Source organism: Simochromis diagramma, unplaced genomic scaffold (genome assembly GCF_900408965.1).
Source record: "Simochromis diagramma unplaced genomic scaffold, fSimDia1.1 OVJJ01000348.1, whole genome shotgun sequence".
Classification (NCBI taxonomy): domain Eukaryota; kingdom Metazoa; phylum Chordata; class Actinopteri; order Cichliformes; family Cichlidae; genus Simochromis; species Simochromis diagramma.
In genome coordinates, this window is record NW_024386755.1 from 1,886,111 (window position 1) to 2,030,289 (window position 144,179).

The window sequence follows — 144,179 nt, forward strand, 5'->3', positions numbered from 1 at the left end:
TCTTGCTCTGGGGTGGAAAGTGGGGGTTAATGGGTTCATCAACTGAAGTCAACAGCAGGCTACTACTGCCACCTAGTGGGATTATTCGATGACAATCTACCCTGCTTTGAGATAATGGGGGTATGTAAACAGAGGGGGTGCATTATCTGGTGGATACTGCGAGGTGAAGTAGTGAGAAAAATGTTTTTTTTCTCATTTGGAGAATCAGTTCTGTTCATAACTCTTGTGGTGTTTGTAAGGCTTCATGTTGGATGAGATTCTTAAGGCTGGTATTCTATACAGTCCCACAGGTTAAATTTTCCTTTATAAGATGCAGAGGCATTTTTAATATATACATTTTAAATAATAAAAGGCAAATCAGAAGAAAATGTATTACTATTTAAATGTTAATACTAATGCAAATTCTGTTAAGAGGTCAAAAATAGTATACCCTATTTGGTGTTTTCAAAAAATCTTTTTACTAGGGTTAGGGTTTTTCATTAGGTGGTATTACCTGGCACCAGGTACTGTTTTAGTACCTACGCGGCCAGAATGCCAAGCAATCTGAGGCGCTTCTAAAATGAGATGTCAACAGACTGCATGGCACTTATTGGTTAGTCAGTGGCATGTTTTTAAATCTGATATTGGGTCTGTACATGTGACACTATGCTTTTTCATATTGTGAAACCTGCTGCAAAACAAACTGAGGTAGGCTAACTGTTTTTTAAAGGCTGCAAACTCCTCTGCAGGTTAGTGCAGGATAAACAGGTTTTCTGCAGGGGTGGGTTTAAAATAAAGAACATTGTGTGACTGGTGCACAGCGGCTGTGGTTTCATGGTCAGAGGTAGGTTACATCAAGTGTAGCAGAGACTCAAATTTTAGCTGATGATGCCTAGATCCATTCATCGAATTCCACCTTCATACCAACTGTATAGGGTACACTATAAAGACAGCATAAACAAGTACTGCCGGTGTTGGATGGAAATCACCCATGACAACCCGTGAAGCATCTGGTCACATCTGGTTGAATTCAGGTGTGTACATCCACAAAGAGCAGCAGGTCAGCTGATCACAGCCTGTACACTAAGAAACATACTGGAGCTCTCAAGAGAAATTATTGTGAGTTATGATTCTTTTTCCCCACACTGAGCCATCACAACCAATTTTAGGGTTCCCCCACCTGCTGAATCCACTTTAACCCCTGACTGTTAAACCCCTCTACAGTGTAGGCAACAAAAACAGATATATTTTTTTATTTTCCTTCTTTTTTTTTCAGATTCAAGCTGAATATAATTAGAATTTTAAAAAGTTAGACTAAAGCTTGTATTCCCACTCTTCTCTACTGATATTACTTTGTCATTATGTTAATATAGCAGAAGGCTTAGTTAGCTTTGCACAAAAATAGAAATGTCCTCCAAAGAGCTACTTTTTACTTCCCTACTTTCAGTAGATTTCAGAGTTTGTACTTTTTTCCTTTATCTTGAGTAAAGAAGTTGAATCAGTAATTCAGCTTTATTTTTTAGCAGTAGTATTTGTACTTCTACTTAAGTACAGATTGTCTGTACTTTTGCGAACTCTGGTAGCCAATCCCAGGTCTCCTCGACATCTGTCTGTAATGTCCATTTCGTTCCTTCCGCTTGCTGTGCTGTGTATCTGCCCCCTTGATTGTGACTTCCCTCTTTTATACAGTGACTGAGCACTTGTTGATAATTTCCTTGATTAGGGAAATGTGAGTTTGAAGTGGTAACTTTTCAAAATAAAAGCATGCAACATTATATAAAAACATTCAACTATAAATGCAAACTAATAAAACAAACAGAATAAAACATTAAAACTGCTTCCACAACATGACAAAAAAAGGAGAAAAACTCCAACAGAGCTGTATTTTAAAGTATCTGTTCCTGTCAGAATCCCTTAGAATATATCTGTGAACGTATCCATCGATCCATGTATTTTCCAAAATGCCCCTGGGGCCTGGAGCCTATCCCAGCTATCCAAGACAGCATGCAATGTATAGATACGTTCACCAGGGTGGATCTACTGTGGTGCCATGTGCCACCTTAAAATAATCTGTTGCCAACCTGAGCACTACCCTAGTTTTGCAGTTTTGTTTATTAAAATAAGCTAGGATTGATGCTTTGAATTTTAAAACTGAATATATTACATTATCTCACCTGGCTTTGATTTTGTCAGCCCATCTGATTTCCATGCCACCCTAAAAAAAAGAATCTAGATCCACCCCCTGATTGTGTGACGCTGCTGTGAATTCAAGTTGTTTTACATCAAGTGGCCAGCAGAGGTCAGCGTTGAGTAGTAAATGTAGTTTAGGAAGCCGGCAGCAGCAGGCTTTGGATAATGCTGATGTCAAGTAAGTTTTAAGGAGGTTACAACTCAGTGGATGTGCTGCACAATCGCGTGTCTTCAGTTGTTTTGATTACAGATGGATTTCGTATTGCTGTCATTATAAGGCTGCCTCCTTACTTTAGACTTGAGTTAAAAGACCTGCCAAAAGAAGAATTATGAACAAATGTTAATCTGTTTTCCACGGTGCTTGCATTTGTAAAATGAAACAGGGTGACTATTCATTCTTAACAACTTATTTATCAAAAACAAAATTTGAACTGCTTTCAATCATAATTTTTCTTTTCACAATTTTAACTGAAATCTAGGACACTGTTTTTGTTTGTTTGTTTTTTAATCAACCTAACTGAGTTTTTCTTGTTTGACTTATTATATTTTTATTGCATTTATAGATAAATCACCAAACACTCCAATTCTGTCCTTGTTGTTGCATCTGAAGGTGTTGCATGATTTCAGTTTTAGTCTTTGACACACTTTCTGTAGTTTTCTGTCTTGTAGGCTGAGCATGTGCTCAGCGTGGCTCACAGGTTGAGTTTTCTATCTGTTAATAATTACAGCCTTGTGTTCTGCCTTCACCAGGACTGGATTTATTGGCTAGCCAATACCACAAAAACCAAATCCTGCCACAGTAATCTGATCGATGTCGGGGCGGCCATATGTCAAAGCAGCTTATGATTAGCTGTCACTGTATGAAACCGTTGGCACAAGCCTGTGGATTTTTGTGAGGTCAGTGGATAAAATTATGGAAATGTTTATGAACATGATCACAAGTGGCCTCAGATGTTTATGGAGCGATTATTTTTCTTCATGTACAAACAGTGGTCAGTTTGGTTTGTGTGTTTTGTTTTGATATGTTGAATCTGAAGACCTCCCAGGGAAAATATTCTATTCAAGCACTCTCCAAATTAATGCAGTGTATAAAGATTTAAAATATATGCTGTGTACTTTACTGTTGTTTCCTTCTTTTTTATAAAAGAAGATTTCATTAAGATAGACTTAGAAAATAGTTTTTTTCTTACTTGTGTTTAAACTATGGAAGGTTTCACTCTTAACCCATTTTTTGGTACAGAATAAAAATCAATGCAAATTATTTAATGAACATTTAAATTGTGGCCTTTTTTTATGTTAAGAAAAAGACTTAAGGGAAATCCATCACATAAAACTGAATAATGATCTTAGTCGCTAAACTGTGGCTTTTTATCCTCGACCCATCTCTTCTGTGGCCCATAAATTGGGTTGAGCTCAGTTACTGTCTGTCTAAGTTAAGTCAGCCAGAGAGAGCTGATGGGCTTTAGGAAACCATTCATTGGAGCAAAAGTACACTTTTCAGGCCCCATTGAAAGAGTGACCTGCTGAAATGATCTGAGGGCAGAGGATCTTCTCTACTTACAGCTCTCTGCTCCCTCACTTGTCTTTGTTATGCTTACCCCACCTTTTAAATTTAATTGAATGTGGATTTTTTTTAAAACTCCACTTGAAGTTTGTTTCTTTTAAGTAATTGTGTGTCTGGTTGAGTAAAATCTCTGCTTAAAAAATGAGCACATGTTAGCTATAACTTTATGGCTCTCTGCTAGCAGCGTTTAGCAGGAACAGCATATAATGCACATAGAAATACATACATTATCAATTTGATAAGTGAGAATATAGCAACTGTTTCTGGGTCCAAGCCTCCACAGCACTGGATGAGACTCTTACCTACATGGTGTAATGCTTTGTCCCTTGTTTTTTGAATAGCTATCAAAAACTATTCAGTTGCCATTTGAGGACTCTACAGCCTTTATAAGCACTTTAATGTGTAGCAAGCCTTTAAGGTACATTTTTAAAAGGCCATTCTAGACAGTGTTTCTGTTCTGATAGTGTAAAAACCACTGTCCATTAGGATTTCAGTGTGGACTGCAACCATCCATCTATTTTCTTTCAATCAGTTTTTTTTTCACGTTATCCAAATTATACAATAATAACTCCATATTATGGATAGGATCAGAACCTTCTGTAGCTTTAAAAAAATATCTGTCATTTGTAATTTAACCCTACATCTTCTCTATGCAACTGTTTATAATAGGCTAACCATAGTGTTGTAGCTAGCCTCGACACAGCATGTCATTTAATGTTAACTAGCACAGTTTCGCTAACCTTACAAACTTCAGTGTTCATGAAAACACTTCACATACGTTTGCCTTTCTATCAATATCTTCAAATTCAAAGATGGAATGGAAATAACAAAAGAAGTTATCTTTTACTTGAAATTGTGTGTGTGATCTAAATCTTTGTTTCTAATAAAATTACACAAGTTAGTTAACTGATGCTATTTGCATTAGCTGGCTAAAAAAATAAAAGCGCTGTTATCTGAATGCATTTTTATCAGAAAACTAGTATTGATATGTGTAGCTAATGTTTTTATGTATTTTCGGACAAACTGTTTATTTCTGCTTTTTAGCAGTTTTGTGGCAGTTCCATACAATTTAGTAATTACTTGCATATATATGCATATATGGTTATGAATCGATTATATAAAACCCTGTATACGTGGGCACTTTAGCCTGCTTTTCTGCATCAGTATCTGCAGCGAGCACAAGGGGCCGTTTGTTCCTATCCTGCTCGGTGTGTGTGTTTGTGTGTTCCTTCATCCTGTCCAGCGTTGAGCCAAGGGCCCATCTGGCTCCAGTGAGGGCCACTTCTTCACGGTGCCTCAGCCTGATTCATGGGCAATGGACAGCTTCAGCTGCTATCCCACTTCCACCATTTTGCAAAAAAAAAAAAAAAATAGTCTGCATACCTCCCAGCTCCCACTGCTCTCCCACTGACAGACAAACTCTGCAGAGATCCAATATTTCTTTGGGTAAGTAGAATCCTTCAAAAAAAAGTGTTGGCCAACATTTACATCTGCTTCTGTCCATCTGCTTTGCGAAATCCCCGCTTGTTCTTGACCTGGGAGTTCCAACGCACGGCCACCTTTGCCTTTTCCTCTCCTTTGCTTGCCCTCAATGATTTCCAGTTTTACCTCAGTTGTCATAAAACCATTGTACAATGCCCTTATGGAAGAAAGCGTGTGCAAATTACAGCCAACTTTCCTCTCTGTGTTGTTTTTTCTTTCTCCCTTTCTTAATTCACCCTGCATCTTAATCGCTCGCTCTCTTTCTCTTGTCTTTTCAGCTTTCACACTCGTCAACATGACGTAACCACAAATGCAAGACTGCTAGTTTGTCCTCAGACTGCTGGCCAAACCTCATGGTATGGACTGTGTAGTTCGCGGGCGATTCTGTTGCACAATCCAGAGCCATGAGGCACTCGTAGTCTCAGATATGCACTCATAGGAACTCTCCCTGTCAATCACATCACAAGACCACAGAGCCCATGAAAAGACAAAAGGCAAAGAAATTGCATGAATTATGAATGGATATTGACGGCTGGATTGGATTCATATCCTCTGCTGATGTGGCGGTATGGTAACATATGACCTCTAACATGCTGCACAGGGAGATGCATTACCTCTGCATATAGCTTTACTACATACAGTCTGCTGTTCACCAAACACCCCAGGACAGATTTTTGCATTATTTTGACTGCAGTTTAGCATAATAATTTCCTGGTTACTTGCCTGGTAGTGTTCTTATGAATTTGAGGTTGAGGTATAAAACACATACAGTACTTTATCAGGGTTAATAATTGCTGACATTCTATGAACAAGTCAAGTTACTGATTTACTTTAAGGTGAATTTAATATTAAACTGAAAATAATCAACTCTTTTCAAAAAGCTCTTTTTTAAATTCAACATGTTACAATGTTATATTAAATAAACTGTTCTATTTTCTTACGAGCTCGGTGTAATTAGATCAATTGTCATGTCATTCCAGGTCAACTAATGGCTGAAGTCATGAGTTGAGTATTAAGGTGGGTAAACACCCTACAAATTTTTCTCCTGTTCCTAATATTTTCTATTAATACCCATAATGCACTGCATTAGCATTTCAACGTATCCAGAAAACCTGATTTCAGCTTCACATAAGAGCTTTGTTGTATGTCTCAGATGAGTCACATGGACTTGTCTCATAACATTACAATGATGCAAGTGTAGTGGTATCAACTTCAAATGCTCCACATACTCTACGGGTTTGCCAGTGGCTGCAGGCAATCTAGAACTTATTAAGAAGATCAAATGCACATTTTAAGTGCTTAAATGGTGCATATTTACCACCCCACTTCTGAAAAAAGGTAGCATATTGTGTGAAATGTCATTAAAAACAGAATGCGCTTTTTTTAGTTTGCCCCCTTGAATGTTTTTAACTATGATAATCTTAGTTGTGATATTTAAAAAGTAAAATAGTTATATTAAGTGAATATTAGAAATCCACAAGCAAACATTTGGTAGAATTAAAAACATACAAGGACATGTTCAGTGGACAACACAGTTCTCTGAGGTGTAAGTCATCATAGGTGATGTTATATGTTGGAGAAAGGCTAAAGAGGAATATGATTTCCCACCCTCCCAACTCTTTGGATTTCTTCCTGTTAAAAAGGGATTTTTTTCCTTACCACTCTTGCCAAAGCGCTTGCTCACAGGGTGACATATGATTGTTCGGGTTTTCTCTGATTTCTTTGTAGGGTCTCTGAGGGTTAAACCACAGTAGATATGAATTCTCTCATACAGTACACATTAGCTCTCCTTCACCTGCTTCCACTAGTTTTTCTTCAGCTGACCCTGTATGGATAGCAGATGTTAGGCCTTGTATCTTCTTTATCAGTACATCTGGTTACCCTTTCAGTATTAGTTAACCCTCTGAGGTCTAAGCCATCGTAATTGTTAACTTTACCCTAATCTTATATTTTAGAGAAGGGCAAAACTGAATTTTCTTTGGAGAAAAACATGCCAAAAGTTTTTGATGTGTGTTGGAGTGTTGTTTTTCTTTTTTTTACTGATTCAGGACTTGGAAGAAGAATCTGAATTTAGAGTTGGATAAGGGAAAATAGGCATCCTGTTGCCACGATTCTGGCTCCAGTAATTTGGCAATGGGGGTTTGGTTGCTGTCGCCATATCCGACACTCCACCTGGGCAGGGAGGTTTAGCTGAGGCTCACCCCCTCCTCTACAGAAAGGATGCAAGTTAAAAGGTCAAAAGGTGAATATATAAATACTTAAATAATTGAAATAATAAATAATACATTTAAATATATATATAAATATAAACATATATATATATATATATATATATATATATATATATATTAATATATATATAAATATATATATATATATATATATTATATATATATAATATATATACATAGATTATCTTTTTTATATTATATTATATAATATATTATATTATCTATGTATTTTATTAATATATAATATATTATAAATTAATATATATATATATATATAACATAGATATCACATGTGTGTATAGATTATATATGTATATATATATGTGTGTGTGTGTGTTATATAATTAACTATCTGTATATAGAAATAAATATCATATAAATAATCATCACATATATATAATATATACATGTGTGGGGGGGTGGTTGTGGTGTTGGTTGTTCAACCTTGATACATAGAGAGAATCAAAAACTGGGGGAAGGGAAGAATTAATTTTTTTTATCATGCATTATAAAATAATTATGCATTATTTTACCCCACAAAGCAAAGAAAAGAATCTTTTTAAAACTTTAGAGCTGAATAACTTCCTCTTTCTTGTTTTCACAGGTTTGACTCTGCGGAGATTTCCCTTATATACTCGGGCAAGAGACAAATTCAGCTCGTTCTATTATTTTCCTAATTCAAATGCATATCACAAAACTGCTGCTACTATGAAGGATTTTCACCATGGTAAGGATGTTGTGAAAACCTGCTGTTGTGACAGGCCTAATGTCCATCACACATCTTCAAGAGAAAATTGAAACCACCCTTTGCTTGCCTCTGTAACCGGACAGAATTCCCTTGTTGGCTTATGATGTGACTGTTAAAGGTTTATAGTTTGCTCTTCGGATTGAGCGGGTCATGGCTGTTAGTTTTACAAAGGGAAAATGTCCTTAGAAAATGTGTGCAGTAGCCACGGGTTTTTCTCTTGAGAAACCTGCATACTTAATTTAGTTTTTCTACAGGTATCCTAAGGCAATACTCAGTAGTAAGTAACAAGACAATAGGTGCAGTTTACTGGATTATGGCTGACAGGAAGACTGTTGAATTTTCCGTGTTTCTGTCGTCTTTATTGCAGTCGGTGTGGAGAATGTTAGCTGGCAGAGCTCGTTGCTGTGTGCAGATTCTTGCCTTGCATTCGCCAAGCCACTAAATAAGAGTCCCTCTGTGCTTTTAAAAGTTTCTACTTTTTCCTCACCTGCTGTGAGCATCGTGTTGTCAGACAGCACTTCAGTCTGGCTTACTGCATGGCTTTGTTTGCTATAGCAACCAGATTACTACACGGTTTAGCACAAGCGATGTTTACAAGTGTAGTTGGGATTTTTATGAGCCAGGACATCATTCAGACTCCTTGGCAAGGTGGAGCCCAGCAAGAGAACTACAGCAATGTATGAGGGTGTAGGGAGCAGACAAGTGAACAAAAGAAGCCTCTCCCTCTCAAGGTGGGGCCTCTTGTATGATTTTAATACACCTTTTTCATGCCAGGACACATAACAAGACGAAGGACATCGGCAACTGATGACTACAATTCAATATTGACGCCTTGTTGGGACAATCAGGCTTTAATTTTATAAAACTATATTCTATAAAATGTGTAAGTAGTAATATAACATACAAAGTACACTTATTTATATAATTTGGTAATGAAAAAACTTCATTAGCTTATTGCTTAGTGCCAGCTTGATTTAATTATTTGGTTCACAGTAGTTTAGTGCTTCTGCAGCAGTCGTGGTAACCATAATGACCGAGGAAGACACTGAGCAGACGGGGCTGCGCAGGTCACACTTTGGGCAGTACTGCTTGTGTCTCTTTGAAACAAACACAGGGTCAAGTTCCCAAAACAAATCCAAAACTGTTGAGAATATAAGTTAACCATCCTAATGTCCGGTGAGTTGACTGCTGAGGTGGCAAAAGTACAGACATTATGTACTTAAGTAGAAGTACAGATAGTGTGTAAAAGAAAGTGTAAAAGAATACTCCAGTAAATGTTGAAGTACAGATTCAACTTCTTTACTCAAGTAAAAGTGAAAAAGTACTGGTTCTGAAGTAAGAAAGTAAAAAGGAGCTCCTTGAAGGACAATTCTGCCACCTATTTTTATAAATGTAGTAATAAAATAATATTAGCAAATAGGAATACTGACTTTATTTAAGTCTAAATTTTAATTCTAATAAAGGTACTAAGCTTGAATCAGTTAGGCAAAAAATGAGCAGAGAAGAAAAGGAAAATTATAAAAAAAACCTATTTTCTGTTGCCTACATTGCTTCTAAACAGGGAAATGAGTAGGGAAGAGGTTAAAGTGGGATTCAGGAGGTGGGGGGAACAATACTTTCTATTGAGAGCACCAGCAGACTTTCTAAATGTACAGGCTGTGATCAGCTAACCTGCTGCTCTTTGTGGATGTACACAACTGAATTAAACAAGATGTGAGCAGATGTTTTGTGAGTTGTCATGGGTGATTTCCTTCTTCTACAGTGGCAGTACCTGTTTATGTCTTTTTTCTAGATAGTATGAAGTTGGTATGAATGTGGAATTCGGTCAGTGGATCTAAGCGTCATCACCAGCTGGCGGCCATGCAGCTGGAGCATGCCTCACTCCTGGTGGAAAGAACTGTAGGACCGATCCGAGCACCAGGTGCAGCTGATCGTGAGTCTGGCAGCTCGGGTCAGTTCCTGGCCTACACTGCCGCCACTCCCACCCGCGACCCTCGACTGCACAGGAACTCCGGTCCATACTGGTCCGGCGCCCATGTCGGCCCCCAGGTTGAGGCCAGCCAGGACGCAGCCTGCCTCCGCAACCTGCCTCCGCAGCCATCTCCACTCCTCAGGTGGACTGGCTGGTGCCCGGCAGGGGCCTTCACCCATTCCTGCTCCCCGGAGGAGGGCCGTTGAGCAACTGCCGGGCCCACCGGGCCCACCACCTGCTCACTCACCTCACCAGCCGTAGGTGGAGGACGAGGCACGCGAGGGACCTCATAAGCCGGAGACAGAGCTCGAGGGGCGCGAGGGTCCTGCCAAGCCTAAGTCGGCGTGCTGGACCTGGGAGTCACTGCGACTGCTGCACCACCGCCGGTTGACACACGGGTGGCCCCCAGACACACCTCATCACCACCGCCGGTGGATCCGCGGGCGGCCCTCTGAACCAACATGCCCCTGCCGCTAGGCCATGGGCTGGGGATGCCAACGGTCGGAGCTGATTCCCTCTCCTGCTCAAGGGATCTGCAATCGTGCCTCGCCGGCTTTAAAATCTGTATTAGGTCCTGAGATTGTGTTGTTGTTGGCGTGTATGTTTGGCTGGTGACTGGAAAGCCTCAGGTGCGTGTGAAGAGCACCCAGTGAATAAAAGCAAGATGCTGAAAAGCATGAATGTGTGGAAGGGTCTGCCGTGTGTTCATTACATTATGTCACACAGTTTTTGCTCTTTCATCTCTTTTTGTGCCACATATCCTGGTTATTAATAATTGAATAGGACTGCCTTCCATGTGCTAATTTTCAGACTCAAATTGGTTTGATACTTGAAGGTCTGCAGTGATGAAATAATAATTCCATTCAAATCAGCTAAACCAAAATTAACTAGCCTTTTTTGAAAATGTAAGGAGTACAAAGTAGAGATATTAGTTTAAACATGTAGGGAGTAAAAGTAAAAAGTTGTGAGAAAAACATACTTAATTAAAGTACAGATACATGAAAGTATCAGTATTTGTACTTCAGTACTTCCCACCTCTGGTTCACTGACCTACCTCTGCACCTACAAAAGGTGTCTTGTTTGCTTTGCCTCTGCAATCTAAGACACATATTTTTGCACTTTTACAACTGTGAGTGTTGTGAGTACTATGCATGTATGGTTGTAATTATGTGAGTGAAAACCGACTTGAGCCAAATGCCCCTGTCAAAGTTGGTTCCCCATCCAGTTCGTACGGTCTGCTACCAACACAGCTTTTAGCTTATAGCAATTACCCAGTAGCCACATTAGCTGTCTGTGAAGTTGTCAGTAGGGCTGTGGCTGGCAGCTATGGATAATATTAAAATAATAATGTTAATGTGCTCGAGCTAGGGAACTTTATGAGTCCTGCCCATCTGTAACGTTAATGGACAGTGTTATTTTGATAGGAGAACACAATTATTTGTCTCTAAAAAGTGTTGCATTTCTCAAGTACCCAAATTAAAAGTGAGAAAAGTGTACCAGCAACAGACAAAAACAGCATCATCCTACCCTACCCCTAAAAAATATGGTGCCAGGTCACCAGAGGCACAGTGCTACTGTCTTTTTTTGGGTTTTCCTTTTGCACTACCTGAGAGAATCTTAAAATATTACTCAGATACGTACCAGTATGTCAGTACTATTGAGCATCAAGTATTTCCCTGGGTATTGGTGTCATAAGTTTGAAATTCTAGTGTTGTGACAACTCTAGATACATAAAAGAGGAAGAAAATAACCCAAAATAAAATGTATCAATATGTGTGGCAGATGCAAAATAATTTCATCCATTCAGCTAATTTACACAAAATCTTGTAACTAGTTTTTAGAAAGATACTAATTTTATATTTTTGACGACAAACTATTTTTTCTTTCAAAAAATAAAACAAATAAAACCACCAAAGAGTTCTTCTAAAGCTTATTATCAAATTTGTTATAACCACTTTAATTTTTATTTTGAAACCAAAATGAAACAATAGGAATTTCTCATTTAACAGAGTTTATATGCTGTAAAGAATGACTTTAAAAAGTAATGCTTTTTTCAGTTTTTATGTTATGCTAAGCTAGTCTGCTGCTCGGTTTATTATCATTTTTAGCATGCTGACCTTAGAGTACCATCTATTGATAGCATAAAACATGTACATAGCTTCCAGGTTGGAAAGATTAAGCCAATGCAGAAGTCCTTTTAATCCTCATTCTACCTAAAGGCTGCCAGACAGTGATAGATAGTTGACCTCTGATAACACTTTCCTGGTGATTTCATGGTCTCAGTCAGTCACCAGTCCATTTGCCAAAATAGTTTTATTCACGGTATCAACTTGTTATTGACAAATTGTAAACTAATGACCAACTGGTTTAACACTCAGGCCATCACCTCCTTGTCATATCACATGTCATATATTTTTGTTTTTTTAAACTAAGCGGGCAATGGTGAAAAAGTTGATCTCAAGACTCTAGACAGACGCAAGTTTTTCTTTCTCCAACATAGTTTTTATGCCATTATTTTAATTTTCTTCCATCTGTTTCCTAGATGTTTTCCTTTTCCTCAGGCTTGACCTAACAACTGACAAACGGGTAAGGAAAGGATATCAGTGAGAAGTGCGTTCGAAAAAAAATGATGAACAGCTTTTAAGATGAGTAAAATAAGAAAGTCCACATGAGGACAGGGTTTGCCAACACAGATGTCTTCCTTGTAGTCCAGATGACTGTCAAGAGAGATTAGACAGAAATAAGTCCTGCCAGAGAGCCCATATTAACTTCTAGTGTTTTTTAGCGCTTGAATGTTTGTGCTTCCAACGAGTGCTAAATAACATTATCTAGCTGCACTAAAATCGTTTGTGGCATGTTATTATATCATGATATTAACGCTCTCTCTGACACAGAATAGATCTTCACGTTACTGCCCAGTTTCCAACAGCTTCTTCATCCAAAACAATACACACACACACACACACAGAGAGAAGATGTGACATTTTCTCTGGGCAAAGCAAGGCCCTAAAAGCAGCGCTAGTGCATGGCTAAAGAGTAGAACAGCACCATTATTGATGCAGTCACGTTGATCTTGTTTTGCTAGCCGTCATTTCCTAGAAATTCCTGCCTGACTTCATTCCCCTAGCTCTTCCTCTTTGATTTGTGTCTGCCAGTTGTCTTTTGCTTTTACAGAGAAACACATGTAAGCTACAGCGTACATACTGCACCTAGCTTCCACTGACACACAAGTGGTACTAGACACCCACACACTCTCTCTTTCCCCAACATAATTATGTGATTCTATAAACGGGTCAATACAGTCCCACTTTTTGCTGTTCTCCCTCACTATCAAAACAGTCTCTTGGCTGCTGTGATACTGCACACAAAATGGGTCATTTGGGTGTCCAATATTCACCAGCTGTTGTCTTAAAAAGTAGCTGGTAGAGGTTTATAGTTTCATCCTCTGTATTAAACAGCATTTATTAACCAAATGGGGCACGTGGACAAAGGGGCGGTCTGACATGTAGTTAATTTTGCTAAATGGTCTACTTTAACCCTAACCAAAGCCATTTTTCTAAACTCCTCCATGTAGCTTTGGTGCCTAAACCCTATGAAACTCGTGATTGCAAGCAAGCCTTTCTGGCGGAAAGCCCTGAAGGCAAACTTTCCCAGTACTGCAATGCAGTCATGCCAGCTCATTCAAACAGTGGCAAACTATTGAAACAGTGTATACAGTTTTTACAGACTCTTAAAGTCTTCTCATCTCTATCCTTTAACCTCTTTTATTTGGGTTTTATATGCCCTTTTGGGTTTATTCTCTACCCACTCATTAGCATGGTTTATACCAACAGCAGCTTAAAGCTACACAAGCTCTTAAAGGCAACTGTACATTATTTTTCTTAAACTTCAAGTAGGATTAGCAATAAGTGGGTTAGCTTATTAGCATTTGGCAGGTGAAAGGCTCCATAATTTTGTTGTACATGTACAATGACAACAAAGGGCTATTCTGTTCTATGCTATTTCCTACGAGTTAGAAGTTAAACAGCAGGCAGCCTGCAAGGTTTCTAAGTTGGTGTAAGAACGCATATATATGAATGAACAGTAGAAGAACACTCGCCCAGCTTGGATGGGCACAGTAAAAATGGTAGTGGTCCAATTTGTCTCACAGAGAAACGTCCTCCTTCTGTTTTCTCTTATCTTGAGGTGATGATGGATCTGTTTGTCACATGCACATTTGTTTGAAAGAAGCTAGACGGGTGACAGGTGTCATCATAATGCAGAAATTCTGCAATAACATCATAACAAGGGAGATGAGATTTAATATGAAGCTAGTATAATTAAAAAAAACATTTGAAAGGAAACAAGCTAAATATCACCTTGACTGTCAAGTTACTGGCTCACTCCGACCTTCCCCCGAGATTACCGTCCATCAGCACAACCCTAATGGCGCTCTCGAACATGTGGTGCATGTAACAGAGGGTGTGTTTAACACAAGCCATGATTGGTTTAACCCTTACCAAGTAAGATCTGTGACTAAAATAACTAGCAATTGTTAAACTAGGGATTCTGACTTTGGACAGTTTCGTTAACAAAGTCAGCCATTAAGAAAATCAATAGTCAACTGTTGAAGATGAAGGAAACAGAGGGGATTGTTTAACAGAGGCTTATACATGTTTACAACACTGGCGCTTTGTGTTTTGCTGAAAAATCTAAGAACATTCTGACTTTAAAAAGTAATAATTATAGAAACTTTGTTAAATCACACAAAATAAGTGCAATGATTGGATTTGCAAGTACTCAACAAACCAAACCAACCGATGCACAATTTTAGATGTGTTGGATATTTTACATAGGAAATGAGACAAATCAAGGGGATAAAATTTGTACCATCATGTCAGCTTTTTCAAGCGTAAAAACGGCTGTTTATGGCTTTCTTTTCTTTTCAACTCTTGGGTTTTGAAAAGTGCTCCAAAGTCCTGGAGTCACACAGTGAGCCCAAGATAGCCAGGCAAGATTAAGTAGATACATTCAATAGGAACAAGGATGCTAAAAAAGGGGGGGCGGAGACAACATTCAATAAATAATAATCTGCACACACAGTGATCTTTCATCCTCCTATTCCCGTCATCTCCTCCTCCTTCTCAGATGCCTTCCTTCTCCTGTGTCGATGTGTTTTTCCATCCGGAGGTTCATAGGTTAAGTTGTCCCCAGCATGTGTTAGCGCTCAGGTCAGCAACAGTCAAAACCTGTGATGACAGAGTGTGTGAACGCTGGGGAGTGTCAGGGGTTAAGTGTGTGTACAGGTTGCATGGCGAGCTGGGGTATACACCCCAAAATACTTCTTTTCACCTGGTGTTCAGACAGGACAGGGTTGATAACAGGTTTTAACGAGTTTACATATCAACAAAATTTGAATCGAAGTTAAGAATGATCTAATTAGAGGATTTAAGATACCTGATTTTTCCTGACTTCTGGAATTTCTAACAATTTACAACCTTTCATGTAGATTTAATGTCAGTTTGTAATTTCTGTTAGTCCACTGCAGCTAACCTAATCTGTGGTGTAATTCATATTTTGGCTAACTGTAGTCTGGATTCTGAGTCCTTCCCTTCAAATACAATATTTATATTGAACAAATACTACAAACATCTATGGTTTATAGCACAAATAGATTGAAGCCCTTTTAGTGCAACTGCCAAGAATACAGCAACTCTTTACTGATGAAATTTATCATATTGAATTTCCAAAAAAAGGTTGGGACCCGCTGGTGTAGAATGTAATAAAAACAGAAAGCAATGATTTGCAAATCTCCTAAAACATATTTTATTCACAAAACAACATAGAAGAGAAGGGAAAAACAACTGAACACTGAACAGCAGTGACATGTCTTTAAAAAAAAGTTGGGACAGAATCATGTTTACCACTATGTAGCATTTCCTCATATTTTAACAACAGTCCATAAATGTCTGGGAAGTGAGTAGACTGTTGGAAGAGGAATGTTGTTCCACTGTTTTCAGGTATAGCATAGTAGCTGCTCAATATTCCGGGGTCCTCTTTTTAATTCTTAACTGCAAGCAGGCCAATTCAGCAACTACACTATGCTCACATATGCTGTTATAATAGATGCAGCATGCAGTTTACTCCTGTCTTGCTGAAATATACAAGGCCTACCTTGAAAAAGTCATCCTGGATGGCACATTTCCATGCAATCGGAGATGCAGGCCTTTGAACTGAGTGCAGATAACAAGCCGGATACTCCCTATCCTCTTTAGTCCAGAGGATGTGGTGTCCATGTTGTCCAATAATTTTTCCAATTTGCCTTAGTCCATTTAAATGAGCTCAATGGCTCAATAAAATTTTTAAATAAGCTCAATGGCTCATTCAAAATGGCCTCAAAAAATGGTGTTTCTGGATCATGTTGGCTTCATTTTTGCACGATACAGCATTTGTGGATAAAAATAGTAAACTTTGTTCACAGATAGTGATTTATCTAAGTGTTCCTGAGCCCATGCAGTGATTTCCACAACAGAATCATGACTGTTTTCAATTACAGGTATCCAGTATTGATTTTCAGTGGCCCGGGTTCGAGTGCGACCCAGCCACATGTTTTCCCCCTCTGTCTCTCACTCCTTTCCTGTCACTATCAAATAAATGCAAAAATGCCAAATAAATAAATAAATAATTTCTACTTTGAGCAATAAACTCACAATCTTGTTGCCTTTGCAAGATTAAATGACCAGAACCTCATAGATGTGAAACAGAAATTCAGAAAGTTCCCCACAAATAATTGCATAGTTACTTTAAAAAAAGCAATACAATCAGATGAGTTGGGTCGCCTTTTGTAAAGAGACACACAGACAAGTTGTGCTTCTCAGTGCAGACTGACTCCGACTGATTGCAACATGTTGCCAATCAGTCTGCACTTATGAATTAGACAACGATTATTTGGAAACAATTGTTTGGAAACCGTTTGGCTCCCACCAGGTGATCTGTGCAATCGCTTAGCATTGGCCATCCTTGGGGTGTTGAGCATGCAACACCCTCAACCTCTGGGAAATCACCAATGACTGAGAATGTGTCACCAAATGCAACAAAAAAAAAAAGAAAATTCATTGCATTCACTGAACAATCACAGATTTTACCTGTTAAACGAAGAATGTCATCCTGGTTTTACTGTAGTATGGCAGATAAATTTCTAAATGGATTTGAACAGACACCTTTACCACATTACCAGAGCCAGTTTAAATAACCTGACGTGCAAACCGGCACACGACCACACGTTTAACTTAAAGGTAATGCACCAGCACAAATATAAATGCTGTCCACTTGCATAGGTTACATCATAGTCTCTACAAAGTTTCCCGCTAGAAGTCTAAATCAGCTATAGCTGCATGATCAGCTAGCAATTGACAACGTAATCCATAAAGGAAAATATCAAACAATTCACAAATAAAAGCACCACCAAGAAACTGTTAATCAATGTCAAAATGTGTTTGTTTGCCTTGTCACAATCACTTACAAAGGAAGCTGAAGGTCTAATATTACTGACAGCTGCTCATGTGTTTGCTAAGCAAGAGTTTCAATGATGTTTCAGACAAAATAAAAGTGCCAGTGTGATTAGTTCAGTTACCATTTGAAAAAGCAAAAACATTAAATCATTACAGTAAAAGACTGGCCGAGATTGTTGTAGCTAAAAGAACTCTCAATGTCTAGATAAAAACAATGTGTACAAAGTCTATAATGCCTGTTTTTGACAAATATCAGAGGGAGACAGAGAAGGTTACTGTCTGTGGCAGATATCAGGACTTGTTCCCAGCACTAATGAACTGCATTGTTAACTGGTGCTTCCTCTTCCCCACAAATATTACTAGTAATTTCATTTTTTTATTATTATTACTAGCAATTCTTATTATTTTTTCAAGGCCATTGGGTCTCGCACTTTTAATAAAACATGTATGTATTGCTCTTGTTGTTTTCAAGCTCAATTGTGTTCTGAACATTTATTTACAGATATGCACAGTGATAAACTGCACTAAAAATGTTATTTACAAACAGCAACATACACATAATACAGGCAATGTCGTACACATTATATAACATGCCATTCATTCTGAGATCAGATACATATAAAATATACTTGTAAGGATTTGAGTGTTGTAAATATAATTCCCAGAAGTTATATAGATGTTGTATATATGATCCTGGTACCATAGACAGTTTACATAGGAAGTTTCGTTCAGATTGATCAACAGATCAACGTGTCTAAGAGGAGTCAGAGAACAGATAAGCTGCGAGAGTGTTATCATTATACTTGAATTGACTGATTTTTTTCTAGTGGTGCCACTGATTAATTTATACATCTATCAAAGGTTTGACTGTTTCTTTTACCTAAGCCATAGTCAAAGTCTTTCTGTGTGAAACTGGCCTCAGTACATCTGGTCTAAACCCACACAGACAGAAGGAGGCCATGCTAACACCAGCCAGCTGGTGATCACATTCAAACCAAAACCCCTCTGTGCTAACCACTGAGCTAGTGTGCCAACAGCTTTCTCTTTGACTATATGATCCTTTAAAAGTTACTCAAGAACCACGAAACACATGGTAGAGACAATCAGAAAGTGTCCACACACCAACACACACACACACACACACACACACACACACACACACACACACACACACACACACACACGCTTAACATAGTGAGAATGACAGAAGCAGCTGCTGGCATGATCTGGAGGTCATGTTAGATCACAACACTGAGGTAAAAAACAAATTCTTTAACCCGGGGGGGTTGTCTCAGATCTAAGTTACTGGATCACATGGTGATACAACGCTGCAAGTGTTTGCCTCAGTTTGTGGGTCCCTTTGAGAGTAACAACGAAAGAGAGTGTGTGTGATTGGGCTTAGTAAAAAGTTTTATCTGAAGGACGGCACCAGGAAAGATTTTAGCACTATAGATAACTGTGCTGCAACCAAGAGAAAACAATCCAGGCCAGGAGTCAGTGAGAACAATAAGATCATCATAAAATGTGTCTGTGGTACGATAAATACACTTGCAGCACTAACCAGTTTCATGCTGTGGAAAAGAAAGGAGCATTAAAAAGAAGACGGAAAAAAATAATAATTTGAGGGGAAAAATCAGGTTATTTCATTTGGATTTCTTTGAATACGGCAGCTTGTGTCGAGCAAAAAAGACCCGTCCAAAAATTTATCATTATCTGGCAGTATGAAATGTCATTAAAATAGTTCCATGTAACTACACTCTGGGGTGTATTAAAGAAATAATAGCCTTTTCAGAGCAGGGGGCAGCAGTTCATTAATAAAAGTAATGTCTTAGTTTAGGAACTGTGCAGGTGTGATTTGTCTTCATCTTTAATGGTACGCACTGATTAAGAAAGCAAACAGTGTGTGCATGTGAGAGAGAGTCCAAATGTGGCTACACGCATGCACGCGCATCTGTGTGTACCCGCAGTAGTGTTGGTGCGCGCCGCAGGTGATTAGACCCTTTTCCAGAATATGTGTGCATGGTTGTGTTTGTGTGTGGGTCTCAGTGTGTTGGCAAACAGAGCTGACAAGACTATGAGTGATCCTTAACGTTGTTATTGACTCAGACTTTATTTATAGAGTGTGTGGTCCTGCTGCATGAGCTGCACACAGCGCCGCCCCTCCGAGGCCCGCGAGCAGACACGATTAATCAGAAGAATGTTATAATTAGGGTTAATACCCTCAGGCTGCATGAAAACACACGCACACACAGAAACAACACTATAAGTGAACATGAACATAATGTATGAATGCATGTGGTCCACAAACACACACATATACACACGCACACATACACAGAGGGGGCCCTGTGTATGTAAGCAGGCCGGATGGGTTGCAGAGGTTTTCGGAGCGGCTGGGCCGGCGTGCTGTTTGTCCAGAAACGCTTTGAGGCTTGTTCTCTTCATCGGAGAGGTTGTTAAACAAAAGTGAGTTTGTTACAGTAGCGGGGGGCCAGCGGGGGGGTATTAATACACACCAATGCAGATGTCTGAGCATTTACAGCCATCCGTGAGAAAGCCTGTTGTGTTCAGTGTCAAATCCAATGTCTGGTGATCCCCATTTGGCCGGGCCTATTTTGGTTGGAGGGTTCACATGAGCCCCCTTGAAAAGTACACATTTGTCTCCGAGTGCGCTAGTATTCTTCCGCCAGTGAATTACAGTCACTCTTTTTTTTTTTATAGCTGTGGCAAAAAATAAACACAAAGACTCCCATTTAGCAGAACAACAAAAAAGAGACGAAAACAAGCAGCTATTTTTGGAAGTTTTATTTCATTATAAATAGGAGTGATAATGCGCTCGTACACATGACATTATGTCATATCGCTTTGTCAAATAATACAAAAAAAATATATCAAATGAATGACTGCTTCATTCTAATATAGACAGGAGGACAAAGCAGGAGTGCTCGTGACGACACTCTGCTATTCACAATTTCACGGATAAAGGATTTTAGTTCTTTTGCTTTTTTTTTAATGACGTTGCTGACACACAGGACGCTCGTGACAATAAATATGTCTGGAATGCATCGGAAAACTAATCAGCATTTCCTGCTTTTGTAAGACGGAAGTTTAAAAAAAAACGTTTCAAACAACACAAAGTAATAAAAAAATACAATTTTGGCTTTGTCATTCCTTCGTTTGCTCTATATACTGGCTTTCCCTTCACTCAGTCCTTTCAAGGCCCTGAAGCCCTAACAAATGTGGTCCCCTCAGAGTGCTCTTTTAGCTATATTAGCAGTGTTTCCTATTTGTTTTGGACCCGAAAGCCTTCAAAGGCACATGTGTTGCTCCTTTGCAGAGTCCCAAACTCGATCCAGAGAATGACTTCAAGAGGCACATTTGATTTTCTTATTGTTTTAATGCTGAGGTTGACTCTAAGTTATGTGATATTGCACTTCTGGTCAGCTGGGAGAGTGGCTGTCTTTAGTCTAAACTCTTTTGCTTTCTTGCTTTCTCAAGTGTCTCCTGGTCGTGACTTGTGACCCGCTGGATTTTTCTTGCCAGGAGAAGATCTTTAGAGGGTTTTTTTTAACACTGTGATCGATCTAGCTTGTCGTCCCCCCTCCCGTTCCGCACGCCCTTTTTTTAAAGCCACTTCTCTGCCACCCTCTTCTACTGCGCTCTCATCTGTCACTTTCCTTAAAGTCACCCTTTGACCTCTTTAAAGTTTCTCTTTAAAACGACAAAAGGCCTCACCGTCTGAGACATCAATGAGACAGAAAGGAGGGAGAGAAGGCAGAGGGGGAGGGAGGCGGGAGGAATGTTTGAATTAACTTTCTCTGCCGTACAGCTGTGGTGTACATTAGACTTTCTGACACAATAAAAACCCACGGATTCGTTAGTTCGAGTTTGTTTTCCTTCTCTCTGGAATTTCTTTCCATGTGTGGGATGCTGAGATGTCAAATAAATGCAACAAAATCAACAAAGCCATTTTCTTCCCCCATACAATTTAAGGATTAATTTGGGAATCTTCTAGGCGCTCATGTGGTGCAGATACGTAAACATGGTAGTCTGTGATGATAGGTCGGGGTTCTCTGTCCTTACAGGCAGAGCTGGCCGTACAACTTCATCCTCGTAACACAGCAAATTGTCCGAACTCAACGACAGCGAGCACTGGAGGCTCCGCCGTTCATCTAAAATAGCAATGTTTGTGGTTCATAAAGAGTTTTTGCTCCCGTATTCTTTCTTGTGGTCCCTTCTTTTTGTTTTTTTGTCCATTTTTCCTCCAAAGAGAATTAAGTAACATCCTGTAGTAGACAGTAAATGGTAACACAAATTTGGTCCAGATATTCAAATATTTCTGTCACTACGTACACTCTCTCTCTCTCTCTCTCTCTCTCCCTCACACACACACACACACACACACACACACACGCACGCACACACACACACACACACACACTCTTGTGGGGCCTTCAGTGAATCTTGAAGCTGCTCATCAGGTGATTTCAGGCCTCAGATAAGGAAGGGTACCTGTAAAAGAAAAGAAAAGAAACAAAGGATGAAACAGTTGTTGAATTATTACCTGGAAAAAGTGAATTTAAAAAAACAAATTAAGTGGAAATACAATAAAAGAGATATATGGCTGCAATAAATTTTGGGCATGTGTTTTTACGTCCAGTTCTGCCAACATATGGCTGTTGTTAGCATCGCATGTGACAACAGTGGTTTGTGGTGTTGGGTCAGCGCAGAGAGATGTGTGAAGTGTAGGTATGTGCAGAGGGAAACTAAACTATAAACTAATTATTAAAGTGAAATTTAATGGAAGAATTTAGATGTAGATCATGTATTTAAACACCAATATTATTATTATTATTATTATTATTATTATTATTATTATTATTATTAATAATAATAATAATAATAATAATAATATTAATAATAATAATAATAATAATAATAATATTAATAATAATAATAATAATAATAATAATAATAATAGCATGCTGGTTTAAATTCTTCTTCCGACTCCCAGAAACGACATTTTGTAATTAGCAGAATTTTTTTTTATTTGTGTTGCACTTATTTATTGAGTGTGATGTACAAACAGGGCAGAGAATCCCAGAGCACCTCGCAATAATGTTACAATATGTGGTTATCAATGTGACACAGAGACGTTGTAATACTCAATACACTACAAGACTGTTATTAAATATATATCCCAATATCTTAGAAACTATAAAAAAGGCCTTAGAATGGTCACTTTAATGTCTTTAATTTTGTATACACACATAAACCAAATGGTCCATTTATTAGCTCTCAGATTATTTTTCCAGTGCTCTGATCTTTTTAGTAGTTTTTTCTTTTCTTCTGTAAGCCTGTCAACTGTCCTTGCCATTCACTCACACTCACTCATCGGACGAGCGTGCCCACAGAGAATTATAAAGTAGTGATTCTGATAAGTCGAATTGTTTGGAGAGGCTATTTAGAGCCGCTGCAAGTTTCATTGAAAACACTGATATGTGCCACCAGCGGAATCAGGTAGCTATGTTGCAATACCAGTATTTCAGTATTATATGTATCTATATGAAAATCAAAAATGTCTAATTGGCCGCAGCTTTTTGTTATAATAGAATTTTATCATTAATCATTGTCATTGATTAGCACCTGTGTGTATAGGGTCCTCTATAACCGAGTATGTATGTTAAAAACCAAACGCTAAGGAACAAACTGGCTTTGTTTTTGAGGGCCGATTACATATGAAAGATATAATGGAAATAAGACTTAATGAACAGAGCACAGAAAACAGTAGCTCTGAAGATTTTTGAGAAATGTCATCGGTTCAACAAACAAAGACGTTTTTATGGGTCGATGAGTGCCCTGGGTCTCCGTGACTTGTTTGTTATGGAACAGTTTTCAGACTAATTCTGATTGGAGGCCTTTCCTAATACACAGGAAGAGCTGTTTTATGTGAGATGTGTCCATTTTTTCCCAAAGTGAGCTGTAACTGGCACCACAGCCTAACAGGTAAAGAAAATGACAGGTGACCTTTGCAAAAAGCACCACAGAAATGTCTGCTTAGCAACAGAGACGTTACATAAATAAAACCAAACAAGTGCTTCATGGATTACCGCTGTAATTTCCGTGAGGCGGTCCAGTGAGAGCTAACGTGTTGTCAAAATGTGCAACAGTGTGTGGACCAGTTTTTTCATACTGCTCTGGAACCTGGAGCAGCACTGTTCAACACTGCTTCCCCAGCTGACCTCAGTCCTAGCACCTGTTTCTAATCGCCGCCCTGCCAGAGGCTATTAGGATCCGTCCACCCCCAGAAAGGACCTTTCCTCTGCAGATCCAAACCCAACCACACACCGGCTATCCAGTCACACTGATTAATCACATCAAGATGGACTGCTCAGCCTTGTATCGCTGCCGAGGTGCGTGTGTGTGTGTGTGTGGGGGGGGGTTGCATTTGGAGGTCTGTGTGTATGTAAGCGCACAGAGCTACATGTTAGCGGTTCATCATGTGTGTCGCACTAATTCTTTATTCTGTCCGCTTTAAGATATCAGACCGAGATATTTCATTAGACATTTGCTGCTATCGGATATTAAGTTAGATATTCATTTGATACCCGCCGCCCCGCAGAGCTACACAGAGTCAGACTTGTTGGACCGTTGCCATGCTCTTTGAAGGACCCAGTTGTATTGAGGTTGCCACAAGGTCAATGGATGAATCTGATTGGTCAACCCCCTGTGGAGAAAAATTGGAAACGGCGGCCGCTGTAATCACGCTGTGACGGAAAACGATGTTGCCTTCCAAAGTTAGAGGGAGATGTGTTTGAAGTTGATTTTAACCCTTCAGGTAACAGTAATGCGAAGTGAAAAGACCCTCACTCCAGGTATTCTCTGAGGACTAACAGTCTGAGGAGGGCTCCGCTGCTGCTGTCTTTTACCCTGATGCAAGCTGACTCTGCAGTGTACTTCACCGCAGGGTTCAATCTCAGCACCGGCCCAATCTCCTCTTAGATGGAATCAGATCTGCACAATTAACCCCAACACTTGAAACTGCATAACTGGACCCGCAAAATGTTAACAAGCAGTGCTACAGCTACCTGCGTCCTGTATGTACAAGAGCGTTTTTTTTTCCATTTGTGGAAGGAAAGGAACCAATCTGTGGTTACAGGGTAGACCTGAGACCACTGGACTACCAGCGTGCTCGATAATCATACACTGTAACGCCTGATTTGGCTCAAATGTTTTCATATGTAAGTAAAAGGCCACAATAAAACCAGTCAGCAGTTTGGACAAGAAAACTGGAGAGTTATTGAAAGCCATACGCTAGATTCAAAATAAACACAACTCTGTGGTTTTTGTTGTTCTTTAGTTACATGATCTCAAAGTCCTAAGAAAAGCATAGACATGAAAATACACCATATTTTACTGCAGGATACTGTATTTTTCATTCCTCTGTATTTATTTATTCATACTTTTCTGACTCTGCATGTTTTAATGCTGTACACACGAAACACAAAATCACTTTATAAAATACAACTAATTTCTAAGATTTTACAAAGTATTTAAAGTCTGATCTGTCAATGTATACATCTATAATCTTAAAATACTGCTTACTTTTACGCCTTTATTAGACAATTAAGCAGGGAAGAAAAGACTGCTGCACCGGTGCTCACAATCAGGGTTTTGGAAATACAGGCTTTTTACTTGTAATAGAGTCAAGACTGAATACTTTTTCCATAACACATAAGTGTGTCTGTCTTTGTGTTATTGTTATCTTTTTTTTTACACAATTGCATTAAAAAAAACTGCAAAAACAGGAACCATGTCTAAATAATGGCATTTTAATGCATTATTAACTAAAAGGTAGGAATAAAAAAGGTGAAGTTTATTGACCTTACTTTGTCCGTACTGGCTGTACTGGTAGGATGCCACGTGGTCGACGGTGTAGCCCGGTGAGCTGTAGGATGGGGGGCAGTAGGACTGGGAGCTTGGCAGTGAGGGCAGAGCTGACATGGAGGGAACGCTGGTGAGACCCTCCAAGCCCTTGATGTGATCCATCCGCTGGCTGCAGCTGGCAGCCATGCCGGCCGGCGGCTCGAGGCCGCCTGTCAGTGGAGAGATGGCGTAGTCACTTTGGGGCTGATGCGGCACACCGCCTGGGTTCAGAAGACCCATCACCTGATTAGAAAAATGCAAAGAAGAGAAGAGGAATGAAAATCAGATTAGTTATGTGTTCATTTTTAAATACGAGTACTGAGACCGCCTCTAACGTTGGTAGGATCTGAATTCAATTCAATTCAATTTTATTTATATAGCGCCAAATCACAACAACAGTCATCTCAAGGCACTTTATATTGGAAGGTAGACCCTACAATAATACATACAGAGAAAAACCCAACAATCATATCACCCCCTACGAGGAAGCACTTAGGCGACAGTGGGGAAAAAAAACTCCCTTTTAACAGGAAGAAACCGCCAGCAGAACCAGGCTCAGGGAGGGGCGGCCATAATGACATCTGAATAATGTTAGTGTGGCAGATTATTCATCTTGGTAATAAGCGGAAGACCATATATGTGTCACCTCCCAGTGGTTTGCTCAGATAGGTGTAATCATTGGAACATAATGCGTTATCAGCATGGCAAACTTTAAAATGTCAAAGTGATTTTCAAAATTTCAGTGATTAGCACCTTAACCCCTATTTTCTAATACCAAAGGGGTGGAAGACATGTTTCCTTTTTCTTTTATTGTTTCTGATAAACCACTATAATAGCTTAAATATCTGTAGTTTCTCGAGTACAAAACACCACAGACACTAAGACCAACACCAACCCAAAGTAAGGAAATCCCCCCGTCGCATACATCAAAAGGCTGCCAGCGAGCTTGTCTCATACTGAGATAGCACCAGAAAGGAAGAATTAAGCAATTTGTTTCTGATCCTTGGCTCTACTTATTCTAAAATTCCTTTTTGACACTGCTCCAAAACCCATGGCATAAGATAACAACTTATCTCCAAGAGAGATATGCTGACAAAGACAACACAAAAGAAAGGTCTGTGTGAGCTCAGCTCCGTTCAAACCCTCCGAATAGATTTCCAGGTTCAGATCTCCGTTAGCTCTTGACCTGGTCTTTATTAGCGACCAGATAATCAAATTTGGGGGGAATAGTCCTTGGCCAGCAAAGAATGGAAAAGAGCTGCGGGGCGAAGTGTTTCAACTGGCTTCAAAACAGACCTGATATCACGACTCTCTTCGCTCACTCTTTGAATTTACCTGTTTGTTAACAAAATCCATGGTAAACCATAAATAAGGAATAGACTGACCTTATCACTTATGAAATTAACTCTAACTGAACCTGCTACCTCTAAATGTATCATATCCCACCTCCTTCTCAACCACGCAAAGGCCTCAAGGCTCTTCCAGTTGTCCTAATCAGAAGCAGGTACACCACTCTGCGTCCTCCTGGTCCTCTAAGTGACATATTATTCTACATTCACATACACACATGGTCCTGCTTAAATCATTTCCCAAGTAGGGGAGGTGAGTGGAGGAGTCCAAGTTGATTTTGAGAGGGGAGTTGTGTTTCCTCCTGTGCCTGGTAACATTTTCCTAAAGAATTAACCTGCATTTGAAAAGTTCGATTTAAGCACACAGAGATCGGGGAGACAACACGGCCGAATCAAACCACAACGAGCAGGAATACCTGCCCCGTGAGTGAATGAATTCTACTCTGATGACTTTCATGCTTTTGCTGTTTTAACCAAACTTCTAGCTACCATCCTTCCCCTTTCTCCCTACCTCACTAGGGGGCTGCCCCATCCAGGGTGTTTTATTTTGGAGCGCTGCCGTTGCCAGCGGCCTAAATCAGGGTTTAGCAGGGAAGAATGTCAGGATGGGGGAAATGTCTAAGATGGGGCATTCCTTCCCGTCCATACGAAATATATACAAATAAAATTAGAACCTTTGCTTTCGCGCGGAAGAATGTTGAAGCAAACATTTTAAGAATGCAATCATGAGAAGGCTTCCTTGCAGCTGTAGTTTAAGGTTCGGTGCGTGCACATGCACACATGACCACGCTGTCTACGTGTGCACAGTATTTTATTTTGTGCACGTCTTATCTACGCAGGAGAACGGCTAAACATCTAAAAGTATGTGTGATGTATGCAAAACTAAAAGCTCTTCCACATGCTCCCTCAGTTTACCTGCATATATTCAGATCATTTTACTATCAATGCTGAAATCAGCCAAATATTAGCACTGATCTATTTACTGATGTCAGTGGCTGATATTTCTTTGCTATATCGCATCCTTCTTGTTCTGGCTAAATGTTAAAATATATTAGAATCAAGAGCTAAAAATTTTTAAAAAGTTCAGTATTCTTTAACGGTTGACGTGTCTTTGTTTCCTTGGCACGGAGCTGGAAATTATAATAAGAAGAAATATAAACTAAACTAAAAGATAAAATAACGGCCAAATGATTATTTTGAACACTGGTGTCCGTGTCAGCCCAGAATTACATAATTTGTGCATTCCTAGCAAAATTACTGTGAGTCATTTGTGAATAAATTGGCTTTAGTTCCTTGCATGATGTATTTGAAAATCCTAAAAAATGCAGTAATAAATCCTCCAATCTAAACACAAGATTGAAGAGTTAACTTAGACATGCCACTTGACCATGACATGTAATATTTGTGTAAAAGATGTTGCAAAATCCTTAAGTGATCCTCTGAATGTTATGGAGTTGATCAATTATCTACACCGTGTGTGTGTGTGTGTGTGTGTGTGTGTGTGTGTGTGTGTGTGTGTGTGTAATTATGTGAATCTGCGTGTATATCTTTGCGAGTGTCTCCATCTTCACACTGCTGTGGCCTGTTCTCTGAGCCTCCACCAGGCTAAAATCTCATTTTATGCCTGTTAGGCTCTCTGACTCCTCTGTCTCCTCTGCTGCGCCCTCTGTCTAGATGCAGAGACCTTGGGACTTCATGCCCGATAATTGACTGTAATTGTCTTTTCACTTCTCATTTGTCACACGTTCACTTGTCCTCTGTGCTTCTTGAGTCTTCGCACTTATCTCCCTCAGCAGCAAGTGACCCATCAGCCACTGAGCGGAGAGCCTTGAAGCTATGGTGCAAACTGGAATCAGAAAGAAGTAACGCTGCTTTTTTATGTTTTTGCAACTTGGTTGAGACTTTTAAAGCTCACGTCACATGCTTCTCAACTTGAGTTCAACTCTTTGAAGTCATGTTCAGATTTAATTCTCCCCAGATACAGTGTGTAACACGATCTCCATCTCCCAACCTAAAAACATCAAGTCAGAAGAAGCACCTTCTTAATTATGCTGTTTCCCTTGAACTAACCCATGACAGCGCAGACCCATTTTTACTGTCAGGAAAACTATGGAGGGTCAAAGTTCAAACTTTTACAGGAACTTTTTTCAATGTGTAAAGGGGCGGTGACACCGTGGGTTCTTATGGGTTAATTTAATCCCAAACTAAATGTCACTATGTGTAATTTAATATAAGAGTCAAGCTTTTTATTTTCCTTAAATATGATAAAGTATAATGAGCACGAGTGAAGCAGTCTTACCTCACTGATTAGTTTGTTCCTTATTCTCTAAAAACAAAATCAAGAATCCAAGAACGTCGGTGCTTTTTACACTGCTTGATATAAGTTCTTGTTTAATGTCAGTAATTAATCACCACACATACCTCCAAATATTTCTACCTTGTGTCTCACCTGTGGAGAGAGCCCATTCCCTATGGAAGCGTTCATGGGATTGGTTGGTGCTCCAGGGCTCACAAAGCTGTCTGAGTAGCCTGAGAAGGAGTGGCGTCCGGAGGCGAGGCAGTAAGCAGAGCCTCCTTCTCCTTGTCCGCCGCCACCGGAGGCCTGGTGGCCCGAGGAGGGAGGCAGAGGCTGGGGGCGGTGCACCGTGCTGGGTGGCTCTGACACTACTGGAAGCAGGAAAGATGGAGTTAGAGTAAACATTGTTTGGGAGAAGTGATTTGGATGCCTGAAAGTGAAATTAAAACTATAACATATCCTCCAGGCAGACTTCAGAGATCTATACTGAATTTTCACTTAAGTAAAAGCAAAACTGATGCTGTCAATATAACCTTCCACGTGAAAAATGCCAGAATAAAAGATATGTAAAGTATGTTTTTAATACCAACATAATATATAGGAATTTTGGAAAACAACATTTTTTATATATTAATTTGAAAAAGAACAACCCAACACCAAGAGCACTGCATTCAAATTTTAACCCTACCTTGGGCTATGGATGAGGGGGGGTAGCTGCTGTCAGAGAGCTGGTAGGGCTGGATGCTGGACATGGCTGATGGTGGGAAACCCCCTGGAATGAGGTGATTAAATGCCATCAGTTGATTGGCTCCAGCTTGCTTCCTCCATCTTGCTCGCCTGTTGCTGAACCACACCTAGAAGACATCACAAGATGATGTTCAGTCAGTGTGTGTGTGTGTGTGTGTGTGTGTGTGTGTGTGTGTGTGTGTGTGTGTGTGTGTGTGTGTGTGTGTGTGTGTGTGTGCTTCCCTAATGATTGCAGTTTGGTATTTAGCCCTGCAATCTTACACAACCCATCTACTACAGTAGAATCTACCTTATAAAGGTAATAAAGTAACACCTTTACAAGCTGTTGTGATGATTACAAATATTTTGAATGGTACAAACACAAACATATTCACAAATACACGGAGAAACATTTTCAGGGTGTGAAGTTGAAAATGAAGGTGGGAAGCAATGTGAGAGAAAAAGTCTGTGTGTGCGTGTATAACACGGCTGGTTGAGCTGACATACTGTGCCCATATGGACGGAGCTCATGCTGGGAGTGTTTACACTTCACATATGGAGCCCATGGAGGAGAATTTACTGGACTTCACATTAGAAATAGGAAAGTACAGATTGGGCCCCTGGGAGCAAAGGGTAAGTTTGTGCTATTGTATGGAGCAAAGAGAGATCAGCAGGTTGCCTTTAAATGGTTAGAGTGTGTATAAAGCCACAAAGTTTACGTCTGTTTCAGAGGGATGTTTAATGTATGGCAATGTTAGGTCGTGGCTTTCATGGTTCTGTAGGGTTGAAAAGCTGAAAAAGAGAGAGAATTTTTTTTTTTGTAGATCCTGACCGTGCACGTATGTGCCTGCTCATACCTGCACCCTGGCCTCTGTGAGCTTGGCCCTCTGAGCGAGCTCCTCTCTGGTGTAGATGTCAGGGTAGTGTGTTCTTTCAAAGGCCCGCTCCAGCTCTTCCAGTTGCTCTGCAGTGAAGGTGGTCCGACTGCGCCGCTGCTTCCTTTTCAGCGGCAGATCAGGCTCTGACTCTACATCTGAACCCTCATCTGAGTGACTGGCTGCTCAGACATAGGAGAAAATAAAAGAAGACAGCCTTAAGAACAGGTCCATTAGTCTTACCTTATGACACATTGAAAGCCGAATTATGGTCTCTCTAGAAAACATAAAGTGAACACCTGAATTCCTGTTGCTGCACAAACCAACTGAGATTAAAGTCTAAAAACCTTTATTTATGATAAGGAAGAGATATCACTTTCAGCAGGATTGGGAAATGCTCACTTATTTGCCATCTGTTGTCCTTTGTTTATGTTGCTTATAGAAAATGTGTGTGTGTGTGTGTGTTGGGGGGGTTCAACTTCTTTACACACCCACACAATCACACACACAAACAGCCAAACAGACCTCCATTCAGAAGGAATATTCCAAGCCTAAGGAATAATCCCATCGGACATGATTCCCAGAGCACCACAGGGGGACCGGTGTACTAAAAGCCACACAAAAGGCTAATTTGGATCCAGGGGCCATTCTTCGAGTGTGTGAGGGTGTGAGTGTAAGGACAGTAGCCTGAATGGCCAGAAGCAAGCTGACTCGATGAAAGGCAAACTGTCTTTTCAGTCAGGTGATTGCCGCTTTATGATCCAAAGGGACGCTATGCAGCAACTGCTGTTAACAATGTCTCCTTTTTCCTGTCAGTCGACATGCACAAAACTACAATTCCACAAGTCCCTCAGATACAAGTCAGTGAAGTGCCTGCTGTAAACTAGGCTGTGTGATTTTATAATGGTGACAAAACATTGGATGACATGTGTTGATTTGATTAAAACTAACCCATAAAAAGACTTATAATTAGAACAGGGCTGGATATAGCACTTATAACACTGATATTGGGAGGAAAATGTGAATGTGTATCATGCCTGGTTGTGTGACGTAATTCACTGAACAACAGATAGATTACTCACTGACTCATTCAATGAATAATCTGCCTGTTTGAAATGTATTATTGCAAAAGCATCCCCAGATTTTTTCAGTAAAAGCTTCATGACTACAAAGTCAAAATGGATGAGAAACATTTAGAGAATCCAGTTTTCATCGGTCAAAAGTAACAATTTTATGAATGAAAAGAGAAGAGTGAGCATATATAACAATGACCGTGTGAGTCACAATCTATCGAAGTTAGTGCAGTTGGAAATGAAGCACGATAAATCTAACATCAGTTTTACTCACTGTAGTAGCAGGTGTCTTATTAAGTCAACATGCCAACCTGTGAAAAATGGGACCAGATAATTCTTTTATAAATAAAGTTACTCCTTGACTAAACATGTTGGAGAACTTTTTCAAAATTAATCATTTACTTTAAATATACTATCACGTTTCCTTGTTATTTTTGTTGTGACAAAAAGACTATAGACTGTGTGGAAGTATTTCTGTCTTCATCTGACTGCTTGGTCCGCAGCTGGAAACTAGTTAAATGTATCCAATCATACAGTTGTGTCAGTCAGGTCAGCCAGTAAGAGAGCAGAGAAGATGGGCGTCACACTGTCAAAGTATTCAGATTACTTTGTGATAATAATATTGTTAGTTGCTAATTAGCTCTACTTCATATTCTTTAGCAGAGAAGCAGAGTCCTGGAAATACAACAGGTAGCTTTTAGCTAAAGTTCTCATTCTGGGATCGAGGAGACGCTACCAAAATGAACTCACTATGGAATTAGATCAAATCAATAAACTCAGAGGTAAATCGACAACAGGGTACACGTTCTTTGGACAAAACTGAATGCAAAGGGTTACTTTCCTCAATACTTTTTAACAAAATCATTGAATTCAACAGGTGTTTTTAGTTGTTTTGTTTTTTTTAAGTAATCCTGCCCAGCACTGTTGATCGAAAACAAACATTAAACCTTATGAACTGCAAATCCTCCCATTAGAGAAGCTCTGATCACTGAACTGTTTGCCATTCCTGCTTAATATGTTACACAATTTTATTTCTAAAAATTTACGCAAATTTTAGCTTTTTCACCCACTGTGATCTTCAGGCTGACTGAGCCTGGTGATATCATGTGTCTTGACAGCTTTTGTGTGTTTTTACTTTTCCTCACTGTCTCAGATTAGTATTAATTCCATTGTGAGCTGCGCTCTATAAGCCAGCAGTTTGGTGTTTTTTTTAACACACTTACTTCAAACACTTCATTGGCTCCCTTCTAAGTTCACCAAGGCCAAAGCGCCCACTTTTTGTGTTACACTTAATTAATTCCCCCTCAGCACAGGGGAAGTTTTGTGTGCAACACTGTATTAGTTCCCCCCTCAGAAGCAACAATAAAATACAAGAGAATCCAAATAGCTCAGGGCCCCTCATGTGAAACTGATCCTCTCTGCCCCCCTTTGGCGATTTTCTCTTCACAACACCAATAGCAGTGGGAGTCAACTTAACATGCATTAGGAGCAAATTGGTAAAGAAACATTCAAGCATGAGGGAGGCAATAAGTAAAATATTTTCAAAGAGGCAGCAAGAGAAATGGAGACATTGCCTTAAGCTGCTGCTGAATATTTCTGCAATTTTGTTCTCTATGATTTCCAGCTCTTCTTCAGTCTCCCTGTGAGTTTAGAAATTCGCCATCGTAAAAAGACTGCAGCGCTTCTCAAAGACACGATCGTTCGAAACTGCGGCAACTGTGGTTTCAGATAACAGCCGTTTTTGGAACTTCTTACATTTGCTCGTCACAGTTTTGGAGGCGAAACCTCTCTGGATTTGAGGGCCAACTTTTTTATATGACTAGAGGACTTTGTGCTTCAGATGGCGAGGAAGGAATTCGGGGTGTGGGGTATGTGGCACTTTGGAGTTTTTTTGGACAGGACGGCTGAAAAACAAGAGACGAGGCCTTCTTTTAGCCTCCCCCCTCCAGTTCTTGCGTGGAGGAGGGCCACAAGGAATGCCCCCAACACCACCACCTCCCCCACTCCACCCCAGCATGCACGTTCCTCGGCATTTCACAGGGATTTGGGTTTTGGGAAAGCTGAGGCAGCCCGGGAAAATCCTTAATCACTTTGGAATTACCTATCGGTTATGAGCGCTACCGGGGTTTCAAGAACTTTTCAAAAGAAGGCGACAGTGTGGCACCTCTTAAGTCTCGGGAATCTAGTCGAGATACAATCCTGCAGAGAGGACCAAAGCTGGCTCGTTTCATTTCGATTCGTTGGATTGTAGTATCAGTTGATCTTAAGATCCAACGAGATAACTGTGTTGGTCAGTGCAACAAAACAATAGCAGCACCATGTAGTGACAGGTGAAAAAAAGTGCTGAGAAAACATCAGACTTGAGCATTTTTCACAGCAGCGTAACACACACTTTTTCGGACCTCCTTAAACAAGCACCACCTTCTCCTCCCTCTTCTCTCTCAGTCGCTCTCCCTCCTTCTCACCCTCTCTCGCACCCTCTCTTTGTCTCCCATCTCTCTCTCTCTCTCTGTCTTTTCCACCCATATTTCTCCCTCTGACTCTCGGGCTCTTTGTTGCTCCACAGAGTTGAGGTCTTTGCCGGCAATTTCCACGCTCCATCTGTGGAATCCGTCATGGCTCCCTCAGCCCTTCACAGTGGAGGGCTGTCACCTGCCCCACGGGGGAGCTTGGAAAGGGCTGGGGAGGGGCATAAAAAGGCTTCTCAGAGGGCTGGAGGGGTTGGGGTGGGATAGATGGGGGTATAGCCGGGGGCATTCTAACCCCCCCACCCCCCAAAGAACACCCCTTCTTCCAGAGGGAACTGTAAGAGCACCTGAGGGGGTGAGAAGGGAAGTGGAGGCAACAGGGGCTGTTGCTGTGCTTGTAAATGTACCCATGGGGATAGTCTGTCTGGGCATCTGTGTTTGCTTGGTTGTTGTTGGTAGACGCAAAGTACATCCACAGTTTTGTCTTTTAATACAGTGTGCCCTTTCGAACAATTTCCCCAGATTTTATTTTAATGTGTTCTAAAAGATCCAAACCTCTTCTGTCTCTTCCCACAGGTCTCCTTTGTTTTAAGCAACAGTGCAGCTGGTTGTCAAATGTCATTTGAAATCAAAATGGAGCTTCTCTCTTAAGATGGAAATCAACTGTGTGAGGTTTGTTTATGACATGTCTTTGGAAAAGACTTTAAACTGAGTTTACTGTGAATGTTAGTGGTGAAAAACAACAATGTGAACACATTTGGGAGAAGACACTCGTGGCATATTAATAAATTGTCATTGTGAACTTAAACTTTACTTGATTGCTGTTTCTTTCACAATAACATTATATGTATAAATGTTTTCTGACTGGTAAATAAATGGTTTGCATTGTCTGGATGGTTATTGTCAAGTTAAAACAGATTTTTTTTGTAAACAAACATTAAACATTAGATATCTATTTACAGTAAAATGTCAGTTATGGCCGCTCTGCTGTCATTGTAACTGTTATTTATTTATGTATTTAATCATTTTGGTCAGGTTGGGGTGTTAAAAAGCCCATTCCAAACATTAACTCTGCAGGCTAAAAAATTACCAGGACACTCATCATATTAAAATATGACACCAAGGTTTCCTGCTGCACTTACATATGAGGATTTAAGCCTAAGACTGGTCCCATTAAAACACCATCAGGTAGTATTAGATACACAGGGAAAGAGGACGGGCTCACTGACCAGTAATAAATCCTTTATAACAAAACTACAACATTTGGTAATAATTAACAGTGACGGTATAGTGTATGTAAAATGCTATGTTTGCCGATGTCATCAGAATGTAATTGTTCTTGATGCGTATCATCTGTGATAAAATTCATAAAGCAAATTTTTTTCACACACTAATGACATCTGACAATGACATAATTACTACAGTTTGTAAACTTTGCTACGTTTTGTTAGCAATAAAATTTGCATTAACGTTATAAATTTAATGAACGACAGTCAGTGCCTTTTATACTGTTATTTGGGATGGTTAGTGCAAATCGACTTTTGTGTCTAGAAATAAAGTCTTGGCAATCAATTATTACAAATGTTTTGCATGTAAATATATATTTACAACAATAATTTAAAGAATCAGAAGTCAGTATTACATTATCTTTTAGTTTGCCTCTCAAATAATTAAAACTTGTTCCAAAAACAGATTTGAATTAGTGGAAATTTTTTGTTTTTTACTTAAGGCATACTTCATGTTAAATATACCAATTCTATAATTGTCATAAAACCCACAACACCTAGGTGATAAAGGCTGATTGTGAGAGACGTGTTCGTCATAAAAGAAAGAAAAAATCTCAAATTTAAAATGTATTTCTTGGCACTTTTTACGATCTGAAATCAAACACATCCCTTAAATGCTAAAAATGTAATGTCATGCAAATTAAAGTGGCAGGTGATGGCAGTTCATGTGTTGTTGTAGGCAGAGCTGTGCCAAGAACGATGCCAGTCACCCAACCACCACTAAAGCTCTCTACACCCTGCAGCTCGGTTAAAGAGCTCTTAAACACACACATACACACACACACACACACACACCATGTACGCTTCTCATTCTAAGCTTTTAAAGCTACGTTAATCAAGCTTGTCAGCCCTGAGGCGTCCCTAATTCAGTGTCCAGTATTACTCGCCCTTCTCACATGGCTTAAAAGAGCCGATCAAGTCCACCATGATCTTTGTAATTACAAAATAAAATACCGGAGCAACATCAGTACATAGTGTACCCTACCTTTCCTACTCACGGAGGAAGCAAGGAAAGGTTAGATGGTGAGAAACCTTTCCCCTGCTTCCCGGATCTTTTCCAACCTTGTAAACCTGTGGTTTTGGAGTGCCCCATTTGCCGTCATCGCCTCGCTATCCCTAAGATCTGATCATATCGCTTTGGCACCGTCAAATAGCCTTAGCCAATCAAATTATCCACTCTAACTCTCATATCACTCCCTGTACATATGCATATGCTACATCTTGAAATGCAGTATTTATAGCCCCTGTAAACACTTGACTTCTCTCTGTATACTTTTGCTCCACCTCGGCTTAAAGGCTACAGGCATGCGGTCCCAGCTCTTGTCAGTTCATCAAAATCTGAGAAAATACGAGCCTTAAAAGGGTAAAATTATCTGAGCAGTAGAAGGCCTGGAAAAGTAGCCTCTGCGAGCTTGTCTGGGAGCTGGGGAGCATTAAGCCGCAAAATAAGAGAGGAGCAGTTGGAGTGGGAGGGAGTGTGGGTGGGAAGGGGTTAGAGGAGAAAAGAAAACTGTTTAATTTAACCAAACTGAAGCCCTGAGAGGCACACGGGGCACAGCACTCCGGGCCAAAACAACTTTTTCAGAGCCAAAAAAAGAAGGAAAAAACCCCCCAAAATGGCTCCCATCGTGCAACGCCATCCCAGAGAAGAGGAGAAAAAGGAGGAGAAGAGAGGGATTTAGCTGAAACACACTACTGGAAAGACTTCAGCATTGCTGGATTTCTAGGAGGGAGGGGGGATAGTCAGATGGGGACACAAAGGCTTAAATATGTCCACAGAGACATCACACAGTACACACTGAGCATACACGCCTGTGTGCGTGAGAGACGGAGAGAGAAGGAGCTGATGGGGATGTGTCCAATGTGGATTTTGGGACTTGGGGGAATTGACTGACCATATGTGGGCTATTTACACCCCTCTTTGGACATCCCAATAGCTCTTCTGGGGCTTTGGTTAACAGTGAGGGTAAATTGAGCTTCTGACACATTGCACCCCCCACCCATCACCCTCACCAAAAAAAAAAACCCACAAAACAAAAGGCAGAGGAGACAAACGCAGCATTTATTTGGGCGGGCCGACCATGCTGCTCCTATTCAGCGGCAGGGGGACTAAGTGACTGGCCGACTGCATTAAACAGTATATAGAAGTCAAGGCAGGCAGATGCTGGGATGGATAATGGCTTTACTGACAGCTTATGGACCCATCTGCGACTCTTTCTGATGGGTTGAGAAAAACTGTGCATGTGTGCATGTGTGTATTTTTTGTATGCGGGTAGTCAAGAGGGAGGGGTGGCAGGAGAATGATCTCACTTGACTTGCTAAGAGGAGGTTTCAACCTTCACAGATGCCCTGTAAATGAGCCAGAGCTGTGTGTGTGTGTGTGTGTGTGTGTGTGTGTGTGTGTGTGTGTGTGTGTGTGTGTGTGTGTGTGTGTGTGTGTGTGTGTGTGTGTGTGTGTGTTGGCTAAAATGTGAATATACAGATAAATGGCACACGGGGACAAACAGTCATCAATCACTGCCTTGTTATGTGCAGAAAAATGGAATAAAGGGAGATGCTGTCAGTCAACACTTACGGGAGCTGTTGTGGATGTCAAGGGGGGGATCAGGAAGTGGCTACCTGTCATCTATGGCTAAATGTGTTTCTAACCCCGTTTCCTGTGTAACGTTAGGGGGGAGCGACCCTCCACAGCCCGCTGACCCTGCAGTTCTTTCTCTGTCTTTTAACTTTTGAAAATGTCTCTCAGCTCCAGTCAATGGGGAGGTAAGCTGGCCTCACAGCCATATGAAATTTTTTTTTATTAATTTTGTTTTGCTGACAAGGAAGTATCTTCATCGCTGCACAAGCAGACCACAAGAACAATTTTTCTTCTACAGAAATTAGGCAAAGAAACAATCCATGGACATGCGTTACTGTTGTTTTTGTGTTTTAATTCAAGTATGAAAAGCATGAATAATAAAATCTAGTGAGATTATGGATTAGAAGCAACAGGCTGCATAATTGTGCACTGATTCATTTTTTATGGGAGAACGTGGACATGAGTTTCCAACTTTTTACCTCAGATAGTAAATATTACAGAGGAACTCTGGGTTTGGCAGTGAATCCCTGTATGAACAAGGACATACCTGTAATCAGGTTCTACACAGTGGTACATTCACTCAGACAGCTTATATATGGTTAATTTCTTTTCATCATAAATGTCGCTCAAATGCAACTTGTGCTGGAAATCAACACGTTCTACAACGGTCTGTAGAAATGCACTGATATTTGCATATTTAAAACCAGTACTGGCCAGTATCGGCCTTGTTAGATGATGTCTTACCGTCTGGTCTATCGGTAGATTCGATAGTGCCGAATTTGTGCTCAAAGAGTGTCTGCCAGTGTTTTACAATTTTATAATTAAGAAAAAGTTACAGCCGTTCAGTTAGCTAGTGTACCTTATTAAACTATTGTCTCTCACATAAACAACAACAGGAATAAAGACCCAGGTAGATGTTATGACTTCTGTTTGACCTGTTTAGCTGACATCACTGTCCACTAATTAAGGTAGGCTAATTCATTCACGGCTGTACGTGAACAAGGGTTAAGTAAATGTATTTACACATCTTCTCTTTGTGCTGGAAAGGACAAATAAAACCTCTTTTATCTCTCTGTCTCCCTCTAAGCCTGACACAGCCCCGCTGCCCTATCTGAGCCACCACACAGTTAGCAATGTGTGTGATAGAGAATTCAACTTTAAATAAGATGAGGGTAAATAAGATGAATAAGATAGAGTGTTAAATAAATTATGTCTCTCATGCTGGTTACCACTGCCGAGTCTAACAACTTTGCTTCCAGAAACCCTGAATAGTGTCATGAAGAGCTAAACAAAAAGAAAAAAGAGTTTAAAAGTTTTTTCTCAATTAAGTTGATTTTCAGAAATAATATTGGCATTTGATGCAGAGCAAAAATGTGTTTTTTCTTTGGCTATATCCCAAGAATTTAGAAGTTATCATAAACACAGAATTCTATAGTCAAAATAGCTTTTTAGGAAAATACTGATTATGAAATTCTACACTGATATTAATGTTTAAAATGAAAACGCAGTTAATTTTTAACCCATTTGAATCAGGAAAATAACAAAATCTTGATTCTACATAAATAACTGAAGTTTTTAAAGCCTTCCTCATACTCTTTGAACAGGCAAAGATTCAAAGATACAAAGTGATGAAACTAAATCCCTGACAGGCCCGAAGCAGGCCACAGGGCGTATACGGGACAATACTGATAAATCTGTTCAACGATTCTGTGTCGAGTTGTTCAAGTCTAAGAGTTTTTCTAAAACATATTCCCACAGGGCACGACCGCAGCCTTAACACAATTTTAAAGCCTCTTTTCCAACACAAACACAAAAGCTCATGGGCTAATTAGTTAACAAAGCTGTGAAGAAGAAGTCAAGCTTCATCAGTCAGGTGATTGACAGCTGCCTGTCCCTCCATCAGCAGCATATACTGGCCTCTGCCATCTTTGACACTCAACCCTTAACCCCATAACGCGCACATGCACAGACTCACACACATTAAAAAACATCCAATCTCCCAAAGAGACAGATATATATATGAGAGGGACAGACATGCACTCACATTCCTCCTTATTTTCTCAGAGATGCACACTAACACACTCATGCACATTAAAAAACAACCTCTCTACCCCTTTCACCCCCCCAGCTGTTGTGCCTATAGTGCATACTTGCAGCAGATAAAGAGGGGCCTTATTCTAAGGCGAGCCATTCTACTTGACCTTCGCTGGGCCTTTTCACTCTTTCACTCCCTTCAAATCGTCTTTGGGGCTTGCTCACTCTCAGCTCAATGTGGCTAGTCCATCACGGGTGAAGGCTGGGGCGCTACCGCGGGTCTTGAAGGGGGAATACCCCAAATAAACCCCATCACACACCACTGCCCCTTCCCCCTTATACACATACATGCGCACACACTCAAAAGCCCCGCCCTTTTAAGAAATCACCCTGACTTCAAAGTTGGTGTGCATTCATTAATTGCCCTTTGAATTGATATCAGAGTGTCACAATAAGAGTGTGAAAGGAAAAAGAGGCTTTAATGAAGCATAGAGCGGCCATTCATTTGCAGATAACTATGTTTTCATGCTTGGATAGTCATCATGCATGGGCTTATTAGAAAAAACTCACGAGAGAGGGAGGAGTACGGGGCGAGGAGAAGAGAGGAGAAGAGAGACAGAGAGAGCCCCGGGGCAGAAGAGAGTGATTTGGTGCTCGACCACTTGGCCCTCGTGCCCCCCTTTGCCCTCGTGCCCAGGGACTCACTGAGTGACACATTCATTCTTTCAGTGGACAGACAGAGCCCTCTTCACCAGACACTTGGCTCAGGCCACTAACAGCTAATAGCTACAGGATCTATCAAGATCTTATTGGTTCAGTGTTTGTCAGATCTGATGACAAAACAGCAACTGGTAAGTTATTAGGGCAGTTACTTTAATTACAATTTCATTTACTGATTATTTCACAGTTATGATTAATGACTTTGGTCTGTGAAATATCAGAACATGTGCGTTACAAATTTTAGAAAAATCCAAGGTCACATCTGTCTTATTTGTATCTATACCCAGACACCCAAATATGTTTAATATACAGTTAAACAAAATAGAGGAAAGCATCAGACGCTCACATCGGTGAAGCTAAAAAGAGAGAATCTGAGGTATGTTTACAGACTGACTGGCTTGTTGTTTCAGCTTAGCAGCTTAGTGAAAAGTACAATAAGTTTTCAACTTTGAGATTTTATTTGACCCTTTTTGTAACAGCCAGAAATAAGAAAGAAATTATTCTATTACGTAAGGTAGCACACACCCACTGCCTTAAGTGTTCTGACGTGCATAGGCATGAACTGAAATAGATAGTTTAACTAATCTTTAGATAATAACTATAGTTTATATACAAAAGTTCAAGTTAAAAGTCTGCCTTAGGCTTATGTTCTCTCGACCCATCCTCTGCCTCCCCTTCAGCTCCTTCACTTTTTTCCTTCACTCCTTCCCCCTCGATCTGTTGTTTTCTCCAGTCATGGCATTGGTCCAGGGTCTGCCCATGTATCACATTTGCAGCACGCCATCTTCACCCCAAGTGGCAGAGAAACCCAGAGTCCCTCCTTCACCCGCATTATTTACACAAACAAAGTCCTGCTCCGTTTCTGTGACAAAGCCAGCTAAATCTTTATGGCTCTTTCATGTATTGTCTGCTCACGGTTCTCTTTTGTCCCTCGGCCATTGGCCCAGGCCACGGATACAATGAGGCCGGCAGAATGGAGGCAGATTGAAGGAATGCGCCTCAATAAACCTAATTATGACATGATGACTGCGCTCACCATGGTAGGGGTTTTTCAAAGATCCCGGGCTTATTCAATTAGCCCTTTCCAGGATCCCCTTTCACCAAATAAAGTTATCCCTTTGACTGTTTGCATTGCAGAGTGGAATGTGTGTGTGTATGCATGCATGTTGTGTACGCGCACACACGGCCAGCCTAAATGGAAATGTATTGGCCCTCAACAAGGCTCCACTGTATTATCTGGCTAATTTCACCTAACTAAGTATGGACTCCAAAAGATATACTGTGAAAATGTGCAGCAGGGGAGGGAGGAGGTGGGGGCACTGTGACTGTTTTAATCATTAACTTTGTCTCCAGGGTTAATTACTATGAGGCTGAGAGGTTGGTGCAGCCCAGTGACAGGTCTGCATGGCCAACTTTACTATCAAGGATGTATTTATTCTGAAAGAGAAGAGGCATTATGATTTCGGGGAACCTTTCTTTTAGTTTCAATTTCCTTGTTGCATGGGAATTTGGAAGAAAATGTTTACCTTAGTGTTTAAGCCCTTATATAATTAGTTTAGAACCAGGCTACTTATATATTTCACCTTTTAAAATTAGGTCTAAATCCTTCATTGTGACTATGACTACCAATAGGGGATTAACGCAATAAAGCTACCTTTTTCAACAAATGTGACTTTTTGTTGAAACATGGGGTTTTTTTAAAGGACAAAACGCGGTTGGCAGTGATGGTGTTACTGCCACCGCTTTATGTCAGTTCACTGAGATCGAAGACACTATGTGCTGCTCCAGTTTAAACAGCTGGGCAGCCGCGACATTTACAAATGGGAACTTTTAAAATCAGGCTTGAAATTGCAATAAATCCATACACAATCACCCCACAAACGGTTAATACAGAGCTTGATTAGAAAACTTTAGAGAGTGGACTGACTTTCCTTTGTGCGCTCCGGAGGATGCGGCTCAGATATGAAACGAGCTCAGCGCCGCGGGCTGAGGGACAGAGACAGAGAGGAGTAGGAAACAGAGGGAGAGGGGCGGTGTTGCTCTCCAGATGAAAGTGAGATGAAATAAAAGGGTCGATTTAATCTGCTTGAAGAGATTTGGGGAGCAAGTGGGGGTAGAAGAGGAGGTGGGGGCGGTGGGGAGTGGGGTGCGGAGGGTTTTCGGAGCTGTGCGCAGCGCAGGACGGGTGGCCGGGGGGTGCACCATTGTGAAGCTGCGCTCCGGGCCAGATCGGGGTTCTCCGGGGAGAACATTGGTCCCCATTCACCGCAAACACTCTTTAATACACTCCCTCCATCATTAAATGTGACATAGCACAATATCGACATCATTTAGAAGACATTATTGATGTTCGAGGGGGCAAGGCCGGCACTCCTCAAAGAATCGATAATGGATGGCGTATTACAGGCTGGACACGGAATTCATGCGTCGAGGAGGAGAAGGCCACTTTGTACTGTTGACCAATTACATTCTGAACATTATGACAAACGCGGTGATTACGCTTCATCAAATACTGCTTAATGGGACAATGTTGCTTTAAGCGCGTGGGGTTGCACACAGCAAGAAACTTCTTCAAAGTTTACTGTAGTCAGACCAAAAAAACAAAAGTTTAAAGAAATAATTTAAACACAAAAATTGTAACTAAGCATCTTTACGTCTTCATTTTTAATGCGCTTTTATTTTGGTTTACAGGTTTACCAGCTCCATCTTGCTGCGTGCCACTTGTTAGCTTACTTTCAAAGTGGCTAACCGACTGTAAATGTTTAATGTACACTTTCAGCGCACACGCGAGCGGCAGCGTGCGCGCGCGGGTTCTGGGAGCGAGCGCGCAACTTCGGGCGATACGTGAGCGGATTTCAGAGGCCTTAATTGTCATTCTGAATGGCAGCCGGCTCCTTTTAGCCGACCCCAAAAGGAAACATTTTGTAGGTGAAAACGGCCATTTTCTCTCGGTGAACGGGCCCTCTAAACCGCGCCGGAGCGCTCCCTGAATAATTCATCCTTCATTGCGGCCTCATAATGTGCGTCGTTGGGCTTTTCTGTGCAGAAGCTCTCCTCTCTCCCCCCACATTTTTTTCTTTCTCGGGCTGAATTATAAGCAGGTTGCCTTCTTCTTCTTTTGCGCCGGCCAAAGCTGTTTCCAAGCTGGCCTTTTGTCCTCGTGCAGCCCAAGCGTGAGCCCCAAATAGACTCTCACGCCTTTGTCTCCCAAGTTCATCCCTGAGCGTCCCGTTGTGCGCGCGAGGCGTGCCTTTGTGAGGAGATGGAAACCGTTGAACAAATGTTTGATCAACTCATCTGGGGGACATTTTGTCTCCTCAAACCAGAGACCTTTATCTGTCCTCCCCCGACGCAGACAGCGAGCGAGTGCTTAGAGGGAAACAGTGGGTTAAATGTTGACATTTGGCGGCTTAAACTGATTTAATAAGTGGTAGGAAAGGCAATGGAAACTGTCGTACTTTTGTAATAAGCAACGCATTCTAGCATTTGGTGCCAAACGGCTGATAGATAGTAATAGCTTGATTATGAAAGCAGCCGGTAAATAAAGGTTTCGTTATAATGCCGCCAGTTCCATAGAAAGATGGGGATAAATGGAGCGGACATCCATCATTCGTAGTGTTTCTCTCCTGAATTATATGCCTCGTTTCAATTTAACCGACCCTCTGAGCGATAGTTAAAATTATAATGAATTTTTCCAGGAAGAAAATGTTTAAAGTGATTTCACCGAGTAAAGGCTGACACGCACATTACCACATTACAGGCCTTTTTTAGGAGTGAAGCTGCATATGCGCAGTAATAGTTGGGAAGGTACCAAATAAAACGAATTTCCACTCTAATGACGCAGCTTAAAGGTAAAGTGATGACATTGCAAATGAGGTAGTTAACTGGACCTTATGCAGCTATGAAGTAATGATACCCCAAACCTCAAACGTCACTAATCTCCAATTAGGCTTCTGTCTGAGTGCGACTGCAGGCAGGGGAATATGCCATGTTTCATTCACTTAACAACTACTTTAAAAAAAGTAATAAAAGTAATTAACTTCCAATTTAAAAAAAAAATACAAAAAGAAAAAAAACTATCTATGTCATATTTATTAATTATTTTCATAACACTCGAATTTCTCCGCAGATTGTGAGACTTTTCCAACAGGTGCTTACTTTTCTTCTTTATTTATTTAATGTTTATAGTCGACAGCATTTTGCAGCACCAATAAAGATCGATTGGTTACATTATAAAAAAAAATCAAATTACTGCATAACGCCAATTATGTTTCTATATTGCATGACGACACTGCTCTTACAAGTGCTGCGTGGATTTATGACGCTCCATAAGTACACAGGAGTTTTTGAAATATGTGCATAATAATATGCAGTTACTGTAACGCGGCTATTGAGCCCCACATTGCTTTTAAACCACACACACACACACACACACACACACACACACACACACACACACACACACACACATTCTTACTTTTTTCCCGCACAGAGCCATCACCTGCTGTTTGATTTACGGTACGGCCTCATGGGAAAAGCATTAGCGAAGAGATATGGTCGATAAAGAATTCCTAACAAAGCTCCACACACACACTTTCTCCACCCACACACACAGCAACTTTACAGCACGCAGCAGCTTCACAGACAAGGCCAGTTCACCACCAAATGAAGCAATGTTATTTTACACACAGCTCAACAGGTTGGAGGTGTGGAGGCTGTTGTGGAGATCATGATAGCGTATGCCCCCTTTAATTACAACAACACAGAATATAGGCGGGTGTTTCCACTTTCACTACACTGATAGGCAACTTCCCATCTTGAAATGACTGCAGCAAACTGAGACCGTATCTGATCAAACGGGATTCTGCTGAGCTCTAATGTTTCTAATCAAGCTCACTGATATGAAAAAGGATAAGTCGTTTCACTTATTTTCTTTCGCAAGAACAAAAACAATAACAGCTGGGAGAGTTCACTCACATCTGTCTCCTAAGATGCCTTCAATGCTGTGTTTGGCCCTCCGCTCATTGTCCTCCAACTCTTTCTTCTCAATTTCATCTTCATCCTCTTCTTCGTCGCCTTTTCCCCCAAACTTACTCCGCATTATGCGACTGATGGCGCTCACTGTGAAAGTACGTTAAGATAAAGGAAAGCAGTTAGTAAAAATAATTAAATAATTACAGTAACTATTTTTAAGTCTGGAAGTAAAATTAATGTATGATTTGAATTGTTTTAAGAAGTGGAATAAATGAATAACTAATAGTTAAAGTATCAAAAACAACAATCTGGAATAAATTGGTTTGTCAGAAATCTTAAAAAGTTGAAAAGTTGCCGTTTATTTATTGTTTTATTTTCCAAATTCAAAATATTTTTATCAGGATGTAGATTTAGTAATTAAATATTGGGGGGGAAATACAAATAAAAACAACTGATAATAATAAAGTAAAATTTTTGAAAAAGTGTAGCTAGTAGGTACACTCTGTTCTTTTCTGACTTTTTATTTTTATTTTTTACCTGACGGAACGTTGTTGCGGTCACAAATCCCATCCTTCAGTAATTTATCCCGAATCTCCCAGCTAAACATACCCGGGTTTTCCCGCTTGTATTCTTCTATTCTCCTCTCTACGTCCGGCGATGTCCCCTGCTTCAAAGGTCAGAAAAGTCGCTGTGTTTATTCACTTGTTGTGGCCCTTGGGGCACAAGGCACATGACTCTATTATCACTAAAAATCAACAGGTTACTAAAATGAATCTACGTCAAACACCCTTACACGAATTTGGATCAAAGAGATTCCGGTCCCTACCTTGGGTTTGCTGCCTCCGATGGCCCCGGGTCTGATGGAGCCGGTCTCCTGGTACCGGCACAGGATTTTGGACACGCAGCCGTGGGAGACACGGAGCTGTCGGGAGATGACACACGGCCTGATTCCATGGTGGGCCATCTCTACGATCTTATGGCGGATGTGGTTGGGCAAAGGTCTGCCATTTATGAAAACTCCTCCGAGCTGGTTGACTCGGCCTTGACCCAGCGGTGTAGACACTGGATTGAATCAAAATATTACGAGAACTGGTCACCACAGAGAGGGCAAGTTTAGCAAAGACGCAAAAATAATATATAAATAATATATAATATAGCATTAATTATATAGGCTATAAACAGCAAAAAAAAAAGGGAGGCGACAAATGCTCCACTTGACAAAGAATAGAGCTGATTATGTTATCGGAGTGGGCAAATATTTATGAAAATTAAAATGGCCTAAAGTTTTTTAAAGGATAAATTTGAACAAAAAAGTACAAAAATGTGAAAACATTGTTAAAAATAATTAATAAAACCTAATACAAATGTTAAATATCTGTCAATTTAGATGTGGGGCTATTTTATAGGTATATAACCTCTAATTCCTGTCTTGGAGCTGAGCTTTGGGACATGACTGTATAAAAACAATAGTGCCTTTTTGTTAACTAGCTCTCAAACGCAGAAAATCTTCAGCCACTAATGCGTCCTTTTACCTTCCAGAGGGAAGCCGCTGCGGGGATAGTTCTGGGTCAGCGAGGGTCGCATCATCCTGGGTATTGACCCCGCCAACGCAGTCATACCACCGACACCCCAACGACTGCAGGAACCTCCTCCTCCAGCTGCTCTAGCACCGACCGAGCGGCAGGTGGACGTTGTTACAAAGGTTTCCCCGTCGACTGTGAGAATTTTCCCCGAAATTTATCCTGTGTAGCTTCGGAGAAAAGTTAGCCGTGCTCGTGCTAAAGCCAAGCACCGTCCCGGGACAACCACGAGCCTCTGGTGAGGCAAATTTGACGAGGAAAAAAGGCAGAGCGTGATTTGGGGGTCGTTAAAAGAGTATGTTTCTCATTCTGTTGGTTTTAATCGCCGGTATTGAGGTTTTCTGAGAAACGCGGGTGCTAAGGCGGTGTAGCCCGGGAGAAATATGTTGTTGTTGTTTGTTGACACCGGTTCAAAGTGAGAGCAGCCCGTCAAAAGTAGCGGAGCTCTTCTGTCTCCCCTGGTCAGCGCTCCCGGCTTTGATTGGTAGAGCGTCTGCACTCAGTAGGCAGCGAGGCGCGCGGATTGGCTGAGACTGAAAACTTTCGTCCTATCACAGACTGTCACATTTCCACTCGGACTGGACAGGACAGGGCTTCAATTCACCAAATCCAAAGCTACGACAGAAACATCTCCAGATTCACTCTTGTGTTGAGTGAACTGCTGAGTGAAAAGTGAGGCAACAAAAGATGATTGACGAGGAATAATTATTTTGTTAAAATTAGCAGGTCACAGAACTATTTTTCACAGAACTACACACTCGGTCCTGAAAAAAGCGCGTCTATTAATTTTTTTTGCCCTGTCAAGTAAAAAATATCCAAACACTATTTTAATGCCAAAAATTAATAATAAAGACTTGATGTGCAGACTACAAACTTTAATATTTAGGACTGCACTAAAATCATAAGGCCCCCCGCTGCAGCTTAGCCCGCTGAATCTCAGATATGTGTAAGCTTTTCTTGTGAAACATTTGCGTCCTAACGATTACTCCACAAATTCCTGACATCCTGGTGTGTTGCATTGTAGAAAGATTCTTCTGATTTAACTGGTTTGGCACCAAAAACATAATAATTTTTTTTTAATTTATTTTCTCGACCCAGTTTTAATGATAAATAACAGGGTCTGTATACTGGGTCTGTCCAGACACACATTTTTCTGTCATCTCTGTTTTCGACTACATTTTATGGTGAATTTTGCTTCAGAAAAAGCTTCAGTCTGACGCAAAACATATGATTTCAGCGTTTTCAGAACTTTGAGCACCAGTTATTAAAGCAAAGCTACAAGACAACTGTGCGTAATATCGTCTCCAGTGTGTTTTACGCACGTTATGGCTCATGACCTCCAATTTGTTCCCACCCCATGCCCTCACATATGACTCAAATGGTGCTAAAAAAGTGTGCACCTCTAGGAATTTACTGTGGTTTTCAGACTGCAGCACCGACCAGCAGAGAACAGTCTGAAGGGGGACGTGCGCCACAGCAGGATACGACGCCAGGGCGGCCGTAAAGCTAGTCTAGCTCTGAGGCACTTTAGAGCCGTATACCCCCCACACCACCACAAAGGTTATTGTCCAATACTGTCCACCACTCAGTAAAGACGATGGGGGGAGACGAGTTGACTCTGTAAATATTCAGCATCCATTCTCCTTTTTCAGGGTGTCGTGGGCCATAGCATCCTTTAGCCTGTGATCAGTCACTGAAGGCAGAGACTCAATTGTGAGCGAAGGTTCGCTTTCCTTCACTGTCTAGATGAAGAAAGGCGACGCCATCATCACCTAAGTGACAATCGAAGTGGATATTCGGACTGGTGCATCAGATGAACTTATCAATGACTTTGGAAAATATCATAAATTGCGGTTACAATTCACTGACTTTTTAGTGGCACTGATGCATTTCTCATTAATATTATTACATCCTTGAGTTTGGACCAAATCAAAGCGACAAATATGAGTGGTGGGCCTACATGGATGAATACGCCAGGTGGAGATGTACACTGTCTAAAGCCTGGACCGAAAGTCCTGAAATCTTCGTGTGACTCGCGCAAAACTAAAACTGAAAAGCCCTGCAGCACCTGATCATCCCTTTAACGTCTCAGTCCACTCACCTATGGGCTTTCCACTGAGCAATAGGGACTTCGACAGAGGGGGTCACTGTCATTCACCTTCATGTACGCAGGGAAGAGATACCCCACAGGCTTAGTAGGTTTCAATTAGCACTCGCCTTTAAAAAAAAAAAGGGTGGGGGGGTGTCGCTTCAAATGTTGTCCTTACTGTCAAAAACGCGCCAAGACAAAAGATAGAAGCTGGCTTTAAAATAAGCAGGACTAACGGGGGTCTTTCACCTGCTAATGAGGGTGTCATTATCTGCGGGCTGAAGCTTATTATCATCAGCCAATGAATCCTGCAGGTTTTCATAAGGCGGCTTCAAAGAGAGGAGAAAACTGTTTATTTTCCACCGAAAACGCGTAAAGAGTGATTTCATTTCTATGCTGTGGCAGAGCGTTATTTCAGCCATTAAAGCCAAATTAAACATGAGTAGTAAGGTCAGGGATTTTTCAGGTTGTAGGGAACAGTGTTACTATGCAAATGAATGTTTTACCCCATCTGAGTAGTACAATAAAGTGTAGAAGAAGCTGGGAGTTAAACTGCGTTGTGTTTTCGTTTCTTCTAAAGTTTGAACCATCACTCTTTTCGATGACGGATGTGACGATTTGGGATAGATCCCGTTGAAATTGGATATTATCGAATTTTTTAAAAAGCCACAGAGGGGCAAATGGAAAACAGAAAGTGAGGCATGATGCATACCTCGACCCTTTTCTTTTAAAGCGACATCGAATCTCCGTGTCCAATCCATTACCGGGGGATGAGATTCAAAGTCAGAAATCTTTCCCGATGAGAAATAAATTAGTTGCATCATGCGTGGACGGCATTCACAAACACGTATATTTGTCACATCAATCAGGACACTTTTCCATCAGTGTATTAGAGAGGCGGGCTAATTATTTGATTTGAGATAGGATTGAGTTTTTCAGGTGAAAGAAAGTTCAACTTCACAAAGCTCGGTGCTTTACACAAACCACACACAACTGTATGAAAGTTGTTCAAAATAAATGAAAACATGACAATACATTAACACACACCATAAATAGTAATAATTTATATTTGGCCTTGTTACATGTTGACTGTAGGGTCCTTTTATTTCTTCAGGTTTATTAGGCCGGCTATTTTTAGCAGGCTAAAGTTGTGGACCACTTTTTAAGTTAAACTGTGTGATTGTTTCTTTTGCGGATATATTTTTACCACTATAGCCTGTATATTTTAATGGCAACATAATTCATTAAAATATAAAGCAACATTTTCTCCGTTGTTGAGATATTGCCTAATAACTTTATAGACCACTCTTTTACTTCTTACACTAACATTTCTTACTTATGTTTCACTAAAGTTGCCTACCGTCTTTGATTCAGCTGACGTTTTGTTTTAGTTTTTCTGTTTACTGTAGTTTTATTTTTAAATTTTTTCGTCCATCTCTGTATCCATCACTTTTAAGAGCAACACACACACACAAGGAAGTGTATGATTATACAATAAGGCTTTATACAATAAACCCTTATTGTATAATTTGCTGCTTTTTTGTTATTTAAAAGTTGTTGCTTCAATGCTTTATGGAACAATACCATTTACGATGTAGCTATGGTTTAATTGTTTAATTGTGTATCTGTATTTATCTTTACTTCTACTCGACTGCATGGGTTATATATATATATATATATATATATATATATATATACACACATATCTGCATTTACCTTGCTGTTGCCAGACTTTCGTTTTCGATGAGTGTTTGAAAGCATCCTATTCTATATTGTATTGTTCAATGAGAACTAAATGAAGAAACATAGGATGTCACTGTGCTCTGCCAAAATGATGTTTAGTCTACAATGACTAATGGAAACAAAGAACATGTAAGCTGGTCTTTATTTTAAGCTAATAAAACTGGTAAGCTGGGCATGCTAAGCTGCATTATATATGTATAGGCAATGGGTGGAAACTAAAGATAAATAAAAAGAAACTATGTAAAGCGACATACATGCAAGCATTAAATTTCGTAAGGTTAGCATTGCTAAAAGAACATGTCGTTTGTAAATGTTTGTAAATGTGCCTCAAACTATTTACCAGAAATCTCTGTAACTGCACTTAGGGGGCCGGTGCACACTCAAACCTGTGAACCCCCGCTCGTTTGCATGCTGCTCTAATGATAGCAAAAGAGGTGCGTATTCCTCGAAGAAATCCGCTGTGTAAGAACATCAATTTATGGGGTGTGGAACTTCTGGTCAACACGTGATCGGAAGAATGCACGAGCTGAATCTAACCAGCAATTAGACGGTGAACAGTCAACACTGTTGTTTTTATTTTTAATCTGTTCTGCTGGGTTTATGTTATAAGGGAAAAAATCTTGATGCTCAATGGCTTAATTTATGTGAACTAAAAGGAAGCCTTGTATGAGTAGGTAAACACGCATGACAAATCTCAGGCTGTGATATTAACGCGCACATCAGCATCCAACTCATACTTCAAAAATGTATTTACTTTTAATCAGCGTTTAGCCGCTGAACGTTTGCATAACTAGACCTACATGAGAAGTGTAACCATGTTGACACTAAGGGATGAAATTTGTACTCTTTTTTTTCTTTATTGCGTGTAGCATCCTTTGTCCAGCAGGGGGCATGTTTGACGCACAGCAGGGAGCTAAATGTGTCAAGTTGGATCATACAGCATTCAGTGTATGACCACTCATTATGTAAGCGAGAAGAAGAGACCATTGTCTTCAGCCTAGTGAGGAAAATGAAAAATGTAGCAGATGCTCATGTTTCCTTTATTACTGAAATGTGTTTATGTATGTAAAACAGCACATAAAGAACATTTCTCTGTGCAAATACATTTGGTACTTCAACAACAACCACAGAATCTCAGAAAAAAAAAGAAAAACGTTTTTCTAGGTCCTCTGAAGTAAATACAATATGCGTACATCTGTCAAAGGTAAACCCCTTTACTTGTGTCAAATAAGAGGGTGAAAGTGCATCAAATACAAGTTGGGAAAAGGTCAAGCAGGATGATTGAAAGCGACATCAGATTTAGAAGGGGAGGGGGGGGGGGGGGTTTAATAATCAGGTTAAATTGCTTTGCTCTTTCCCCCTGCAGTGAGGTAGGGATACTAGTGCTTATACATTTTTTAAAAAAGAAAGAAAAAAACACTTTGGTGTCCAGATTGAATTCAAATTCTATATTAAATGCTGTCACGGAGTTAGAAGATATCACAGTATTCAAATTCACATTTGTCATGGAGCACATTTGGCAGTGTAAAGGTCTCACACTGCACCCCTAATAAATAACCGTATAGGTTATAGCAACAGCAACATTCGCAGACTTTACCACTGACTCATGATAAAGCCTGTGAGCTTCAGCCTCTTTCATCCTAGTGCATTACATGCAGACCCGCAATGCCTTTCAGAGCTATAAATTACATCATCTAAATTATATTATGCTTTAGTTTACTCCAGGCACCGGAATAGCACAAACCCTCTCAGACCATATTGTACTGTTTTTCTATCTTGAATGCCTCTTCCTAATCCCAGCCACACACAGCTCACGGGGCTCTTTATGTATCCAGAGGTAATTATGACTCACAGGATGTCTCAGGAGCCAGAATGACACCAAATGTATCCTTTTAGGAGTTTTCCTTCATAGCTTTAAAGATGTATCACTGGCTTTTCACACATGGCTTTAAAGGAAGAAAACGGGCGGGTTTGGAAGCAGCTGGGAGTGGAGCCTGGATCATTTAGCAAACAAGGGCAGGTTGCTTCCTTCTTCAAAACCACACATTTTTCATGAGCAAGTGTTCTAAACATTGGAAACCCTGTTTCACATTGATGTGATGGGAGGGGGAAATCCCTTCCAGCACCCACAGCTGGGTGCTGTCTGCAGCAGGAGGCCCGTGCAAGATTTCCGTTATTATAACAGTGACGTTTTGCTTCATTCAGCAACAAGGTGAGGCACACGAGTCAGGAGACGCACCGCCTCTTCCAATTAAAAAGAAAAAAAATAAAATAAACCTATTAAAAAAGCCTTGACCTTTCAGTAGCCAAACATGCACAAATGAGGCAAAACACAGGTTCAAAATCACAAGCGTTGCAGTTTTCCTGCAGTGGTACCCTGCAGGGCGAGGTTAAAGCACAAGGTTCATGAAGTGTCCTTAAGAAAGGCTGATCACTCCCACACCTCTGCACCTGTCAACTATTTACAAGGTTAGATTGTGGATGCATCTTCTACTGTACCTGCATCTGCATCTTAGAGGCTCTCCATGCAAACATATACAAGCAACCCTTCATAAGAACCCTGGAAACTCAGTTAATCTCATAACTGAGATGAGATATCAGCAAATATCAGTACATTACAATAGTGCTTTGTTGAGATATGAGTGAACGATCGTGGACAGTTATCATACAGTGATTGGCATAGTGGGATATGCATATTATTCAGGAGGGTAAGGTGGTGAGGGTGTCAAACCTTGGAAATAAGCACTTCAACATTCAGCCATATACAAACCAAATACAGACTTAGGCCCAGGCAGAGGGTCTAAGACTTGGAGTTCACTCATGGAGATGCCCAGACTGCAAATTCAAGTGCATAACTTAAGGGAAGAAAAAACAACATATCAAGGATCATGTCGGCCTATTGCTCCAACAACATGAAGGCCTTCGGGTGTTTGCTATACTCATAAAAGGCCATTTTGGGCAAGATTTATTCCTAGAAAAGTAAAGGGAGCAGGAGTTGCCAGTACTATGTACATCACCACCCACACACCCACAGCAGCCTGCAACATCTCCATCGAAAGTCAGAGGCGGCAGCCTATCAGGCGTTTCTCCGGGAGTTACTGGTGGCGGATGAGCGGCCTGTCTCATGGTCCGGTCTGTATTTGAGCCAGCAGATGAGCCATGTGACAACCACCGAGAACATGGCCAAGATGCTGGCTACCGACAGGCAAATGGGTCCCGCCGGCGAGGGAGGAATGCTGTGGCTGTGCACAAAGATCAGGCCCATGAACAGCAGCACCAGCATGGAGAGGAAGGAGAAGATCACGCACACGCAGCCGGTGGTCAGCGCCACCCTCTTGCAGCTCTGACAGCTGTCGTAGCGCACCGAGTCCTGGGAGAGGGTTGTGGCCGCGGACACGGTGGTGGACGGGGTCGCCTGACTGGCGCTGGACGCCCCCGACGCCTCCTCCCGGCGGAGGGCGACGAGAGCCGGGTGCAGCGGGGGAGGATACGGCGGCAAAGCGTCCTGAGGCAGGGGGTCCGAGTCGATGTAGAGCGGGAAATCCTCCGTCACCTTCGTGTTGTTGGGGAGGTTCTGTATCCGATAATCCGGAACCGGGGTCCGGTGGCGACAGACGGGGCAGCTGATGCGCCATGGCCGCTCCTCCCGAAGGTGAAGCGTGTTCAGGCACTCCTCGCAAAACGTGTGCAGGCACTCTAGGATCTTGGGAGCCCGGCGGTCAAGGTCGAAATAATTGTAGCAGATTTTGCACTCGTACTCCTCGTAGGGAAACGCCGAGGAGGCCTCGCCGGGGGGTTCCGCTCCACTCGATGCCAGATCTACCTCTGCCATGTCATCTTTCGCCATTCACATTCTCCGGTGAACACAAAGGGAGCTGGCGGACAGATGCTGATGACGGTGCACGTCTCTCCTTCTCTGCCCCCTCCTCTCCTCTCCCCTTTCATTGAAACGCCATCATCCGTGTGCAGACATCACCGCTCGTGTGTTTTCTTTTTTTTATTGTTGTTTTTGGTTCTTTAAAAAATAAAATAATAATAATAATCCTCCCTCTGCGTCCTTTTCATGTGGAGCCGCACGGACGCAGTTCGGGATCCAGGTAAAATATTTCAAAAGAAGCCTTCGTTTCCTGTTCGCCTGTGTGGGAATAGATGATGTAATGGTGGTGACTCCGGTGGGAAGGTGGGGGGGGGGGGGCTCATCCATCCAGAGAGTCCGAGAATCCCACAAAACAGAGAGAGAGAGAGAGCGCGCGAGAGAGAGAGGGGGGACTCTGCGTCTTAGAGTCCTGTTAGAGAGCTGCTGTTGCTGTTCCCGCTGTGGTAGTGCAGCAGGCTGCCTGTGATGACAGCCATGCTGGCTGGGAATTACGTAGACCCTGGCTCACAATAGGATGCGCTTATTTGGTCAACTGGGGGCGTCAATTCTCTGTTTCCTGTAACACGAAACATCAAAACTCTGGCAGACAGAACGCGGTGTGTGACAGTGAGCATCAACAAGTTTCACGTGAACCAAGGAGGCTCTTCAGAATCATTTACACCTGTAGTCTGAAAAATACATAGCTGGTGTAGGCTGTAGATGGAGGACAGACAACAATCATGGTCATAGTCGTTTCGAACCTGCCCCAGAGGAAGTGAGGGACTAAAGCTGAAGCATAACATCTGAACATTTAGGGCAAATCTAATTAGCCGTTGGGTTATCAAATTAAACTCTAAAGTATGAACATGAGCTCTCAAATGAGAACCCTTTGAAGAGGTATTTTAAAGAATGAGCAGAACTGGAATCATCTGAGACACACATTTGGTTTGACCTAAGGCCAGGGTTCTCAACATGCAGCTCGCAGGCCAGTGACGCCTCCTCTCTAGAATCTTATGCAGTCCCTCAAACGTGAAAGGAAAGAACGCATTAATTCATACAGAGTTGTAGTTGCTGTAGGGCAGGCAAATACTAATGCAATCAAATGCATCCTACACCCCTTTTCACCTGATGTCGGAACCTTCCATTCCATCAAGTCGCTGCGGGCTGTGTCAGCCTGACTTGTAGTTACATTTCTAGGGAGCTGCACTTCAGGTTAAGTAGAAAGTCACTTTGTAGAGTTAGAGTTTCCAGTTATGTCGTTACAGTGCAGATTTCCCACAAAAGTCTAAATCAGGCATAAAAGGTGAAAACTCAGAGATTTTTTATGACCTACCCTGATACATATATATTTCTAGTAGTTCCTCTCTCACACCGCAAAATACAGGAAGGCCAAACTGACTCATTAACATTTTGCAGCATGCAATTTACTGCTAATTAGCCTAAGTGTGTCTTGTTTTTGCATTTAATATTGAAATGAACTGACTGCACCTGTGTTTAGAAAACTGTGGAACTTTTGTAAACACCTGTAGAACTAACCACACTTATAAGCACTCACACGCTATTTCACCCTGTTTAGTAAACCTGGTCCACAGTGGCCCAAACTCTGGTTTATTTGTGCAAGGGACCAACTGCCCAGAAGCATCCATGGTGCATTTGCAGAATATGTGAGGGCACCATGAATGCTGAATGTCATACACAGGTTTTGCCACACAGAGTCGTCTTTTTCAAAGAAGGTGTTGCGTATTTCAGAAAGCCGGTACCTTCCATTATAGCAGGATGGTTCCATAGACGAATAGTGTGGATTAACTGCTGCCCAGATTAACTGAAAAGAGTCAGAACAATAAGCAGTGAAAAACACAGCAAAGAACACCCTCGGACTGTTAAGAAGCCAACCTCCTATTAAATGATCGAGCAAGATGGAAAAAGTTTTATTCCAAAACTACAGCAACTGACCTCCTGAGTTCCCAAAAACCTGCAATATCAGTGATGTCAGCACAAGCACAAAGAAGAGGTGATGCAACACAGTAATAAGCACTGTGTTATCATATTTAAAATGGGCAAATATTTGAACATGTCAGTTTTCATTGTACCCTTTCCATCTGAAGAGGTTAAATTATGTCTGAATCACTGCATTCTGTTTGTAATCACAATTTACTTTGCACTCTAACAGGATGATATAACTGATTTTTGTATTAGGTCCCAAGTAACCACGGGTAAGTTAGTTTACTCTTTGGTTATTCAATGATATGAGAAAATGAGCACCAACAATGAGTTTAGGTTTTGCACATATAAAAGTGAACATGATAATGTCTACAGAATGGTCACAACTGACCTGTATCCACATCAGAGCTGTTCCCAATCAAAGCTCACTGCTGTACTGTACAGTTAAGTCTCTGCTGTGGTGAAAAATCACAGGCAGATTAATTTTGTGGATAACGACCTCATGACCATAAAATGTTGATTTAAGTAATAAACATTTTTTGAGGGTGAATTGAACATGTGCACTTGGGCTTCGTGGAATAATGTTTATTATTATTTTAAATCAATGATCAATTAATTATTGATAGAAAAACAAATAGTTATTATTAAGAAAATACCTATAGCCTGCAGAATATGATGGAGAAATGTGACCCTGGCAAAGGTTTCCACTTAGGGACCTGACACATGACACAAATAAACAAAGCATTGAAATCATAAAATAAATCTTAAGCTTAAAAGACCAGAAAAATTAGAAATAAATTGAATACTATAGACTGAAGTCTGATGGGGTAAATCCTGCCTGTATTTTAAGCTCGGGAGAAAAGACAAGTCATTACAAGAAAACATAAAGTTTCAGAAAAGCCTGTTAAACCTCTTAGAGCAGGCGTGTGGTCTGAGCCTGTGGGAGAAGCACATCACTGAATCTGATATCTACGAGATAAACCAATTAGTGGAAAAGGGAAACTTGTGTTTTGAGACAAATGCTCACAGTTATGGCAGTTTACTGCAAAAAGCCACACAGTTTGACTCTTCAGACACTCCTTAGTAATAACTCAGTAATAATCCCGCTGACATGCTGATTTAACTTAAAACCTTCTATGAGCGCAGCCTTCGACCACTGAACTTCTGTTGTGCGGTTGTCAGCAACATGAAGATACAGCCCCATCAAAAGCCCTGCTATCATGGACATGCCATAAATCTTCCTCGTGCTTGCTATAAATACTTGATGATAACACCTGAACCAGCCCGGTATAAAGGTCGCACTAACTTTTAGCTACTGGTGAGCAACTAAAGACTACCGGGTCAGCCCCCTTTTGTAGTTAGCCCCGCCTCGCTTCGCACACCTGTGACGCACGGCGAGCCGCACCTGTCCGCCCTTCTACAACCTGCCCCCTGGGATGCGCCCCTGCTTGGGCTCATATCACTTTCCACTACTCCTCCTGTCCGGAACATCCTCATCATCTACTTCCTTTCCGTAGTTTGTGTGTGTGTGTGTCTGTGTGTGTGTGCGTCTTTGTGTGAGTGTGTATGTCGGTTCACCTGTCGCGCTGCATGGAGCTCCTGACTTACCTCCACGATTCAGAGCTCGTGGCCCGGTTCCAGCGGCGATGCGGACTCTTCCTCGTCGAAAGCGCGCATCTCAAGCCCGAGAGACCACGTGGGCAGCTGGTGAGGGACAGATTGGACCACCAGGACCGCAATTCCAACTATAAATACAAGGAGAATGGATACGCTTCACGTGTAAGGTTTCTCCTTTAGTTCAATCAAAGCACCGGGTGAAAGTGTTCATTTTTATTTATTTATTTATTTCAGTCCTGCTGTGTGGCATTAAATTCTGTAGGATAAAGCACAGTTGGTGTCGAATCTCTGAGAATTCACTTTCGGGTTCATTAGATTTATTTGAGATTATGCAAAACAAGCTGTCTGGCTTTTCCCGTTTGACTGGCTGCTTCTGGCAGCCAGCAGATAGCCATGTGCACTATAACAAGTTGGGTCACACACTAACATGTAACAGTGGCCTTGTTGTTTTTCTAAGTAACGTCACTGAGTGAAGATGTAGTCAGGTTACATTCTGACTTAAGCATGAAAGATTTCTTGATAAACGGATCAGCACAAAGCGATATGGATGTTTTTAAAGGCTAAACCTCAGTAACTGCAGTATATCTCCTTCTATGAGACTTATATACTGACAGAAAAGGCTGTGATGTCCTCTGTGACTCTGGAGGACCTTTGCCAGGTTAATTTCCCCCCATTATGCCACAGTGATGTTGTAAGTGTGTCTTGGAAATGTTTATAACATAAAGTGGAAGTGCCGGGTTTGAAAGCAGTGGGGATTTACTAGGCAATGTGAGGTTTAATAGGAGAGTCTAAGCAGTTGCATTATGGGAGATGTTGGACCCATGAGATTAAAACTGCAATTTAGGTGTCTCTGTGAATCCACTGGTTTCATGATAGTCATGCTTGAGTAAAGGAATCCTATAGGCTTCAAACTGCCTGCTTTTTAAATGAGGAAGCTTTAAAAGAAAAGTGATATGCCGCAAACAAAAGGTGTGTCTGGTCTGATCTGATCTGACAGACAGCCAGGCATTATCTGTAGGCAGCTTGTTCCATGATGTTTGCATTTCATGTGCAGGACTGCGGTAGGCCTCGTTACGAGGTGAGGAACTGGCCGTTGCACTTCCTCTTCCTGCTGTCGGCCAGCCTCGGGCATGAAATCTTCTACATCACCTGTCTGCCCAACATACATTGGAGCGTGGACCCTTTCCTGTGCCGCCGCCTTCTCAACATGTGGGCCGTAAGTCGCAGCTGGAGAGAGTGTGTCTTTGTGTGTGAGTGTGTGTGTGTATATGTCAGTCAGACTGCATTAGCGTGCACAAGCCTCCAGTCTGATGTCTTTTTCCTTCACAATGCCACATCTCTTCTCTCTGCTTCTCTGCCTTCTTCTCTCTTCACCTTTCAACCTCCTTTTCATCCTTGCCCCCCCCCTCCAGTGACCTGTCTCTGACACCATCATGTGCATATATCCCCAGGCCTTGGGGTGGGGGGCACAGGGGCCAGCCTGACCAGGACCCCTGACATGGTGAAAGGCCACACATGAGGACACATCAGTGGGAAAGTACTGTTAGGAGCTCCCCTTCAGATGTGTATTCTGGCAGAATCGAGCGCATGATGACCCTGAAAACATGTCAAACCCCAGAAGGAGTCTAGATGTAGACACACACAGACGGCCTCACTCTTTGCAGTGTGTGTGATGGGCAGTGTGTTTTCATGCCCTTTGTGTCCCTGCCCCGAATGCTGGGTGGATGCCCTGTATCTGAACTCCGTGTTTTTTGGGGGCGGGGTGGAATAGATATCATTCTTCTGGAATCCTGGCTGCACCATGCCCCTGTGTGAACTTTCAAACACACGCATAAACAGCTACACACACACTCGCAGTCCCCATCTCACTTGCTAAACACACTCATTGCCCTCCCTCTAGTTAGACATTACCAGCGTTGCTGTGTGCTCTCCTCCCCCTGCTCTACCAGCAGAGTGTTTTATTGGCCTCGTCGGTGCATTTGAGCGTTCTCTCTCTCTGGACCTACCATTTGGTCTGTCAGCCCTCGGGGTGTGTCAACCCGCACCTCTAACTTCTCAAAGCGCCCCGCCATTGTGTTGGTGGAGTTATCTGAGGTTAATGCAGGGCTTTGCACCCCCCGTCCTCTCTTCTGTCGCGCACATAAACAGCAAATCTTCGCGCTGGCAGCACGGATGCCACATGCATCCTTGTGTCCTTCACTGCTCGCTCTTGGCTTTACTTAAACAATGACTTTGGTTGACTTAGAAAACAGTTACTGTGCCTCACCATATGGTCATGAATTACACAGGTGTCATTGTAACATAGCGTTATGCAAATCACATGTGCCGTTTAGAATATCAAAAATTTCAGGTTTACATCCGCACAATTGCATGGTTTTTGTTTTTTTAACCACATGAGGTGTTCTAATATGATGTTCCTACATAGTGATAAAAAGTAATTTTATTCCCAGAAAAAGCCACTTCTAACGAAATGTTAGAACAAACCATTTGATACAAATAAGATTATTCTAAAATGGAAAAGTAAAGGCCCGCTCAGCAAAGACAATTCTATAGAAACTTACAAAGGAGCACCAGAGGATCGTACTCTAAATCATAAAAGTTAAAAGAACTGCTTAAAACTGTGCCCAGAAGAATAACAGTTTCCACTTCCTTATTAAAGCTATTGCAGTAAATTGCAGAAACCATGCTGTGGGGACCTGGCATATTGGCTTCACAGCCATATTATGGAGGAACGTGACTCCCAGAATGCCCATTGTACAAACCCAGCCCCTATTATTTGTAGTTAAGGAGTCATGAAGTCAGGAAAATAAAAAAACGTTTCAAGGCTTTATTGTAAAAGGAATCATGTGATGTTCAATCTGAACACAAAGGTTTATTTTTTCCTGGACTCTGCTAGAGGAGCAAAGTGATCTAAGTAATAGGTGGGTGGGGACTTTGTTTGTGATGACCATTTTATATGACATCATGTAGAGCCAACACTATATAAAAACTGTCAGACTCCGAGCAGTCAGAGCTGGATCAGAGAGATTATTTGTACATACACTGACCTTTGAAACTTTGGTCATGTTTAATAGGGGCAGCCACTATGAGAGAAAATAAAATAAAGAATGATAGGTACACTTTAAAAAGACAAAATAATAATGTAAATTCAAACATAAAATTATCCAAAAAGTTATTATTATAGGAAAAAGGCACCGCACAGTGTTTTAATGATTCTGCATGTTATCTGAACATTATGTTGGTGTATAAGCTCAGTTTTAAGGAAATCCATGATAGAACCTCTTGAAGCTGTGATATCGGTGGTTATATTCACTGATACTTCACTTTGTTGTGTGCATTCATTAGCAGGGTTAGGGTCCTACCATGATTTATCACAATAATTCTGATGACACATGTATTTTAAAGCACCTTGGAGGTCATATATTAGAAAAATATATGAGCTAGCCTCCCAGTTTTGAGCTAAGCTAAGCTAAGCCCGCTTAGCATGTCACCATGAACTAACATTCTTGTGTTTTTGACTTATAAACAGTAGCCTGTGGGACCTCCTCCACACACACACACACACACACACACACACACACACTCATTTTCATATCTTAGTGAGGACATCTAATTGACATAATGCTTCTCCTAGCCGCTTACACTAACCCTAACAATCAAAAATGAATGCCTAACCCAAACCCTTAGGCTAAATCTAACCATAGCCTAATTGTAACAATAACACTAAACCACATTTTGAGCCTCAAAAATACCTTTAAACTTGTGGGGATGGGCATTTTGTCCCCATAAGTGACTGTTGGTCCCCACAAGTCTAGTGACATGTCAATTTTCTGTCCTCACAAAGATGTCTAAACAAGTACTCACACCGACACATACATATGCACGCACGCTTGCACAGAGTCTCATCTACATGTTGACAGATCAAAGTCCAAAGCTGCTCTGGCCTCGATCAATATACTTATTCACAGGATCACTCAGAGCATGTGTGAGCTATCTTTAACTCTTCCCCTAATGTGGCCAGACTGTCCCTGGGTCAACCCGTTTGATGTGACCGTTATGATGAGACACTGGGGTGACAACTTCACTGGAGGCAGCTGAATGTGATGTTTGTGTGGATGGTGAGTTCAGAGCTTGGTGGAGGGGTATCATATCATGCAAGCACTTGAACTGGTATGCAGATCCATTGTGTGAAGGCAGACGGTGGGGGTGCACACTAGTATGGATTATTGCTTGAATACACAGTTGTGACGTACGAAAGGGGTCGGGTTTGCCATTGTCTGACCTCAGTTTATTGTTCACCTCCTGGAGCCAATTATTCTGTCTGTCTCAGTTTGTGTGGGTACAGTCAGTGTAGACGCAAATATTGCAATAACACACTTCATATTCAGTCATGACCAGAGGGTAGGGATAGGGAGAGAAGGGACAGTGTAGTTTTGGATGAGGAAAACAAAGAGGTTTGGGAGCTCTGGTTTACCACCAGAGCTCACAGTGAGAGATACTGTCCATATCCAATGCAATTCTCCATTGCAGAAGTGCCTTAAATCTTTCTTCTGGCCTTTAAGGGGTTTATATAAAAGTCTAGGAAAAAAGGTCTCTATTAATCACTTGATTTGTGATGTCAGTACACACTTACCTAATTCCCCAGTGCCAATTTCTAGGAACTGGTTGGTTTGGCAGTTAAGTACAATGTGTACCTTAAAGGCGGAATTTCTTCGTTTCTGGTTTCCATTTGCCTTTCCCAAGTTTCACTGCCACTCAAAGTTAGTTAGTGAGTGTTTGCAGACACATTGACTATGGGTGACTGCTAGAATGTTTTAGTGACCAGCACTATCTTTGCAACCAATTTTACCTAGCAACAGCCCCCAGCAACCACTGCGCAACTGGTTGCAGAATAAGACTGGATGTTCCCAGAGGGGTCTCAAACTGGCCTCTAGGCCTGTGCAACAGAGGCCTAATAGGTTTGTTCTTTATTCACTACTTTTCGCTAAGTCAAACTTAACACTATGATTTAAAAATACACACACACATATATATATATATGTATATATATATATATATATATATATATATATATATATATATATATATATATATATATATATAGATATATAAAAACAAAACACCCAGCACGCCCCTGCGGGCGGTTTATCCTTCAAGCTCGGGTCCTCTACCAGAGGCCTGGGAGCTTGAGAATCCTGCGCAGTATCTTAGCTGTTCCCAGGACTGCGCTCTTCTGGACAGAGATCTCCGATGTTATTCCCGGGATCTGCTGGAGGCACTCGCCTAGCTTGGGAGTCACCGCACCTAGTGCTCCGATTACCACGGGGACCACCGTTACCTTCACCCTCCACATCCTCTCGAGCTCTTCTCTGAGCCCTTGGTATTTCTCCAGCTTCTCGTGTTCCTTCTTCCTGATATTGCTGTCATTCGGAACCGCTACATCGATCACTACGGCCGTCTTCTTCTGTTTGTCTACCACCACTATGTCCGGTTGGTTAGCCACCACTATTTTGTCCATCTGTATCTGGAAGTCCCACAGGATCTTAGCTCGGTCATTCTCCACCACCCTTGGGGGCATCTCCCATTTTGACCTCGGGACTTCCAGGTTATACTCGGCACAGATGTTCCTGTACACTATGCCGGCCACTTGGTTATGGCGTTCCATGTATGCCTTGCCTGCTAGAATCTTGCACCCTGCTGTTATGTGCTGGATTGTCTCTGGGGCATCTTTACACAGCCTGCACCTGGGGTCTTGCCTGGTGTGATAGACCCCAGCCTCTATGGCTCTTGTACTCAGAGCTTGTTCTTGTGCTGCCATGATTAGTGCCTCTGTGCTGTCTTTCAGTCCAGCTTTGTCCAGCCACTGGTAGGATTTCTGGATATCAGCCACCTCCTCTATCTGCCGGTGGTACATACCGTGCAGGGGCCTGTCCTTCCATGATGGTTCCTCGTCTCCCTCCTCTTTCTTGGGTTTCTGCTGCCTGAGGTATTCACTGAGCACTCGGTCAGTTGGGGCCATCTTCCTGGGGTAATAGGCTGGCCAAAGGAGGAGATAGAAGCCACTGACATAAAGACAAGAATATATACATATATATATATATACAGTCTAGGAATGGCACAAAGGGTCACAACAGCGGGCAGCTCACATATTTGATTTTATTGGATTTGGGCACCAAATGTCCTCCATGATTCAACCCAGAGGGATTTGTGTCTCCTCCAAAGATCAACCTGGGGATCTTTTACTTAGCTGAACGTGTTACTCAAACCACACTAGCTTTACATGTATAGTTATCCTCACACAAATTAGCAATTTTTGTTTCATAACATTGCATTAAATGAATTGGCGATTTTTAAACATATTCACAAGCTCATTTGTGCTTTTAGGTATGTTTTTAAAGTCTGAGTAATTATTTCTTCCAGTCTTAAACCTCAATTAAATCTACTGGTTCAGATTTGTGCCTAAAAGACAGAAATGACAGTATCAATCGTCTCATCTAACTCTCGGTTAAAGTGTGCATGTGTTAATTCTAGTCTGTGTAGCAATGATGAACCAGACAATGATGGGCTATCTCTGTAGGAAAGACTCTTTCTATCCCACCTATAAACACAGCAACCCTCAAGAAGAGGTTTTATCAGTCCGAGCTCTGACTTCAGCCTCATCCAGCATATTAATTTATATTGTTTGAGACGGATGTTCAGTGTCCTCACACAATTGGTCCTATCATTTGTCTCAATGTCTATCTGCATCCGTTTCTCTAAATAGTTGCTGCACTAACAGCGGGTCAGAAGATGTGCTCTTATATCATTTGCCATGGTAACAAGCGTTTCCTGATTACAGTGTCAGTGGAGACGGTAATAACAACCTCTCTATTCTCTCCCTTAAACACACACATTAGTATCCTATCTCTCTCTCCATGAACTAGCCTCCCTGCTTCTTGCCAAGACAGCCATTCATTAAATATACAAGGCAGAGCTTTAAATAAACCCGGAGCTGGAGCAGGCTGCCCCATCGAGGGCCACTGGGGATCTCATGAAAAAGAATAGGCAGCACATTTGGCAGGATACACACATCGGTACAGCATGCGTGCACACCTTGCGCCGACTGTGTCATTGTGTCAGAACCCCTCTGTCTCACCATACCAGCTGGAGACGCTGCATCAGCAAACTCTACTTTCTTCAGTCGTCTGTTCCTTGTAGTAGATTTTGTTACCATACTACTGCAGCATCTGCACTTTATACAAGTGTGAGTCTCTGCTCTTGGGCAGTTTTTCTTTTTTGAGTGGGGACGATGATTACTTATTTATGAGATTGTGTGATTAGCTTTAAAGTGGGATCCTTGCTTCCTCTTTGCATTATTTTATCATCTAATTTCTGGTTTTGTGGCCAGCATACTTTACTATACTTCTGCAGCATTTCTTATTGCTTTATTGTAATAATACACCATAGTGGAAGGGATGGCAGATATATACCATTTGAAGCTAACAACACGGTACCATAATGCACTACTAAAGCTGTGCTTTTCTATCGTTTGCAGTTAGTGATGTACGTCGGCCAGGTGATGAAGGACCTCCTGAAGCTGCCTCGCCCTTTCTCTCCCCCTGTTGTCAAGCTGGAGACACGTGTAGACGCAGAATACGGACTGCCCTCCACCCACGCTATGGCAGCAACTGCCATCTCCTTCACACTTTTACTAAGCGCCACCTCCAGAATACAGGTGAGCATTCAGGAGAAACAAGAAACACAGCAAGCAAGCTTAATGATATCTGTTCCAAACTGGCTCAGATTCACTTTCCGGAGTTTTCAACATCATCCCAGAATTTCCACCAGCAAATGAAGCTGGCTTACATCCAAAATGAGTCACAGCAACAGTAAGGAAAAAGCTATCAACAAAGCTATCATCAAATTTCACCCTCGTTATCACACTATGAGCACTATGGGGACCATAATTACAAAATAATGTCATGTTCTGTTCAATAAGTGTTCAAACCTGCGATTAAGCCGTGTTTTTACATAGACTTGTATACAACAGGTCTTCATTTTGCAACCACACCAGTTGTACCCTCCTTGCACATTACACTTCAGCCATGTCCATCTGGAACTTCATTACAGTGTCTGTCTGTATAAAACTGAAGTACGTCACATACAATTTGTTGGGTTTCCATGACACTGCAGCTTTAAGGGGAATATATCAAAATCTGCTGGATGGATTGCCATAAAATTTGCTGCCTAAAATTACACTATTTAGACAAAAGGATTGAACTACTACACATTACACCTACAGGAGCTGCTCGGTCATAGATATCCATGCCATGAAGCTCCCAGCACACAGTTTTTGTGCTGGTATTAACAGTAGAGGAGGTTTGGAGCTCTGAAGTTGCAGTTATCCTGCTAGCAGTTGATTGAGGAATATCTAGGAGAGCAGAAATTTCACAAACTGACTTGTTTTAATGCTGGTATCCTATTACAGTTCATGCTTGAATTGAATTCATGCGTGAATTTTTTTCACAAATGTGTCAGTGAGACTAAACACCTGAATTCAGAGATAAGACTTTAGCCACTACAGTGTATGTCTGTGATAAACTGTAACTTAAACTTCGATATTTCCATCACTGGTTTTATTTAACCAAGGCGTATCTACCAATATGATGGTGAACCTGTTCCACACAACATTGAGCCGTAAAGTCAATTTTCAGAACTTTTTTTTCAAATTCAAATTTTATTTGTCACGTACACAGTCATACACAGTACGATATGTAGTGAAATGCTTAGACAACTGCTCGTGACCTAAAGAAAACAAAAAAAGGAAAGGCTATGAATAAGATAGGAAATAAATATGAAAAATTAAAAAGGGTAAATTTAACTAGGAAGGAATAAAATATAAATTAAGGTTAAAAATGAAATAACTGTACAACACAAATTAGAATGAAGGGTAAATTTAACTGGGAAGAATAAGATAAAATAAAATATATAAATTAAAGTTGAAAATAAAATAACTGTACAACAAAATACACAATATAGAACTATATAAGAATGTATGAAGAAATCTAAATATAAATAATATATACACAATAACAGCAGCTGTACAAGTATTAACCGGAAATGAAGAATATAGTGACCAGTGTTGTGCAAAAACAAAGTCCAGAAAGTCCAGTGTGTGTGTAAGAACTGTATGTGTGGGTCAGTACTGTGTGGTGGTGTGATTGAGAGACCGTATCGCCTGCGGGAAGAAGCTCCTCCTCAGTCTCTCTGTGTTGGTCTTCAGGGAGCGGAATCGCTTTCCTGACCTCAACAGAGAGAACAGTCCGTTGTTGGGATGGCTGAGGTCCTTCACGATCTTCCTGGCCTTGGTCCAGCACCGCCTGCTGTAGATTGAGTGCAGGTCAGGGAGCTCGGAGCGGATGGTGCGCTCAGCTGACCGCACAACCCTCTGTAGAGCTCGTCTGTCCTGCATGGTGCTGTTCCCGAACCAGGTTAAGATGTTTCCCGCCAGGATGCTCTCTATGGTGCACGAGTAAAAGTTCCTGAGCACCTTGGAGGGCAGTTGGAAGTCTTGGAGGCAGAACTTGCCTGTTTTTATAATTTGGCTTCAGTGAGAGCTGTAGATAGGTCACTTAGGATCAGTAAAAATTGACATTAAATTGCCATTTTTTTAAAAAGAAATTCCACTGTAAGAATGTGGACATATTTATAAACTCCAAATATTCAAACTGTTAGCATAATAATGTCAGCATTAAGTTCAGTGTGGCTTAACATTAGGAATATAAACAAATCATAATCAGCTTCATGGCTGACATGATGTGGACTTTTTCTAAATATTTCTTCTAGTTCAGTTCAATTCAATTTTATTTATATACCACACAATTATAACAACAGTTGCCTCAAGTGCTTTATATTATAAGATACAGATAAGACCCAAACAATCAGAGGATTAAGCAAGCATTTGGCGACAGTGGAAAGAAAAAAAAACTCTCTTTTAATGGGAAGAAACGATGGGAGGGGCAGCCATCTGTGACAGGTGGGATTGAGGGGAGGGAGACAGGATAAAACATATGATGTGGTAGAGAGCCAGAGATTAATAATAACTAAAGATTAAGAATGATGTGGCAGTTGATACCGAGTGATGTGTAAACACGTAGAAAGGGAAAAAGGTGAGTGAAGAAGAAACACTCAGTGGATCGTGGTAAGCCCCCAGCAACCTAGGCGTATTGCAGTATAATTAAGGGAGGATTCAGGGTCACCTGATCCAGCTCTAAATATATGCTTTATTAAAAAGGACATCTTTAAGCCGAATCTTAAAAGTAAAGAGCTTGTCTGTCTCTAGAATGCAAACTGGGAGCTGGTTCCACAGAAGTGGAGCCGAAAAGCTGAAGGCTTTGCCTCCCGTTCTACTTTTAAATATCCTGGGCACCACAAATAAACCTGCAGTCTAAGCGCGAAGTGTTCTAATGGAGTGATACAGGACTATGAGGTCTGTGTGGCCTGATTATTCAAGGCCTTGTACATGTGGACTTATGAGAAAGAGGAAAATGAAACAGCATTTTACTATGATATTCTGCACTTACTCTGCAATGCTGAAAAGCCTGAAAAATATCAACTTAAATAACTTCAGGCTCTAACATTTATCTCTTTTCTTAAATGTTTATCAAGCTTGGGGTCACAGGCTACGCCCCTGACAGGGCATCCCAGGGCTAACACAATAAGATGATCAGGATATAACATCAATCAGACATTTTCCATGTGGTTCTACAAACTGTTTCTTGATTTGCTACTGAAATAATATTACTGAAACTGAATAGCCATGGTTCATTACCATTGCCTACCACAGATGATGTAATTCATCTGCTATCAGAGCTGGGAAGTGTTGGCTAAGTGGATGTTGAACTGTAATTCAGACACTAGGTTTCTAATTAGATGTGCTATTAAACTGCCATTGGATTTTATGGACCGCAGTAAGATTGGGTGTTGAGTTATCCCAGCTAAATGATCGTTTTCTCTCAGATCCAAGTGTCGTCACTGGGATCCTGAGGATGGCGGTTTGGGATGAAGGGAGTGGCCCAGCTGTCCATCACAGAGTCGTGCCTGAGCTGTTGGACAATGGGTGGGGAAGGGCGGGGCCAGCAGTCACCATCAGTCACCATCAGCCACACCCGTCGAGCTGCTGTTTGGTCTTCTGATGGACTCCGCTGAGTCAATGACTGTCAGTCCACGTCTCCACCTCCCTCCTCCTCCTGACTCTTCCTCTCTTTATCTTTCCCACTCCTCTGTCGAGTCAATAAAGCAATCAGGGGCTCAATCATAGACTATCTTAGTCAAGCAGTGTGTTTGACTGAGGAGCTGAATGAATGCTAAACCCTTCAGTTTAGTAGTTTACAGTCTCCGGAGCTGTCAGACTGATTTGCGGTTGGATCGTTTAGGCTAGCTCTGTGTCACACTTTGTTGCAGTGGCTGTTCTCAGGGTCAGAGAAATCAGATCAGCACCCCAGGGACGTGCATGTACAGTAGAGCCCTTAAACGTGTCCCGAAATTCCTCAAGGAATGCCCTGAAAGAAAAGAGCATGTATCACTATAGATGAGTAGCAGGCTGTTGCAGAGGCCACTGAATAGCCACAAGGCCTTGGGGCAACTTCTCCCCAAGCAGGTCAGAGGTCACGACAGTCAATCACAGAGTGACTCTTTCCCCCCTCCTTTCTCTGACATCCTTTGTGGCCATTCATAAAAAAAAACTCTCTTCATGAACTAGCAGTGAATAGGCTTCCAGCTGCAGAGGACAGGAACAGACACAGGAAAAAAGGCAGAGGGCAGGATAAGAGGGGGCTCAGGAGTGGAGGGAGGCCTCTCTTCTCACTGTTATTGAAATGGACGAAGGAAACAAAACCTGCCACTATAGGTAAAAGATGGAGAGACAGTAGAGCAGGGTTGTCAAACATAAGGCCTGGGGGTCAGAATCGGCCTGGCAAAGACTCCAATTCGGCCCACTGGACGGCTTTGAAGAAGGATGGAGATTTTGGACTTTAAACTGTACTCTCATAAGTGCCACAGCTTTTTCTACTGATAAAGACCTCCTCTATGCCCATTTACACTACACCAAAGTAATTTTAAGCTCAAACAGTCATGCTGAGAGGCCTTCATTTTCTACACCAGGATTTCGTTATCGTGTGTAAAAAGTGAGAAGTGCTGTTGGAATTGCACTTCTTTTTCTTGTATTAAAATATCTCAAGAATTAATTGTGCAGTAAAATCTTCTTTTCATTGACAGACAGGGAAGCTTTGCCCATCCAGCCCACTGAAGATTAAAGTGAGCTGTATGTGGCCCACAATGTAAAATGAGTTTGACATCCCTGCTGTAGAGGAATAAAGGAGCAGCGACAGGCAGTACATCAACTAGGCAGGCTATATAACTGGCAGAGACGAGCTAAACGCCCAAATGAGGAGCATTGATGAATGGATGATTTGAAGGCAAAGTGGAAAGAAAAAAAAGCACCAAATAAAAACAATTCTTGGGTTTTTATCTTGAAAGATGACTGCACAAGGAAGAATTGTAGACATGCCTGAGCCTGCTGATGGATTTAATCTTTTATCATGTAATCATGTGTGTGTGCTTTTTGCTCGACGGTCGCCGTGATGTCTGCTGATAACGTGGGTATTTTTGTGCCTCAGTTCCAGTTCGGGGTGGGCCTGACCATCGCAGTGACACTGGCGACCTTGGTGTCTCTGAGCCGCCTCTACACTGGCATGCACTCGGTTTTGGTGAGCTATTCTCTCAACTCGCACACACACACATGCACACATAGTACAGTATAAAACATTAAAGCTCAACATGGGATTCATTATTCATTGTGTCTGGTTAAGTTGTCTGGCTGAGGCTTTGATCCAAGACTCAAAATTCAGCAGGCACTTCATGCTGCCTTCGTTTAAATGGGAAGCATCAGCACTTATGACTCATGCAGTTATTTTTTTATCACGTTTATTAAGACCATAGCCATTTAAAATGTGGGATTACAGGAAATATGCTCATCTGCTTTCTTGCTTGCGAGAAAATTCCCAAAACATCTGACCCTAATATCCAGTCACGCTGAGACTGAATGGTAGTTGACGTCTTTTATGGTTTCGAGTGGCGTATGTCACGCTGGTCAGTCACACAGAGGCCACACTATTCAGATTTGTGCACAGCACCATAGTAAAATTTGATCTTTATTTACAGTGGAGTACAAGAAGGTTAAACTACCCATCGTCCACTGTTACAACACCATACCTCCTCATAAATGCACCTTGTAAATCATAAATAATATATACGCCTGGTCAGTTTTTATATGATCTAACCTATGCCTGCAATCCATAAATCTTTAATAATTCCTTTGCAACTTTTTGCAGGGTATAGCACACACTTTCTGCCCAAACACATCTCATTCCAGACATTCCTGAATGAAAAAGCATCGGTGTGCACACAGTAAGATTTACTCTGAATCAGACCTGTCTCCACAATTCTGTCCTTTGAAACATCGCAGAGGACACAAACAGAGGTTTACTTGCTTAGGTTGTAAGAAGTGTACATAAAGTCTTGAATGAGAGGTTATGAATGAGACTCATAGCCCATAGCAGAACAAATCACAGGATTCAACAAATATTAACACACATGAGAGGACAAAAGGTGCCTTCATTTGATATTAAAGTCTATTATTAATTACCAGGTCAGATCAGGAGGAACTGGTGTATTACAGTGTGTATTTTTCTCCACCTCAGACAGACGATTTGTTATACAGGAGCTTTCCTCAGACTGAGACCTGGACTCCTTTAAAGCTGTCAGACATGTTGATTTTAGTGTTGGTAAAAGTCTGTGTTCACTAAAGTTTGGATTTTCCTGTCATTTTTCTGCATAAATTCAAAGTAAATATTGTTATATTGTATCACTGTAGTGCACGTGAATGGCTACAGTAAATCAACATAAACAGATTTTTATCCAAAATGACCAAAACCGGCCTGTAGTGGTACATTGTTAAGTCTTGGTGTGTTCCTGTTTGAAACACATCAGGAGAGCTAACTGAGCGCTAACAATGGGTCATATTTTCAGAGTAGACACAAAGGTGATAAGTCTTCTTATCTGAGTTTTGTCAAGATTAAACATACCTGTACCTTTCTGTTTTATTCCTGATGCATTCGTTGTACAACGCGTTGCATTTCTCATTTCATATGGATTGATGCCAAATGTTACAGGCAAGTCAATTATGCACACACACTCTAAAACAAAGCCATGCTGTTATAATAGATGCAGCATATGATTTATCATTGTCTTGCTGAAATATGCAAGACCCTTTCTGAAAAAAACATTGTCTGGATGGGAGGATGCGCTGCTCTAAAACCTGCATTTACCTTTGAAGACTGATGGTGCCTTTCCAGATGTGCAAGCTGCCACTTCTATAGGCAGTAATGCACATCCATCCGATCAGAGCTTTTTAACTGAGTGCTGATAACGAGCCAGATGATCCTGTGTTTTCCAAAAAAGAATATCACATTTCAATTTCTCTGACCACAGAGCAGTTTTCCTCTTTGCCTCAATCTATTTTAAATAATGTTTTCATCCAGAGAAGACTTGTTGTATTCCAGAGCGCATGCATTGATTTCTATGACAGAATCTTGACTGTTTTTAGTGCAGTGCTGTGTGAGGATGATGCATGCCTGATGAAAACAGGCAGCCAATATTGATTTTCCACCTTGTCCCTTGCACACAGAGATTTCTCCAGAATTTTTTGATGATTTTATGACTGTAAATGATGAGATATTTAAACTCTGATGAACAGTATTCTGAAATTTGTAGTTTTCTGTAGATTGGTGAAACTCTGTCTCTCTAAGCCGCTCTTCTTATAACCAATCGCGTTACTGAGCAGTTTCCAAGTAACCTAATTAGTTGCAAGCTGTTTCATTTTATCCCCAATTCAACATGAGCTAGTATTTTCTTGAAATAGTGAAATGTCACAGTTCAAACATTTGATATGTTTCCTATGGCCTTTTGTGAATAAAATGAGGGTAGATGACATATGCAGATGCATTGCAGCATCCCATTTTTTTTTTAGGAATTTGGTTTATAAGTGATTCTTCTTTTTCTGCCTCCAGGATGTTATCTGTGGGATCTTGATCTCTGCCGTGCTGTTAGGGGGCACCTATCCCTACTGGGAAACAATGGACCACTTCCAGCTCAACAGCCCCATCTCCCCCATTGTAGTGCTGGTACTGTTCTACTTCCTCTGCTACATATACCCAGAGCTGGACCATTACAGCACCACACGGGGGGATACGACCACCATTCTGGGAACGTGTGCCGGGGCCTCAGCAGGGTACTGGGTGAATCAGCAGCTGGGGCAGACGTTTGAGCCTGAGGGCATGTTGCCTGTACCTTTGCCCACGCTGACAGCGAGCGCACTAGCGTTAGGCACTGGCCGCTTCTTGGTGGGGGCTGTAATACTGCTGGCAACTCGGCAGATAGTGAAAACGGTGAGCCTGCACATGTTGTATTCATGGTACAAAGTACCAAAAAGTGACAACAATGCCAGGAGGAGGAAAGAGATTGAAGTGCCTTCTAAGTTTGCCACATATACATCTGTTGGGCTGGTTAATTCTATACTGGCCAACAGAATTTTCCTTTTTTTGGGACTGTTATGACCTGACTGATCAATATGATCTGAACAAAAACGAACCTCATATTTATCTCAATGTTCTTAAAATGATCATTTTTTTGTAATACGTTGCAAGATTTTCAGAAAAAGTCCTCAGAGGGAATGATTCACAACTGTGTACTTGTGACTGACCTGTAACTGAGTTGAAAGAAAATAAAACATTTTGCTTAAATAAAATTTCGTGTTTAAAAGCTTGGTTTCACATGCTGAACACGTCGTTTCCATTTCAGAGCACACAGGTCCAAGTTTCTTGTTACTTTTGCAATTGGGAGAACCACACCTTAAACCTGATTTGCTCATACCAAATCCCGTATAACTGAATCCTGACAAGTTAATTTCAGCCGAACCCACCTTTGCCCTCTCAGCAGGTTAGAGCATGCAATCTGTTACACCATGCTGGCCTGGTTACTTTGTCTAGTGCAGGAATGAAGCAGTTAAGCTCCCTTTGCTACAGTAGAGTTTAAAAGAATGTGAGAGCACCTGTCAGACTTCATGTACAGTGCAGATTGATGTCTGCATGACTTGTTTTCTTACAGGAGTCCACTGGCTTCACAAATTTCTTTCATTTGTTAGTAATGTATAAACAGGTGCAGATGACATGTGGAAAAAACAAAGATTCAGAGCACTCAAGTCACAAGTTTGAATGGCTTTAATTGTGTCTGAAGGCAAAACCCTTTTGGACTTGTATCAAAGGATAAAGAAATGAAGCACCTGAGCATTAGCCTCTTTAATACAGTGACGCTGGAATATTAACTGAACATTGCATTTATCACCCAGCTTACACCAAGTCCACAAAATCTCAGATGGCACTGTTCTGTCTCAGTGATTCAGATCTTATTGAAAGCAGCCACATCCACAGACTGAACATATTCCTCGAAGGCGGTGATGGCTTCCTCCAACATATCAGTGCCCACTTTATCGTCCTCCACCACACATCCTATCTGGAGCTTCTTGATGCCGTAACCCACTGGCACCAGTTTGGACTGCCCCCACAGCAGCCCGTCCATACTGACGCTGCGGACGCACTCCTCCAGCTTGGACATGTCCGTCTCGTCATCCCAGGGCTTGACGTCAAGCAGGATGGAGGACTTGGCAATGAGAGCTGGCTTCTTGGATTTCTTGGCGGCGTACTCGGCAAGACGCTGCTCCTTGATTCTGGCCACTTCTGCGCTCTCTGCCTCATCGTCCGACCCAAAAAGGTCGATGTCTTCCTCGTCGCTGGCATCATTTGGCGTGGCCGGGGGAGTAGCTGGGAGGACATACCGACTCTTGGCTGATGGAAGACGAGCTCTGTCTGTCTGGAAAGAGTTTATGTGGTTGTACCAGCGCCAGAGGTGGCAGAGCGTCGGTGAGGGAGGAGAGGGGATGGCGTCAAACACGATCATGTCAGCTTGGGATGCCACAAAGCCCTCGATGTAGCTTTTGTCAGCCAGAAAATCACTGAGAGCTTCGAGGCCCACTTGTGTGCTCACGTCACCAAACACAGTTTTTGTGGAAGTCAGGCGGGAGTGGGCGCTCTGCTGGGATTCATCTCGTGTGGGGAACCTGTGCTTGACGACTTCTTTCATGGGAACGTCGCGTGTGAGGGGAGTTTCAGCGGTGTGGCCACTGGAAGAACCAAGGCAACAGAGCAACAGGTAATGAGTCACTCAGTTTAATTACCATGCACTAACCCCAAGGCACAAATAGGCTAAATTAAGATCAGGCATGCATGCGCAAGCCCACACACAGACGCACAAACACATGCTACAAACACAGTGGAGTGTTGTTAATTTTTAATTATTCTGACTTCAGTAAAAACAGCCCTGTTACTCTTATATAAAACAATGTTTCCACACAGTTCCGCACAGTATTGTCTCCTGATTAACCAACTAAAACAATCATCGGCAGCACACCTCCGTAACATACACCAAACAAACAGCTATATATGGTTTTAGGTTTAGGAAGGTAAAATCACAGGAAGGGTTCGATGTCCATCTCCAGGGCGGAGCAGGGCATTGTCAGCTCGAAGCGATTGATCACATCTGGATGAAGCACTCCGAGACGCCCGACGTTCTTTCCACGGACGAAGATATCAGCACAGCGACCGGGGAAAAAGGTGGAATCTGAAAGGGGGAAAAAATAAATAAAGTTAACAGTTTGACCCCACTTCCTTCTTGTTAAAGCTATTTTAGAAGAAAACATTGCAACAGTTATCTTTTTCTTTTAGAAAAAGGCAGCTTAGCTTTCTCCTAATAAAAACCAACAGACTGATTCTAACAGTCAGACCACGTGTTCAATACAGACAATGGCCCTCTTTGCCATCATGAATATACATGTGTTCTTTAGTAATGGCCAACTTTGTTCATAATACAGTGTGAATGTTCATGACATTCGTGACACAGTAATTCTGAATTATAGCTGCTAAAGTAAAAAGAAGGAGAATTTCCACATAAGGAAGCTTTAAGAATAATGGTCAGAGTTTAGGCCAGAATGGCTACCTCGTCTCTTAAGATGTGACAATGGTTAAAAATGTGAGGCCTGGGTGGCAGCAATGAAGCAGGATTGTGTCCAATGACAAAAAAAAAAAACTTGGAAAAATGAAGCATATGGAGCATCTAATCTTTTAGCCCAAGACAACGAACCAGCTACAATTACTGAAACATCCTAAAGGGCAGGGGTGGCCAACTGATCTACCCAAGGGGCCACAACTGGGACTGTTGTGGAGGGCGGTACCAAGCAGCTTCTAAAGAAAGCTCATCAGTGTGGCCCTCCACCTAGTCCCAGTCTCTCACTGGTTTTACCCTTGGGTAAATTTTTTAAAGATGGTCAAACTTTTTCCTTTCTTCTGTCAGTTGTTGTTTTTTTGTTTGTCCCCCCACCTGTATTACTATCTAAACACCCAACTGAGATGATTTAGGTGTTTCTTGGATCCTGTTTGTGCCATAGTTGCAACATCTCCAAATGAGGCGTTTTGCCAGCTCCTTGGACATGCTTTGTGTCTCTCCTGCTTTACATTACAATGATCATGAGTCAAGTGCAGCATGTGGGCAACACTGTGCAGCTTTTCTTGTTCCTTGCTCATAATTTGTTCACCCACGTTCATTATCACTGGTTAGCTGATAAGAACAAAGCCAAAACCTCGAAAGGCTCTACTTCCTGTGCATCTTTTTTTTTTTTTTTTCCCTTGAGAAGAAAAAGAAAAAGAAAAAAAAAAAAAAACACTTCAAAAACTGAAAACAGCCCTCTGGACTGAGTATGAGCTTGACTCTTACCGTTTATTACTGATCAATGATAAAGCACAGAAAGGAACACCATTTATGTGAAAATGTCATGGGTCATTACTCTGAAACAACCACCACTGAAGGCCATTTGACCATAATTGGCTTAGTCTCCCTCAGACATGCGGAAAGTGTGTCAGCATCTGGACTAACCAAAAAAAAAAAAAAAAAAAGTCACTTTGCTCCAGATGGGAAGAAAAATTCGCCATCGACACAAATATGAAAACACTTTTGTTTGTGTGAGAGGCGTTTGCTCACTTTGTTAAAGAAAAAAAAGAAAAAAAGAAAAACAAAACTGACTGAAAGACGGACTTGTCAGGAGATAACAAGATACAGGGGTTGCTATGACTACAGCCCCACACACTCTCACACAGACACGGCATTCTCCCATCGTGCACCGCTTCTTCCCACGCTGCCTTGCTAATGGGTTCCAGAGCCCACCGCTTAGATCTTCCATCACTGCTGTGGACGAAGGCTTACGACAGAAATGCATGAGCTTTCAAACACGTGTTGGGCTGCTAGAGCAGAAAACGTCGAGCAGTTATTTCAGTGCCTGTTAAATTAGTGGAATGTGCTTGCGTCAGTTCACACGTCATCTTCTTGCACCGTGAACAGGATGCCATGGCAACTACATAAATAGCTCGGGTACATCTTAAATATCCAATCAGTCAATGAAAACCCTACACTTGAGCCCCGCCACTTTCCGCCCCCTCTCCTCCAACTTGCAGTGGAGCTTTCAGCGGAAGCTGCGGTTAGATCGGAGCATCAACAAGTCCAACTGGACAATTTATCACCATTATTTTGTTTAGAGAGAAGTTCTTAATCAATTTAATGAGCAGCAAACTGCAATGAATGCCTCACCGTGTGAGCAGGTGCACACCTGAAATTAGTACCAATATAACTTTCATCAAATGAATTTCAGTAATCACTTTTATGTTCTTTGAGGCTTTTCCCTGCTTTTAATTCCACATTTTAGGAGAACTTGTGAATGAGTTAAAAATCCACCAAATCTTATTCCAGGTCTTGCTTTTATAGCTTCAGCCGTCATTTCTGCTAATTATGATAAACCGTGTGTATTCCTGAGATATGATATAGTTCTACCCTTAAAATGAATTCAATCTAGGTAAGAGATTGCTTAGTTACAGCTGGGGATGGTCTACAGTTTTGTTATCACCATTAAAACTAATGTCAATAGCAGATGCATAATGTGTTTTGCTCATGCCAATCACAAATCTCTACACCACAGAGGGAAAAATATTAGGCTGTGTATGTATAGACAGAAGAGCCTGGTTTGTAAAATGTTGCACATTTACAACAGCTTACTTGGTTATTTTTAGTACTGCTCACTGTTTTCGCCCAAGTAATTTTGTATAATGTATTGCTTCATATAAAACAGACCTGATCACTTGTTTCTGTGTTGGAACACCGAGTTACGTCACCTAAATCTCAGGACCTTTGTAAGAGGTGTCATTACCACATATAAACAGGAATAATAACCAAAGGACAGATTGAAAATAAGTTATTTAGTGTCATTAAACTGAGCCTTCATCCTGTGAACAATTTAGAAAGCACACACACACAGACTGATCGCTCTAGGTGAAAAAGCGAACAAACATAGAAGACATGATACTAACAAATGGGCCGAGACCTCGCATTGGACACAGTTGTTAAGTGAAACGTGGGCATCTGTCATTTAAGTGTTTTCTGCTCTGCCTCTGTTCCCCTGACTCGTCATTTCATCTCCTTTCTGCACTGAGTGGTGGAAACACGACTGACATGTATTCCTGGGGAGCGATGCTGAGGGAGCAGCAGAGCTGCTGATGGACACATCCTGAGGACATGTGTCTGCATCAGGTGGGCTATGAGACTGGGTCACGACCTTGTAATGGGTTTAAGGACATGCTGACATGTGTGGGGCTAATGGTGCATAGAGACTAGAGGAAAAAACAAATGGAGAAGGTAGAGTGAGTGGGAGTGTGTGTTCCAGTATGTTGTGCATGAGAGCAAACTGTGAGGATGTCCATTTCAGCTCCTGTTTGAAGTATGTGTGTTACTTTATGCCTGTCAGATGGCCAGTCTAAGCACCCGTGGGTGGGTGCTGTATGTGCCAGTCTGTCTCGTTGCTCGGCACTGCAGTGGGTGACGTGACTCCTGTGCTCCTCTCCACACTGCAGCCTATGCACGCTCTCATACCTAGCTTCTTTCGTCTGCCCCCCCACCCCCAAGTTTTTATCTGTACCCTGTAGTTTCCCCCCCCATTGTTCCTCTCCCATGTCTGCCTTCAATCCTCCCCACTCCTCTCTCTGCACTCATCTCTCATTCACCGATACTTGAGCCCATTGATTTGCAGTCTGAATGGGCCAGTACAGGCAGATATCCTACAGCGTGACCTTGCAAAGCCCAAAGGAGAGGTGGGGCGGAAGTGGTGGGTGGAGAGGTAAATAGGTAGGAAAATATGGGTCTGGGGGTGGAAATGGAAAGAGGCGAGGAATCTAAAACTGAAATGAATGGATGAGAATCCCTCTGGGAAACTTGGGGCAGCTCAGATGCATACAGATTGGCCTGCAGTCGAACATTTTTGATTAACAATCTCATAGGAACAGAGCAACTGCATCAGAAACTGAGTCACACCTGCCATTCAAACTTAGCTTTACAGTAAATTTGACAAAGCTGGTCACGTGTCACCACATGTTAATATCAGCGGACTGTGAAGAAGAAAATGCATTCGCACTGTACAGTTTACTGCTTTCAAGTTCTCTGTGATTAAAAGAACCTTTCAGAATAAAAGGTCAGCAGAATTCTCAACAGGCTCCAAGTGCTGATGCAATATGACTAATTTCATTCACAGTGACTTAAGAAAGAATCCCTATGAAAATGTGCTCAGATGCATTTCATCATTAGAGTGAAGTGAAGTGGTGTTCTGGGTCCATGACCCCGAAAAACCAACGCTGAGGTGACACCTTTTATTTTTATTGAGCAAAGAGATGACAGGAACAGTTTAATGCCATATGTGTATGAATGTAAGAGAAAGAGGGTTAGACTGATTTATTAGGGTGATGGGATGTGATTGCTGGACTTGCAGGTAGACCAAGGAATGTAATATAACACGTGTTAAAAATCAGGGTGTCACAAAAACTGTCATTTAAGTGATGACGCGTTATGAGTTCCCACTAAAATGGTATCTGGTATTTTCCAGGTGTTAGAGACACTGGATGACACCAACAACACCAACATGTCAAATGTTGGCATCAAGTGTAGATGCATTGGCAGCACTGCAGCTTAAACATCCTGGTGGATTTGAGCCAGGTCTGGATGGTGTGCATTAGAATGATTTACATGCAGTCAACTTCAAAAGTGATATCCTTAACAAAGAATCGTTGTTGTTTTAATGTTTTAGTCACTATACCATTAATTATGAGGCACAGATTAAAAAGTGAAGCTGTGGTGTATTAGATCCATCTCTGCACACACAAGGAGAGAGATACTGAATCCTTGCCTGATGATTTCATTAGATTTTTTCCACATTTGATGCAACACACCTCCACCTCTGGGTGACTGCACAGGAGGCCAGGTGGAAGGCCACCTGTCTGCAAACAATTGCAAACAGTTACTCTCAGACAGTTTGGCAAAGGTTTACAGAGGAGCACCACCCATCTGCAGTGTTTCTATAATACAGACAATAGGGGACTCGACTCAACTGGTTCCACTCCTGTATAAAAGCAAGGCTGTCGATCATGATGTCATTTTGCCGTTACATTGTTGTCCTGTAACAACTACCTCATCATTGTGGATGGTTACTTTTACATATCTTAAACACATATTACACATGTAGAGTTAAACACACAAGGTAAAAGTAGGCTAATGAGATGCATTAGCCAACTTAACAGTTGTAGTTTCGCACAAAAACAGCAGGCCACTGGGCTTGTAAGACTTTGGATCTGGAGAAAACTAATTGTGAGGGTGACTTAATTCAGCAATTGACCCTTAATATTACCACATTGTTAAAATTTTACTGTTATCATTGGCTAAATGTGCTGTAGTGCTGCTCTTCACAATGTTAGCCAAGTCCTGCTCACTAAATAGTCTACTATCAATAACAGAGCTGAAATAACATAGGATTTCTAAACATAAAAATATCTGATGATTATCGGTCACTGTTCATATTTTCAGCTGTAGCAGAATGTTTAAGTGAGGAAGCTCTAAAATCCTTCCCACACATCTTTCAGATTTTTGGATGCAACTCACTCTGCAGCTTTCTAAAACAGACAATAAAACATAAGTCATAACCTCTTCTTACAGGAATTGGTGAGCAATCTGGAGGTGAGGAAGGAAGCGGGGGTTGACCTTCACTCCAGTTCTTTATGTCCCAAAATAAATACATTTTAAAAAAAGAAAAAGAAAATAGAAGCCGGTCAGTCTATTCCAGAAGAGACTGAAAATATAAGCTACTGTAGCAACTGTCCACGTTCAGTCCTACCCAGACCAGAGGGGAAACCCGGTCATGCTCTCCATTAACTTTTTATTGAGCGAAGGTGGCTACTTGACAATTCTGTGTGCTAGCAAAAGAAAAAAAAAGTGTGTGGTCAGTTTTACACACACACAAAGACCTGTTCTTCCTGCTCAGGCACTACAGCATGAAGAATGGGGAAAATAAAGGATCCTAACCCTGTCTGATGACATGTGTAGCAACCATGTTGTCAATGATAACTCAAAGATCTAAATGTTAGTTTTGGGCCACGACTTCCAAGTAATCAGATGGTGTGCTCAAAAATGCAACACCATACAACATAAGATAAAAACAGAGAGACACTACAATGTGCTGAAGTTACAGCATAACTTCTGATTTATTACTCCGTGGTTATCCGTCTATGATTGCAACTCCTGACGAGTTTTTTGATTTAAAGAGCCCAAGCAACTACCGATTATTCACAATCCATAACTCTAACTTTAAAAAAAGCCATCAATCCATTTTCATATCCATGCCAATCACTACATCACCCCTATACCTTGTGTATACATACACAAGCTCCTGTATATCCTTCCTGTGGAGTTACCCTCACCACTGATGATGCAAGCCAGTGTGGAATTGAACCAGAACTGTGTAGCTCACTGCGATGAGAAATGTTCCCTCACAATAAAGCATGTACATGCTGCTCTCATAGCAAACACAACAATGCAGTTGCTGCTAGTCAAAGACTGGATTTACATAATGTCAACAAAACCTGCCTTTTATCATCACGAGGTGGATTAATTCATTCAACAGCTTGTACAGAAACAAAAGATCACGTGGTTTGAAATCTGTGGCTGGGATTTTCTCTGCCTTCTACAAATCCAGTCTTTAGTTATTTACCAACAAAGCTAGGCAGTACATACATTCCTATAGGCCCACACCCCCCTTCATCTCCACGCTTCTTACCATCTGCAGTCTGGATGTGGTAGCCTTCTCCTCGGGCTGGCTTCACCTCCAACAGCTGCATGGTTCGGTCCAGTAGGCCGTGGATGACCTCAAAACCCGGACTCTTGTTGTAGTAAACAGCACAGAAACGTCGGCTGTTTCTCGCCCCAACATCTGGGTGGAAGGATGAGAGACATAAGTAACAGTTTCTACAATAAAGCTAATACACACAATTCAGTATGCCACATTTTAGGGTTTTTTTAACCCTTTATATTTATTAAAACATTCATCGACCCTTCTTTAAGTAAATCTATCAACTTCAACTACGATTCCACTTGATCTAATTTGTAATGTTTAAGAAAGTTTTCATCTTTCCAAAACTGTACAACTCTACATGTAATAAATTTGTCTCCATCACTTCAGATTTGTTGACGCCTACCTTTGGTCTCATCCTTTAGCACCACGTCTGATATCTCAAACAGTTTAAGGGGAAGTGGCATCTTCCTGTTGGCTGCTATGGTTTTCAACAGACCTGGCAGCAAGGTGGTGCGCGCCACCTGGTGGGGAAAAAAAAAAACGGGTCAAGCTGGAAACAGGCCTGCAGTTCCTTATGGAGGAAGAGGGCGCCCTCTTATGGAACAATCACAGTACAACATTGTGCTTCTGATTAGTTCTCAACTTCTCAAAATCATCCCAGCATTAAACGTCTTTACCTTCTTCATTTTAAACTTAAGGAGATACATTTTAAAATGCACCTATAAACATTATTTGGAGTTGAAACATTTGTACAGATCATTACACAGACAGTGAAATGAACACCTGCAGATGACATGCTGAACATTTACGAATTTCACTGCAGCCTGTTGTTTGCAGTTTACTGTACAGTGTAAATATCCAATCACATAATAATCTAAAAAGACCAATTAATGCTCAAAAAAAAAAAAAAAAAAAATCTACTCTTTAAGTTACTTTGAGGATAAAAATGTGACTCTCTCTTGTCTTTTTTAAAGGCCCAAAACACTTCACCATTTCATTTTTGTCTCTCTGTTTGACTGTATATTACCTGGAACTCAGCAGTCTTGGGGTTGGAGATATGAACTGCCCTCATCTCCGAGATCTTCTTCCCAAGCTTTTCTGCAATATCTTCTTGAGAACACTAAAGAAAGAGAAGATGAAAAAATTTGAGGATTTTTTTTTTTTAAAGAGAGACAAAAAAAAAAAAAAAAAAACACCCTGAACAAAAAAAAAAAAAAAAAACCAAACCAAGACAAAAGTTATATGATTTTTTTTTTACCAGGGCAAAGTTGAGGGCCTCTGTAAATCCAGCGGCTGCCAGGTCTTGCCTCAGCAGCTCTGTCAGTTTATTAAGTGGGAACTGTGAACAAATACATAAGAATGCACATGCTTGATTAGACACACTTGATTGTTTAATTAACTCAGCATTTGCTTACAGTAATGCACCATGTATAGAAAACAAGCAAAGTCAGCTACCTGGTTGGCTACAGTGTAGGTGCGTGGGGTGGTGCGGGTAATGTTGTTGAAACCGTAGGCAATGGCGGCGTCCTCCATGATATCGCAGGCGTGGATGATGTCCGAGCGAGTGGGTGGGATCTCGACCTCAATCTCATCACCGACGCCGGTAGCCTGGGAGAGCAGGCACATCCTGGTCAGCAGGTGAGCAATTTTCTCTGTCGATTCACTGTCAGGAGAGGGGGGGAAAAAAAGTGAGCCTTTTCATGTTACTGAACGTCCGCTGACACCAAGCATGAAATGCTTTAGTACCAAGACTCAAATGCAGAGTGTGAGTATCATTTTAAGAACATATACTAATAAACTGATCTGAAACTTTTCAATGGAAAGTAAAAACGTGGCTACAGACAGTTCCCACTGGTCCCAACATGGATTTATAGTCTGACAGAGTGGAAAAAATCTGTTCATCAATAGTTAAACATATGTTTGAAATTTGGTACGATGTGATAAATCACTGATAAGATCTTTGAACTCAGCCCCACAAGAGTTAACCAACTTATCATACCAGGAAAGGGAGATGCTACATTTGAGCTTTGGTCATGAAAATTTTCCAAATCGGTCTCCTTCAAACACTGATCTTAGCATCTTCTGAGGCATTAAACTACTTTAAAATTCAAATCAAACTTATCCTGAGTAAAAAAAACAAAACACACTGAACATACAGCTCAGACTAACACACTGTACTTGGTTAATGTGAACATATGTAAATCTGCCAAGTTAAACCATTGTAATAAATGCACACCAGACATATTTACTAAATGGACAGGGGCTACAGGAACACCGCCTCACTGTATTAAACATTTTAGCGATCAGAGTGACATGTCTGACAATTTTTATTAAATCTATTAAACCTAAAAATTACAGTATTTAAACTTGGGAAAGTTGCTCAAAGATGAGTTACCTAAAACTGACCAATCAGCAGCTATTGTTCAGTTTTAGGTAACTCTGCTCTCCATATATCAGTTAAAAATATACAGTGCTGTGAAAAAGCGTTTGCATCAACACATCTGGTAGTAATCAGGCCTCGGTGTGACTACTGAAATTGAACTAAACTTTTGTGATTCAACAAGGTAGGTTTGGGAAGCTTTTTTCTCTTACTTAAGGAAATCATCACTTTAAAAACTGTTTCACATTTTCTCAGATTATCGTTGTTTAATATTAAGATTTATCTGACAATATGAAACATGCAAGTGTGAAAAGAAATCAGAAAGAATTTTAAAGAGGGGTTTCTTTCTGTTTATCTGTACCGGCCTATATTGGCCGTAAAGGTCGAGAACTGAATGTAAATTCAGATTATCATTGTTTCACGTAAATTTTTGTTAATCTGAAACATGTAAGCGTGATATTTATTTTGATTATTATTAGTTTTAAAAAAGGCTTTTTTTTCTTTTTTTAAAAAGCATTTTATCCATGCGTTTCATATGCATCTCAAACTCTGATAATTACACTTATACATAAATGACTTACTTGATGCCAACTTTCTGGTTAATGAATTTACCAGACAGCTTCTCCTTCCTGTAAGCCAGCTCCTAAAAGTGTAAACCAAAAATCAAGAGACAAGAATTAAGAGCCATTCCAAGAAATTAGTGTCACATGTGTCACATTTCGGATAACTGTGGGTGATACAGTACTGGGTATATGCAGGTCTTGCCATCTGGGTACACCACTTCAGCCTCCTCTACCCTGAGGGAGAAAGAAGAAAACATCACACTAATTGTAATATTCAATGAAGTCAAAGCCGGGCTGAATTTAACAACACAGACAGACAAGAAGTCGGTGAAATAAAGTACAGCTTGTAGACGGGCTTTTAAAATGATATCCAGTAAACTGTGACAGCTGTTGGCAAACAGCTGCTGTCACATCACACAGCAGAGCATGGTAAAAAGTGAAAATATGACTCACTGCTAATGTAAACCTCTACAACACTATACTACACAGTCAACAACATGTCCACTTCAATCCTGAACAAGCATAAGTGACCTGACATCCCATTTACTGTCTGCCTGCAAACAGCAAAGCCAGCATTTCAGGAAGACGTGACATACGTGAAAGGCTGAGCACAATACTCGCTGAACATGGTCACCATCATGTCCAACACAGTCTTCGCCTGTAGGAAACGTGATCAAGTTAAAGTCAGTTTCTCATGACAGTGGTGATAAGTGACAGATTTATTGTTTTCTTCTCTCAACTGTACCTTGGTCTGGTCTGTCGCTGTGCACTCAATGAAGACATTTTTAGTCTTCAGGGAGATTTTTGAATGGTCCCCTGAAACAAACGGCACTTCATTTTACTGGAAACATTTTAAGAAGCGTTACTACTTTCCTAATTTAATCTTCTCTAACTATAGACCCTGAGCATTTCTGAACTAAATATATTAATTGTATACTGTGTAATCTAATCTAACACAAATTTTTCAATAAAAAAAAAAGAAAAGAAAAGAAAATGAAAGCAGAACGAAGTCACAGCGCTCACCGTTGATAATAGGAGGCATAGACAGAACAACGCCGTTGCTGTCGTAGATGACGGGGTACACAGGTTTCTCTTCAATAATGTGAAGATAATGCCTCAAGTGGCTATCGGTCTGTAGGAATCAGCAGAACATCAGTGAGTTAGCCAAAACTACAAACTGCCTGTGTGACCCACAATGAGTCATTCACCTGCTCACCTTATAGAGGCTCATGAGCTGGGTGGCCGTGTACTCTTTGGTCTGATTGAGGGGCTTGAAGGAGATGTCTCCTGGACGTTTGGCTGTGTACGTGAAAGGACCAGAGATGGTGTCCAGGTCATGGGTCCCAATCGCCACCAGGCTCCTCTTTCTGCACAAACATACCAATCCGATATTACGTATCGGTCCGATACAAACCTAAATTACTGGATCGGATATTGGAGAGAAATTAAAAATGTAATCCAATCTATTAAATATCATAAAAGCATCTCACAAAACTTGCGACATGGTGTAACCCAGCTCATGACCTTAGCATGTCGGAGAAGTATGCGTCACGTGATCGAGCGGCTGTGTTGTGCGAGAGCCGTTGGCTGTCTGGTGGAGCATTTGGAGCCTCGCTATGTGCTTCCAAACCAGCATTTCATCTCTGAGAAAGCTATCCCAGAGAAGTAAAGCAAGTGTGTAAGTTCATCTCTGAATGTTTGTAAAGCATTCTCACGTTAAGCTTAACAACCGATATATAGAGCGACTGCCTCTTCTTCCCTCTCCTGTTGCTACTTGAAATCACGAAACTGATCAGTGATCGGCTGACTGGCCCTTCTGTCTCTCTTGTTGGTTTATCGCCCACTTTGGGCCAGAAAGTGGAAACGAGCGGATAAACAACAGCAGCACATTTAAGCTTGATAAGCTGTTGTTAGAATTTATTTAATATTACTTTCTGCATCAGGATCCTTTTTTACATAGCTGAGTGCAGGTAACTGTGCAGGGGCGGGTCTAGCAAAAAATTTGTTAGGGGGGCCAGGTAAGGCATTAACAGAGACAGGGGGGCACAAAGAAATACTTTTCTTTCTTATTCTCATTTAAAATGTCTAGTTTTTAATAAATCATTATCTGAATCTTACAACCAAAGTTTTCATCTGATGTAAACTGCAAGTCCATTATTGTATATAGTAACTATTAAGTCTAATAGTTAGTAGGTTATAGTACTTTTTCCTTTAGGAAGGTACCATTTGTGCAGTCTGCAATTCTGTTGAAGAAAGATGTTGAATCTATTTAATTATTGTAGAAAAATAATTGATTTCTGTGCTTTTTTTTTTTTTTTTTTTTTTTTTACATGTGCATTAAATTAAAGTCGATTACGTCGATTAAGCATCATGAGTCAGAGGGTGGGCGGTGGTTCCCTATGTTTTTTTTGCTGGGAGTTGGCAACCCTATTAGTTAGGGGAAATATTAAACAACCTAAGTACTCTTTAAAATAGGGAGGAATAGTGAGGATGGTGTAGGTTTAAGTTTATTAGATTGATCAGTGTTGCTGAACTATGAAATATTTTGTGTGCAGTGTATTTTTTGCATACAGGTATAACAGAATAGCTTTAATGTTTTGCTTTTAATACTTGAGTATGAACTTCTACAAAATGCAGCAAAATATCTTTAAAAAAACAGTTTTATTGATGATAAAATACACAATCGGATTCATATCGGTATCGGCAGATATCCAAATTTATGATATTGGTATCGGATATAAAAAAGTGATATTGTGCCATCTCTAGTATTAAACAACAACAAATGGCCCCGAGACAACAATTTCCTTTGTTTCAATAACTACTAGACAGTAGAGTTCCACAGCCCAGGACAAGATAGGATATTAAAAAACTAGTATTAAATTGATACCTGAGCTGAATTGGTATTTATGTAACATTTATTAATTTATTAACACTACCAATGTTTTCAAATGTTCTGATTGTGAAAGGACTTTGCTCTCATTTGCAATCAAAAGCTGATGTGATGTGAAGTGTAACACATGGTTAGGAATACATGTTAAAAAGAAAAAAAAAAAAAGAAAAAAAAAACCCTAGGCATCAAAGGAGCCTCTATTTTCATCTCCAACAAAAAGGCTGAAAATCAGTTGGGTGGATGCCCATGCGGCGTGTTCGAGACAACCAGGCCTGGATGAGTTAGATCAGTGTTTCCCTACCACTGTGCCACTGTGATAATCTTCCACGGCACACAGGTGTGCCATGAGAAATGATCAGGTGTGCCGTGGAAGATTATCTGGTTCAACCTGATTAGTATTCCAAGCGATCAGTGAGTAACAGGCAGAACAATTACATTCTCTTCCACTAGAGGGCAGTATAACTACTCTGCTCTAATTAAATGGGTTGAAGAAAGTACATAATAGTCATGCTGTGAGTGAGACAACGCAGCACGTAATAGCAATAGATAAATATTTGAAAAGAAAAAGTAGTCAATCTAACCTGGGTCCTGGAGAAAATCCCGACCCAGATGAAGGCCCTAGCATGAAGTAGTGGTTAGAAGGGGTCAAGTGTTTCCTGGACTTCAGGAAGACCAGGAAACACTTGACCCCTGTTTCAATCCAGGGGGTCAGTGTTGACATTGTGGAGGACTATAAATACCTTGGAGTTCACATTGACAATAAACTGGACTGGGCTACAAACACCACAGCACTTTACAGAAAGGGCCAGAGTCGTCTCTATTTTTTGAGGACACCGAGGTCCTTCAACATCTGCCAGAAAATGCTCAGGATTTTCTATGAGTCTGTTGTGGCCAGTGCGATCCTCTGTGCTGTTGCATGCTGGGGGAGCAGGCTGAGGGTCGCAGATGCCAACAGACTCGATAAACTGATTCGTAAGGCCAGTAATGTTGTGGGGATGGAGCTGGACTCCCTCAAGGTGGTGTCGGAGAGGCGGATGTTGTCCAAGATAAAGACAATGTTCAATAACACCTCCCACCCACTCCATGACATGCTGGTCAGTCACAGGAGCACGTTCAGTGAGAGACTGAGATTACAGAGAAGCACCACTGAACGACACAGGAAATCATTCCTGCCTGTGACCATCTCCCTGTACAACTCACCCACTTAACACACTGTTTACTGCAACAGCTACACCCTTCTTGCACATGTTCTTCCTTTTTCAGCTATTTATTAATAAGTGACTTTTATGTGTGTGTATATATATATATATATATATATATATATATATCGTGCTATTCTTAGTTAGTGTATTGTCTGTCTTTGTTAATGTTTGTTTATAATAAAGCACTGTAATGAAAAATAATTTCCCCTAGGCATCAATAAAGTATTCTGATTCAGAAGAAAGCAAAAATGGTATATTGGGGACAAACTGAGCCAATTCCAGTATACCTGGTGCGCGGAGAAAAGTTATCAATATGCTTTTTGTGACATTTTTGTTTCGTGGTGTGCCGTGTGATTTTTCTAATGTGATATATGTGCCGTGACTCGGTAAACACTCAGATTCTGTTTGTGTGTGTGTCTGCGTATTTAAGCATGCTTGCAAATAACTGTGTGTGTCTCTAAGCCTTCATAGGAGCATGTGGTGGCTGCAATGAAGAAAACAGAGCATATCAGTATTCTACGAAATGTTTTCTGTTATGATGGTATAGATGTTAATAATGTGAATAACTAACTCAGCCACAGGTCAGTGGCTCAGTTTTACTGTTTTTCCTGAAATGCAAAAAAACCTAAACCCTAGTTTATTTTTAAAGGTTAATACAATCTTATTATTACAATATGGTATTCATATTTTAGATTAATCTACATCTGCAAAATAAAATGTCACAAAAGCCTTTAAATAAATGTAGTCTTGCACCCTGTAGGCTCATTCCTGCTTGCTGCAGGTGTCACTGTGACAGCCCTCAGTGAGCTGCTCGATTAAAACATGGTATCAGGCAAGGTTAACAGCTCTGCATATTTTATTTGAACTTCTGTAGCTTTCTGCTAAAACAAATTGCAACGAAATGGGAGCAGCTACAAAATTAGTTTTACTTCATGTTGGAGATTGGTAATCAGGTGGTTTGATGAATGATTCCTGCCAACTTTTTCACAGTAAAGGGGTTTAATAGTGGTTACTGTAATAAATCTATTTGAGCTCACCATCTCATTAACAGCACCGCCTTTTCACTCTTTCCTGTATGTGTACAGAAAAGCTCCACGTTAAATTATGACAGCAAATTTGTCACTGTTGTTGTTGTGTTATCGGTCTTTTTCTTGAAAAGTGGGGGCTCCCTGGGCTTAATGTTGTCACACTTTTTATTGACACGCTTGCTCCTAGATGTTTTTGCTCAAGGTGCCGTTTCACTGGCAAATGTATGTGGACCACTTGCCATGAAGGCTACAGAACGCCACAGCACTGTTTTGTAAATAAAGCATCAAAGTAAAAAAAATAGCATCCAGGATTTTTTGTCATATCTAGTTACTTGATGAATCATCAAGTAACTTTTACACAAAATAAGAAGTAGTATCAATAAAAAGTAAACAATTAAGTTCTTACGAAATTCATCCTTAGGCATGTGCAAAATCAATCTTAGGCAACGTAGGCCCTGATGATTTTTGGCTCTGCAGTGAGTTTCATGAGAGTAAAACTATCATCACAAAACACAAGTGTTGTTCTGCAAGATTTATTACTGGGTCTAATCAAAAACATTCTTAGTACTTTTAAATAAGTATATTATGTCTTTAGTTACCTATCTAGGTGACTTAGGACAGTAACAAGTGTCAGAGGTAATGGCAGCATCATGTTGGTCTTTTCATTGTAAATAAAGCTGCAGCTAGCCATTTAGACTCAAATTTTTAAAGGAAACACATTCATGTTATATATAGTAGGTGGTTGGTGTGCTCTCACCTGCAAATGTTCTGATGTAGTTTCTCCTGCAGCTCAATGAAACTGTCATAGCGCTCCTGTGTGAAAGTGATGTTCCTCAAGACTGCTGCCACAGCGTGGGGTCGCACTGCTTCCGTCTGAGGGGAGTGAAGCGCCGCAAACATAGGGTCAACAGGCAAATCGCACTGATACTTGTTCTAGGTTACAAACTATTTTTTTTCTTGTTAAACATTTTACAATTGTGAACATCTCCACACACCTCCTTAGTGATGATCAGCTTCTGAGGCTCCCCACTGAGTGGGCTAACACGTTTGTATCGGGGCACCTCCAACCTAAAACAAAAACACAATCTCTGCGGTTAGAGGGAAGAACAGTTTTAACTCTCAGTGATGCCGCAGTGTTCGTTTGACTTTGGGACCTGAAGCGGACAGAGTTTTGGACCTAGATTACTCTGCGAGGCTCCTGACTACAGTAGCTGTAATGCTCCAACAATCCATCTGACAATCCATCAAGCACTTCGTAGCTTACACAAGTCGTACTAAAACATTTTTTTACAGATTTATGAGCGCCATGTACCACATAAAATTGGTTCAAGGTTAGAAAGCACAACCAGAATTCATACATAAGGCGCACCGGATTATAAGGCGCACTGTTGATTTTTGAGAAAATTAAAGGATTATAAGTGCGCCTTATGGTGCGGAAAATACGGCACACAAAACAAAAAAAACAAAGTGCTGGTCAATCACGGCAACAAAACTTGATATATAAATAAATCTCTTATCATTTATTTCAGGTTAAGCCTGTTAAAAATTGCAGAAACGCACTTATTCTTGAAGACCTGCAGTCCACGAACCAGTCCTTCCAGACATAGCAGATCATAGCGGTTAGCTGGTACATCGATCTTATACAGGATCACATCAGATGCTCCTGAGGCCTTAGTGTCACCCTGCTCTCTGCTGATTATCTCTTTCTCAGAGGTCTGTAAAGCAGATGGGGAAGAGGAACTTCAGCATGCCAGAATTCAGACACAAATGTAGACAAATCAAAGAACTGTACTTACATCTCTGCAATAACAGAGCATTACTGCATTACTTTATTAACCACAAATAGCGAGCTGTTCGTATTTGATGTCATGTACTTACAATTTCATCCAGCTCCAGCCCAAACTCAAAGCAAAGCTCGTCAAACTCCTCATCAGCTAAAACAAAAGGCAGACAGACATCAGAAGATATTTACTGGCACATGTCACAGCAGCCTGCTCACATTTAACCCTCTGGGCTCTATGCTGGCCATTTGTGTACACTTCACTTTCTTCAATTTTTCACTATTTTTTTAATTTTCCAACTTCAGCTCCTTAATTATATCAATAATATACACTACACATGCAGTTATTCCTGTTGGCTCTATGGTGGCCACTTTTGGCCAACTGAAACCCATTTTTTAATTCCTTGTTACTGACTAAATCGTGTAATTTAGGTAAAATTCCTTTCATTCTAAGCTCAACACATGAAAATTGTAGCTTTCAATGTTTTTTACTAAATTACGTGATTTACCCATTTTTAGTCAAACGAGCAATTTAATGTAATATTCTTAGTTTCCAATAGGGGCATGAGCTGAAGTGAATTTATGTTGATGCAGGCTATGGAGCCTGCATCAACAGCAAACTTAACACACAGCAAACTTAACTTTGAAGCAAATGCTAAAAGCACCTTTACTCTTGTACTTTTCATTTAAAAAATATACCATACCCAAAATATTAACTCTCAAAATAACAACAACAACAATAATAACAATAATAATAATAATCACAAGACATTTTGGAGAGTTCACAGCTAAAGCTGCACCAGAAAAAAACAACACCAAACACTGTTTGTAAATCTGTCCTTAAGTTTATGCAGGTGCAGTCAGTGCTACTGCTATAAGTAAGCCTAACAGCAAGAAGGGCATCACTGCTTCAAGCAGTGTCTATACGATCTGGTCAGAGAGCAAGGACAGCAAGGAGTCTTCTGCCCTTGAAGAAAAGACATCTACCCAAGATGAAGATACTTCTCTCCAGAAGATGAGGAGACAATCTCCAAATAGGCTGAGCGCATGATGACGAGTTCTAGCCAGTGCCCGACTCCTGTTCTTCAGGGGGATCGGGTTATGTGGGGGGCTCTTTGCAGACACATGTTGGATGACAAGACTGGAAGTGCCCAAGAAGTGAAAAAGGGAAAGGGGTCCAGATTCCAACTGACAGAGGAGCTCCAAGGACAAAATGACAACATCTTTACTTCGTTCATCCAGGCAAAGGAACTCCACAGATTAAAAACTGGCTCTGGCTCAGGGGAACCAACCCAGAGCTACCTCCCCAGCTCCTACACTTGCAACAGAGGAAGATTTTGTTGTCTGTCTTTGCCTTCACCTTACCATGGCGGTATCCTACATGGCCAAGTAAGGGAGGAATGTGCTTCTTTTGAGCACAACACACGGGGAATAAGCAGTCAGTGATGGGGAAAAGAGGAATTCTAGAAGCAAGAAGCAATGCTGGACTACAATAGGCACAAATACAGTATGGATGACCTAGACAGGATGTTGGGACCTCGAGCTGTTGAAGGAAAACTAGCTGCTGGCTCTTTTCTACAATCTCCTAGATGTCTTGGAATACAATGCCTTTGTTGCGTGGAAACCACTTCACAGGAGTGGTAGTCTACTAAAACCTACAAATGAAGAGTGATCCTGGAAAAGCTGGGGCACTGCTGGTGACTTGAACAATTGCAAGATGGCCTTCTCCCCGATGCTCATCAGTTGCTTCTGCCATTTGTCCCAAGATACCATAGTCTGAACCAGAGTGTGACCCCACCAACAAAATGAGAAGTGCAACAGGTGCACCTGCAAGATTAGAACAGCAACCACTTGCTCCAGCTGTGGAAAGTGTGCCTACAAAGACTTCTATACTGTGATTAGCACTAGGGCTGTGTGATATGATGAAATATATCAATTGACGCAATGAAAATATCTATTGTTTCAAATTATACGCTATTGTTTGTTTCGTGGTGTTGAAAAATACAAACACAAGTTTATGGCAATATTTTTTCATCTTCATCTAACTTCCTGCTAACTTCGAACTCCGTTAAATTTAATAAATTCTGTTTTCATGGATGCCTGGATGTTAAACTTAATTGTTTCACCTGGTAAAGCAGCAACGGTGATCATTTTATCAAAGTTGAAAGAATGTTTAACGGCATCACTGAAAGTTAAAAACTCTTAGTGATGCCGAAGTGTTCGTTTGACTTTGGGACCTGAAGCAGACCGAGTTATGGACCCAGATTATTCCGCGAGGGTCCTGACCACAGTAGCTGTAATGCTCCAACAATCCATCAAGCAGTGCGCCTTCGTAGCTTACACAAGTCGTACTAAAACATTTTTTGACAGATTTATGAGCACTGTGTACCACATAAAATCAGTGCAAGGTTAGTAAGCACAACCAGAATTCATACATAAGGCACACCGGATTATAAGGCGCACTGTTGATTTTTGAGAAAATTAAAGGATTTTAAGTGTGCCTTATAGTATGGAAAATACGATAAGTTACTGAAAAGGTGCTTATGCTTAAAGTGCTTTGGCACTCTTTGGCAATAACGTAGATAATGTTAAAACTTAATCATCCTCTCAGCCTCCTCTGATGACCTGTTTGCTGCTGCCTGCCGCTGAAAGGCAGCGGGGAGAGGGGATACTTGAGCAGTGCATTTATCACGGCATATAATGGTTTTTCTGGATACACTGTGCTTTTTCAGCATTTCAATTTGAAATGTATTAGCACCAGTCACAAATGCAGTATTGCCGGCCATGGTCTTTCCACACTCACGACAGTAAATGCAGTGCATCATGTTGTCAGCTTTACTGTATCTTAGCCACGGAAACTGGTCAAGCCAATCTCTCTTTGAAATACTTTGTATACACTTTCCCCCTTTTACTTTCAGTGGGCTCTGGCTCGGAGTCGATCGTATGAGGCTCATTATCTGATGCTGTCTCCGGACCAATGTTAGACATAACCTGAGAGGTTGATGGCTCCGTGTCAGAGCACTAGCTATGAATTTCAGATGGCTCAGGCCTTAACGAAAAAGTAATCAAACGTTCTTTTCATCTTTTCTCATTATCCACAGCTACGTCCACTTCTGTCAGGCCTAGGCTACTCACTAGAGGTGGGTATTGTCACTGATTAAACACAGCGAAGATTTTCCTGGCCTGGCTTTTTATAGCAGACAACTGCCTTAAAAATATTCTGCAGCAGATCAAAAACTGAAGAAAACCATTAATCAACATATGAACATTACCCGATGCTGCTGAAGTGAAGCACAGCAAAGTTAGATGTTTTATTTGAGACACAGCCAAGCATTTTTCAATTTGGCATAATTTTAAAAAGTTTTAATTTCTTCGGTATTAAACAGCAGAAATTATGCTTTCTTGTCGGAGGTCATTTTTGGAAACAAAAAACAGCGGCCGACAGCACTGTACATGACTTGTGTGTAATAAGCGAATAATAAACAAATAAAGCGAATAATGCAGAAAACAGATTTGAGATACTGGTCATGAAGTACACTGAGAGAGAGCTGTGCAGGAAGTGTGATTTTATCGTGGTGGAAGCAAAACAGCGAAAGTAAGAGGGAATTCATGACAATGTTTATCTAATCGATTACATGTCCCAGACTCCATTAACAATACAAGAAAATCAAGCAGCACTGCAAATATATGAAATGGTCATTTTTGATGTTGTCCTCCAACAAGTGCATTGTACAAACGAACGTAATGACCATTTTATATTTATAAAAAAAGATGATAAAACTGATGTTAAAGACTTTATGCAGTAAAAATAGCAACAAAACATAAAAATAATAAAAACTGCAGACTTAATCTGTTGGTGGACACTTTTGGCAACGAATAAGCTGACAGGATAGTGATCCTGAACAAATGACAGGAGGAAGCGGAGGAAATGATGCAATCACGCTGTCAGTCAACAGGCAGAAATGAACTAGTACTATTTCCTTATCGCAAAAAATACATAAGTTAACAAATAAACCAAAATAAACTCGCCATCAAATAAGTGGTACTTTCTTTAATAATTAGAAATGAAGGCAGTTAAAATTAGCTCTACAGTTCAGGAGCAGCTGCTACATAGCTAACAATCAGACAGCGAGTTCACAACGTACTGACCTAACTCTGTCGTTTAGAAGCAAAAATAAAAAAAGAGAAAACAGACGAGCAGATTAAAGGTTACCGGAAAATACAGTAAATATGACTTACTGTAACTTCTACCCAAAGCTTTGAATAGAAGATCCCGTTTAACTCCGACAGTCGGCATGTTCGCAGATAATCGTCACCAGCTATGTGGAGGAAAAGGACCCTCACTAGCCGGTTGTAGTTGTCTGCAGAGGTGCCTGAGTGATTATTCTTTTTTTTTACTCTCACAAAACTTTATTTAGAACTTAACATGAGCCGTTATGTTCATTCTTAATATAAGGAAAACGTTTAGATATATATTTGTTCAATTTTTGCAATGCAGCATGTGAGCTCCGGGACACAGACCTACAAAAAGGTTAAGCTATTTATTTACAGCTTTTTAGCTATTTAATTTTACTTCAAACAATCGGTGACACATCGTTGCGTGCTGGAGAAATCATCATCATCATCATAACTAGAGAATGCGTTCCCTGAAGAAAATGCAGTGCGAAAGCTGATACGCGAATATTTTTTAGCTGAAATCCTGTAATTGCTAAAATATTTGGGAAACTTGTTAAATTTAACTGAAATACACCGAATCATTCACCTGAAAGCTGAAGTTCACAAAGAAAAGAAGGTTCAAGGTTGGAAAGTAGCTGAACATCTTCAAAATACATATTAGTAAGTTAAATTTATTTGCCAAAGACACTGAGGAAATTGAATTTACGCCTGACCCCTGACCCCATGGGCCCCGACATAAACCTTGGAACGCGTACTTTTATACTTCAGTTCTGTCCAAAAAGGTTTTGAAGCTTTAGAGTAGCTTTTCAGAAAATAAAAGTACAGTAATTACACTGTACAGTGTACTACAGTGTGCAAGATATTAAAACAAACAAACAAACAAACAAAACCCGAAGCTCCTTTAAGCTGAAGGTCAAAACCTTTATTTAAATATTACACAGACTGCGTGTGCTGACCGAACAGGCTTGGGCTGAAGCAATGCAGCACCTAACCTATTTTCAAGTAGGCTATCATTACTTAAAGGGGACTCAAGAAGGAAGCCCCCTGGCACCGCTCTGGTGGAGCGGACACCGCCGTTGCAGTCGACTAACCCGTTTCCCTCCATTCTGCCTCCCCAGGACTTGGAAGTGACCGGTACTGTACCCGAGAAACTGGGGCAGGAGTGCTAGAAGTGTGGGCTGCTGGGACACCTGATGCGGGAGTGCCCGCTGATGGAGGTGCGACAGGTGTTCTGTGGCGCCAGTGTTCTGGATTATCTGGCGTTGTGAATTAACTGGGGACGGTCAAACAGATGTGTGGGCCGATGGTGATTTTCCGTTGGCAGATGGGCAGATGTTTTCTTTGTTGTGGTTGTTGTTATTGTTTTGTTTGTTAGTTTTTTGTAGCGGTATAAACAATGAAAGGTAGTGGATTGGCCAATTGGTCATGGTCGACTCTGACCTGGACCAATTAAAGCCGAGGAGGTTGGCTGCACCCTCCCCCTTCCTTGTGCTACGGCTCTGAAAGCAATCTTATCACAGATAAACAGAAGAAAATGGTATTGAGGTATCCGTATTGAGGTTAAAAGGAACGCGATTAGTCCCGTACTTCAGCTAGAATGAAAATAAAAAACCCAAAGCTGGAGTTATTCTGTGTCTGCGCAGCTGCCTCTTCTTCTTCTTCTTCTTCCCCTATTCTCTCCCCCAATCATGAAACTGATCAGTGTTCAGCTGATCGGCTTTTCTGTCTCAAGTCTCTCTTGTTTGTTTATCGCCCACTTTACAATAAACAGTTTAGAATTATTATATTTCTGACTTTCTCAGGAAAAATTTCGGGACCTTGTGAATCGGAATCAAATCAATTATTGAAATCAGAGACGATACCCAGCCCTACCGTCAACAAACCAGCAAATAAACATTAAATTTAATGAGGGCAAAATGAAGCTCTCTGAAGCATTTTGAAGCTTGTGTTAAAAAACGGTTCATTACCGCAAGATAAGATTCGTGGTCTGCTCTTAAATGAACTCTCCCTGTTGTGTAAATCTCTGAAGATAATAAATAAGCCCCAGGCAATTAAATTGCACAATTTTTTTAGAAGAGCTTGATCTTTCTTAGCCCCTTGAGTTAGATGTCTTGTTAATAAAACCCCACTTTTAATGATTTTCATGATCCCCCTTATCTCCTTTATTTTTGTTCCTTGTGCTTTATTTTATTCATTTACAAACATACACCCACACACACACACAGAAATATATATGTGTGTGTGTGTGTGTGTATTTTTCATCTATTGTGGCCCAATTTCAGACAGAATTGTGAACCCCACTGTAGAGTGGGCAGTCGTAATGAAGAGGTTCATTTCATTTTGTAGATTTAAGCTGCTCTTCATATTTTTGGCCACCAGATGTCACCAGATTGCACTGTGTTGAAAAGCTTCCAGTAACTCATTTACAAGACAGCTTTGAAGATCTGCTGGCATCTTCCGAGCTACAGGGCTTATGTGAGACCCACACCCATCTAAACCAAAACTGACATGAGTGACTGATATGAGATCATTTCTGAGGACCTGAGAGTGGTGGTGGTTTAAATGTCTCCTTTTATTTTTAGATTGCAATGATGATGGAGTTCCTTAGACTTTAAAAGGAAAACAAAATCCTATCACACATCACTGCTGAAGATCTGGGGGATTTTTTGGTGGAGAAGAGCAAACAGACACTCAAAGAGCAGTAAGTTACTGTGACACCTACAGATCATCCACCTCACACCTGAAACTCTGTTTGTGATGAAGTGTAAATGCCAAGAGAAAACCTCTATTTTTTCTTTTGAAGGCTTTGGGACTTGGAGGATTTTGAGGAAAAAGAAGCCAAACCACTTCTGAAAATGGTAAGACTAGAAAATAAAAAAATAAAAAAAAACATGTTCTGGGTTTTCGTCCAAAGTTGACTGGTATTTGGAACTGTTCATTATTCATTTCACCTTGACTAAAGACCTAGTTCCATGATATTGCCTCCACCATACTTCACCAAGGGTATGGTGCTCTTCTGGTGATGTAAAGTGATTATGCAACTTATATGAACTTATATGAACGTTTATGAACTTAACTGCATAAGTTCATAAACGTATGCAGTTTATGCAGGTTTATTCTACAATGGCAGATGGCTGCATCTCCCTGAGCCTGGTTCTCCTGGAGGTTTTATCCTGCACTTAAACTTTTGATATAAAGCACCCTCAGGTGGCTGCTGTTGTGATTCGGTTCCACATGAATAGAATTGAATTGAAAAATAAAACCTGGACTTAAAACAGGTTTTAAGTCCAGTGTTGTTGTTGATGTCATGATGTTACAGTGCGCTCACACAGAGGGAGGTTTGTCATTAATAGGCTCAATAAGACTTTCATTGTTGTGATAAAAAAAGAAGATGCAGAGATTTAAAGCACACTTTAACTGAAACATTAAAAAACTTCAAATTGTTCTGATGATGCCAGGTTAAAACCTTACTGTTTAACAGTACACACTGTTAAACAGTAAGGTTACAGTAAAGGGATGAGTGTGAAGAAACAGTAAGGTCTGAAGTGTTACCCAGAGGTTGATTTTAAACCGCTGTCTGTGTGGTTTTACACATAAAAATAACTACGTTTATACGAACACTATTTTGCATGAGCTAATGATTATATACATTAAACAAACACCCAGGCAGGAATCTCCCACCACCGAGGAGCTCGACACCGCGCGTTGTCATGGCGACAAGCATCCCATCTTAAATTTGTCTATAAAGGTGAATTCGGGCTTCGCGCACTGGTTTGTGTGCGGGTGTCGTGCTCGTGACGTCTTGCTCTTTTGTGACCGTCAGTAACCCATGCGGTCATGTCGAGCCTTCCTTCCATGTCGGCCGGCCCCTAGCACGCGCCACCTCCGCGAGTCCAATCATAACTCAAAGAATGCCCACCCTCTCCCTCCCAACCCGCCATCCAAGTCGTCCTCGTACAACAACACAGCGCGCGTGTCACTTCCGGACCGGGCAGCGCACAGCATCAGCAGGCAGAGTGAGAGCCGATGGATGAACATATGAACGGAGCCGTCACAGACAGAGCCTGAGCACAGACACGCTGAAGACGTGCCAGCGATAAACTAACAGAAACATTTACCGGTAAGTTTCCTCGTCGTTTTGTGACGAGCACACAGGATGCTGTGGCACCGTCAAGCTACACTAAAAAATGAAGATCTACTCTGGAAGTAAGAAACTTTATGCGTCTAAAAACAAAAACAGGTCTAAGAGGTTTATTAAATGATGTTGAATGTCACATGTTCTAAATATTTGGGAGCTAACTTAGAGGCCTGCCAAATAAAAGAGCCAGTGACTGGGGGGATTTTATGTACTAAGTATTTTAAATAGCAGTTTTGCTATTAGCTTTCTGACTTGTTTCGTTGCAGGTAAAGATAAATAATGCCCATAATTACTGTTTTTATTGTTTTTTATTTTATTTTTCTTCTTAAATGAAATGTGGGCATTACCTCCCATGTTGTAAAGTGTTTTACTTTAGAATTTGAAACCGGAAGTGTAACTGACGGTAACTGGTTTGTGTTGAATGTTGCAGCTGGAACATCTGTGGCTCACTGCTGAGCCCACTGAACTGATAAAGTCATTGAAATTACACAACATGTTACATGTCTTTGGCCTCACTCTTAAACCTTAATAAGGAATGATTTATGCCCCTTAAAATAATTTTGTAACATTTCTTCATGAGCTAATATAGGTCAGCTTATTACAGTCTTAATTTTTTTTGACATGGAAACTTTTATAAATGTCCCTTTTCCATCTCTCCTTTGGTATTCACATTTACCCAATTACAAAAAGCAGACAAGTGGAGCACATTTTAAAAGAACATTTGTTGTACTCAAAGGCCCAGAGCGGAAAGTGTGTCAACCTCACCACAATCCTTGCTCTAACACGTACAATCCCAACCTGCTGGCTGCTTTTAGTTTCTATTTACACAGCTGACGGGAACTTGCCTGTGGTGGCAGTTATCAAATGATGCAGGTCCTTTAGAGTGCTCCTGTACCTAGAGACAGAGACGCTGTTGTCTTGCAGAGGATGGTCCGATGTGATCAGCAAACCCACAGACACACACACACAAACACACACACACACACACACACACACACACACACACACACACACACACACACACACACACACACACACACACACACACACACACTCCTTCCTGCAAGCCAAGACACTAGTCTACTTCATTGTGCTGTTATAAAACACATCTGAAGCTGGGTATGGAGGGGAAACAAGGATTTTTATTTAAATTTACTGTGATTTTTCTGCTTAACTGTGAACACCCTCTAAGCTCATATCGGAGAAAGAAATAAGTTGTTGATTGGCATGCATGCCAGTAGTTTGTGTCACCACAGAAGCAGAGTAAAGCTGCAGTCTGATCCGCATAATCCAAGCAATTGTGTTTTGTGCTTTCACTCTTGTTGAAATCACACTTCATTGGTTTTGATTGTGTCATTATTTTAAATCTGGGCCCTCAAACCAAACACAAACATACGAACGAACCTCATATCCTATTTCTTTTTACACACACACACACACACACACACACACACACACACACACACACACACACACACACACACACACACACACACACACACACAACCCCGTTCAGCTAGCTTAGTGTGGACCTTCATTGACATGATGGTTTCCCTAGCCCCTTTACCATTAAAAATGAATGCCTAACCCTAACCCTAACCCTTACCCTAACCATAACCTAATTGTAACCCTGACACTAAAACCACATTTTGAGCCTCAAAAAGGCCTTCAAATTTGTGAGCACCGGTGTGTGTGTCCTCACAAGTGACTGTTGGTTCTCACAAGTATAGTAGAATGCAGATTTCGGTCCTCACAAAGATAGCTAGACAGGAACACACACACACAGAGTGTGACCCTCTAGCCTTGAGGTGCCCCATTTCAGAGTCGATTGACCCACACAGCAAACGGCTCAAGGATTATATTTGCTAACCCTGACCCCGATTGTTTCCGTTCGGTGCATTGTTTCGCCACAATGTCCTTGTTAAAGTTTCTGCAAGGTTTCGAGGCCGCCTGCTTAGCTGAGTGGGTGTAAGCACTATGACGTGTGCACACAAAAGACCCCATTCACGCCATCTCCTGAGGAAGCAAAGATTCCCTCACGCACACACAGACGCACACACAGGCGCACACACAGGCGCACACACAGGCGCACACACACACAGGCCGGCTCACCCCACCACTACGTAGACCGTACCACTATATTACTCAATTAATCCAGTGATTAACTCAGTGAGTGGAGACTGCCTGCAAATCTCTTGCTGTTGCATAAAGCTAACTATTCAGTAACCATTAGTCTACATGTTATGTATACCCATTCTTGAATGCAGGCGATTAGAGCCAGCCTTGTTATTGGTTGCAGTTTTGCAGTTTAGACTCTTAATCCTTCTTTTTCTTTGCAAAGACATAGTGCAGCTGGTGTGTAAATCAGGCTGCATGTGGTTGTGAAAAGCCTCTTCTAAACCATCAGTAGGTCAGGATGCTGTCTTATGGTCAGCAAATGGCTATTTAGGGCAGTTAGTGATGTAGAATCAGGACCATCAATCTTTTATTTATGCTAACTTGAGTATATTTAATGTAGCCAAGTGAAATCTGACCTTCATAATATGAGTTATGAAGCCTATAAGCACATAGGTTTGGGGTGCAACTTGGTACTTTTTAAACTGCCTTATTTTTTCCAACATTTTTTAGCCTGTATGTGTCCATGAAGATATCTTACGTTCAATTTTGAGGGCTGAAAAATTGAATTACATTTTATTTATGTACCGCCAAATCACAGCAACAGTTGCCTCGACACATTTGGGCAGTGCGAAACATGCAGGTGGGCAAGTGGCTGGACCTAAACAAGTTACAGCATTTCAAAGGTCAATTTCTTAGCTACATTTTGATACAAGGCTCATCCTCATCCTTCTGTGTCAAAATAAAATTTGTATCGTCTAATGTTTGTAATGGCTTCATTTAATACGCTAAAGCTATCGTATAAAAAATTAACTGATTCTGAAGGCGTCAAGTGGAACTCACTGTTTTTTTTGGAAAGGTAGTGAAGTTATCAGGTCCTTTCTCTGCCCTTGCGCAAACTAACTAATGGTACCTGGTAACACACACAACCACTGTTAAGTTTTAAATATTGTTCAAGATGCAACAATGCTGGACATTGTGTGTTTTTTAGAATTCAAAATGGGAGTATTACTCCTCTGTAAAGGTTCGTGAGGGTCTGCAAATGCAGGATGCAGAGGGACGTTAAATCGCAAAAGATGAACCTTTAATAGCTGAGATAGACAAAGTCCAAAGGGCTTCAAAACCACAGCAGGATTCTAAAAAACAGAGAGCAAAAGAGGAACAAGTAAAGAGCAAATGGAGAACTGATAAGGAGAGAAGCAATACTGTTTAAACAGAGGTGAAAATGATCAGGCACAGGGGAATCTTATGAGCGCTACGCAGATGTCCACAAAGAAGCAAGGAAAATCTGTATAAACAAACAGAGACTTTTTTAACCCCCCCCCCCACCACCCCCCCCCCCCCCCCCAAAAAAAAACAACAACAACAAAAAAAAAACCAGGAAGTACAGTGCTGTAAAATAGTATTACCCTTTCACGATTTATTTATTTTTTTATTTTTATAATTTTCACACATACATGTTTCAGACAGTAGAAAAAAAGCAGAAATGTGAGAACAAACAACAGCTATGAAACATGCTTTCTAGGGCATAGTATGCAAACTTTCATGGTCACACTCTCACAATTTCTTTCCTCTACTGACACTGTGTGTGAGAGAGAGAGAAGGGAAGAGATAAGCCAACAAGAAAAGCTTCCCAACAAATATTTATTGCTCCTATTTTAGTGACGGAAAGATGCCAACTGACCTCAAAGTCCTGACCAAAGCCAAAGCAGCTGAACTCTGATACTAACTAGAGCTATGAAGTTTAAAAGATGTCACTGTTTGTTTAGCAGTAAGGGATCTCTAAAGACATGACGGGGTGACATTGTGTTTTCTGGAGTAAAATTCAGTATGTCTGGGTCTATCCTGCTAAACTTTCTCAATTTTTTTTTAAATCTCTCTGTTAAATGTTCTCAATTTTAAAAAAAATCCACTACAATAAAAGCACTGTATCATTAGAACTAAACTAAATTAAAACATAAATCACTGGGCCTTTAACCTATCCCATGGTATAAAATGTGTCAAACCCTCTGAATGAGTTGAAGCAAAGTGAAGGACAGAGTCACTGAGTTCAGAAGAAAAACAGATTTTAACTTTATTGCTTAATGGAAGTCAGGAGTCATTTTTAACAACTAGCAGAAGATAGTGGAAATTATTTGATATTTTACAGGAGATCTAAGCCATCTGTTCCTCGTTGACACTGAGCAGCAGTGGAAGAAGTTGTAGTCTGCCAGCACCATGCCTTCCTGAATCTTTTTCCTCTTGTTTAATAGATTGTTTAGCACAGTGCCGCTCATCCATTGTCTTTATTTCCTTGAGCTCCACTTTGAGCAAAAGAAAAATGACAAATGGGACAGTGGGGCCAACAAACGAACACTGAAGAGTGATGGGGTAAAACTTGTGTTCCACCAGGGTACAGTTTTGGTAAGCTTTAGCATCCTGTGATGAAGCAGGGCGTCCTTGCTGGGTAACGAGACACCAGGAAGAACCACAGAGCTGCAGAGAAAAGAGTCCATGTCCCACAGGGAACAGATGGTGGTCTGGGAGAGCAGTGCTGGTAAAATCTTTGATTTATTTATGAGTCTCAAAGGGACACTCGTGGGATGAGTGTGTACAGGAGGAAGGTGGGCACAGTGTGTGTGTTTTTCAGCGGGCAATTTTGTTTGAGAGGTGGGGGAACAATGTGAAGCGGCAAGATGAGCCTCTTCCTCCTATGAATAATAAATTACTGCTGCTAAAACGGACTGTTGTAGAGTGTGAATGTGCGCACATACACACACAAGCTGTTTTGACAGACGGTGTTATTTTAGCTGCACAGCTGCAAAGACGGCCGATGGCCTGAATAGAAACATCAATATACATTATGGTTATTTGTCATAGTAGTGCCCGTAAATAACACCTTAAGAACCTTATTAACCCAGAAACTAAGAGAATAACAAATAATACATAATATAGCACAGAGCTGAGTAGCGAAAACAGCTTATCAAAAAATGTTAACTAGCCTAAAACCAAAGAGGGGGCTGATTCTCTGATCGTATAGTCTATGGTTGCAGTCTATGAAAATAGCTCACTTAAACTGTTGTACTTTACTGATAGGTTTATAGTCTCCATCACTAGTTTAATGCCTTGGTAAATATAACATCATGTTCATATTGTATCAACAAGTGGTTAAGTGGTTGCCAGTAGTGATGACAGTTTTAAGATAAGCATTTTTCCAGCTCAGTCACCACACCTAACAGCCAGATTGTCATATTATCCGGCTGTTGGGTGTGGGTATCCTAGTAATCCACAGTAATCGTGATCTGGTGTCTGTGGTGTCTCAGAGTCAATGGGACATTCTTCTACAGCTTGGCATGACATTTAATTTACTTGAATCACTGTAATTATTAATAGAGATGAAGACATTTTAACTGTTTGGTTATACTGGGAACTAGTTTTATTTACCAGTCCTGTTTTCTCACCCCAAATTTGAAATCATTGTTTCTCTTGACAAAAGAAACTGTTTAACGTGACTCATCCTCAACATTCTGTACTAAAATCAGTCAGTGCACTCCTAATGCTGTGCCTCTTTGATGGCAAATTTACATTTAGTTTTCTGTATATAGAGTCATGGTAAACATTAAAGTAAGCTCTCTTTAAATTCTGAGGCTTTGTGTATCAGGACATGAAAAAAAAAATCTGGTCTTAAACTCAGATGAATGAAAACACGTCCTCATTTCTTCTACAACTACATGCTTCAGATAATTTAAAAAATCCCATTGATGGGATAGTGTAAGATTTCAGTCAACGTAGGCTTTTTAAATTGCAAAATAATCTCAACTCAAAATTCACTTAATGTTTTGCTTTTTCCTTCATGGTGTGAAATAAACATTCATGCTGAGCCTATTATTTTTTAGATCATTGACCAGGTTCTGTATCTATCTTGAAAATTAGATATCGGCACTTTACACTGTACCTAACTGGTACCTCTTGGTAAGGCGCTTTTATATTGACATGATAATGTTGCCTAATTGCCTTCATGGGTTATAGGGAACTACACTTACCAGGAAGTCTGTAAGATAACCTTAACGCTAATCTCTGTTCAGGACTCTGGATAGCTCCCAAACTCATCTTCTGTAGGTTACAGTCTCCGTCACCAAGTGCATACCTGTTCTGTGTGTGTCTGAAGAAGCTAGGGATGAGGTGAAATTTCAAAGCTACGCACACACAATACAGCCACCTTTTACCCAGTGAAGTAGATGTGAGGTAGTCCCTCTGCGCAAACCTCATCACATTCTCTCTAAATTTTACATCATGGAGTTTAACGGGTGGATTCTTGAGCTATAGCTTGTTCCCTGTTCTTATCTGCTCCTGACTTGGCTATCTCCTTCTGTCGAGTTGCTTGAATCCTGTCACACAGCCCACATGTAGACTTTCAGAAACCTCACAGTTAGTGTAGTTTATGTCTGTTATAGCTGACCTTTTTACTTTTTTCACTTCTTCCTACGTGTCCCCATCCTTTTTGATTTGTTTCTCCTTACATTTCCTCTCTGGTCTCCTTCCTCACCCCTTCATCTGTCTGTGTTGTTTTGCTGTCTTCGACACTAACAGTGACTGACATTGACTGATGTGCTCTCTTCTTTGCCGTGAGTGCACCGGACACAGGAGTTGCAGGGTGGGGAAGGAACATTTGAGTAAGAGAGTCGGTGTGTAACACCATCTCTTGCCAATAACATAATAACAAGCTTCTGCTTTACTATCAGCGAGAACATGTGATGCTTTGTTTCAGTTTCAGAATGAATCTCTTGGAAAACCACAGGAGTGTTGTAGACACAAGCATAATTTTGAAACTAGTTTAAAAATTTCTTCTAATGCCATGTTGTGGATATTTTTTAGGAGTATTGCAGAGCTGTGGGCATTGCATTAGCAGAAAGGGAGAATTGAGAAGGCAACAGAAGAAACAAGGGAGCAACTGAACCAGCACGAGCAGGCACTTCTTCCCCGCTCTCTTCTCTCTGCTTGTCACAGCTTTGCCAAGATGAAGCTGAAAGAGGACCTGAACCCCATGCTGCTGCTCCTCTTCCACCTCATGGTGTGGATCTACACCGTCATCACCTTTCTGCCTTCCTACCTCCTTAGCTGGGTGTCCAGACCTGACGGGAATTTCTACGGCTCAGAGGAGGAGAGAGCCAAGAGAGCCAAAGCTCGTTCGGTCCTGGGACAACCAGAGGGACCATACCGAGCAGTGAGCTCCATGAAGAAGCTGGTCACATCTCTACATCCGGGAGTGGACACACTGGATAAGATGTTCGAGTACGCAGCCATGAGGTTCCCCCACAGAGACTGCCTTGGGACAAGAGAGGTGATTAGCGAGGAAGATGAGCGACAAAGCAACGGGAAGGTGTTCAAGAAGGTAAAAAATGATACGGAAGTGAGGAAGTAAATGTTGTAGTAGCAGTGTAGCTAAAAAGGGGCTATCCAACATTTTATTACAGGTACTTAAAGGACTACACACTTTTATCTGTCCCTTAAGTATGCAGCTGCAAACAGCATTTAAATTTAAGAAGTATGTCTGCTTACAAATGGGGTAATAGAAATAGCATAAGAAGGTGCACAGAGAGTGATATTAGAAGTGGGACTGAAACTGAAAGACTCACTATGCAGTTGCAAGGTGTGGGGTTGGAAGTTGCATCTAGAGCCGGGAGAACGGTGGAAAAAGGAAGGATTGCATTCGTTGAATCATACAAAGCTGCTCTAGAGTGCAAGAATAAAAATATTGATTTTGAAATAAGTAAAATGGGTACAATTTCAGGATTTGTCAGGAAATATCTTATGAAAGGTACCGTATATATAAAACACAAGTTTTATTTATATCCAACGGATGAATATTTACCATTTTTATTAATTTCTTTCCCATGTGGGATAACATAGAAGATACTAAATTGCAACCCATAAACACCTTTGTGTGTAGCTCCATGTAGGAAAATTGCATCGACAGTGGTTCAGTTATAATTCATATTTTCATAATGACTGTGGTATGGATCTGTGAACTGCATTAACACCCAGCGTGCAAACCTCATTTAAAGCTTGTTTAAACAAGCTTTGCCTCATTTCTTTATCTAGTGTGAGTTATGTTAGCAACGTGCTTGTTAAAGCATAGCATTGAAATACATGGCACCTTTTCTTTAAATCTAACAGGCCCAGCTCTCAGCCCCCAACCTCACATTTAAAAAAAACATCTTTTATGTATTTAGGATGAATACCTGAAAACTAGCTACGCAGTGTAGCTTTTAATAAAAGTTACTCACTCTAGACTAAAAAGAGCTTTTGCTGTGAACTATTTTCATCTGCAGATTACTCTTTATTATTGAAGGATCCTGTTATTCAAGTGCAACGCTGTGCAACACTGTGGCTCAGTCGTGTATTTTAGAGAGTTATTACTCAATGTGTGGATTTCTATGGTGTGATATGAAAACATCATATCCATTGGATAATAAGCAAGAGATTGCATAGCCATGTTGGACAGGGTGTCAGTCAGTGTAAGGAAGCCTCTGATAGGGACTGGGCAAAGAGCAGAAGGATTCTGAGATGTCAATCAATAGGCAAGCTGTCAAGCTTACAGCTTTCAGAAACTAATGAAGAAAAGAGGAGGCTAGACATTTTTCATATTCTAAAAAATAAAGTTTGTAAAATTCCAAATGTCTTCAAAATGTTCCTCTGTGACTTCTCTTGGCCTGCTGTCTAGACAAACTTCTTGTTAATGTTTAAAATGTTCAAAATCCACTTCCAGATGCTGCTACTCTTTCAGCTGACAGCTTGTCTACTAGACCACTTATTTCCTTCCATCCATCCATTCTCTTCCGCTTATCCTTTTCAGGGTCGCGGGGGGCGCTGGAGCCTATCCCAGCTGTCATAGGGCGAGAGGCAGGGTACGCCCTGGACAGGTCGCCAGTCTGTCACAGGGCCAACACACAGGGACAGACAACCATTCGCATTCACATTCATTCACACCTAGTGGCAATTTGGATTATCCAATTAACCTATCCCCACAAGCTGCATGTCTTTGGACGGTGGGAGGAAGCCGGAGTACCCGGAGGGAACCCACGCAAACACGGGGAGAGCATGCAAACTCCACACAGAAAGACCCCGGCCTGATGGTGGAATTGAACTCAGGGCCTTCTTGCTGTGCGGCAACAGTGCTAACCACCGTGCCACCGTACTGCACTTATTTCCTTCAACCTTGCAAATGTTAGGACAGAGGGTAGAGTATGAATACGAAGTAGCAAAATCAAAACAGTAAAAAAAAAGTATTTGTTATTAATCCAGAATTAGTGTAAATTGGAGCAGAAAGAAAGGAAGAAGACTTCTGCTTTCAAGATTTTTGGCTATATGTTTTCTTCTCCAGTGTGCCTACACAGTTAGGTGTTTATGTTACTTGTGAATTACCTCATTAAACCCAGTGGCCTGATCCCTGTAATCCATTGAATCTCCACTGTTGAAACACTTATTGCTGCAATAGTGCATAATTAGGCTGTTTAGCTAGCTATTGTTCCCAACCAGTGGAAAACAGCACCGTGTAGTCACTGTGGCTCTGTGTCCTTCTGCGTGTTTATGTGCACTGACATTTCTTAACCATTAGGAGCCGGTATAAGCTCACTAATACATGTGCAGGCAGCTCTCTGAACATAATGAGTGGTGAAGAGAATATCCAGAAGCCTATGCTTATCTTTCTCTCGTGCAGCTGATGACCGTGACATGCAGCAGCATGAGAATGACAGCAAGAGGAAGTACTTCTGTTTGGCAACAGTGGACAGTTGCTCCCTTTCCTGTGACTTCTTAATAAGGAACAGGCCAAGCATGCGACTGTGGGATGGGACACAGGAGCAGGGCTTTGCAACAGTTCAGTGGCTTTTTTAAGGAGATAATAGATTTGCATCATTCCATCTTTCAGTTTCTTACCATTCATCTTTTTCCTTGCTCTGTTCCTTTAATAAAACCCTGTATATTTGACAAAATGAATGAATAAAACCCATTAACACTTATACTTTGTCTTCATTGAGACTGGAAACAGTTTTCTCTTACTTGACAGCAAGATATTTATGCGTCTTTCTCCGGCCTCCCCTCTTTCCAACACCCCTGCAGGTAATTCTGGGCGAGTACCGCTGGCTCTCCTACAAGGACACCCTCACTGCAGCCTCCCATCTGGGCAGCGGTCTGGCGGCGTTGGGGCAGCGGCCTAAAACCAACATCGCTATCTTCTGTGAGACACGAGCAGAGTGGATAATAGCTGCCCAGGCTTGTTTCACATACAACTTCCCATGTAAGTCCAGGTTTCTCTGAGGACTTAAACATGCATACATAATGCTAACACAAGGACAGAAACATCGATCTCTCTATACTACTATGCATCTTTTTGTTTCATATGGACTTTCCATTTGCCCTCCTTTACACTACAGTGGTCCCTCCTTTATCACGGGTGTTACGTTCTAAAAAATAACCCGCAATAGGTGAAATCCACGAAGTAGCGAACTTTATTTTTTACAATTATTATAGATGTTGTAAGGCTGTGAAATCCCTCACTACACACTTTATATACTTTTCTCAGACAGGCATCGACATTTTCCACACGTTTCTCTCTTGTTTAAACACTCTCAAAGTTCTCTCAAAGAAAAATACATCCAGTATTATAGAATGAAACCAAAGATCACACTCTGTTTTCAGGCCCAGACCCTGGGAATAGAGCAGCTGCGTGAGAATACAACATTAATGAATCAATGGTACGGAAGTAGAGGAAGCAAGAAGAATGAGTTGAGTAAAGTTTGACTTATCCGACTGTTTGGTTTCGCTTAATGCGCCTTATAATCCTTTGATGTCAACACTGTTGTTTTTGTTTTCTTCTGCTAGCGAAGATTTAAATTTGACAAGCTGGATGCATTCTGTACTGTACAGGAGACACGGCACGAGACTGAATGAAAATGGTCTACAGCCGATCAGGACGCAGAACACAATGCGCTGTAAAAAAACCAAAAAAAAACAAACCATGCAAAATTGCACAAAAAAAAATCAGCGAAACAGCGAGGCTGCGAAAAGTGAACCACGATGTAGCGAGGGACCACTGTATACAGATGTGTAATGGAGAGGAGTGTGTGTCTGTGTGTGTTATTTTGGGTCCTGTTGCCAGTGCAGCCCGAGCTGCTGTCAGGTACTGTTAGTTTTTCTTGGTGTTACTTGTGACAAATGCTAACTGACATTCAGCCTACAATCCACCCTTATAGCAGTATGTCCAGAGCTGAAGTTAAGGCCTCCTCAGTTCAGTGTTACTTCAGAAGTAGGCGAGCCCAGATGTGGGCCACAGGAGGCATCAGCTTAAAATTACAAACCCAGTCAGGTACATAAAAACACAGGGAAGAGGTTATAGGTGAGAATCACCAGACACCGAATGATACAATATTATCACAATACTTAACTCTCGATATGCTGAGTATTTCAGTAATATATATTGTGATTAATCATGTTTTCTCACTTCAGTTATTTTTTTGCTGAAAAATAAGACATTCAAGCATACCAACACTGTCACTAAAACTGCAATACATGTTCCCATAAAATGGAACCCATCTGATAACGGTCTGATATTACTCACATATCTGTCTGCAATTGTATGGGGTCAATTTATGACAATTATATCCTATTTATTTCTGATAATACAACAATTAACTGCAATAAAGCATCAAAAATCACATACCCGTTGCTCTCTACATAGACAGAAATTTGCATTTAATATTTACATTTGCACTCTGAAACATTTGTATTCTACAGAAACATAACAACCAGCACTTGAGTTGTGCTCGGGTGCAATCACATTGTGATCATAAGTGGCCATGAGTGTGCAACAGCCTCAACTCTGGGCAACCATTTAACCATCACAAGCCATAATTAGTCACAGAATGTGGAAAAAAAAGCAGCCACCAGTTTGTTTTTTTGGAGATGAAAGGCGGTTGCTGTCCTATTTTACTTGTGTGACTGAGCTCTTAGGAGGAAGATTTGTTTCCAGTGTTTCCAGTGTTGAGGTTTCAAGTTTTCTTAGATGATGTTATCTCAGGAGTGTGGTGAAGGGGATGAGCTCTCTCAATCGTAGTATTTTTTTTAGAGTAGTTGAACTTTTTTTTTTTTTTAAATATTGATATTCGGTGTCCCTGTATGGATACAATATTGCCAAACAAAATATTGCAGTGCTCTGCTGTATGGATTTTTTTCCATTACCCCTACTGTTTTTTTTTTTAAATCCAGGAACAAAAGAAAGAAGCAATAAATAAAGTAGGCTCAATAGAATGGTATGAAAGCAATAAACAGACTCGTGACGTGGGAAACTGCTGGACCACATTCACATGATGGACTGATTGGCTCATAATAGACATCCCAGCATCAATAAACATGCACCAGAGGCACTCAGACACAAATTGTAACACATCCTGGATAATTTTATTAGGGAACTAAAATGTTTTATTTTAGATAATATACCAACCTTGTTCCCACAACAATTCCAACTATACTTATAAATTGACTTGTAGTTATATTGCTTTTCTACTACAAGCTTCATTCACACATGCAGCACTTTTATTTTATGCCTTTAGATGCTTTGTTATCATCATTATCATTATCAAATTTTGGCCCATAGACTGGATGAGCCAGGAATCGAACCCTTAAACCTTTCATTTAGTATCTGACCCACTCTACACTTGTAAGCCACAGGTACCTGCCGTGTAACTTTGTCATTCCCCAAGTAAAAGGTGTTTGATGTATTCACAGGTGTTACAGTAAAAAGTCCTAATGAAGAGTATCTTTTGAAAGTTAAGAGTGCCTACAGTAAAACAGGCTGACAAATGGATCTGCTTTTTTCACGGACATACAGATAATTTGTACATTATCATGTGCTTTCAGTTTTGGCTATATGGTTTGTATTCTCTGTATTCTCTTCCTTTTGGTCTTTCCCTCTGAGTAGCTCTAAATAAGTCTGGATGTGGCAGATTTATAGCCATTTTTGTGTGTGTGCATGTGTGTGTGTGTTTGAAAATGTGTTTGTGTGTGTTTGCATGTTAGTGGTTTCATGTTAGCGGACAACTTGTAACATGGAGGGCCCAGCTGAGACAGAAGAAGGTCAATTTGTCCCTTCTGCTTCGGCGTTATATAAGTGTCCCATTTCTCCTCCTTTGGTGCTTTCTCTTTTCCCCATCCGTTTTTCCCGAGTTCTTGTTAGGAAAAGATGCTCAAACGCTGACAAGAGTACATTTTTGAAAAAAAAAAATTATACACTAATGGTGTTTGTACTTGTACGGCACTCATACACTTAGCAAAAACGTGTCTTGTGTAATGGAAAGTGGTTCGTTCGGTGTAGTTTTTCATTTCTTCCACTGAATGAATCATTCAGTGTTAGGCAAAGCTGATTTAGCTTCTTAATGTGTGTTTCTGGGGACGTCAAGAATCACGACAATAAAAGCCAGCGAGGATTACTTGGAAGAAAGAAAAGCAAAGCAAAGATCTTCTCTCGCTCTGAATAAAAACGTTAATAATCAGAGAGAGCAAAGCAGCTGTGGGCTTCAGCATGATTTACTCTTTAATATGTTCCATAGCAAAGACTGCAGCACCTTTTATTCATCACAAGCTTCAACGGCAGTTCGTTAAATCTTTTTGATTACCCATAAAGGACCCTTTTGTTCGGGCTATCCACTTTAATTTAAGCTCCATTAAACTGTCATTCTCATAAAAGACACAGCCATCCAAGCCAAGAAAGCATCTTTATATTTCATCTTCCTCTGATGCAAACACAAACAGTGGGAGAGTGGAAAAGCCAGGGGCAGTGGACAGCACACAGAGGCCTTAAAGGTTGGAAAGAGCAGCAGAGGAAGAAACAGAGGGGAGGAAGGAGAAGAAGACAAGTGAGGGCCAATGGCGTCAGAAGAGGGGTGAGAGAGTCTACGTGAGCATCTGATGTTGACAGAGGCATCAAGGAGTCAGCCAAAGGCCCCCAGTGAACTCACATACTTAGTGTGTGTGTATGTTTTCATTGTACTTCATATTCACTGTACATTGGCTCAGAAGGCCAACTTTTGTGAGCTGTCTACTCTACCGTATATAAGTTACATAAAAGGTGTATCACAAGCATCAGCTGCACAGCACAGCAGAGCTCCCCCTCGCAGAGTCAAGGATAGGCTTCTCTTTCAAGATGTCATTTGTTGTATCAAACTAAAAAAAAAAGAGTCCAGACTCCACTTTGTTGCTACTTAGTGGAATCTGGATGTTTGCTAAGCTTCCTGTACTAACATCTAGTGTGTGACAGTGTGTGTATGTGTTAAGCTTGGGCCACATTGAATGTTTAGATCTCACGGCTGGAGGTGTCATGGCTCTCCCTCTCACACACACGGTCACCCGCACACAGCAGCAGCGCAGGAAGTGTTGGAGCTCCATGACGCAAGATTTTGATGTCACAAATCCCTGTCCCATAAACCCCTGTGTCTGTGTCAGAGCCGGGACGCAGGGTTGCAGACTATGTTATTCTGTGCTAGCCTGCTTCTGTTGCTGTCAGTTTATCTACTGTTGTTTCCTCTTGTTACTTTTTTCTCCTTCTTTCCTTCCTCTGTTTTTTTTGTCTCCTGCTCTCATCTTTTAAAACAAACACATTCTTCAGCTGAGCGCTAATTATATTATGTTTTTTTCAGTTTTTCTGTGTAAATGTGCATCCTGTCTAATGTGAAGAAGAAATAATTGCAGTTTTTATAAAATGTATTAAGTTTCAGGGAATCATTCACAACAAGGACATGCAGCAAAAGCTTTTTTTAAATCATAAGAATGAAGAAGAGGCAAACAATTAAGTCAATCACAGTTATGTTAGTACCGTTAAGTACTTCAGTGAGACACCAGGCTGAATAATAATCGCAAGCTGGACATGAAGCAAAATCAGTACTGTTATTGTTTTTATTTAACAACTTGAAGGGGGGAAGGGGGGGGGGGGGGTCCATGCAGGAAGAGACTAGAAGCAAACAGAGAACAAATTCTGCAACATGTGGTGTCAACAGGTGAAATAACCATTAGTGACACAATGCGAGCAAGTCCCACAATAACTTTGAGTCAAGCAATTGAATTTATTTAGAATTAAATCACAACAGCACTCACCTTAATAACATAAGGAAAAGACTATAACATTAAAGAACTTGCCAATAGTCATGAGCAAGCACTAGGTGATAGCAAGAAACCTCTAAGAGGTCCAAGCTCAGGGAGGGGCAGCCATCTGCTGTCACGAGATGGGGGTGAGGGGAAAGAGAAGGGGAAATTGAAGTGATATAATTGAAGTGACTAATAATGAAAGCATAGGATACCAATGAATTTGGAATATCTGCTTATGCATGCAGCGGTTTATATATTTAGCTAAGTAAAAGAAAAACAATTGTAGGAATCATATGGATAGTGAAGTGAGGTTTTATTGTCTGTATTTTAGTTGTGGAGGATTAAAATGTCTTTTAATGGGCCTGTGGTCCTGTTTTCTAAAAATGCACAGTATTCCTCGTTGGGTACAGGTAAATGTTTATGGTCTTAAATTTGCTCTAAAAATTGACAGAGTGGAAAAAATGCAAAGGAAGAAAGAGACCATACATATGGTGAACATTTGGTATGGTGTGAACATATAACACACACAGCCAATCAAACATGCATAAGAAGATTGAAGGGAATTGTCCAAATTTAAATAAGTGTTTTTTAATGTTGTGATTTTTAACCCCTTTTGATTATACTTCTCTAGGGAAACCATGTTTTTTTGCCCCAAGTAGAGAAGAGAAAACCTTTATTTTAACTTTCTTCTGCTGAGAAGTTTTGTAAAAGCACATAAACATAATTCACTTAAAAACTTTATGATCTGCGTTTGGGAATTTAAACTACATACTCAGTTGTGCTTATGATCTAGGGATATTTTTGTCATGTTTTGAGTCCCTTTGATCCTTTTTATTCCCTTCAAGGCAAATCATAATGCTGAAACATCCAGTGATATTTTAGAAAATCAAAAGCTTCTAAATTTGTGGCACTAAATCGGGCCGTTTCCTGTTTAAAAATGACATGACCCGTCATGCACATGCAGATAGCACAAAGAACGTGAAGAATGTCTGTACAGAGTCAACATAGTCGACCCCATACAAACACCTCTGGTTCCAAAATGCAGTTTTATAAAGATGTTAAACAAGCACATATAGGTGCATCATTTGGGTGTTCAGAGTTTGACCAGTCTTCAGATCAAGTCTTCCCAAAGAAGCACAATGTTGTGTAACCAAAGTAGATCATATCCATAACATATGAGCCATGAGGCAAGAGTCAATATCTGGTTTTAAAGGACGGCTTGAAACGCTAACCCTGGTTTGCTGAGTGCATGCATTCATGCAACCACACAGTGCTTCATTAGACATATGCACTTAGTCAAAACAGTAAACCCTCTCTAACATCAGTACTTGTTTATATCCCCCAAAGAGTACTTATCATGCAACGAGAGCCGTTTGGCTTGGAAGCTTTAGCAGCAGCCTCTGGAGGTGCCTGAAGAGCTCATCTGAGTGAGAGGGGCCTAAATCAGGGACACTGAGGATTGTAGACAGTCAGCACGTACATGGTCCATCTTCACATGTCTGCGCGGTCACTGTGTTCACACACAGACAGGCTTGTCTTGAATTAACGCAGTTTAGATAAACAGCTGATCCTGCCTCTTGCACATCACATTAAGTCCACCTTTGCCTCACGCTTCATAGTGGCAGATGAGTACATTTGGATGTGGGTCCTGTACGTCCTCTGTGTATGCATGTATATATTTTGTTGGACTACGATGTGGAAAGCAAATTTGCCTGTGGGGCCATTAATGTTTTAGTCTATTATACTCTAATGCGCCTTTTCTGTGTCCCTGTGGGTTGCAGTGGTCACCATTTACTCCACATTGGGAGGTCCCGCCATTGCCCACGGGCTGAATGAGACTCAGGTGACCCACATCATCACCAGCAGGGAGCTTCTGGAGACCAGACTCAAGGTTAGAATACACAGAGTAAATTCTCTCTGCAAATCTTTTTTCACAGGAAATTTATTTTTCATCACAAAGTATAAGAAACTACTAGACAAAGCCGTATAAAGCAGCGAACATTACAGTGACAAACATCATTGTGTGGACAAATATCTCATATATCTGATCTTCTGAGGAAACGTCGGAGCCAAAGAGCCAAAGAACACAATGTTCAGCGCTGACAGAACAGAGAAGTTGCAGCGTCCCATAACAGAGTTGTAAATGTTAGAAGACACGTGCCGACTACTTTGGCATGTTTTGGCCAGGTTCAGTGCCAAGACAAGCAGTGCTCCTGCATTTCATCTTTCCATTTTTATTGAGGCGGCATAAACAGAATGTTCCTTTGTTCACTTGTTCACAGAAAAACCGACTCTTTATCTTTTGTCAATATAGAAACAACATATATCAAGATGCCATGTTTGTTGTGTGTGTGTGCGTGTGTGCGTGTGTGCATGCGTGTGTGTGTCTGTGTGTGTGTCAGGCCATCCTAACAGACGTTCCAAGGCTGCAACACATCATTGTAGTGGACAATGCACCGACTGCGTGGCCCGGCTATCCACGTGGCATCAGCATCCACAACATGGCTGCGGTTCAGAAGCTGGGAGCCAGGCACGAGAATGGTAGGTTTTGTCTGTGTGTCTGTTCATTGATTTATGTGAAGTTTGCTTTCAAGAGTTCCTGACTCACAGAATTAGGATTGCTCTGTTTTAAAACATTAAAAAAGTATTTAGCTGCTTGCCCATTAAGAAAAAGGTTTTCTCTACAGTTTTGTGTATCATGGTGAGTCACAGTGACAATTAGTCACCACACTCCACTTGAGATAAAGCACTTTCTTGCAGGACATTAACAGTGTAAACAGATCTATGTAGTGTTTAATATTTTCCACGTTACTTCACTATGGCAAAATGCCATTTTCCAGTGAAGGATTTTGGAGCTCTAAGGAGGCATTTTGATCTGAAATTGTGGCCTTAACTATAGTTTGACAAAAAAACCCTCTTAAAAGCCTTTAGAAGTACGGTGTGAATATTTTTTAACTGAAATAAATAAAAGACGCAAAATATGAGAAGAACAACAGTCATACACTAAATCAAATAAAATACAAGTCATAAAGTTTCATAAGGTGTCACTGAAGAGAAGAAGAGATTGAAAGAAGAGCTTTAAAAATCAGACAGAGGCCGGCCTAATGTGCAAAGGCAGATCATTCCACATTCTGGGAGCCACAACAGTTTTAAGCACACTCAAGAGCAGTTCATCAGACGAAAACGGGTGGGTGCAAAAGAATGCAGGAGCTCAGAGAGTTGCGGAAGGGCAAGACCAATGAGGCCTTTAAAAGGGAAGAAAAGACATTTAAAATGAATCCTAAAATGTTAGGGCAGACAGTGGAGTGAGGCTACAATGGTTTCAGAATCAGCCTGGAAACAGTCGGCTTTGTTTTGGCCAGCTGCCTCAATTGGAAAAAGCTTGATTTAGCCACTGCCCTGATCTCACTGTTAAGCTGAATGGTCAGCAGCACACAACACACCATATTATTTGTCAGATAATTCCACTGTAAAAGCTCCAAAAGGCTCCAGCAGCACAAACACAGCTGAAGGGTCCAGTTCAGTGACTTCAATCAGTGTTCATGAGGCCTAGCAGAGATGAGTCAGGTGTAGCTGCCACTGTCCACACCTGACAGTCCAAGCATCCACCACTCATGTGGCTGTTTTGAAGAAGAAACTATCCTTACACTTCAGTATCAGGCTCTAAACATACTTTTTATTACAGTTAGTTTTTTAACACGCGGGCATACAGGGACTGACTCTCTTTTGGATGCAGCCTGACTAGAAGAACTGCAGAACTGCCGCTTCATTTTTGTTTTCCTCTGAGGTTACAGCCAAGCTCAAGTCAAAAGAGAGCTACACCTACACCACACAGCTGTCCTAACTTTGCTAGTGTGGTTTCTGTGACTAAGCAGCGCTCTGTTAATGGATCTGGCAGCATTTCTGGTGGAAACCAAACTTTACATTCCTCCCTGTGCCACTTGGGACACAGACAGCAGCTTGCAGTGCTCCTGTTTTCCCATGGATACAGATTTTCAAAACCGAATGTCTATTTCGTTTATTCAGTTATATATACACATTGAATTATTTTTCTTTTAAAAGTGTATTCATCAACATCATCAACTAATAAAATGACAGTTGGCCACTTGGGGGCAGCAGAAGCAACCTACAACACACTTGTTACAAGCTTAAAGTGAATAAAAGAAAATTAAACAAATCTATTAGCAGGCAGTGCTGTTATAACTTATAAAAGACAAAAAAACAAACAAACAGCAGAGCGCCTTGAAGAGAAGCACCTTTCCAACTAAGAGGTCCTAAAACACTACCGTTCACAGCACATGTGTTTTAATCTGCCAGGCTTTTTGACGTAGCCATCTCTTCCTCTCAAGTAAATGAAATAGTCAGGGCTTGTTTCTTGGGGGCATGGAGTGGGGGCAGATTGGTATCTGGCCCATTAGGTCATGTGAAGAAGGAAGTGCTAACATCTGTGTCAGATTAAGGTTGATACCGTGCATGCTCAGTTAGCGCACAGATAAGGAAGAGGCCATCACCCATCTTCACTTTTTATTGAGGCCCCTTGAACTGACTGACCCAAAACATGTCTAGCTGGTAGAGTCATGTGCAGATAAAGGGAGAAGGAAGTAGGAAGGGAGGATAGAGCGCTGGGATATAGGCGAGGGTCATGTTTACACATGGCGCTATTAACTTCACATGACATCAGCTTTCGGAGTGCACACGCCTCATATCCACGTCTCTGGAGGGAGAGAAGCGATGTCTGCCCTTGTGACTGTGATGCACTTTACTTCATCCTTTGGTTTGTCAGTGCCTGCTGAGCTTGAGCCTCTTAGATCTGTTTTTGTTCTCGACAGAAAGCGAAAAACAAAAACCAATCTCTTGTTTCCCAACTGGTTCTGTTCCCGCTGGAAACTGACTTGCTCTTTACTTATTTATTCAGACCGTAGGAGTCCAAGAGAGGGATCAGAAGGCAAGAGATTCATCATATTGTGCTCTGCTGTCTAGACATGCGAATGTCTTTTTCACTGCCTTTATCTGCTGTGTTCTTTGATGTAAAGAAACATTCACAGCAGCTTTTCTTGTACTTGATCACATGTTTTGATTGTTAACCTTACCTGCTGGGAGGCAGTGATGAAAACAGACTGCAACTGAAATCATGGGTGGAAAGGGAAGCTGTGTTAGGCCGCATTCAGCCTGACTGTGCTGAATGCATAAAAAAAGTCATGCACAACTTTTGCTACAGTGCAATGTCAAGGAATATACCAACTCTTTGCAGTAGCCAGTAAAACACATGCAGTTGTACAGTTCTTGGTAAAAGTTGGAAACCAGGAAGTTCTATAGTTTATGGAAAATTATCCTACTTCTTAATTCCTTTATGTCCTCATCAAATCATTTCCTAATCATTTCACAGATTCAATCACTAGTTTCAAATCATATTGAATACAGAATGATGTTTCTGTATTCAAAAAATGATAAAAAAAAAAAAAGAAGCCTGGTTTCTTTGGGCAGGGCAGCACTGTGATTGACAGGTCACTACAATATATAACCGTACAGTGTTTGTCTTAGCCAGTGCTAATCGCATCTGGTGTCAGATCATCAAGATGATCATAAATACTTGACTAGCTGATGTGTAACATCTGTTACTCAGCGACGTTTTTTTGAGGACCGATACTCGAAAATCTAAAATTTATGCCTACATTCACCCTCAGCCTTGTGCACGCCACGTGACAGCTAGAAAATCATTCTCACGCAAATATGTTGGCCTGAAAGAAGATTTGGACCTACACACAGTTTTTAAAGTCTGCACACACCATACTGTTAACATACTTGTCATCAAATGGGCACAGCTCAAATAGTTTTAAAAAAAGGGGCAACCATGATTAAAGAGGAACAACCGAGCATAAGGAAGAGTGTAAGGAGGGAGAAGAGAATAGATAAGAAAGGACAGACAGCAGCAAACGATGTGAGAAAGAGAAAAGATGAACACGTGCAAATGGTGTTTTTGGCGAACGCACTTATTTAAACTCTGCATTGTGCCAGATGTGTTACCTGATTAGTTGAAATTGGGTTATTTAATTTCTGAGATAACCATTTAACATTTCTGTGTGTTTGACCCTTAAGTCATGGGGTTTTTCCTACATACAAAAAGACTTTTTTAGCCAGCACACACACAACAAATGAACCGTGTTTCTGGGGATTGTTTAAAAATTGGTTCATTTTTGTGCTATAAACCATTAATCCAGTTCTGCCACCGCCTTTCTCTGTTGACATTCCAGCAACACATGAGCGCAAGACCCCGCTGCCCTCGGACATTGCAGTCATCATGTACACCAGCGGATCCACAGGCATTCCAAAGGGCGTTATGATCTCCCACAGCAACATCATCGCTGGGATTACAGGAATGGCCGAGAGGATTCCCAACCTGTGGTAAAGACCTCAAACGTGCTTATTATACCACACCCCGGGATATGGTCTAATAGTTTTGGGTTTTAAATGTAATGATTTTTGCCTCATCTGTTTGTAAAATATGGAGGCAGTTTTGCAGGGAAATTCACTTTCCAAAGCAGCTTATCTCCTCTGCTGCACGTCCAAGCAGAATCACCAGCCAGCAAACATACAGATTAGAACATGCCATTTAGGTTTGTTCATTAACAGAAGAGTGTGATGCACTGGATTACTGGAAGCAGAAGAAATATAATCAAAACTGTAATCAAAACACTGTAATCAAAACTAAGCTGAGGTCAATGTTCAAATTTCTCTCTTCTGCATGTTTCAAAGGAATATTTTAACTAACATTATGGGAAATATGCTTGTTCAGCTGGTATCATCATGCAGCTCAATTGCTTATATTAAAAGAGAAACTGACCCGTCTCCGGGGATTAAGATGGGAGTGAGAGGAAACAGAAAAGGGAGGGAGTTTAGTATGAGTAGAGGAACAATGTGGGAGAAAAGGAGTCAGGGTGAGATGGATGGAGGTTAAAGGGGTTTAGTTGTGACAGTCTCAGTCGATCTTATGAAAATGTTGGCTTTCCTTTGTGGATTAAGTAACACGGCTATGTAAATCTCCCCCTCATTCATGGCTTGAATGTACAACATGTTCACTAAAATGGAAATTTCCCCAAAATTTGGTTGTTACTTGAGTTGAGATGAATATGTTTTCAGTAGGTGAGGCTGAACTCAAAGGAAATGTAGCTCATAAACAGTATATATCTTGAAAATATGACTAATGTATAACTTGCAATAGTTTGTCTTAGTACTGATTCAGCTTGATGAAATAAACGACTGATTAATTTCACTAAAGGGTCATTCCGTCTCAAATCAACCAATCAAATTCGAATTGAATATACAGACTGTAATGATTGCTGTTAATTTCAGTTTTTTTTAACAAATACCTTTTCAAATTATTTTTTTTTCCAAACACCCATTGACCCACTTTCATGCAGTTTGCCTTGCACATTGAAATCTGTGGCAATGTTTGAACAATACAAAAAATAAAAAATATATGCATATATATCTTAAAAAGTGTTTTATATATAAAGGTAAAGTTTTTACGCAAATTGGGAAAGGTGAAGCAGGAAGCCTTCTAGAAATTGTCTGACTTGAGATGGGATGACCCTAAGACCTTCATGTCCGCGGTAGTCTCAAACATTTAATAGCCCACATCAAATCGGGGGGTTTGAAGTCTGCGTGTGTTTTTAGTGAAGAAGACACCTACATCGGCTACCTGCCTCTTGCCCATGTACTGGAGCTCAGTGCAGAGCTCGTATGTGTGTCTCATGGCTGTAGGATTGGCTATTCATCGCCTCAGACTCTTGCTGACCAGGTAAAACCTCTCATCTGTATCATCTGAAGTGCATTCTGGTTTTAGGGTTGACTTTCATGTATCTTATATTCAATATATAGTGGTGAAAAAGAAAGTACACCCTTTGTCTGTTCTAAGACTTTATATATCAGGACATCTTTACCATGTTCTGAAACTATTTAAACACCACATCAGATGAATAAGAACACACGACATATTACACTGTCTCATTATTCATTCAACAAAAAAAACTAAGCCAACATGTAGAAGCATTGTGTGAAAAACTAAGGATACATCATGATTCAGCAGCTTGTAGAACCTCGTTTAGAAACAGTAATGACCCGTATGACTTTATCAGTCTCACATCATTGTGGAGGAATTTCGGCCCACTCTTCTTTACAGTCGTGCATTGAGGTTTGTGATACCTTTATGCGCCGGTCTCTTAGCCATAGCATTTCAGTCAGGCTGAGGTCTGGACTTTGACTGGACCAATGCAGCACCTTGATTTCTTTCTCTTTTCAGCCATTTTTTGTAGATTTGCTGCTGAAATTAGGATCATTATCCTTTTGCATGATCCAATTTCAGCCACGCTTTAATTGTAGAACAGATGGCCTCACACAGGGCTGTAGAATACTTTGGTATCCAAGGAGTGCCCAGGTCATGTGGCTTAAAAACAAGCCCAAATCATGAAGCTTTATACAGTTGGTATAAAGTTAATATAAGGTGATTGTGCTGTGTATGGCCAGACATCTCCACTTTGGTCTCATCTGTCCAAAGGACATTGTTGCGGAAGTTTAGTTGTGAGGCTTTCTCCTGACAATCCTTCCAAATAAAAAATACTTCTCTTTCTAATTATACTGACCTGAAGTTTAAGGGTTAAAGGCCTGTAGAGTCTGAGATTTAGCTCTTGGGTTTTTTGCAGTTTCTCTGAGGATTGCTCTGTCTGACCTTGGGGTGAATTTGCTGGGACGTCCACTCCTGGGAAGATGGACAGCTGTCTTGAATGTTTTCCACTTGTGAATAATCTTTCTCGCTGCAGAATGATGGACTTCAAATAGTTTGGAGATGACCTGATAACCCTTCCCAGACTGATGAGCACCAACAATTACTCTTCTAAGATCATTTCTGATGTCTTTCCTCCACTGCATCTGTCAACACTCATGTGGATACTCAAGACCAGCAAACTACCAAAACTTCTGGTTTTATAGAGGTGCTCACACTTGCAGATGATCAGTTCTAAGCATGTGTTTGATTTGCAGGACATGCTTGCTATTTACCCTCTGAATTCCTGTGGAAACAGCAGGGGCATACTTTTTGTTAAATAAATAATGAACCAATATAACATATTCATCTGAGGTTGTATTTAAATAATTTTAGATCCCGCTAAGCATCAGATTATTTTTCTGTTATGTACTGATACAAAAACAACCTTAAAGTGGACAGAGGGGATACTTTTACTTTTTCATGACTGTATATAGCTGGATCTAGTAGATTTTTAGACATCATTTCAGTCCGAATATGCGCAAAACAAACCCCAAAAATGAGGTAACAGCTAATTACAAATGTAATAATTTAAATTATCAATTGATGTTTCTTTCTCCCACCCTAAGTCAACGAAGATCAAGAAAGGAAGCAAAGGAGACACCAGTATGCTCCAGCCCACTCTGATGGCAGCGGTCCCGGTATGGCTTAATGCACTGTCCAGCATAGTGTTAGAGAACCATTACCATTAACAATAACAGTATCACTCACTGACTCACTCGACTTGAGTCTGTGTGTCAAACAATGCTGCTGGCTTGCGTTTGAGGCCTGTGCACAAGGTTTACTCATGGAATAGCAGTGATAGAGTCCAGCAGTCTTGGATCTGCTGGATCTTGGTCTGACGTAAATACATCCTACCAATGGTCAATGCTGCATTTAATCACCAGACAATGTTTGATTCCCAGGGGTCTAAGTTGAATATTTGTGGTTACCTAGTGCAGCTTGTCTTTGAAGTAAATTTTACTAATTAATCCATTTCAGCAGTAAGGACTCCGAGATGGGCTTTGCTTAAATTTTTTTTACAGTTTGTTTATTAAAGAACACCCCAAGGTAGTCAGAATATGTCCGAATTTAAGCTGCTGTAATCACGTGGACATTTTTAACATTTTACACAGTTAATGCAAAAAACTTTAATGTGAAATTTGGTCATTTGTAGCTACAAGTTGTTTGTTTCAGTCTTTTCACTTTCCTTTTACAACACTCAACTTTTGGTTTGGTAGAAATGCTGCAGATGGCTGTTTTAAGTGAAAGAGTCCAAAAACCTACCCCCCACCCCCATTTGCTCTAAACCAAAAACCACATTTAGTAGCTACTTGGTAGATGTATGATGTGTATGAAGTGATTATTATTAAAAGGGGGAAAAATGATAGTATATGATGGACTAAAATTCAGACTGTGGCCTGAAACATGACTTCAAACGAATCCAAGTGTTCACGCTTTTGAAGGTTCTTCTGGTTGTAGTTTTATTGTGCTTTGCTGCAGAGAGATATTCATATAGTCAACAAAATTTAGCACTCTGTTCAGTCCTGTTGGAGAAACAGGGCGTCTACAGGTCCAAAAGAAGTCTTAATTATATTATATTTTACTGTTAAAGTGTCTTTTAGTTTGCATTTTCCAGCTTGCAGTATCTTACAGTTTTTCTCGATTGCTAAAACACATTTCTTGAAACTACGCCTCATATCCTCACAACAGTAAACACAAATCCATAACATCTCACTCAATTTCCCAAACATCCTATTTCCAGGTCAAAATGAAGCTCCACACCCAAAACTATTCACTCCTGCTGAAAAACCAAACTTCGCCCTCAGACATCAAACACAAGCCCTCAAAAACACACACACTACAACAGAGTTTTGCACACTGGTACAATTAATTCAAAACAATAGTTCCAAAACAAATAGGTTGCTTATGGTTCTCCCCTTCAAAACCCTTGTCACATGATAAACACAAAAGACGCAACCAATGTATGTACAGTGGCACATTGTCATTCATGTACTATACAGTACAACGCACACCAGAAACATTATCCCACCTCAGCATCTTGTCTTTGGTCTGGGTCAGGCCAGAGAATCTCATCCACATCACAGGCTATATTGGCCCCAGCCAGGTAGCGGGGGTAATATCCTCTTGCATGCCTGATCCACCCCTGGCATGCATCTACTGATATGTCTAGGCAGGCCTCTTCCATGGCCTGAAGGAGGTGAACACGGACATAAGGTTCTCGGTCATACACTTTCCACCGCCATGCCGAAAATAACTCCTCTATCAGGTTTAGAAAGGGAGAGTATGCAGGCAGAAAGATATTAGAAAACCTTGGGTTATTGGTAAACCAGTCACGAACCAGAGCAGCGCGATGGAAGCTGACGTTATCCCACACAACAATGTAGTGAGGCTGCTCTGGCTGTGCTGGTTCCCTGTAGTCCAGCTGGAACATATGTTGTCTTAAACCATCAAGAAAAGCAAGGAGAAGCATAGTGTTATAGGGTCCTAGTACGGCATGGCGGTGGAGTACCCCTCGTTGGCTGATGGCTGCGCACATAGTGACATTCCCCCCACGCTGACCAGGGACATTTACAATAGCCCGATGGCCAATTATGTTCCTCCCCCTTTTCCTTCTTTTGGTCAGGTTAAAACCTGCCTCATCCACAAAGATTATTTCATGGGGAACAGGCCGTCCTTCAATCTCAAAGATTCTCTGCAAAACACATAACACAGTAGAGTCAATCGGTACCCTGAACCACAGTTCAAGAGTGCTGAAATGGCAGCATAAACTGCCATGCTGTGATGGTACACAATACCTTATACAGTATCAAAACTCATACCTGAACATATTCCACACGTTGGTTTTTCACTCTGTCAGAGTTTCGTTCGAAAGGGACTCGGTATGCCTGTTTCATCCGGAATTGATTCTTTCGGAGGATGCGGTCAATTGTGGAGAGGCTGATGGCATTTATGCCTCGAAAAAGATGATCATCCTCAATCACTCTCCTTTGAATCTCTTGCAGGCGGATTACATTATTTGCAATTACCATGTTTACAAGTTCCCTCTCTTGCTCCTCCGACAAAAGCCTTAACCTGCCTCCACCAGGTGGTCGTCTCTGTGTCCTACAAAAATAGAAGCACGCATTACTGTAACTGTCACACATTCATTTTACAGGCAAATAATGGAAACATACTGAAACTCAAGACACATAAGTTCAGTAACTTAAACGTTACTGTACAAAGCAGTCTTACTGCAAGTACACCTACCTGTTTTCCTCCCTGAAGGTTCTGATGATGGAGGCAACAGTGAAGCGACTCAAATTTGGTTGTACTCGTTGCCCAGCCTCCCTCATAGTCATCCCATGGACAAGGACATGGTCAACTAAAGTGGCTCGAATTTCATCCGAGACTGACTGTCTTCTTGCCCTTGCTCTTCCCCTTCCTTGTCGCCGTCGTTCTCCACCTCCACCTCCTTCACCACGTCCTCCTCTTTCACCATGTCCTCTTCCTCCACCACGTCCTCCTCCTTCACCACGTCCTCCTCCTTCACCACGTCCTCCTCCTTCACCACGTCCTCTTTCTCCACCACATCCTCTTCCTTTGCATCTCTTTGGATCCATTGTTTCAAACCTGAATGAGCTGACTTTGGCCCTTTTATCTATCCATCGCAGGTTCTGATTGGTGTGTGCTAAATTTTGACTCCTAGTGTTTCCACCTGGTTAATTGTGTGCTAATTGAGCTCAAGCTATGCTGACTTAAGTTAACATTATTGCATGCTAGTGCTTTCTAAGTGACTACATGGTGTAAGCACTGTAACATGTAGGGATTTGTGTGTAGAGTTTTGCAGTAACAGTTCACCAAATTTGAGTCATGTGTCAAAGCAGGGAATAGTGTTTATAGTTCAGGGAAATGGGTGAGCTTTTTGAACAATAGCGTTACGGTTTTGAAATTTTAGTTTAGAGGCCTGGTTATAGTGTTTAAGCAATCGAGAAAAACTGTAATTTTCCCCCATTCTACAACCACGTCCTTATTCACAAGTTGTCACAGCGGGTAGCGCCACATGCTTGATTTGGAAGAGTTTTATGCTTGATGCTCATCCTGACACAACTCCAAAAGGATACGTGTCTCTTCCCGGGACATTCTACAAAATTCATATACTGAAATTGTGTTTTGGAGGCTGTAGTATTTTTGGAATACTTTAAAGTCCAATCCATGCTTCAATTCAGAAAGCTATAACAGCTATATCTACAGCCATAGTATAATAAATGTTATTTCTTCAAGTAGTCAATAAAAGTGGACACATACAGTTGTGGTCAGAGGTTTACATCCACTCAACATGGGCATAAAGGTCGTGGTAATTTGGGGGCTTTTAATTATTTCTTCATTGCTCTTTTTCTAGGATGGAAACTTGTACAACATGTTGCCAAATGTCTTCACTCACACATCCAAATCATTGAATTCAGATATTCTAGTCACAGGTGAATAAAATCAAGCACTTCTACATGCAGACTGCTTCTACAAACATTTGTGAAAGAACAGCTCGCTCTCAGGAGCTCAGTCAAGTCCAGCGTGGTACAGTGATAGGATACCACCTGTGCAACAAGTCCAGTTGTGACATTTTCTTGCTACTAAATGTTCCACAGTCAGCTGTAGGTGTTCCCTCTAAACACTGATTGGTGGATGTGTGATCATGTCTATATTGGGTCTGTCGGTCACAATATAGATAGTATTTTAGTTAATCAACTCATTTGTTTGTAACCAGGTTAAAACTGTCATTTATTGAAATGTGTTGAAATATTAAATATGTTGAAATCTATGTAAAATAGTAATGGTTAGAGTATTTAGAAAATTTTTAAATTCCTTTTGCTCTTAAACTTATGAAACAGTGTGTTTTACAAGTTTAAAAGAGCATTTGCATTAAGTATCAAGTATCCTGTTTCATTGTGAATGCCTGGTGTTACAAAACAGCCCCTTCAGTGCGCCAAAATTGGAGGTCCAAAAATGACTTATAAAAGATGTCACTCCAACATCACTTTGTGCAGTGGGTTAATAACAAAGTGGAAGCAACTGGTATCAAGAACCACTCAGCCATGAAGTGGTAGGCCAAGTAAAATCACAGAGCGATGTTAGCAACAAACCTTCAAACTTCATGTGGTTTCCTAATTACCTCAAGAACGGTGTGTAGAGAGCTTCATGGAATGGGTTTCAATGTCTGAGCTGCTGCCTGCAAGTCTTATATCACCAATTACAATGCAAAGCGTTGGATGCAGTGGTGTAAAGCACGCCACCACTGTTCTCTGGAGTGACGAATTACGCCTCTCGGTCTCTCAATCCAATGAACGAGTCTGGTTTTGGTGGTTGCCAGGAGAACGGTAAAGTGTACAAGTTTGGTGGAAGGGCGATTATGGTGTGGGGTTGTTTTTCAGAAGTTGAGCTTCTCACTGAAAACCCTTTACCCCTCCACATATCTCTTATCATTGTGGCCACATAGCCAAGTCTTTATCTTGTCTCACCATAAAACGTCTCTCCAGAAGGCATCTAATCAGAATCAGAACTTTATTAATCCCAGACGGAAATGCGTGAGTGAAAGAGTGTTGTGAAATAAATTATTTTTATGCTGGCAAAGAGAAACTGCCTGTTACAATCATACATGGACAGCAATCTATGCAATCTTTTGATTCTGTGTAGAGAATTTGAGAAAAACCAAGAGAAATTCAAACTTATGCAGCCAATTCCTTTTTTCTTTTCTTTGCCTCATTAAAGATGTCTGGAAAAAGAACAGAAAAAAAAGAAAGCATTAAAAGCTCCAAATTAATATGACATTCCATAATGAGCAAATCTGTGTACATTGTGGCCTCAAAGTTCTTTTCCTTTTTTAAAAAACTTTACCAGTTTGATGCCCAAGTTCACACTGTATTTATATGTATATTGTTTTAACTGTATTATTAGGATGAAAAGTTACATTTGCTAACCTACCAGTTGTTCAAAAGTCAACAGACTGCAGACACATTGATAAAGTGATAGTCTCGGTACTTTTCCTCCATTCAGGATTTTGTTTTCCCATATCTTGTTGTTTGACTGTGACCATTGCCAATACTGAAGACGCCTGAAAATGAATGTCATCTAACAAGCTAGTTGTATTCAATACAGGATGCACTCTTCTCTCCCTCTCACTCACATGGAGAACACCCCCCCCCCCCCCCCATCTCCCAGTGGTCGTAGTGTAAAGGCCAGAGGGCCCCAGTTTCTGGAACCATTCACAGCTGTAAACAGAACGTGAGAAAGCCCCATGTGGTTATCCCCACGACACGCACACACATACAAATTGTTTGCTGTGATATGACAGCAGGCGGCTGCATGGATCCTGTGTCGACTTCCTCTCTCACTGCTTCATGCACACACGTACACACACATGCACAAACCCAACAGGACCAGCTGGTTTTTATTGTTTTTTTGGTGGGAGGGGGGTTTGTTTGTGCCCTTTCCCTATTTCACCATGTCCAGCCTTTTGTCGACACTGATGTAGATGATGAAGTGCTCTTGATCTGTGGGTTTCTGTTCTCTGCACCACAGTCCCTTTGGTAATACAAATTGATACCACTTCCCATGATTGACATTGCTCTTCCTTGTACCGTCATGTTCCTAGTACCACTTCAGCCCATTTTTAGCAAAGAAGATATTTGTTGTGAATGTTGGGCTAAGGCATTTTGGGCATTGGAAAGAAGATAGTTTGAGCTGATATGACTGACAGTGGCTTAGTTACCCAGTATTAACAGAGAAACATGTGCATTCATTAGGACCTCCAAGTTTCTGGCCACCAGGCAGATTGAAATGTGATACTTCCTTTTTTTTAGTCTGTTCTTGGACTCCTGTGGAAAAATATCTGCATCCTCTGCTGCTTAGTGTTCACCAGCTCATTTCTAAGTCTGTCTGTTGTTTGGTGCTCAGAAAGTACTTCAGATGAAATTTAGTGTAAATCAGAATAGAGATGAATACAGATGCTCATTCTGGTGATAATTCTCCTGTAATGTATCAGTGAAAGCTGTTCCAAGGAAGTCCTAAATGTTTTGCTTTGTCGCTTATCTGGCATATTGTTATACTTTAAACAAAGGAGCTCAGAAGGAGCTGCTTCAGCTCACCTGGTTGAGCTGCTGCCACTGCAGGGGCCTGGGTTTGAGTCTGCTCCAATCCTGTGTGTTGTCCCCCTACTGTGTTTCCCTACCTTCCTATCCAACAAAGGCTAAATGTCAAAAAATAAATATAAAAAAAAACAATCTAATGTTTAGGGCCACAGTTAGTAGTGGGTTTACCACATGGTTTTGTTTATTCCAAAGAGAGATTCCCTCTTCTGGTTTGCTTTTGTTTTTTTTTTTTTTAGTTTTGTAGGTCACATAGAAATTAGGAACACATTAAATATCCATTGGGGAGCCTTATAGTTATGAAACCAGAATTGAAGAGCACACGTGCATGTGTGCTTGTGTTGATCTTTTTTTTTTTGTTTTATAAAGTTGCTTAAATATGAGATTTGGGGGTTTTGAACACATTAGTGTTTAGTCTTTTTTAAAAACCTCCAAAGCAGGGACCATATGTCTAAGCCCACCCAACATGAAGGTTAACTCCTATTGTCGTCCTGTGACAGGGATGTTGCTATCAGTGTATATGTTGGTTTAGATGTCAAACATTTCTGCACATTGATGCTGAAAAAACATGCTTAGGGTAACATTAGAACCAGTGTCATCGCATAGTCTGTCCAGCAGAGTGTGCTCCAACTTACAATGGCTGGATTCTTTTCCGTGCTTTCAAAAAAACTTTAATAAACTCTCATTGATTTATTTACCAAATGTTTCTAAGAAAAAAAAAATATTGGCTTAGATATTTATATTGCGATCTTTTTGCACCATATAAACTTGCACTGGTCTCTAAAATCCAGCATTGCTCAAGTTCTGCTTCGTGCCAGAGTTCAGATACATACTACTCTTCATTGCTCTGACTCCAGTATAATCACCTTTAATAATCACCACAGCTGTAAGTTCACTTATAGATTAAATATAAAAATTACATTTCTTAACCATCATTTTAGTCTTTTCTCTGTATCTGTATCAGTCTTAACTGTTGCTCTTATTGTTACCTTTTACATAATAATGCTCTTTTTCTTTTCACCCTGTCCCGCCTCCTGACTTCAGGAGATCATGGACCGTATCTATAAGAACGTGATGACAAAGGTCGAGGAGATGAACTGTGTTCAGCGAACACTCTTCATTCTGGCATACAACTACAAACTGGAGCAGCTCGCCAAAGGATACAGCACACCACTGTGTGACAGGTATGGAGACTTATATCACCAATTACTGTTGCATTTGCAGCTTGGACTCTCAAGGAATATTTAAAAGTCATAATTTCTTCATGTATTTCCTCCTTTGTTCATCCAGACTGGTGTTCAGGAAAGTCCGCTCTCTGCTAGGAGGACGGACACGGGTGTTGCTTTCAGGTGGAGCGCCACTCTCAGCAGCCACACAGCGTTTCATGAATGTGTGTTTCTGCTGCCCAGTGGGTCAAGGATACGGCCTGACGGAGACCTGTGGAGCTGGAACCATTAGCGAGTGTGAGCATGAATGGAAATCTTACAGTAGGCATGCCTACTGTGTAAAATTTCAAACCACTCACAAATTAGAAAAACGAAAACATTTTATGTCATTAATTTTTACCCCTCAGCCCTAAAAGGCTGATGATGTATTGTCATCACCCCACCTAGTGAGCGGATGGGGTGGACACCCAAGTTGATGAATATGAAAATTGATCAATCGAGAGTGAGCGGATGGAATTTTTCTAGCTTATACCAAAGGTGCATCTGTTAAAAATCTCAGATGAGTTCAAATCTCTGTGACCTCAACCCATGTCAAGGTCAGAGGTCAAGTTTTCTGAAAATCACCAAGGACTTTAATATTCATACCACAGGTGTAGCTACTCAGAGGCTGAGTGTTAGCACTGCCGGTCATCAGTATTTTTAATGTGAGCTGAACACATTCAGTGTAAAATTCCTGTATCCTATTTGGCAACAATCAGTCAGATCACAGTTCCCATCTGTCTTGTGCAAATGAAAAAATACACTCACTTGTGAGTTTATTAGCTTCAACCAGTTTAACTAATTCAGTCCAGTACAGTCCTGTTTTTTTTAACTGTTTTACACATGCTTTGATTCAGCTGTATGATCACCAAGTGCATTGGTATCATTGTGACACACTCACAGTTGTGCCTATTATTCTGCTGACCCTATTTTTATAAACGAGGCTAGACTAAACAAGGGAAATGCCTCACTACAATGGTAGTAGACTGTAGTAGCTACTGCTAGGTGTACCTAAAAATCTCAGCATAGCTAAAGCTACAGACTTCCTTTAGTGATCATAGAGGGAGAAATAATTTTAAGGTCACATTTCACTATTGTGCTTTATGGATACCGAAATGGGCAGCGCTACTGCAGGTTACCCTGTAAATCTGCAGGGCATTTAATAAAGTCACAGACAGGACCCCCGCTTCATAAACAGCTGGGAGCGACACTCCAAACCACTGTTACGTTATGCTTAGTCTGTGTGCAGTGGAAGACAGACAAACAGAGGGACAGACACTGTTTATGTACAGTATTACACTTTATTGCTGATTTTATCATGATATGTAAGAATAAAAATGGGATATTGCCAATATTTTAGGCATGCTTAGAATTTCACAAATCACATTTTTTCAGGCAAAATTGGTAGCTTGTTGTGTTTATTTGTTTATTTAACAGGGACATTCCATATTACTGGATATCAATGTGAATATATAAGATGTAAACATGCTGGGCTTTAGTAAAGCTGCTAATTTACATCTATAGAGCCCAGGCACGTAACATAAAAATATACTTACTACCAGTTTTTCCTCAATTTTCCCATATTTTTCCCAATCAAATCCTGGCACCCTCCTATTTTGTGGTTTTTCCCCATGAAATTCCCGTCAACTTTGACAGCCTGAAAGCAGAGATAAAAACAGGGGGAGAACACAAAGAGGGACAGAGGCCTTATAGCCAGGATGGGAAAATGGATAAGAGGAAAATAATTAGTAGATATACAGTGCGTGGGTTGCAGTAAACAAAAAAAGGGAGTATATTATCTGTTTTCAGCAGAGTGGTGTGGAAAAATCAACATTAGCAATAAGTCACGCTACACTGAGACCCTATCAAGTTAAAAAAAAAAAAGGAAAGAGAAAAAGAAATGAATATGAAATTTTATGAGTTTTGTAAAAGAAAACAGAAGAAAGAGTGATAGTCTCCATTCCCTCATAAACATGAAGACCAAGAATGTTTCACATAACTACGGTGCCAATGTCTGTCCCAATAATCAGATATGAATTAATCTATCTGTTCCACTGCCAAAGCATTTGCGAAATGTAAGAAACCCTATCAGCCTTTCCCAGGCAGACCAGACCAACAGACCCATCAAATCCACTGTGGTCATCTGAGTCAGGAAAACACTGAGTTGCGAACACTCCTTAGGGATGGGGTTTCCATGGCGAGGGAGCAAGTCAGGTCGTGTTGCTATGGCAATAAATGTTGTGCCTTGATGCTAGTGTGCTCCCTGATATGTGCATGTGTCTATGTGTGTTGTCTGTTCTAGTGTGGGATTACAGCACTGGGAGAGTGGGAGGACCACTGGTGTGCTGTGAGATCAAGCTTAAAGACTGGGTGGAGGGTGAGTGAGACTGGGAGAGGCACTACGCACATATACACACACATTTTATGATGGTATAAACACAGTCATTTGCATTCATATTCAAACAAACATCAGTCTGCATGTTTTGTTTCTTTATGGGTCATCTTTTACACACATACGCACTTGATCCAACACTTTCTTTCACATTTCCCTGCCTGGTGGGACTTTGAGCATTGCTCTGTAACCTTGTAAGGACAGCACTGGTCTCTCCACTTTTTACATAAGGAATCATAACTCACTTTCATTGCACTCTGTTGAAGTTTTGATACTTATCGAGTTGAGTTTATTCCTTGCAGAGTAAAAATAGAATTTTAAGTAAACATACCATCTGATTTTTGGGGGTTTTTTGTTTCTCAGCAGTGTTATGATGTAGCAGATTCAGTCCAATAAATGTTTTTTCATTTCTAATCTGCTGATGCTTTTAGGTGGGTACCGTAGCACTGACAAGCCTTATCCCAGGGGAGAGATTCTCATTGGTGGGCCCAACGTAACGATGGGATACTACAAGAAGGATGCGAAAAACCAAGAGGACTTCTTTGTAGACGAGAACAGCCAGCGTTGGTTCAGTACAGGCGACATTGGAGAGTTTCAGGAAGACGGCTGTCTCAAGATCATTGGTGAGGAGGCATGAGGAGGTGTGTGTGTGGGTGAAGTGTGTAGAACGAGAAGGTCTTATCCTGGTTTTTATCACCACTAAGTCTGAAGCTCACATTCTCATGCTGTTGCCCATGTTGTGACTCTCATGCTTGGTCTTGTTCCAGACAACCTTTCATCTCCACTTGTCATTTTTTAGTGTGTCAGAAAAGCTTTTAACAAATCACATTTTACTTCGCATCCTAGTATGATTTCACGTTTCTGTTTACTTCAGTGAGCCAGCCCCAGCCCCCAACTTTCCTCTTTTATCAAGATGTTCAGATGCAAGATGTTCATTTTGTTCAGATGCACACAGCTGAGTAGAAAATGCATCCTTCTATCTCACTTCCTCCTTTCTTTTTAAGATATATCCACATATATGCATGGACATACACACTTTTTACAGGCTGCTCCCTTTGCTGTGTTTCCAGATCGTAAGAAAGACTTGGTGAAGCTGCAGGCAGGAGAGTACGTTTCCCTGGGAAAGGTGGAGGCCATGCTGAAGAACTGCCCTCTGATCGATAACATCTGTGCCTATGCCAACAGGTGTGTGAGGAGTGGGGCAGTGAAATATTCACAAGAGTAGTTTACAGATCCACTGAAACCTTTATTATCTTTGTGGATCCTGTTCTTTTAGATCGTCGTATTGGTTTGACTTTTAATTATAAAATAGACCTCTCGCATTAGCTTCTTTCCATAATCTATAATTGTGAACATACCACGGCAGACCTAATGACATTTTCATGCTTTTCAGCATTAACTTTTTATTAACTCGCACGGTTGCTGTTTACACACTGCTTGGCTGAAGCTTTGCAACTCCCAGCTACACACACTAACAACAACAGCAACACCTGACGGACCCAGTACGGACTCTTTATACCAGCTAGGTGTGATTGCGGATGCCACTCAGGTGCGTCCGCCTGCCCTGCAGTGGCACCACAGACCACGCCCCACCACGTACCCCCATGGCCCGACTGAGGCCAGGGGGCCATCTGGCTGAACCTACTCCCCCCACACAAGTGCGAGAGGCAATCAGCCCGGACTGTCGGCGCCCCCAGCCCCTAGCCCAGAGACAAGGAGGTGTGAGTTCAGATGGCTGCCCGGGTATTCAGTGGCACTGGTGACGAGATGGGCCCAGGGGCGCGTGTCCAGCAGCAGCCTCGGAGCTGGTCTGGGGGCCACCCATGTGGTCAGTGGTGGCACTGCAGCAGGCGTGGATGTGAGCCGGGGCTCACAGAGGGCTGGACAGGCGGCCAGCACGCAGGACCGCACAGTGCGAGGCCATTCCAGACAGCACACCGACCTCGGGCTAGGCATGTCCCTTGCGCGCAATGACCTCTGGCACCGGCTGGACTGCGCCAGCTTGGCCACAATTTCAGCCCAGTCCTGAATTTGCCGTGCCCCCATCCTGGGTTTCAGCACCACTGTAAACAAACCACGGCAGACCAGGCGACATGTTCATGAACATGCTTTTCAGCATCTTTTCATTAACTCCAGTTGCTGCTATAAACACCCTCAGTCAGCCGCAGCTTTCCAGCTCACAGCCCGACTCACATCATCAAGAACAACCACTCTCAGGACCCTCTGGCACAGATACAGATGAGGACAGAATTATTAGTTCCTCTATGAAAGTTTCTTTTTTTAAAAGAGTATTTCCCAAGTTCCAGTTAGAAGAACAAGGAATTTCTTACGCAGCCTTTCCAAACATCCTGGTTTTATTTTGTGTGCTTACAAGCAAAATTATTTTACAAAAACTACCAAGGTCAAAATTATTGATGCTAATAGTTAATTATGTGTTCTTTATGCTATATAATAGCCTGCAGTCTTTTGTTGTAGTTTTCAGTAAGTCAAACTCGTGTCCTGAACAATCCCAGCCCATTCTTCTTTGGAGAATCTCTCAAGCCCCTCCAGATTTGTACGCCTCTCCCTTCTTTCTCTAAATATAAGCAGCATCTCTGTGGCCAAAGAGCTTTACTTTCACTTCATCTGACCAAAGGACGTGCTTCTAGTATGCAGGTTTCCTTAGCATGTTTCAGTCTGTCTTTCTGCAGAAGTTTTTTCTTTTAGCATTAAAAGTTTAAGCACATCATTGCACAGCACTAGTTTGTTCTGTGGTTCAAAAAAGGGTTCAGGGCACTAATAATAATAATAACTTTATTGATACTAATTTAATAATAATTGGTCATTTTTGTTTTTTCTTAAATGAGTCTGTTATTGTGTGCAAACAGAAATAATTGACATGTTATAAAGAAAACTGGTATGCTAAGAAATGTTACATTAAAAATGTTTTGCTCTGTTTAAAAAACAACAACAACACTAAATTCTGACAAAAACTTTAAATTTAATTGGTGGGTAATAATTGTGTCCTCATCTGTATGAATGTTACTTTGACATATCGACCCACCTTAACAAACTGAGGCTGTCAAAGCAAACCCTTCATGCCAAAGGCACTCCCCAATGACAGCAGTCCCACCCAGCAGGATGCAATTTGCTCAGGAATGGCTTGAGGGAACACAAAAAATAGCCAAAGTTGTTACCATGTCTCAGTCTTATTCATTAACAGCAGATGTACCAAAAAAAAATCCATTCTGCTGAAGCTGCAGTCCACAGGACACCCACAGGCCCACATCTGTGGCCTAAAGGCTCTAAATTGGTTGTAAGGTATAAGGGTGAGCATGAGTATCTGTGTTAGCTATGTGATGGACGAATAACTAGCAAATGACAAGCAGAAGAAGATGAATGGACCATTTATTAAAGTTTTGGTTGTCTGGTGATCTGCGGTGCAATATTTTTCTGATTAAGCTCCATGTATCTGCCCTGCATGAGATAACAAACAGGCAGAGTGAATTAAGCTCAGATAACAACAAATCTGTTTTTCATTATTCGGTAGGAATAAAAACCTTCATTTTGTACCCTAAAAGTGGCAGGCCCTCCTGCTCTGTGTGTTTCCACAGATTCACGAAAACATTTTGTTTTTCTGATTCAGAACCTGGATCTGTTTCTGCAGCCTGAAATATTTATTCAGTTCTGGGTCACAGTGCAGCTGTTTGTCAAGTGATTTGAAGCATGCAATCTGTTCACACTCTCTCAAGCATGTAGTTTTTCCATCTCCTTACAAGGCTAAATATGCCACTCACTGACGAAAAGATTGCAAAGATTGCTCACTCTGGTGCTCCATTACCTTATTCGGCCCAGCGTCCACATCCTGAAGACCAGTTTAAGTTAATAATTGTTCTGTTTTTCTTTCTCTTTGACTCGTCTTCCTGCTCTGCAGTGACGAGACGTACGTGATTGGCTTTGTGGTGCCCAATCAGAAGCACCTGTTGGCTCTGGTTGACCAGTACGGTATCCGAGGGTCATGGGAGGAGCTGTGCAACAGCAAAGCCGTGGAGGAGCTCGTCCTCAGGGTCATTACTGAGGCCGCACTGGCAGGTGAGAAAGTCAGAGAAGGGGTTAAGCTTCATCTCAGAGCTGCAGACACAAGCTAGGTTTTACCAAGTTCATGTTTCTTCTTCCTTTGTAGCCCAGCTAGAACGCTTTGAGATCCCCCGCAAGATCCGGCTGAGCCCAGAACCGTGGACACCTGAGACAGGATTAGTCACTGATGCGTTCAAGCTCAAACGCAAGGAGCTGAAAACACATTACCAGGATGACATAGAGAGAATGTACGGTGGAAAATGACAGCCAGGACCAGCACAGACCTGAGACCAGAACAATACTTAACTCTGAAACACTCCCACACCCCCAACTCCCATCCGTTAGTCTGCAGTGAAAGAGCCACAGCAACATAAATCTGTGCTAAATCTTGTGGTTTCAAGGACCTCACAGAAACACAGATAAACCAGTTTTACAGAGGAAGCAGATTTTACTTGAATTTGTTGCAAAAGACGGGCTGAGAAGGTCTTTGTAAGAAAACATCCCTTGTGCCCTTTTTTTCCATCCAGGTGTGTGACCCTATTCCAGAGGACTTTATTGTTCCAGATGTGAGTTATGAAACAGAGCATGCGTAAGCTGGTGTTGTCTGTTGAACTCTTGTCTGAGTTGCCACAGCAGAAGCTCAGGTCGCTTGTAGCCTCGGTGCCTTTTACTCACCTGTCTCGAATTATGTGTCGAAATCAGTTCATTTTGATCTTCTTCTAAAACTTTAACTTCAAATTTCTAATTTCCTGCAGGTCAGGAGACGGTTAATTTTCTTTTCTTGTCTTTAACTTGTTTAGTGTTCTGTCAGTGGTTTATTTTGCCTCCCTCCCACAGTCAGACTGTGACTCCCACGCTCGTGGGGCGTCTCTCCCATCAGCACACTATGAAACTAAAAGCACAAAGTCATTTGAGTGCAATGAAACAGGTTGGTAATCAAAGATAAATCCTGTTATGTGATCTGATGATTTTTATGTTTCGACAATGATTCTAGTTTCAGAAAATTACCAAATTGTGACTAATAGGTCTTTTAAAACACTGAAGAAAAAGAAACAAAAGTGCATGTTTAGACATTCCCTACAGTGATACAGTACACTTTTCAGTGGGTACTCCTTGTATTACAGATGAAATGACTGTGTAATCATTGTAGTATTGATAAATCATAATGCAATATGAAAATAGATTGCATCTGCTCCAGTAAGGCAGTTGATTACAGAGAGGATCTAAATAAAACTTTATCAGTGTGTGTGTGTGGGCTGGAGAACAAGCACATTTATGGAAGTCTGACTTTGTCTACCTTGCAGTCATTCTCTTTAAAGTTGTGTCATACGTGTTGTCTTTTGAATGGCCAAGTGTGTAGCTTCACGTACACAACCCTCACAGCCTTTTGCCTTTTTTGTCAATCTTGGCTGATCGGATGTTCCTTCTCATTCACACATTTCCATCACTGAAGCAAATGTGTCGGCTGTGTTTAAACTGAAGTTATATGATCAAAAACCAGGTTTGTAACTCGCTGCACTCCTTTGCTGCAGTGAGAACCTGCCTTGGTGAATGACACAACTGGATGAATGCGCCAGATACACGTGAGCTAATCTGATGATGCGATGGCTCTGTTGTGCAAACACAATATTTCCCTTTATGGAAACAGAAGTGATAGTGTAGGGCTGTTTTAGGTTTTTTTCTATTCTACTCTTAGAATAGTTGCCTTGTATAATTTTGGGCAACACCTCTACATGTTTTAATTCACATGTTTTCTGTCCCATTGGCACAGTTGGATAAAATCAAGCACCTAGCCACGCAGTCTGCTTTTACAAGCATCTGTGGGAAAATGGGCCATTCTGAAGAGTTCAGCCGAGATATTCCAGAATCAGCTGTAAGTGGTATTACTACAGAGTGGAAGCATTTAGGCAGGACAGGAACCTAAGCCTTCTGTGGCATTAACATCAGCACAAAAACTGTGAGCTTCATGGTGTGTATGTGGTCCTCTACTTTGCCTATATCGTGTACATCATTTGAATATCTTTGTTAAAGTATTCCCTTAGGCTCCTCAGGGCTCCTCTTTCATTCCCTCAGTTTATATTTTACACAAGAACAGTACCAACATTTGGCGAGAGACTTTGGACCCAGCATTCAAAATCTTAAAAGACTGTGCCTACCTTTTCCCTAAAGTGAAGTGTTTGTTTTTGTGTGTATTTTGCAGCTCAGGGCCACTGGACCTTGAGTAGCCTGCTAAATAATCAACCTGTCAGGTGCAATTTAAAGTGTGTGCTAGAACGGGAACTAGTTGAGGCATCATGTGTCTTCCCACCTTTATTCCAAAATCATGTTAGAGAACTAGACCAAACCTTTTATGTAGGGCTTTGTTGTCTGTTGTTGTCTTTCTATACCGAGGTTGCAAGTGTAAGAATATGTCATTTTTATTATTCCTTCTTTTATTATTATATAACAAAGTCTTCCATGATTGCATTTGGTGAAAAGGGCACACGGAGCAGTGAGCCACACTACCTCCTGCATGTGCTGTACGCCCACCTACATGAATATTTGTGATTCACTGGCTTGCCTGTTTGAACACTGTAACACATCGCCCAGCCTAGTGATGAAAATTATTTATTCAGAATTTGCCTTCTCCAATGAAGTAAATAAAGATTTATTTTGGTCTCCTTGTAAGTGCGTTTTATTTCCGCTATGGTCACCAAGTCTGACTAATTAAATTGAAAGTATTAAGCACTATCATTCTTTTGTAATGAGCACATTAGCCTTACTGGGTGTGGGGGTGATGCCTGTGTCACCAGACAACAGAGAAATGATGACATTTATTTGTGCCTGAACGTCAGCTACAGAGTGAAATCAGCCTCCACTGATTCAATAATGCTAATGGTTAATTGGAACTAAATTCAATTCAACCATTAATGCTCAGCAGTCATTGGATTTTTGAGGAGTCACTTTGGAGTGTTTGCAAACTGATCCTTGGCTGTGTCTGGTGAAATCTCCTTTGGATGCCACATTTTTAAAACAAATGAAGGCGCCCTTGAAATTACAGTTTTTGCCCGTTGCTTGAACACATTTTGCAAAACGTCGCTCATTGTGCCAAAACTCTAAACACAAGTAAACACGACACAACACTGGGAAATATACCATACACATCTGTGCCAAAATGAAACTCCACTCCCAAAACCTAAACTCTGCTGTCAAAACCTAACATTCCTCTGTCAAAATGTAACTCTGTTGACAAAATGACACATACTTGCATCATATGCAAACACTTACAGATCAGGGGGAACACACTAGTCTTCTTTACATAAAACACTGCAGTCCTTGAATTCCATTGTGTATTCAGAAGGCACATTTACAGGAGACACATTGCCAAACAACCAAAAACGCAAATAGACCTACTCAATAGTGTACATTGCAGTACCATGAATCCAGATGAAGCAAAAAAAAAAAAAAAACACAACACAATAATACTGCAATAGAAAAAACACTATACTGTAAACACAAAAAACCATGACAAGTGTGCATAAGTGGGCTCATGGATCCCGCCGTCTGTTGGGGTCTGGCCACAGGACCTCATCAACATCGCAAGCTATGTCCTCTCCCGCTAGGCACCGGGGAAAATACCCTCTTGCATGCCGAAACCATCCATGGATCGCTGTCACCTCAATGTCGCCGCAGGCCTGTACCATTGCCTGCAGAAGAGGCATGCAGGCATGTAGTTGGCGGTCATATACACGCCATCTCCAAGCCGAAAAAAATTCCTCTATAGGGTTTAAAAATGGTGAGTAAGGGGGCAAGCATACCACTTCAAGTTGGTTGTGGTTGGAGAACCAGGCCTGGACCAGAGCAGCCGATGGAAACTAGAGTCATTCTAGAGAAATACAACCACATATTGTCATCGGTTTGCTTATTTTCTTACAGTACTTTACTGTATGTACTGTGTCATCCACTGTAAAACACTGTACTTCAATATAAGTAATCATGGTATGTTTCACAGAAACTACCACTTTGGCTGCAAAAGGAGCATTAGCACCCTGCAATACCCTGTACACTTGATATG

At 41.1% G+C, this 144,179-nt stretch overlaps 5 protein-coding genes across 13 annotated transcripts; 2 read left to right on the forward strand and 3 right to left on the reverse strand.

Moving 5' to 3' along the window:
- Nucleotides 1-20,446: 20,446 nt before the first annotated feature.
- On the reverse strand, nucleotides 20,447-53,108 carry pax3b (paired box 3b). 9 transcript variants are annotated; one of them, XM_040024931.1, is made up of 9 exons: nucleotides 53,103-53,108; nucleotides 46,788-46,934; nucleotides 46,499-46,628; nucleotides 45,965-46,108; nucleotides 30,811-31,010; nucleotides 29,916-30,081; nucleotides 29,381-29,598; nucleotides 25,546-25,825; nucleotides 20,447-22,168 (listed from the first exon to the last, which is right to left on the reverse strand). In XM_040024931.1, the coding sequence occupies exons 2-9, from the start codon at nucleotides 46,923-46,925 to the stop codon at nucleotides 22,134-22,136; spliced, it is 1,311 nt and encodes a 436-aa protein (XP_039880865.1). In that variant the 5' UTR covers nucleotides 46,926-46,934; nucleotides 53,103-53,108; the 3' UTR covers nucleotides 20,447-22,133. The 9 variants fall into 9 exon arrangements, with proteins under 9 accessions (XP_039880865.1, XP_039880851.1, XP_039880857.1 ...); XM_040024917.1 differs by lacking the exon at nucleotides 53,103-53,108 and adding an exon at nucleotides 47,494-48,009 and having other exon boundaries at nucleotides 46,571-46,625; nucleotides 46,788-47,023; XM_040024923.1 differs by lacking the exon at nucleotides 53,103-53,108 and adding an exon at nucleotides 47,494-48,009 and having other exon boundaries at nucleotides 25,541-25,825; nucleotides 29,381-29,595; nucleotides 46,571-46,628; nucleotides 46,788-47,023.
- LOC120729411 (E3 ubiquitin-protein ligase rnf152-B) lies at nucleotides 52,374-56,466 on the reverse strand. The gene has a single exon (XM_040024955.1). The coding sequence runs from the start codon at nucleotides 55,218-55,220 to the stop codon at nucleotides 54,450-54,452; it is 771 nt and encodes a 256-aa protein (XP_039880889.1). The 5' UTR covers nucleotides 55,221-56,466; the 3' UTR covers nucleotides 52,374-54,449.
- Nucleotides 56,467-58,447: 1,981 nt separating this feature from the next.
- On the forward strand, nucleotides 58,448-74,631 carry sgpp2 (sphingosine-1-phosphate phosphatase 2). Its single transcript, XM_040024942.1, has 5 exons — nucleotides 58,448-58,949; nucleotides 59,842-60,003; nucleotides 66,322-66,501; nucleotides 71,444-71,533; nucleotides 73,895-74,631. The coding sequence occupies exons 1-5, from the start codon at nucleotides 58,737-58,739 to the stop codon at nucleotides 74,438-74,440; spliced, it is 1,191 nt and encodes a 396-aa protein (XP_039880876.1). The 5' UTR covers nucleotides 58,448-58,736; the 3' UTR covers nucleotides 74,441-74,631.
- Nucleotides 74,632-75,088: 457 nt separating this feature from the next.
- Nucleotides 75,089-97,357, reverse strand: farsb (phenylalanyl-tRNA synthetase subunit beta). The gene is made up of 18 exons (XM_040024876.1): nucleotides 97,228-97,357; nucleotides 93,087-93,142; nucleotides 92,769-92,923; nucleotides 92,204-92,276; nucleotides 91,966-92,081; nucleotides 87,305-87,455; nucleotides 87,112-87,220; nucleotides 86,834-86,904; nucleotides 86,685-86,746; nucleotides 86,271-86,322; nucleotides 86,107-86,168; nucleotides 84,601-84,808; nucleotides 84,404-84,484; nucleotides 84,173-84,265; nucleotides 83,549-83,666; nucleotides 83,131-83,283; nucleotides 76,412-76,559; nucleotides 75,089-76,062 (listed from the first exon to the last, which is right to left on the reverse strand). The coding sequence occupies exons 1-18, from the start codon at nucleotides 97,283-97,285 to the stop codon at nucleotides 75,282-75,284; spliced, it is 2,547 nt and encodes an 848-aa protein (XP_039880810.1). The 5' UTR covers nucleotides 97,286-97,357; the 3' UTR covers nucleotides 75,089-75,281.
- A 3,599-nt stretch (nucleotides 97,358-100,956) lies between these two features.
- On the forward strand, nucleotides 100,957-142,788 carry acsl3a (acyl-CoA synthetase long chain family member 3a). Its single transcript, XM_040024966.1, has 15 exons — nucleotides 100,957-101,284; nucleotides 108,272-108,788; nucleotides 111,518-111,695; nucleotides 118,315-118,424; nucleotides 118,936-119,074; nucleotides 122,785-122,935; nucleotides 124,208-124,331; nucleotides 125,921-125,992; nucleotides 133,517-133,656; nucleotides 133,763-133,935; nucleotides 135,980-136,054; nucleotides 136,501-136,692; nucleotides 137,140-137,254; nucleotides 139,983-140,140; nucleotides 140,232-142,788. The coding sequence occupies exons 2-15, from the start codon at nucleotides 108,414-108,416 to the stop codon at nucleotides 140,387-140,389; spliced, it is 2,160 nt and encodes a 719-aa protein (XP_039880900.1). The 5' UTR covers nucleotides 100,957-101,284; nucleotides 108,272-108,413; the 3' UTR covers nucleotides 140,390-142,788.
- Nucleotides 142,789-144,179: the final 1,391 nt, after the last annotated feature.

Excerpts from the sequence above, each read along its gene's own strand:
- farsb (XM_040024876.1), bottom strand. The coding sequence starts at position 97,285 with ATGCCGACTGTCGGAGTTAAACGGGATCTTCTATTCAAAGCTTTGGGT. Across the intron at positions 86,747-86,833 it reads CAGCGACAGACCAGACCAAG|GCGAAGACTGTGTTGGACAT; the intron begins GTACAGTTGAGA and ends CGTTTCCTACAG. Across the intron at positions 83,667-84,172 it reads CCAAGACTGCTGAGTTCCAG|GTGGCGCGCACCACCTTGCT; the intron begins GTAATATACAGT and ends TTTCCCCACCAG.
- LOC120729411 (XM_040024955.1), bottom strand. The coding sequence starts at position 55,220 with ATGGCGAAAGATGACATGGCAGAGGTAGATCTGGCATCGAGTGGAGCG.
- pax3b (XM_040024882.1), bottom strand. The coding sequence starts at position 47,578 with ATGACTGCGTTGGCGGGGTCAATACCCAGGATGATGCGACCCTCGCTG. Across the intron at positions 46,629-46,787 it reads TCGGAGGCAGCAAACCCAAG|CAGGGGACATCGCCGGACGT; the intron begins GTAGGGACCGGA and ends TGACCTTTGAAG. Across the intron at positions 25,826-29,380 it reads GGAATGGGCTCTCTCCACAG|GTGATGGGTCTTCTGAACCC; the intron begins GTGAGACACAAG and ends TTTTCTAATCAG.
- sgpp2 (XM_040024942.1), top strand. The coding sequence starts at position 58,737 with ATGTCGGTTCACCTGTCGCGCTGCATGGAGCTCCTGACTTACCTCCAC. Across the intron at positions 60,004-66,321 it reads GCCTTCTCAACATGTGGGCC|TTAGTGATGTACGTCGGCCA; the intron begins GTAAGTCGCAGC and ends TATCGTTTGCAG. Across the intron at positions 66,502-71,443 it reads GCGCCACCTCCAGAATACAG|TTCCAGTTCGGGGTGGGCCT; the intron begins GTGAGCATTCAG and ends TTTGTGCCTCAG.
- acsl3a (XM_040024966.1), top strand. The coding sequence starts at position 108,414 with ATGAAGCTGAAAGAGGACCTGAACCCCATGCTGCTGCTCCTCTTCCAC. Across the intron at positions 133,936-135,979 it reads AGCTGGAACCATTAGCGAGT|TGTGGGATTACAGCACTGGG; the intron begins GTGAGCATGAAT and ends TGTCTGTTCTAG. Across the intron at positions 136,055-136,500 it reads GCTTAAAGACTGGGTGGAGG|GTGGGTACCGTAGCACTGAC; the intron begins GTGAGTGAGACT and ends TGATGCTTTTAG.